The sequence below is a fragment of the Rhinoraja longicauda genome, chromosome 28, assembly GCF_053455715.1.
Source record: "Rhinoraja longicauda isolate Sanriku21f chromosome 28, sRhiLon1.1, whole genome shotgun sequence".
Taxonomy (NCBI): Eukaryota; Metazoa; Chordata; class Chondrichthyes; order Rajiformes; family Arhynchobatidae; genus Rhinoraja; species Rhinoraja longicauda.
This window is the reverse complement of record NC_135980.1, coordinates 17487199-17609094: the sequence shown is the minus strand read 5'-3', so window position 1 is coordinate 17609094 and position 121896 is coordinate 17487199. Positions and strand designations below refer to the sequence as shown.

At 47.1% G+C, this 121896-nt stretch overlaps 2 protein-coding genes across 2 annotated transcripts; one reads left to right on the top strand and one right to left on the bottom strand.

Moving 5' to 3' along the window:
* Window positions 1-907: 907 nt before the first annotated feature.
* On the bottom strand, window positions 908-57711 carry LOC144607021 (sodium/iodide cotransporter-like). The gene is made up of 15 exons (XM_078423564.1): window positions 57607-57711; window positions 48074-48139; window positions 45612-45663; window positions 41141-41208; window positions 39871-40025; window positions 37537-37677; window positions 29228-29357; window positions 28174-28262; window positions 19246-19358; window positions 18256-18326; window positions 15831-15917; window positions 8086-8291; window positions 5345-5448; window positions 4545-4645; window positions 908-1096 (listed from the first exon to the last, which is right to left on the bottom strand). The coding sequence occupies exons 1-15, from the start codon at window positions 57694-57696 to the stop codon at window positions 908-910; spliced, it is 1662 nt and encodes a 553-aa protein (XP_078279690.1). The 5' UTR covers window positions 57697-57711.
* A 13887-nt stretch (window positions 57712-71598) lies between these two features.
* LOC144607350 (tyrosine-protein kinase JAK2-like) lies at window positions 71599-119980 on the top strand. Its single transcript, XM_078424118.1, has 24 exons — window positions 71599-71723; window positions 84000-84217; window positions 87371-87494; window positions 89012-89129; window positions 89749-89894; window positions 93938-94235; window positions 95584-95706; window positions 97437-97594; window positions 98068-98179; window positions 99428-99608; window positions 100668-100792; window positions 102054-102185; window positions 104436-104523; window positions 104670-104803; window positions 106650-106788; window positions 108271-108422; window positions 109510-109660; window positions 110485-110624; window positions 112937-113126; window positions 115209-115333; window positions 115866-116038; window positions 117168-117285; window positions 118621-118728; window positions 119380-119980. The coding sequence occupies exons 2-24, from the start codon at window positions 84025-84027 to the stop codon at window positions 119482-119484; spliced, it is 3333 nt and encodes a 1110-aa protein (XP_078280244.1). The 5' UTR covers window positions 71599-71723; window positions 84000-84024; the 3' UTR covers window positions 119485-119980.
* Window positions 119981-121896: the final 1916 nt, after the last annotated feature.

The following is a 121896-nucleotide window of genomic DNA, read 5'->3' as shown; positions in this document are numbered from 1 at the left end:
GTGCATCAGTCACTGAAAGGAAGCATGCAGGTACAGCAGGCAGTGAAGAAAGCCAATGGAATGTTGGCCTTCATAACAAGAGGAGTTGAGTATAGGAGCAAAGAGGTCCTTCTACAGTTGTACCGGGCCCTGGTGAGACCGCACCTGGAGTACTGTGTGCTGTTTTGGTCTCCAAATTTGAGGAAGGATATTCTTGCTATGGAGGGCGTGCAGCGTAGGTTCACTAGGTTAATTCCCGGAATGGCGGGACTGTCGTATGTTGAAAGGCTGGAGCAATTAGGCTTGTATACACTGGAATTTAGAAGGATGAGGGGGGATCTTATTGAAACATATAAGATAATTAGGGGATTGGACACATTAGAGGCAGGAAACATGTTCCCAATGTTGGGGGAGTCCAGAACAAGGGGCCACAGTTTAAGAATAAGGGGTAGGCCATTTAGAACGGAGATGAGGAAGAACTTTTTCAGTCAGAGAGTGGTGAAGGTGTGGAATTCTCTGCCTCAGAAGGCAGCGGAGGCCAGTTCGTTGGATGCTTTCAAGAGAGAGCTGGATAGAGCTCTTAAGGATAGCGGACTGAGGGGGTATGGGGAGAAGGCAGGAATGGGGTACTGATTGAGAGTGATCAGCCATGATCGCATTGAATGGCGGTGCTGGCTCGAAGGGCTGAATGGCCTACTCCTGCACCTATTGTCTATTGTCTATTGTCTATTGTCTAATAGAGCAGTGAACAGCCCAAGCAGATGGCTTTCTGAAAGTGCATGGGATATGTAGTGTTCAGACTAGAGGACCGAGGGGGGGCTATGAGGAATAAGTGTCCAGCAGGATGGCACTGTGGGTATTTATGCATCTGGGAGATCTACAAGGTCTCAGTGATAAGTGGGGAACTCTCCACAGCTTGGCTTCTGATTCACACACAGGTTTCCACCAGTGGGGGCAAGTAAACCGCCTCGGCTGAGGAGTTGCTTTCATCTGCGATAGAGTTCCTTCGGGAGCATTCCTTGGCCTGTGAGTCTGGCTTATCGATGCCCATCTTGTCCTTGTACGGAAGAGTTGACGCTGCCAATTGTTTTTGTGTTGGTGAGGAACCGTGCTTTACCTGCAGATAAGGTAAGAAGCAGTGAGAAGAGAACACTGATCACATCTGTAGGAAGGAACTGCAGATGCTGGTATAAACCGAAGATAGACACAAAAAGCTGGAGTAACTCAGCGGATCAGGCAACACTTCTGGAGAAAATTTGCAGATGATATAAAGCTGGGTGGTAGTGTGAACTGTGAGGAAGATGCTATGAGGTTGCAGGGTGACTTGGACAGGTTGTGTGAGTGGGCGGATGCATGGCAGTTGCAGTTTAATGTGGATAAGTGTGAGGTTATCCACTTTGGTGGTAAGAATAGGAAGGCAGAGTATTATCTGAATGGTGTCAAGTTAGGAACAGGGGACGTACAACGAGATCTGGGTGTCCTAGTGCCTCAGTCACTGAAAGGAAGCATGCAGGTACAGCAGGCAGTGAAGAAAGCCAATGGAATGTTGGCCTTCATAACAAGAGGAGTTGAGTATAGGAGCAAAGAGATCCTTCTGCAGTTGTACAGGGCTCTAGTGAGACCGCACCTGGAGTACTGTGTGCAGTTTTGGTCTCCAAATTTGAGGAAGGATATTCTTGCTATTGAGGGCGTGCAGCGTAGGTTTACTAGGTTAATTCCCGGAATGGCAGGACTATCATATGTTGAAAGACTGGAGCGACTAGGCTTGTATACACTGGAATTTAGAAGGATGAGAGGAGAACTTATCGAAACGTATAAGATTATTAAGGGGTTGGACACGTTAGAGACAGGAAACACGTTCCCAATGTTGGGGGAGTCCAGAACAAGGGGCCACAGTTTAAGAATAAGGGGTAGACCATTTAGAACTGAGATGAGGAAAAACTTTTTCAGTCAGAGAGTTGTGAATCTGTGGAATTCTCTGCCTCAGAAGGCAGTGGAGGCCAATTCTCTGAATGCATTCAAGCGAGAGCTGGATAGAGCTCTTAAGGATAGCGGAGTCAGGGGGTATGGGGAGAAGGCAGGAACGGGATACTGATTGAGAATGATCAGCCATGATCACATTGAATGGCGGTGCTGGCTCGAAGGGTCCAATGGCCTCCTCCTGCACCTATTGTCAAATTGTCTAAAGAAACGTCACCCATTCCTTCTCTCCCAAGATGCTGCCTGACCCGCTAAGTTACTCCAGCATTTTGTGTCTACCATATTTAATGAACTGTTCTTCTTTGCTTTCTCTGTTAATTTTAATTTCACCTCCGCGAGCTGTATCACTTTTTGTTTTATTTTAAAACATGGAAGCAGAAATTAGGCATTTGCAAACAATAGAACTCTACTGTATCCACAATATAATTGAAAAGACATTTAATTTTATACTTAGAGCCAAGAAAAATTGAATTGGTGAATTGATTAGTTGAAAACCCTTGACAGCCACTAAAATGACCAATGCTGCCTGACGTGGTGCAGAAGCATGCATCCAATTCAAATAGACACAGTGGTGGAGTAAATCACCGGGTCAGGCAGCATCTCTGGAGAAAAAGGATGGGTGATGTTTCAGGTTGGGGCCCTTCTTCAGACAAGGGGGGAAGGTGGAGCTGGTATAAATCAGGACCCAATCTTTTCATTGGTTAGCTGATATGCAAAACAGTGCAACCCTGTATAAACCCTGTTAAATCTTAACATGAATGACAGAAATAAAAAGTGTTATCCTTGTTTATGAAGTTCATTTTTGAATTATTTAAAATTGAGGGGGTTGGTGCAATATACTGCTAACCCACAAATGTGTCGTTATGAGATATTCACATTAGAAAAATCCATAAATCACAAAAAAACCCAAGAAAGTGCCTATGTTATTTGACCAACTTATCGGTTGAATTTAAATATGACATTTTTTGCAGGTTGCAGGGTAGTGGGTAAGGATCGTGTTAATGCACGTAACTCATTTTTCACAAAAGTGTGGGTTAGCACTATATTGCACCGACCCCCTAAATTATATGTCAAATTCAAAACTAAACTATGGCAGCAATGTACATTATTCATGTCTAAAGCTAGCATTTTTGTATCAGTGTAGGTATGTATGCATTAGATTTTATTACACTAATATAGAATGAAAAGAATGAAAAAATATCTTGACATGTGTTCATAGTTATTTTATTAACAATATTAGGATTTCTGGAAATAAGTTGGATGTCACTGATTGCGAATGTGTTTGGGTAGGCCCTGATGAAATGTATGTGAGAACAGTGATCATGATAGGGAGAACCATGCGCTGAGAAGTGTGTGAATGACTGATATATATATATATATAGAGAGAGAGAGAGGGAGATTGAAAGAAAAAGGTTGCTAAACAAATAATTAGAGGAAATCACAAGAAAGAATCTAGAGATATATATATATATATGTGTGTGCGTGTATATGTATATATATATACATATATATATATGCATATATATATATATATATATATATATATATATATATATATATATATGCATATACATAAACCATAAAGGTCAAATCACCTTTATGGTTTCTGTACATCATGTGAAAAATAAGATGAAGAGAGAAATAGAGCGTTGCTTTAAATCAATGTTGCTTCTGATCCATGAGAAGGAACTTTGAGATCTATTTATCTCTACACACACACACACACACAAATACACACAAACACACATTCATATATATAATAAATTACATTTTGTGCAGATTGTGTGTTAGAGCAATACAAGGGAAACTGCACAAAAGAGGGGGCTGGGGAGGAAGGATGGGGGGGGGGGGGAAATGGGCAGAAACAGAAAGAATAAAATCAGATAAATTAAGTAGGGGGAAAACATTTTAAAAGAAAAATAACAAAAAAATATGAATTGATAGATGAGATATAGTCTGCATTTAAATGGTATCATCACACATACTGTTCCCCCACAACACTGATTACACTGCGAGAGGCATAACGGACGGTGGGTTTTGCTTCCTAAATGGCGGACGTTCTGCTCCGTTGCGTACTACACTTCAATCTACGCGATTTCGACCGAGTGGTCCATCTTGCTCCGCTCTATTATCTTTATTGCTGACCTTCTAAGGAGCTGCTGAGCATGAGCAGGGGGGTGGGTGTGAGCAGTGAGGAGAGTGAGCAGTGAGATGAGCGTGGTGAGGAGTGTGAATGGTGAAGAGTGTGAGCAGTAACATGCATGACCAGTGGACAGCTTGTGACCAGTTAGAAGTGTGAGCATTGGACTGAGTGTGAGCAGATGAGGGTCAGAAGAGGGCAGTGTGAGTAGTGGTTGGGTGTGAGCAGGGAGGAGTGTGAGCAGTGGGCTGAGTGTGAAAGGGCTGACTGTGAATAAGGCAGGAGGTAGGAGTGAGCAGCATTTAAGGGTGAGTAGGCTGATTGTGAGCAGTTGACAGTGTGTGCAGGGAGCTGAGTGTGAGCGATGGGCTGAAGGTGAGCAGCAGGTAAGTGTGAGCAGTGGCTGGAGTCCATGTGATGGCGACACTGGAACTGCTGAACTCACATTTTTCACTTGTAGTTTCTCGGTTTCTTCACAGGAGGGCTTCTCTTTGGAAAGATCCCACCAGAGGAGACCGGGCCCGATGTCTTCTCTTCTCGTTGGCCCTGGGTACAGGGGAAAGAACAAAGTGTGGCACATCTGTCTCACTGACTCCTCCCACTGACCCCCCCCCCATGAACCACACTGACCCCCCACTAACCCTACTCCCCCCACTGAACCCAATCCCCCCCACTGACCCCCGTGAACCCCACTGACCCTCCCCATGTACCCCACTCCCCCCATGAACCCCACTCCCCCATGAACTCCCCCATTAGCCCCACTCCCCCCACTGACCCCCATGACCCCCCCCACTGACCTCTACAGAGCACACCCCCCTCCACTGATGTGCACTGATCTTCCCTCCAGTCCCCACTCTCCCACTGACCCTCACTCACTCCCACTGACCCCTTATGGACCCCCCCATAGACTCCCCACCGACACCTCCCCACTGATCCCACTCCCACTGAAGCCCCCCCTTACACCCCACCCCCTCTAACCCTCACCTCTCACACCAGAACCCCAGGAAACCCCATCAGTTGGCCCCCGCATGTCCCATTGATGGCTCCACCCAGAGTCACTCCCCCTTGAAGCCCATCCCTCTCTTTGTTCCATCACAGTTTGAGGCCTTTCCCTCGTTCTTGCCCCACTGCCTCTCCCTGGTACCCCAGTTCCCCCTGTGAATCTGCTTTGCGTTACGGATGGTAAATGGTGAAATATTTCACGATTATTCTCACACCGATTCAGTGTAAAGTTGTTTAATTTACCTGTTAAATAACTGACTCCAATTCCAATAATTATGGTGACCATTGTTCCCAGAAATCCATAATAAAGGTAAGACAAGGCATAGAACTGGTGAATATCAGCGGCCCTGCAGAGGAAATAATGCAGTGTTCATAGTTTGCTCGTAGACACAAAATGCTGGAGTTACTCAGCGGGACAGGCAGCATCTCTGGTCGAGACCCTTCTTCAGACTGATATCAGGGGAGTGGGTGGGACAGAGATAGAATGTTGTCGGAGACAGTAAGACTGGTGGGAGAACTGGGAAGGGGGAGGGGATGGAGAGAGGGAAAGCAAGGGCTATTTGAAGTTAGGGAAGTCAATGTTCATACCACTGGGGTGTAAACTACCCAAGCGAAGCATGAGGTGCTGTTCCTCCAATTTGCGCTGGGCCTCACTCTGACAATGGAGGAGGCCCAGGACAGAAAGGTCAGATTGGGAAATGGGAGGGGGAGTTAAAGTGCTGAGTCACCGGGAGATAAGGTAGGTTAAGACGGACTGAGCGGATATGTTCAGCGGAACGATCGCCGGGCCTGTACTTGGTCTCGCCAATGTACAGGAGTTGACACCTGGAACAGCGGATATAGTAGATGAGGTTGGAGGAGGGGCAAGTGAACCTCTGCACATCTGGAAAGACTGTCAGGGTCCTTGGATGGAGTCGAGGGGGGAGGTAAAGGGACAGGTGTTGCATCTCCTGTGGTTGCAGGGAAAAGTACCTGGGGAGGAGGTGGTTTGAGTGGGAAGGGACAAGATGACCAAGGTGTTGCGGAGGGAACGGTCTCTGCAGAAAGCAGAAAGGGGTGGAAATAGGAAGATGTGACCAGTAGGGGGATTCCGTTGGAGGTGGCGAAAATGTTGGAGGATTATATGCTGCAGGCTGATGGGGTGGAAGGTGAGGACAAGGGGGACTCTGTCCTTGTTACGAATGGGGGGAGGGGGAGCAAGAGCGGAGCTGCGGGATATTGAGGAGATCCTAGTGAGAGGCTCATCTATAATGGAAGAGGGGAACCCCCGTTTCCTAAAGAATGAGAACATCTCCGATGACCTGGTAAGGAAAACCTCATCCTGGGCGCAGATGCGGCATAGACGGAAAAATGGGGAGTAGGGGATAGAGTCTTTACAGGAAGCAGGGTGGGAAGAAGTGTAGTCTAGATTGCTATGGGAGTCAGTGGGTTTGTATCTAGATAGCTATGAGAGTCAGTGGGTTTGTATCTGGTGAGTTTCTTTATAGTTTGCAGTTTTCTCTGCAATCTTCTCCGATGCGTGGACATCTCCCTTACACTCACTGCTAGTTTCGTTTCATTTCATTTAGAGATACAGCGCGGAAACAGGCCATTCGGGCCACTGAGTCCGCACCGACCAGCAATCCCCGCATATGAACACAATCCTACACACACAGGGACAATTTTACACTTTACACCAAGCCTGCACGTCTTTGGAGTGTGGGAGGAAACCGAAGATCTAGTCGAAAACCCAAGCGGTCACGGAGGGAACGCAGAAACTCCGAACAGGCAGCACCCGTAATTGGAATCGAACCCGGGTCTACCGCTGCGCCACCATGCCGACCGTTCTCATCTTTATTTCTGTCTGATCTCAATGCACCCTTTTGTTCCACCAGTTGTACCACCTCTTTTCTATTTTGACTCCATCTGCTGTTCCTTTCATAAGCTGGGAAACTATCCAAGTCACCTCTACACCATTGTGGACATTGGAGTTTGTCAATGGAACTGGTGCTCCTGCACTTTGCTCTAACTATCGTCCATGAGTTTGGCTTGATTGTATTTATGTATAGTATTATCTGATCTGTTTGGATAGCATGCAAAACAAAGCTTTTCACTGTACAGGTACCTCGGTTCATGTGAAAATAATACACCTCTCTGAGCCCTGCCTTACCCTTCCTACTCATCAATATAGATGTGGCTTTTCTCTCCCTCCTGATCCCAATCAAGATGCTACTTGAAGTTTTCACTGATAAACTATTGCTAGCTGTTGACCTGCCCTGGGCCAGAGGCCAAATGCTGAGTAAATAGGCACTTGCACGGTTTCACTTGCACCTCCTCCAACCTCATCTATGGTACCCGCTGTTCCTGATGTGGACACCTATATATTGGCGAGACCAAGAGCAGACTGGGCGATCGTTTTGCTGAACACCTTTGCTCAGTCGGCTGTGATCTCCCGATTGCCAAACACTTTAACTTCCATTCCCATTCCCATTCCCAAACTGACATATCTGTCCTGGGCCACCTCCATTGTCAAATGTAAATTGGAAGAAGAGTACCTTTTAGTTTGCTTGGGCAGCTTACAACCCAGCGGTATGAGACATGATTTCTCTAACTTCAAGTAACCATGCATTCCATCTCTATCTTCCTTCCACATCCTAGTCGTCGTACTGAGTTTCACTGTCTTCCTGTTGAATTTCAGTGTCTGTATAACTCATTATCACCTACCCCACAGCCAACAATGGACCATTGTGGCTCCACCTTTTCTTAATCATCGTTGCTTTTTGCATATCTTTTATTTATTTGTTCTATTTACCTTCTAAATTTCTCGTTTCCCTTTTCCCTGACTTTCAGTCTGAAGAAGGGTCTCGACCTGAAACGTCCCCTATTCCTTTTCTCCAGAGATACTGCCGGACCCACTGAGTTACTCCAGCTTTTTTCTGTCGAAGTACGGTCTCAGAGATGCACTGTCGAAAATGCAGTGCCAAAATATCAGAATTCCTTCTCACCTGCCCACTGGCTCCGGAACCTGTCCTCCTGTGTCAGTGGTCCACACAAGGCCATTGAGTGAGGTGTTGGACCTGTGCGAACCATTGCAGCTGTTTGTCTGGAGTGGCAGGACACCCATGGTCTCAGGGCTGGGCGGGTGCAGGATGCCCCCAATGGAAACCCACAAGGATATCGCGAAGCCGGCAGCCAACCCCGAAAATACCCCCTGGAAACAGAGAGCAGAGCGGAGTGAAGGATGAACTGGGCTGTTGCTTAATGTACCTGGAGCCCAACCCCAGGAGAATAGAACAGTCTCGGGAGCAGTGGTGGACATCTGTTCACTGCATGAGACATGATTTAGCAGTGGCCTATGGCGAGTCTGGAGGCTCGTTCTTTGTTGAAGAAGTTTATTGCGACAGCAATATTCAATCACAAAGTATAACGAATGAGATTACAGACAACCATTAATTCTAACTGTTCACTTCGAAGAAGTCTCCTAACTGACTGGTTTTTGGGCGCCAAAACCACACGTGACGATGCTGCCCAATCAGCGGTCTCACTCCCTGAACCAATCCCTACAGTCGCACCCACACGTGACCCTGCTGGCCAATCTGAGGGTTCGACTCGCAGGACCAATCTCTATGGTCGCTACATGACCCCCCCCCCCCCCCCAGAACCCGAGGTACGGAACCTAGCGGGGAGCCGGATTTCGCGACCAGAACGAGTAAGGAGAGGGGCCGCTGGAACCACAGGAGCGGGGGGGTCCCAGATCGGGTGGAACCGCAGGAGGACGGCCCCGCCGAGGCGGTTGGCCGACCAGGACAGGGCTGTCCGGATCCAAGTGCGCAGGTTTGAGCCTGGACACAGAGACGAGCTCACTCCTGCCGCCCACATCCAAGGTGAAGGTGACCGTCCCTTTACGCAACACGCGGAACGGGCCTTCATAGACCCTCTGCAACGGGGAACGATGGGCATCCCTACGCAGAAACACAAACTCACAGTCCTTCAAGGCAGGCGGTTCATGTACCATGAAACACCCATGACGCGAAGTAGGAACCGGAGCCAGGGAACCCACGCGTGCCCGGAGTGATGCCAAAACCGACGGAACTGAAGGCAGCTGGTCAGAGGACTCCGGCAGAAAATCCCCGGGCACTCGAAGTGGCGAGCCATATACTAGTTCCGCGGACGAAGCACCGAGGTCCTGCTTAGGAGCAGTCCGGATGCCCAAAAGGACCCAGGGAAGTTGGTCTACCCAGTCTGGGCCTTCCAGCCGTGCTCTGAGGGCCGCCTTAAGTTGCCGGTGGAACCTCTTCACGAGCCCATTAGCCTGTGGGTGGTACGCCGTGGTGTGTTGCAACCGGGAGCCGTACAGCTCCGCCAGCGTGGCCCAGAGGGTAGAGGTGAACTGTGATCCCCTGTCAGTGGTAATGACGGACGGAACACCGAAACGGGCCACCCAATGGAGGGCCAGGGTCCGGGCACAAGAGGCAGCGGAGGTATCGGACAACACCGGGTGAATCGATCCACTACCGTGAGCAGATGAGTGTAGCCCCGGGAGGAAGGTAAAGGTCCAACTAAATCCACATGAATATGGAAAAAACGGACCGCTGGAACCGCAAACTCTTGCACCGGGGGCTGAAAGTGGCGGTGACCTTTAGCGGTCTGGCAGGGAACGCAGGAACGGCCCCAAGCGGCTACCTGCTTTCACAGGCCATGCCACACAAACCGAGCGGCCACTAAGGCAGAGGTGGAGCGGATGGACGGGCGCGCCAGCCCGTGAATGGCATCAAACACCTGGCGCTGGAGGGAGGCCGGCACCACCGGCCTGGGACGGGGAAGGGAAACATCACACCAGACTTTTGTGCCCGCGGGCCCGCAGGCCACCTGAGCCAACTTCAACCCCGAAGTGGCGGACTGGTATGCCGAGGCGGTGTATGCCAGGAGCTGTGCCTCCGCAAGCTCCTGGGGATCCACCTCGCAGTCCACCGCTGAAATGGGGGAAACAGTGGGCCGTGACAGGGCGTCAGCAACGGCATTAAGCTTACCTGCGATGTGACGGACATCGGTAGTAAACTCAGAGATGGCAGTCAGGTGCCGCTGCTGGCGGGCCGACCATGGGTCGGACAATTTGGAAAAAGCAAAAGTCAGCGGTTTGTGGTCCGTAAAGGCCACAAACGGGCGGCCTTCTAGGAAATACCTAAAGTGACGGACAGCTAAGTAGAGAGCCAGAAGCTCTCGGTCAAAGGCGCTATACTTCAGCTCAGCCAAACTCAGCTGTCGGCTGAAAAACGGCAAGGGCTGCCAAAGGCCACCCACCTGCTGTTCCAAAACCCCTCCCACCACCACATCCGACGCATCGACCGTCAGGGCCGTGGGGGCGGAGGCGCTCGGGTGGACAAGCATGGTGGCGTCTGCCAGAGCCGTTTTAGCTGCTGCAAAGGCTGACTCAGCGGCCGTGGACCATTCTAACTCCACAGGTTTCCCCGCGAGGCACTGGAAGAGCGGGCGCATGACCCGCGCTGCCGCCGGGACGAACCTATGGTAGAAGTTCACCATGCCCACGAACTCCTGCAACCCCTTCACTGTGGTGGGTCGCGGGAAGGCACGGATAGCCTCCACCTTCTCGGGCAAAGGGGTGATTCGGTGCCCTAAGAAATCAAGAGAACGGAGGCCAAATTGACACTTGGAGGGTTGGATGATGAGCCCATGGTCTTGGAGCCGCCGGAACACGGTCTGCAAGTGGGCCAGGTGTTCCTGCTCTGAGGGGCTGGCGACCAGGATATCATCTAAATAAATGAAAACAAAATCTCAACCAACACGGTCCATGAGTCGCTGAAAAGCCTGTGACGCGTTCTTTAAACCGAAAGGCACACGCAACCATTCGAACAACCCGAACGGAGTGATCGTGGCAATCTTTGGAATGTCCTCCGGGCGCACAGGAATCTGGTGGTAGCCCCGCACCAAATCGATCTTGGAGAAAACCACGGCACCTTCCAGCCCAGACGAGAAGTCTTGGAGGCGCGGTATGGGGTAGCGGTCGGCCGTGGTGACGGCATTGAGGCGCCGGTAATCTCCACATGGTCTCCACCCCCCAGATGCTTTGGAGACCATATGCAACGGCGAGGCCCACGGGCTGTTGGACTGACGGACAATGCCCATTTCTTCCATCTTCCTGAATTCTGCCCGCGCCACCGCCAGCTTGTCGGGCGGTAACCTCCTGGCCCGAGCGAAAACGGGGGGCCCCTCGGTGCGGATGTGGTGGACTATGCCGTGCCGGGCAGAAGGGGCGTCGAACCGTTGGACGAGCAGCTCCAGAAACTCCGCCAGGACTGCAGCATACGGGTCGGGGGCCGTGACAACGGGCTGGACAGTTGGGCTGGGCGGGGTGGCGGCCGGCGGGCTCATCGCTGCTGGCGGAGGGTCGAAGGTCGTTACCGCGGACATCGGGGACTAGTGAAAAGGCCCAGAGAAAATCTGCGCCCAGGATCGCCTGGCCGACGTCCGCGATGATGAATGGCCATTCGTACGTGCGGGTGCCGAAAGCCAGGGACATTGTCCACGTACCATACGTGCGGATGGGGCTGCCGTTAACCGCGATTAGGGTAGGCCCTGTCTTACCCGATCGGCACGATGCTGACTATGGCTCCCGTGTCGACCAAAAACTCCGTGTCTGTGAATCGATCTCGGACGTAGAGGCGTCGGTTCTGGCCAATCGCAACCGCCTCTATCGGCCGAGGCATTTCCCGAGAAGGTGCAGGGTGAGCGGCAGTTGCGGGATTCTCCACCCCATCGTAGATGGTAATAACACCAGCTGCGCTTGTGCGGATCCTTTTGGCGGGCTTTTGGAGAAATGGCGGGAGACGCGGCGCCATTTTGATGCCGCTGTGGCTCGCCCGCTGATGCCGAGACCTTGTTGATCGAACTGTTTCTTTTTGATTTGGACGCCATGAGCGCATCAGCTTTCTCTGCATATGCCACGGGGTCCTTAAAAGAACAATCCGTGAGCATGAGCTTGACATCTTCCGGAAGCTTCTCTCGGAAAGCCTGCTCGAACATGAGGCAATCCGTGTGTTCACCTGCTAGCGCCAACATTTCGGCCATGAGAACGGACGGCAGCAGATCTCCGAGATCCGGTAGGTGCATAAGCCTCTTAGCTCGGTCATGCCTACTGAATCCGAAGGTTCATAACAAGAGTACCTTCAGTGCCTCGTACTTGTCTTCTGCAGGAGGGTTGACGATGAACCGCATCACCCGCGCAGATGTCTCTGGCGGTAGAGCGCTGACGAGGTAATAGTACTTTGTCGCGTCCGTTGAGATGTTTCTTAAGTGAAACTGGGCTTCGGCATGGACAAACCAAGATTGGGGTTGATGTGCCCAAAACGACGGGAGGTGAACGCTGACCGCGCTTAGCTGCGGTGTGCCGGGCGTAGGAACCAAAGACGAGGCGTCCTGTTCACTCATGGTAGGTGATCGGCTGGATCACGTCGGGGTCACCAATATGGCGAGTCTGGAGGCTCGTTCTTTGTTGAAGAAGTTTATTGCGACAGCAATATTCAATCACAAAGTATAACGAATGAGATTACAGACAACCATTAATTCCAACTGTTCACTTCGAAGAAGTCTCCTAACTGACTGGTTTTTGGACGCCAAAACCACATGTGACGATGCTGCCCAATCAGCGGTCTCACTCCCTGAACCAATCCCTACGGTCGTACCCACACGTGACCCTGCTGGCCAATCTGAGGGTTCGACTCCCAGGAACAATCTCTATGGTCGCTACAGGCCGCACAATGCACATCGATCTACCACAGGATCATGTTCATACGTTATAGCAACAGAATTAGGCCATTCGGCCCATCACGGCCACTCCGCCATTCGATCATGGCCGACTTATCTTTCCCTCTCAACCCCATAAGCATGGGCAGGTCATTCAGCATGAATGAGTTGGCTAAAGGACCTGTTTCAGTGCTGTATGACTCTAACTAGGTTGTGGTTCAACTATTTAAGACATTTGCTGGGCCACAGCAGGAGTGCTGTGTGATCCTGGTCACCCCTCTCTAGGAAGGATGTGACAATAGACAATAGACAATAGACAATAGGTGCAGGAGTAGGCCATTCAGCCCTTCGAGCCAGCACCGCCATTCAATGCGATCATGGCTGATCACTCTCAATCAGTACCCCGTTCCTGCCTTCTCCCCATACCCCCTCACTCCGCTATCCTTAAGAGCTCTATCCAGCTCTCTCTTGAAAGCATCCAACGAACTGGCCTCCACTGCCTTCTGAGGCAGAGAATTCCACACCTTCACCACCCTCTGACTGAAAAAGTTCTTCCTCATCTCCGTTCTAAATGGCCTACCCCTTATTCTTAAACTGTGGCCCCTTGTTCTGGACTCCCCCAACATTGGGAACATGTTATCTGCCTCTAATGTGTCCAATCCCCTAATTATCTTATATGTTTCAATAAGATCCCCCCTCATCCTTCTAAATTCCAGTGTATACAAGCCCAATCGCTCCAGCCTTTCAACATACGACAGTCCCGCCATTCCGGGAATTAACCTAGTGAACCTACGCTGCACGCCCTCCATAGCAAGAATATCCTTCCTCAAATTTGGAGACCAAAACTGCACACAGTACTCCAGGTGCGGTCTCACCAGGGCCCGGTACAACTGTAGAAGGACCTCTTTGCTCCTATACTCAACTCCTCTTGTTACGAAGGCCAACATTCCATTGGCTTTCTTCACTGCCTGCTGTACCTGCATGCTTCCTTTCATTGACTGATGCACTAGGACACCCAGATCTCGTTGAACTCCCCCTCCTCCTAACTTGACACCATTCAGATAATAATCTGCCTTTCTATTCTTACTTCCAAAGTGAATAACCTCACACTTATCTACATTAAACTGCATCTGCCATGTATCCGCCCACTCACACAACCTGTCCAAGTCACCCTGCAGCCTTATTGCATCTTCCTCACAATTCACACTACCCCCCAACTTAGTATCATCTGCAAATTTGCTAATGGTACTTTTAATCCCTTCGTCTAAGTCATTAATGTATATCGTAAATAGCTGGGGTCCCAGCACCGAACCTTGCGGTACCCCACTGGTCACTGCCTGCCATTCCGAAAGGGACCCATTTATCCCCACTCTTTGCTTTCTGTCTGTCAACCAATTTTCTATCCATGTCAGTACCCTACCCCCAATACCATGTGCCCTAATTTTGCCCACTAATCTCCTATGTGGGACCTTGTCGAAGGCTTTCTGAAAGTCGAGGTACACCACATCCACTGACTCTCCCTTGTCAATTTTCCTAGTTACATCCTCAAAAAATTCCAGTAGATTTGTCAAGCATGATTTCCCCTTCGTAAATCCATGCTGACTCGGAATGATCCCGTTACTGCTATCCAAATGCTCAGCAATTTCGTCTTTTATAATTGACTCCAGCATCTTCCCCACCACTGATGTCAGACTAACTGGTCTATAATTACCCGTTTTCTCTCTCCCTCCTTTCTTAAAAAGTGGGATAACATTTGCTATCCTCCAATCCACAGGAACTGATCCTGAATCTATAGAACATTGAAAAATGATCTCCAATGCTTCCACTATTTCTAGAGCCACCTCCTTAAGTACTCTGGGATGCAGACCATCAGGCCCTGGGGATTTATCAGCCTTCAGTCCCATCAGTCTACCCAAAACCATTTCCTGCCTAATGTGGATTTCCTTCAGTTCCTCCATCACCCTAGGTTCTCCGGCCCCTAGAACATTTGGGAGATTGTGTGTATCTTCCTCAGTGAAGACAGATCCAAAGTAACGGTTTAACTCGTCTGCCATTTCTTTGTTCCCCATAATAAATTCCCCTGCTTCTGTCTTCAAGGGACCCATGTGGTTGCATTTGAGATGGTGCAGTGGAGATTCACCACAATGTTGAGGCACATAACAGCATTTAAGGTGTCTGAAGAGGGTCTCGACTCAAAATGTCCTCTATTCCTTTTCTACAGAGATGCTGCCTGACACACATAGACTTTGGGCCTATCTTCGGTGTAAACCAGCATCTGCAGTTCCTTCCTACATAAGGTATTTGAAACATTTAATTGGATTGCTTGCTCTGTCGCATCAGAGGGGAGATCTGATGGAAATATATAAATTTATGAGAGGCAAAGACTGGGTAGATAATCAGAACCTTTTTCTTTAAGGTGGAAATGTCAAAGACTAGAGCACTTAGCTTTCAGGTGATAGGGGGACTTCAAAGGAGATGTGGAGGCAAGTTTTTTACATAAAGGGTGGTGGGGGCTTGGAATGTGCTGCCAGGGGTGGTGTGGTGGTGGTGGAGGCAGATGCGATAGTGGCATTTAATAGACTTTTGGATAGGCACATAGACATGCAGGGAAGGGAGGGATGTGGTTCATGTGCAGCAGGTGCGGTTAGTTTACACATGGCATCATGTTCAGCATGGACATTGTGGGTTGAAGGGCCTGTTCTTGTGCAGCACTGCTTTACGTTCTAAGACATGGGAAGTGCAAATGAGGGCAGAGTCTCGTGATCGGAGAGGTGGGAGAGGCAGGTTTGAGCACAGGAGGCTGAGAGGTGACCTGATTGAGATACCCGAAATATTGAGGGGCAGAGATCAGGTGGACACCTTACGTTGAGCAAAGGTGTCATGGAAAGATTTGCAAAGCTCACTGCCTCGGTTGCACCGCTGGCCAAACCGGCAAGTGACTGACTCATCTCAAAAGTGGCTCCTCGTGAAAGCATTAGCCTGTACTCACCGTGGTGTTGGCCGCTGGCAGGAACATTCCAAGGATGAATGCCCCCAGCAAAGGGTTACTGATGACACTCATAACCGTGAAGGAGCCCTGGAGTGAAGGTGAAAGAGATTACAGTAGGCCTTGTGCAGAGACTAAACCAGTAACATTCGGCACCAGTGTAAAACTGCGCATGTGGTACATCTCATGATATGGAGGACCCCATTCAACCCATCGATCTGTGCTGGCACTCAGATCTTTTCCATTAATCGTCTTCCCCCCCCTACCCATTCCTGCACACGTGCCCACCAACCCTCTCACATTTCTCTCCACCTAAACTCGGGGCCAATTCACAGCGGCCAATTAACCTGTCAGCCGGCCTATCTTTAGGCTGCAGGAGGACACTAATGTGATCACAGGAACCACTAGAAGCCGGGATCAAAACTGGATCGCTGGAGTTCCCAGGCAGTGGACGTCACTCCTGTCCCACTGACGTTCTCTCTCCCTACACTGCTTCTCCCTACACTGTGGACAGGGCGTTTCACCCATGCCCGTCGCTCTGCTGAGACTCGGCACTGTGAAGGACAGGCGGCTCAAGAGTGGAGGGCACCACATCTATGTCCTCCCTTCGGTTAGCCCCAAGTTACAGGAGCCATTCAGCAGGGAAATCATCGGGTGGGTTGAGGAGTACAGACACCAGTTGCAAAACGGCGGATTAATTAACGGCACCCCACCAAAAGTGTGTCATTTCGGCCAAAATTTAGCCTACGATCTTCCTTATCCTAAACATTTGCAAGAGCATTGGATACTGCACTTTTGCACCACTGCAGTTGGGGCAATTTGAGAACGTCAAAAGATATTACCATGGTTCTGCTGTGTCAAAGGAGATAAAGTGGCGTGTGGTACAAAATCATGAGAGGAATAGATTGGGTAAACGCACAGTCTTTTGCCCAGAGTTGGGGAATCAGGAACCAGAGGACATAAGTTTAAGGTGAGGAGGGGAGAGATTTAATAGGACCCTGCGTGGTAACATTTTTACACAAAGAGTGGTGGGTGTATGTAACAAGCTGCCGTAGGAGATGGTCAAGGCAAGTGCCACCATAACATTTAAGAGACATAGGAGATTAGTGGGCAAAATTAGAGCACATGGTATTGGGGGTAGGGTACTGACATGGATAGAAAATTGGTTGACAGACAGAAAGCAAAGAGTAGGGATAAATGGGTCCCTTTCGGAATGGCAGGCAGTGACCAGTGGGGTACCGCAAGGTTCGGTGCTGGGACCCCAGCTATTTACGATATACATTAATGACTTAGATGAAGGGATTAAAAGTACCATTAGCAAATTTGCAGATGATACTAAGTTGGGGGGTAGTGTGAATTGTGAGGAAGATGCAATAAGGCTGCAGGGTGACTTGGACAGGTTGTGTGAGTGGGCGGATACATGGCAGATGCAGTTTAATGTAGATAAGTGTGAGGTTATTCACTTTGGAAGTAAGAATAGAAAGGCAGATTATTATCTGAATGGTGTCAAGTTAGGAAGAGGGGATGTTCAACGAGATCTGGGTGTCCTAGTGCATCAGTCACTGAAAGGAAGCATGCAGGTACAGCAGGCAGTGAAGAAAGCCAATGGAATGTTGGCCTTCGTAACAAGAGGAGTTGAGTATAGGAGCAAAGAGGTCCTTCTACAGCTGTACCGGGCCCTGGTGAGACCGCACCTGTGTGCAGTTTTGGTCTCCAAATTTGAGGAAGGATATTCTTGCTATTGAGGGCGTGCAGCGTAGGTTCACTAGGTTAATTCCCGGAATGGCGGGACTGTCGTATGTTGAAAGGCTGGAGCAATTAGGCTTGTATACACTGGAATTTAGAAGGATGAGGTGGGATTTTATTGAAACATATAAGATAATTAGGGGATTGGACACATTAGAGGCAGGAAACATGTTCCCAATGTTGGGGGAGTCCAGAACAAGGGGCCACAGTTTAAGAATAAGGGGTAGACCATTTAGAACGGAGATGAGGAAGAACTTTTTCAGTCAGAGAGTGGTGAAGGTGTGGAATTCTCTGCCTCAGAAGGCAGTGGAGGCCAGTTCGTTGGATGCTTTCAAGAGAGAGCTGGATAGAGCTCTTAAGGATAGCGGAGTGAGGGGGTTATGGGGAGAAGGCAGGAACGGGGTACTGATTGAGAGTGATCAGCCATGATCGCATTGAATGGCGGTGCTGGCTCGAAGGGCTGAATGGCCTACTCCTGCACCTATTGTCTATTGTCTATTGACTAGTAAATCCTTGCGCACTCAATCCCAAAATCACTGAGGAGTTGGGGCAGGGCCTTGGGAACATCGCACCCCAACTGGTGACCGAAAACTCTGTCCGTCGCACCAGACCACCGCCCCAAACCTAAAGCCAGACCTGTCCCGACAGGCAAGGCAAGTCTGGACTCTGGAGGACCACCTACCTGCAAAACGCCTCCTTCAAGGAGAGAGGCCAGAGCAGCAGAGATGATGCAAGTCAGACCATAAAACAAGGCTGGAAAGAACCACAGACAATTTTCATTCCCATTCTGTCCCTCTCTGAACTATCCAGCTGTTGAGTAGAGGGGGAATGTTGAGGAGAGGGGCTGCTGACTGGAGGGGTGGGTATTGAGGTGAGAGGGTTGTTAAGGGGGCAGGGGCTTCTGAGGGGGGGGGGTGCTGAGGTGAGGGGGTGGTGGAAGGGAGCGGGGGTGTTGAGGGGAGGGGTGGATGTTCAGGAAGGGTTTCCAAGGGGCCAGGATCCAGGCCAAAGGACATGAATATTGTGAATGGGATGGAGGGCAGAATGGGGAGGACAATGTTTAGGAGGAAAGGAGAAGGCGACGGCAGTGAGAGAGAATGGGATGGTTCAGGATGCCTCAGGATGGGTGGAAGAGTGAACTCTGCTGACACGATTCCCATGACCAACCTTGGCCAGGTCACAGGATCCCCAGAGAGTTGAATGTGAGAGGGAACATGCCCAGTAAGATGTTGTTCTGAATGTTCACCTCCCCCTCTGGAGTGATCTGGGCCGAAGGTTGACGGTGGGAAAGTCAGTGAGTGTGGGGATTGGGTGCTCGGGAGGATCTGATGGGCACCAGTCCAGGCCTGAATCTAGGTCAGCAGTGGTGTCCAGCTCCCAGATCACGAGCAATCACGAGCTGACACATTGGTGCTGTTTCACCTTTGTTCTGGGACATTGCTTTGAGTTTGAGTTCAGTGTTTTTGTCAGAGGTACAGTGAAAAACTTTTGTTGTGTGTTAACCAGGCAGTGGAAAGACAATACATGATTACAATTGAGCCACCCACAGTGTACAGATACATGTTAAAGGGAATAACGTGAATTACGTTTTGTGCAAGATAAAGTCCAGTAAAGGCCAGTCAAAGATTGTTCAAGAGTCTCCAATGAAGACAAGGTGTGTGCAGGTACTTACAGAGCCCCTTTGATACCAAGATCAACCTCTTTTCAGACCAGGCTTTCACCCTGGGCTTGATGATGTCCTCCAGTGTGACTGCTGCCATTGCATTAATACTGGTAGAAACGGTGCTGCAAAATAAATGGCACTTTAACCTCTCCTAGTGACAATGTTTCTGTGCTGATTGGAAGGAGTGGGGATGGAGGTTACAGAATAAGCCACACAGGTAGTAAGAGTGTTAGACCATTAGATTTAGGAGCTGGCATGGGCCATCTGGTCCCTGTCCTCTTGGACAAATGATTTTTCTACCCAACACACTGTCCTGAGCTATCACAATTTTGTAAGATTTGATTAAATCCCCTCTCGGTCCTCAAAACTCCAGAGAATTTCGTGCCATTTGTCGGTAAGGGCTTGTCCATTTTAAACATATTGTAGATGAGGTAAATTATTTATTTCAAAATGTAAGAAGCAGAACATAGAATAGCACAGTAGTATAAGAAAATAACTGCAGATGCTGGTACAAATCGATTTATTCACAAAATGCTGGAGTAACTCAGCGGGTCAGCATCTCGGGAGAGAAGGAATGGGTGACGTTTCGGGTCGAGATCCTTCTTCAGTCTGAAGAAGGGTCTCGACCCGAAACGTCACCCATTCCTTCTCTCCCGAGATGCTGCCTGACCCGCTGAGTTACTCCAGCATTTTGTGAATAAATAGAATAGCACAGCACGGGACAGAAATATTCATGCCAAACATGATGCCAAGTTTAATTGTGGGATGACACAGAACTAGTGTGAACAGGAGATTGATGGCTGGTGTGGACTCAGTGGGCTGAAGGACCTGGTTCCATGCTGCATCCTGAAAGTAATTGTAAACTAATCTCCTCTGTGGCATGTGATGCATATCCCTCCATTCCCTGTACGTCCAGAGTCCTCTTAAACATCATGTTCATTTCAGCCTCCAACTGGAAAGAGTGCAGAGAACATTTATCAGGATGTTGCCAAGACTTGAGGGCCTGAGCTATAGGGAGAGGTTGAGCAGGCTAGAACTTTATTCCTTGGAGTACAGGAGGTTGAGGGGTGATCTTCTAGAGTTGTATATGACCACGAGGGGAATAGATAGGGTGAATGCACAGTCTTTTACGCTGAGTAGGGGAATCAAGAACCAGAGGACGTAAGTTTGTGAGAGGGGAAAGATCTAATGGGAACCTGAGGAGAAACTTTTTCCACACAGAAAATATATGGAACGAGCTGCCAGAGGAGGCAGATGAGGCAGGTACTATAACAACATTTAAAAGACATTTGGACAAGTACATGGACAGGAAAGGTTTAGAGGGATATGGGCAAACGTGGGCAGGTGGGACTAGTTTGTCAGGGCCGCGTGGTCTGCATGGGGAAGTTGGACAGAAGGGCCTGTTTCAGTGCTATGGGACTCTAAGGTTCCACCCTGACTGCATATTCCAGGCACCAGCAGCTCTTTGTGCAAAAAGCTTGCCCTGCTCATCTCCTTTAAACTTTGACACTCTCAGCTTATAGCTATGCCCTTCAATCTCTGACATTTCCAACCTGGGAAAAATGTTCTTACAGTGTACCGTCTATGACTCTTGTAGCGACCATAGAGAATGGTCCGGGTCGTCAAACCCTCAGATTGGCCAGCGAGGTCACGTGTGAACGCGACCGTGGGGATTGGTCCAGAGAGCGACATCGCTGATTGGCCAGCGTGGTCATGTGCGCTTTTGGCGCCCGAAATGTCCAGTTCGGCGAAGTCTTCGAAGAAGACAGTAAGTTTTTGATGGTTGTCCTTTACCTTGTTGTTTAACCTTGTATTCGAATATTGCGGCTGCAATAAACTTCTTCTACAACCAACAAGTTTTCGGACTCGCCATATTGGTGACCCCGACGTGATCTGGACGATCACCGACTATGCAGGAACACGACGCCTCGTTGTTGATTGCCGCGCCTGGCACACCGGAGTTAAGCGCGGTAAGCGTTCACCTTCCGTTGTTTTGGACACATTCACCGCAATCTTGGTTTGTCCACACCGAAGCTCAATTTCTTTTTTTAAAATTTTTTTTATTTTTTATTTTTGTTAGAAGTAAGTACAATAGTGTGGTACTTGAGTACCTAATACATAAATACATATTTCCATTCTTGTACAACTTCATACTTTTGATTTAATAATAAAAGAACAGTGAGAGAAGAAAGAAATAAGAAATAAAGAGTGTCGGAATAGATAGTCAAGCGAGTAGAAACAGAAAGCAAAAGAAATAAAGGATAGAGATGAAAAGTTAAAAGATTGAAAGAAAAGAAGACAGTAAAGAAAAGAAAGATTAGGGGAGATCTACCTATCTCGTATTTTTGCCCATCCGTCACCCGGTTCTAAACCGTTTAATTTCTAAGGTTATGTTATGTTGCACCATATGCTTGCAAAAAATTGATAAAAGGAGACCAAATCTTTAAGAATTGGTCTACTTTGCCTAATAGGAGGAATCTCATTTCTTCAAAATGTAACGTTTCAGACATGCTTGAAATCCACATTTTGAATGTTGGCGTAGGTGCGTTTTTCCAAAATTTGAGTATTAGTCGAAGCTCAATTTCATATAAAGAATATATCGGACGACTCGACGAAGTATTACTACCTCGTCAGCGCTCTATCACCAGAGACGACCACACGCGTGATGCGGTTCATCGTTAATCCGCCTGCGGAAAGCAAGTATGAGGCAATGAAGAAAGTGTTACTACGAACCTTCGGGTTTAATAGGCATGATTGCGCTGCAAGACTTCTGCACCTACCGGACCTCGGAGATCGACGGCCGTCCGTTCTCATGGCCGAAATGATGATGCTAGCCGGTGAGCATACGGATTGCCTTATGTTCGAACAGGCATTCCGAGAGAAGCTTCCTGAGGATGTCGGACTGCTGCTCACGGATTGTTCTTTTAAGGACCCCGAAGCATATGCAGCGAAAGCGGACGTGCTCATAGCGGCTAAAAACAAGGCAAGCGGTTCGATCAACAAGGTCTCGACATCAGTGACCACGCCACAGTGACATCAAGATGGCGCCGCATCTCCCGCCAGTTCTCCGAAAGCCCGCCAAAAAGATCCGCACAAGCGCGGCTGGTGCTATTATCACCTACGATGGGGTAGCGAATCCCGCAACTGCCGCTCACCTTGTACCTTCGCGGGAAATGCCTCGGCCGATCGTACATAGGGGCAGTTACGATTGGCCAGAACCGACGCCTCTACGTCCACGATCGATTCACGGACACAGAATTTTTGGTGGACACGGGAGCCATCGTCAGTATAGTGCCGCCGACCGACCTCGAAACCAGAACGGGTAAGATAGGTCCCACCCTCATCGCGGTTAATGGCAGCCCCATTCGCACTTTCGGTATACGGAAGATGTCCCTTGTGTTAGGCCTCCGCACGTACGAATGGCCATTCATCATAGCAGACGTCAGACAAGCGATCCTGGGCGCAGATTTTCTCTGGGCTTTTTCACTGGTCCCTGATGTCCGCGGTAACGACCTCCGACCCTCCGCCGGCGAGGAGCCCGTCGCTCCGACAATCGCCTCCCCGCCCAGCCCTACTGTCCAGGCCGTCATCGCGGCCCCTGACTCGTATGCTGAGATCCTGGCGGAGTTTCCAGAGCTGCTCATCCAACGTTTTGACACGCCTTCGGCCAAGCACGGCGTGGTCCATCACATCCGCACCGAGGGCCCTCCCGTTTTCGCTCGGGCCAGGAGACTACCGCCAGACAAACTGGTGGTGGCACGGGCGGAATTTAGGAAGATGGAGGAAATGGGCATTGTCCGTCAGTCCGACATCCCGTGGGCCTCGCCGTTGCATATGGTCTCCAAGGCATCTGGGGGGTGGAGACCATGTGGCGATTATCGGCGTCTCAATGCTGTCACCACGGCTGATCGCTACCCCATACCGCACCTACAGGACTTTTCGTCTGGGCTGGAAGGAGCGGTGGTGTTCTCCAAAATCGATTTGGTGCGAGGATACCACCAGATTCCGGTGCGTCCGGAGGACATACAGAAAACCGTCACGATTACTCCGTTCGGGTTGTTTGAATGGTTGCGTATGCCTTTCGGTTTAAAGAACGCGGCACAGGCTTTCCAACGACTGATGGACCGTGTGGGTCGGGGTTTACCCTTTTTGTTTATTTATTTAGACGACATCCTGGTCGCCAGCCCCTCAGTGCAGGAACACCAGGTCCACTTGCGGACTGTGTTCCAGCGGCTCCAAGACCACGGGCTCATTATCCAACCCTCCAAATGTCAATTCGGCCTCCCTTCTCTTGATTTTCTAGGGCACAGAATTACCCCTGCCGGCGCCTCCCCTTTGCCCGAGAAGGTGGAGGCTATCCGGGCATTTCCCAGGCCCACCACAGTAAAAGGGCTACAGGAGTTCGTAGGCATGGTTAACTTCTACCATAGGTTCGTTCCGGCAGCTGCGCGGGTCATGCGCCCGCTTTTCCAATGCCTTGCGGGAAAACCGGTAGAGTTGATATGGTCCCCGGCCGCAGAGTCGGCTTTTACAGCAGCTAAGGCAGCATTAGCAGATGCCACCATGTTGGTCCACCCGAGCCCCACCGCCCCCACGGCCCTGACGGTTGACGCCTCTGACGTGGCGGTGGGCGGGGTCTTGGAGCAGCAGGTCGGTGGCCGTTGGCAGCCCTTGGCGTTTTTCAGCCGGCAGCTAAATTCGGCTGAGCTGAAGTATAGCGCATTTGACCGAGAGCTTCTGGCCCTCTATTTAGCTGTTCGTCATTTCAGGTATTTCCTTGAGGGCCGCCCATTTGTGGCCTTTACGGACCATAAACCATTAACATTTGCATTTTTCAAATTGTCTGACCCATGGTCGGCCCGCCAGCAGCGGCACCTGACTGCTATCTCCGAATTTACCACCGATGTCCGTCATGTCGCGGGTAAGCTTAATGCCGTTGCTGACGCCCTGTCTAGACCTGCTTTTTCCCCTATTTCGGCGGTGGACTGCGAGGTGGATCCCCAGGAGCTTGCGGAGGCACAGCTTCTAGCGGATACCGCCTCGGCATACCAGTCCACCACTTCGGGATTGAAGTTGGCTCAGGTAGCCTGCGGGTCGGAAGGCACGAAAGTCTGGTGTGATGTTTCCCTTCCCCGTCCCAGGCCGGTAGTACCGCCCTCCCTTCAGCGCCGGGTTTTTGATGCCATTCATGGGCTGGCGCACCCGTCCATCCGCTCCACCTCTGCTTTGGTAGCAGCTCGGTTTGTCTGGCATGGCCTACGGAAACAGGTAGCGGGTTGGGCGCGTTCCTGCGTTCCCTGTCAGACCGCTAAAGTCCAGCGCCATGTCCAGCCCCCCGTACAGGAGTTCGAGGTCCCAGCAGTTCGTTTTTTCCACATCCACGTGGATTTAGTCGGGCCTTTGCCTTCCTCCCGGGGCTACACCCACCTCCTCACGGTGGTGGATCGGTTCACCCGGTGGCCAGAGGCTTTCCCATTGTCTGATATTTCGTCAGCGTCTTGTGCCAGGACTTTGGCCCTCCATTGGGTAGCTCGTTTCGGGGTCCCGGCAGTTATTACCACTGACAGGGGGCCGCAGTTCACTTCGTCCCTCTGGGCCGCGCTCGCAGAACTGTACGGTTCCAAGTTACAACCCACTACTGCATATCACCCCCAGGCAAATGGACTTGTAGAAAGGTTCCACCGTCAACTTAAGGCGTCCCTCAGTGCAAGGCTTGAAGGCCCGGACTGGGTAGACCAACTCCCCTGGGTTCTTCTGGGCATCCGGACTGCTCCTAAGCTAGATCTCGGTGCGTCGTCCGCGGAGCTAGTATATGGCTCGACACTTCGAGTACCCGGAGATTTGTTTCCGGACCCCTCAGACCAGCTGCCTACAGTCCCATCAGTATTAGCATCTCTCCGGGCACGGGTGGGTTCTCTGGCTCCAGTTCCGACTTCACGTCATGGGTGTCCCATGGTACATGAACCGCCTTCCCTGAAGGACTGTGAGTTTGTGTTTCTGCGAAAAGATGCCCATCGTGCCCCGTTGCAGAGGGTCTATCAAGGGCCGTTCCGGGTTTTGCGTAAGGGAATGGCTACCTTCACCTTAGACATGTGCGGCAAGAGTGAGCTCGTCTCGGTGTCCCGGCTCAAACCTGCACACTTGGATCCGGATCAACCAGTCCTGGTCGGCCAAACCCCTAGGAGAGGCCGACCTCCGTTAGTTCCGCTCGGTCCAGGACCCCCCGTTCCGGCAGTTCCTCCAGGACCCCCCGTTCCGGAAGTTCCTCCAGGACCCCCCGTTCCGGCAGTTCCTCCAAGTCCGGAACCCCCGGCTCCTGTGGTTCAGGCTGCCCCTCTCCGTACTCGTTATGGTCGCGAAATCCGGCTCCCTGCTAGGTTCCGTACCTCGGGTTCTGGGGGGGTCATGTAGCGACCATAGAGAATGGTCCGGGTCGTCGAACCCTCAGATTGGCCAGCGAGGTCACGTGTGAACGCGACCGTGGGGATTGGTCCAGAGAGCGACATCGCTAATTGGCCAGCGTGGTCATGTGCGCTTTTGGCGCCCGAAATGTCCAGTTCGGCGAAGTCTTCGAAGAAGACAGTAAGTTTTTGATGGTTGTCCTTTACCTTGTTGTTTAACCTTGTATTCGAATATTGCGGCTGCAATAAACTTCTTCTACAACCAACAAGTTTTTGGACTCGCCATACTCTCATCATTTCATATACTACTATCAGGCCTCAATCTCTGGCACTCCAGAGTAAACAATCCACCTCTGTCCAACCTCTCCTTACAGCTAATACCCTCTCATTCTGGTAAACCTCCTCTGCACCCTCTCCAAAGCCTTCACGTCCTTCCAGTAATGGGGTGACTGCAATTGCACGCAATAATCGCAATGCAGCCTTACTAAAGTTTTATAAAGCTGCTTCATGACTCCGTGACTCTTGTACACACAATGTCCCTGAGATTCTGAGGGACTCTCTTCGTCACAAAGGTGGTTTGAATAATTTAAAGAAGTTTGATAAACTGGTGGCTGAAAGTTAGGTGTAGGAAGGGACTGCAGATGCTGGTTTAAACCGAAGACAGATACAAAAAGCTGGAGTAACTCAGCAGGTCAGGCAGCATATCTGGATCAAAGGAATATGGGCCAAGATGCAGCCCTCCAGCAAAGTAATAAACTACAAACCGGACTGCCAAGATGTATCATCCGGGTGCTTGAGGCTGGTCTTGACTGAGACACAACGACGCGTTTTCTTCAGAAGGAGACAAGAAGTATTGGAGTAACTCAGTGGGTCAGGAGAACATGGTTTGGTGATGTTTCTGGTCAGGACCCTTCTTCAGACTGATTGTTGTGAGGGGGGGGGGGGGGGGGGTTAGGAAGAGAGGTTGGGCAGAACAAGGCGAGGCGATTGATATTTGGATACATGTGAAGGGGGGGGAGGGGTAGATTCGCAGATGGTAGGATAAAGGCCAGAGATGAAGAGACAAATAGTGTGAGATAAGGAGATAAGATAAGGAGAGAAGAGACATGAAATGTGAAGCCATGGGAAGGAATGTAGGTGGAAAGGGACGGGGATGGGGAAAGAGAGAAACGGGAAGGGCTTCCATGTGGGGCACAGGAAAGAGAGGGGAGGGAAAGGAGGGAGGAGGAGCAGCGGGTGCTTGTAGATTAGTTACCGACAATTGGAGAATTCAGCATTCATACCATTAAGCTACCCAAGCAGATAAGGTGCTGTTCCTCCATTTTGTGTGTGGCCTTGCTCTGGCAATGGAGGAGGCCCACGACCGAAAAGTCAGTATGGGAATGTGAAGTAGAGTTAAAATGGTTGGCAACCGCGAGATCCAGTAGGCCTTGGCGGACCGAGTACAGGTATTCGGCAAAACGGTCGCCGAGTCCATGCTTTTTTTTCACAAAATATACTTTATTCAGAATAAAATATATAAATAAAACAAAAACTGTGCAAAACTCTTCAGACATTTCCATCATCTCTACATTCCTTAGTGTCATACCCAGTGGTGTTTGCACCTACCTTTAGACAAAACATCCTTGCCACTCATGGGTCCCCCTGGGGTGATATCTCTTCCCTTGTTTTAAGGGGTGTCCTCAATGGACTCTGCCCCTCAATGTTCAGTAGTGAAAGGAACCTAGACTGTGTCCAGAGCCTTGGTGTTGGCTGCACCAAGCTTCCACCTACACCCACATTCCCTGATGAACATCTCGCTGTGCTGGGAGGCCATCAAGTGTTGGGCAGGCCAAAGAACATCCATCCCCGAGATGATGATCTTCCAGCAACACTTGATGTCTGATTTCGAATGTGGCCCTGGGAACAGGGAATCCTCTTTTTCAGAATTGTTCGGCCTTCTGCCTTCTACCACCGTACCAATTTGGGATCTAATCGGCCCACCCATCCTGGATCCCACATATTCTACCCTTGTGACCAGCTGCCATGCGGGACCTTGTTAACGGCCTTGCAAAAATCCATGTTGACAACATCCATTGATCGGCCCTCATCTTGGTCACCGCATCAAAAAGCTCAATCAAATTCATGACACTTGACTTCCAAGGCCCAAAGCCGTTCAAACGATCTCGAATCAGTCTTTGGCATTGCAGATGCAAGCAAATCCTGATCAACTACTTGATCACGTGTCTGAACCTGCGGGCTTTGAACCCACAGCCATGATGAGAGTGTCAAAGACTGATCTTCTCCACCTGCACAACCACGAACAAGCACGGTACGTGTGTGGTGGACTCAACCCCTGGCCCCAGGCTGATGGGTAGGGGACCCTTGTCACCACTGGGCTGATGTCCAGATCCACCATCTGCTTGGCTGCTTGGTCCGTAGAGGGGTCAGGGCAGCATTCAGCACGACATGAATTTGGCATCGTGGCTTCACCAACACTCCACAGTTAAAATATCAGCATTTCCACATTTTCCAAAGTATTGTACCACTACATCACCTCAATGTTCCACTGAAGGCTGCAGCAAGGAACAGGCCTGGAACTCCGGGGTAGTCTCTGAAAATGTCCAGCACCATGTATGGCATCAACTGAAAGAAGAAAGAGGACCTAAGACATAGAACATAGAACATTGAACATTGAACATTGAACATGGAACATTGAACAGTACAGCTCAGGAACAAGGCTCTTCAGCTCATCACATCCATGCCCAACATAATGCTGAGTAAAGCTATCTCCTCTGCCTGCACGTCATCCACATCTCTCCGTTCCCTGCATATCCATGTGCCTGTGCAAAAGCCTCTTAAACACCACCATTGTATCTGCCTCCGCACTGCCCTGCACATCTCCTTTAAACTTTGCCCCTCTCACTCTAAAGCTATGCCCTCCAGTCACAGGGTCATAGAGAGAGGCGGCACAAGAACAGATCCCTCGGCCCGCAAAATCCATGGTGAACATCAACCATCCATTTACACCAATCCTACGTTGTCCTTCTTTCCATTTACCCTCCTTCCCATCAATTCCCCCCACATTCTGCCACTCACCTGCACAGCAAGGGCAATTTACAGCAGCCAATTAACCTATGAACCTGCAGAGCTCTGGAATGTGGGAGGAAACTGGAGCATATGAAGAAAACCCACAAGGTCCCAGGGAGAACATGCAAACTCCACACAGACACCGCCGGAGGTCAGGATCGAACTAGTGTCTCGGGCGCTGTGACCTGCCCCCTCACCTCACATGGTCACGTGCAGTCATGTGACCCCCTGTTGCCTCACCTGGCCACGTGCAGTCACATGATCCACCCCTCTCCTCACATGGTCAGATGCAGTCATGTGACCCTCTGTTGCCTCACCTGGCCAGGTGCAGTCACATGATCCACCCCTCTCCTCACATGGTCAGATGCAGTCATGTGACTCCCTGTTGCCTCACCTGGCCAGGTGCAGTCACATGATCCACCCCTCTCCTCACCTGGTCAGATGCAGTCATGTGACCCCCCTCTTGCCTCACCTGGTCAGGTGTAATCACATGACCCTCCCCTCCCCTCCCGTTGCCTCACCTGATCAGGTGCGCTGACATGGCCGGCCCATACTGGGTCACAGTCGCGATACAGTGCGAAGGCGATGATGCCACAGAACAACGCGCTGCTCACGATCGTCCAGAGGCCCAGCTGGTTGATCAGGATGGCCCTGGGAACAATGGGGGAGGTGTCAGGTCTGGTCCTCGCCGTTACATCCCCCTCACCTTCCACCCACCACCCCAGCCCCAGAGCGTAAACAGAGAGTACCACCACCACCTGATAATACAGGGAGATGGACAAGGGAGGGGCGAGAGGTGTGAGAGGGGTGAGGAGGGGCAAAGGGTTGTTGGAGGGGTGATGGGGGTAGGGTTGAAGAAGGGTGAGATATGAGGGCTGGGAGGTGGGGACAGCTGGGGTCGGGGGTGAGGGAAGGATGAGGGTTGAGGGAGGAATGTGGGGAGAGAGAGGACGAAGAGGGGGGAATTGTCATGGTCAGAGAGTCATATGTTCCAGCATGGAAACTGGCCCTTCGGCCCAACTTGCCCACACCGACCAACATGTCCCATCTACACTAGTCCCACTTGCCTGCATTTGGCCCATATCCCTCTAAACCTGTCCTATTCATGTACCTGTCTAAATGTTTCTGAAACATTGCGATAGTACCTGCATCAACTACCTCCTCCGGCAGCTTGTTCCATACACCCACCACACTTTGTGTGAAAAAGTGGCCCCTCAGGTTCCTATTAAATCTCCCTTGGCGTCTACTTCCTTAGAAGGCTTAGGAAGTTCGGCATGTCCCCAATAACCCTCACCAACTCCTACAGATGCGCCTTAGAAAGCATTTTATCAGGGTGCATCAGTGCATGGTTTGGGAACTGCTCCATCCAAGACCGAAATAAATTACAGAGTTGTGGATGTAGTCCAGACCATCATGCAAACCATTGACTCCATCGACACTTCATGCTGCCTTGGCAAAGCTGCCAGCATAATCAAGGATCAGTCGCACCCCGGTCACTCCCTCTTCTCCATTCTCCCATCAGGCAAGAGGTGCAGAAGTTTGAAAATGCATACATCTAGATTCATGGACAGTTTAATCTCAGTTGTTATCAAGATAGCAACTGAACTATCCTTTCACCAACTGGAGAGCTGTGCCGACCTCCCATCTAACACATTGGAGACCTTCGAATTATCTTTAATTGGACTTTACTGGACTTTATCTTGCACTAAATTTTATGGGGAACAAAGAAATGGCAGACGAGTTAAACCGTTACTTTGGATCTGTCTTCACTGAGGAAGATACACACAATCTCCCAAATGTTCTAGGGGCCGGAGAACCTAGGGTGATGGAGGAACTGAAGGAAATCCACATTAGGCAGGAAATGGTTTTGGGTAGACTGATGGGACTGAAGGCTGATAAATCCCCAGGGCCTGATGGTCTGCATCCCAGGGTACTTAAGGAGGTGGCTCTAGAAATAGTGGAAGCATTGGAGATCATTTTTCAATGTTCTATAGATTCAGGATCAGTTCCTGTGGATTGGAGGATAGCAAATGTTATCCCACTTTTTAAGAAAGGAGGGAGAGAGAAAACGGGTAATTATAGACCAGTTAGTCTGACATCAGTGGTGGGGAAGATGCTGGAGTCAATTATAAAAGACGAAATTGCTGAGCATTTGGATAGCAGTAACAGGATCATTCCGAGTCAGCATGGATTTACGAAGGGGAAATCATGCTTGACAAATCTGTTGTAATATATAAGACAAGGGGGATGTTGTGATATTGCTGGGACTACTTTGTGTATCCAAGGACTACTTTGTATGCCTGTGTATATAAGTGATTGGTGTGATTAGGCGGTCACTCTGGATCCAGATGACCACGGAATAAACAGCCTGGAGTTGAGCTCCAGCATTGTAATGTGCGGTGACCGGGGAAGACCGACACCCATGGAGGTGTGCGGCAACAGGGGAAGACTGGGAGACCCGACACACACGGAGATGTGCGGTGACCGGGGAAGACCGGGAGACCCGACACACACGGAGATGTGCGGTGACCGGGGAAGACCGACACCCATGGAGGTGTGCGGCAACTATAGGAGACCGGGAGACCCGACCACGGAATAAACAGCCTGGAGTTGAGCTCCAGCATTGTAATGTGCGGTGACCGGGGAAGACCGACACCCACGGAGGTGTGCGGCGACCGGTAAGACCGACACCCACGGAGGTGTGCGGCGACCGGGGGAGGCTGACACCCACGGAGGTGTGCGGCGACCGGAGGGGGTCGGCGACCGGAGGGACCGACCACCCGCGGAGGTGCGGCGGCCGGTAAGGCCGAGGCACTAAATACTCACCCAGGTGCGTCGACCGTAGAGTCGGGACGGCCCTGGGCCCGAGGCAGCGGCAGCGCGTTGGAATTGCACGGCAGCTGCCGGTAGCACCTTTGAGCCCAGCAGTGGGAGCCCAGCAGTGGGAGCCCAGCAGTGCCAGCCCAGCAGTGCCAACCCAGTAGTGGGAGCCCAGCAGTGCCAGCCCAGCAGTGGGAGCCCAGCAGTGCCAACCCAGCAGTGGGAGCCCAGCAGTGCCAACCCAGCAGTGCCAGTCCAGCAGTGGGAGGCCAGCAGTGGCAGGCAAATCATGGTGGTGGAGCATCTAGAGCCTTCATTACGTTTGATCTACACAGCACGTCTTCTTGAGGGGAAGATATGGAACAAAATGAATATTTTGTGTTTAATGACCTGTGTAGTGATCGGTGTAATGAAAGCTTAATGTATTATATTTGATGTTTTTGTATAAATGTATATATCTGTGGAGTGACCACACGGAGTGAGTGACCACCCGGAGATGAGTGACCACCCGGAGATGAGTGAAATTCCGCAGAGGAGTGACCACCATGATGGCGAAAAAAAGCAATTGTGTTTAATTGTGTTTAGTTGTGTTATTGGTTTTGTTTGCAAAAAGCAATGGTGTTTTGGTTTTGTTTGTTAAATATATTTTAGCCCTCGAATGGTAAAGAAAACAATTTTATATAAGACAAGGGGGATGTTGTAATATATAAGACAAGGGGGATGTTGTGATATTGCTGGGACTACTTTGTGTATCCAAGGACTACTTTGTATGCCTGTGCATATAAGTGATTGGTGTGATTAGGCGGTCACTCTGGATGCAGGTGGCCACGGAATAAACAGCCTGGAGTTGAGCTCCAGCAATGTAACCTTTTACACACGTGTACTTGTGGTCTTTCCAGGGTCACTAAAGGTACAACAGGTACCGGACCACGAAGTACAACAAAATCTACTGGAATTTTTTGAGGATGTAACTAGGAAAATTGACAGGGGAGAGTCAGTGGATGTGGTGTACCTCGACTTTCAGAAAGCCTTCGACAAGGTCCCACATAGGAGATTAGTGGGCAAAATTAGGGCACATGGTATTGGGGGTAGGGTACTGACATGGATAGAAAATTGGTTGACAGACAGAAAGCAAAGAGTGGGGATAAATGGGTCCCTTTCGGAATGGCAGGCAGTGACCAGGGGGTACCGCAAGGTTCGATGCTGGGACCCCAGCTATTTACGATATACATTAATGACTTAGATGAAGGGATTAAAAGTACCATTAGCAAATTTGCAGATACTAAGCTGGGGGGTAGTGTGAAATGTGAGGAAGATGCAATAAGGCTGCAGGGTGACTTGGACAGGTTGTGTGAGTGGGCGGATACATGGCAGATGCAGTTTAATGTAGATAAGTGTGAGGTTATTCACTTTGGAAGTAAGAATAGAAAGGCAGATTATTATCTGAATGGTGTCAAGTTAGGAGGAGGGGGAGTTCAACGAGATCTGGGTGTCCTAGTGCATCAGTCAATGAAAGGAAGCATGCAGGTACAGCAGGCAGTGAAGAAAGCCAATGGAATGTTGGCCTTCGTAACAAGAGGAGTTGAGTATAGGAGCAAAGAGGTCCTTCTACAGTTGCACCGGGCCCTGGTGAGACCGCACCTGGAGTACTGTGTGCAGTTTTGGTCTCCAAATTTGAGGAAGGATATTCTTGCTATGGAGGGCGTGCAGCGTAGGTTCACTAGGTTAATTCCCGGAATGGCGGGACTGTCGTATGTTGAAAGGCTGGAGCGATTGGGCTTGTATTCACTGGAATTTAGAAGGATGAGGGGGGATCTTATTGAAACATATAAGATCATTAGGGGATTGGACACATTAGAGGCAGGAAACATGTTCCCAATGTTGGGGGAGTCCAGAACAAGGGGTCACAGTTTAAGAATAAGGGGTAGGCCATTTAGAACGGAGATGAGGAAGAACTTTTTCAGTCAGAGAGTGGTGAAGGTGTGGAATTCTCTGCCTCAGAAGGCAGTGGAGGCCAGTTCGTTGGATGCTTTCAAGAGAGCGCTGGATAGAGCTCTTAAGGATAGCGGAGTGAGGGGGTATGGGGAGAAGGCAGGAACGGGGTACTGATTGAGAGTGATCAGCCATGATCGCATTGAATGGCGGTGCTGGCTCGAAGGGCTGAATGGCCTACTCCTGCACCTATTGTCTATTGTCTATACCCTTTATCCTGCATCTGTACACTGTGGATGGCTTCATTGTAATCATGTATAGTCTTTTTGGTGACTGGATGGCATGTAAACAAAAGCTTTTCACTGTACCTCGGTATGCATGACAATAATGAACCAATCTGAACAAAACTCTTGGAGCTCAGTGCTGGCATTCCCAGGCAGGGAGTGTGAGAGCACATTGGACATCAGTGAGTGGTCATCTCAGTGTGGATTGAGCCAAACGTTTGGATATAAAACTTAACTGCATCCTTCCAGGCTAGTGTTGCGCATCTGGGTTCCTCATGGACAAGCTGGTCCAAGTACCCAGCACTTTTTCCCAGGACTGCTCAGTGATGACCTTGCCAGAGCAAACTGGTGCAAGCTCTTCTGTCTAGAATGAGTTGGGGTCACGACAGAGACTCATGCTAGAACGTTAGACTTTAGACTTAAGAGATACTTTAGAGATGCTTTAGAGAAAGTGCAGAACAGGCCCTTCAGCCCATGGAGTCTGTAAACTAGCACTATCCTACCCACGATGGACAATTGACAATTTTAACCAAAGCCGATTAACTTACAAACCTGCCCGTCTTTGAAGGGTGGGAGAAAAACCAGAGCACCCAGGGAAAACCCACGTGGCCATGGGGAGAACATGCAAACTTCGTATAGACAGAACCCGTAGGCAGGATTGAATTTGGGTCTCTGGCATTATAAAGCAGCAAGCCCACCGCTGTGTCACTGTGCCGCCCCAAAGTTTCCTGGTTGAATTTTTCCAATTACTCAAGTTGACTCAGCAATGAATATTGCACCATAAAGACATTGATTTTCCATTGAACTTTGAGGCAAATCGTCCTCATTTTCTGTCCGTTATTCAACATGCTTGTCCTCGGGTGGATTATTGAAATGTGTAGCAGTTAAATGGAAGGAAAGGAATAATGTGTGGGTAGCACTCCTCAGTTGCTCTCAAACCTTTCAGATGCAACAAAGGGCTATGGTTTCTCCACAGCTGCTTGATTTCCTGCCCACGCAAAGCCTGTGAAAGCCTGACCTGGTGCTTGAGAAAGGAACAAGTAGACAAGTAACGGGGAATGAAAGGGAAGTTCGTGATGAGGTACGTCAGGGGTCTTTACAGCTCGTTTCCCTCCAGTGCCTGCAGTGTTTGGTGCTGGACCAACACTTGGTGCACGGGTCAAAGGTTATCACCCCTGAAAGCTTCTGCGACACAGAGTCAATTAATGTGCTCGACAAGAGCTTAGCAACGGCAGCTAGCCAATGTGGATGGCCAGATACTGAGAGCTGCTCAAGGCTCTGAAGGAATGTTTGGTGTTTGTACGGAGAATGAGCAATGCCGAGATCGGGTTACAGGCCAGCTTGCCATTCCCGCCCCTCCAAGCGGAGAAAGGTTTGATTCCCAGCGGGGCCTGGACAGGTGGCAGTCAGTGTAGAACAGGAGCCCCATTCAGCCTTTGTGGGGCTTTCAAATATTAACATGGATCCGTTTGAATGGCGAGCAGAGAACTGACGGGTGTAGTGCGTCCTCCACGGGTTGAAGGCATTAACAGAGGATTTCTCCCAACGTCCTGCCCAATACTTATCCCTTGCCTCACGTCAAGTTAAGTTTAGTTTAGAGAAACAGCGTGGAAACAGGCCCTTCGGCCCACCGGGTCCGAGCCGACCAGTGATCACCCACACACTAGTTCTACCCTACACACTGCGGACAATTTACAGAAGCCAGTTAACCTACAAATCTGCACATCTTTGGAATGCGGGAGGAAACCGGAGCACCCGGAGAAAGCCTGCGAGAACGTTCAAACAGAACGCATAGTCAGGATCGAACCCGGGTCTCTGGTGCTGTAAGGCAACAACTCTACTGCTGCGCCACTGTGCTGCCCACAATGTCACAAAACAAATACTGTAGATTTGGTGAATACCCTGAGGTGTGCAGTTTGCCATTTTGCTTGTTGAATTTCTTCCTTGCTGAAAAGAGCATTACCGCTTGTTTATACCTCTGGGTGCCCTGGGGTGGTAACGCAAGTTCAAATGCGCTCTCACTGCAGAACATCCTGAAGACCCAGAGCCAGCCAGAGAGCAGCATCCAGTGCGGTGTGCGTAGACCAGAGCACGGGAACATCAATCTCCTTGTCCCCAGGAAGAGCCCTCTGGTACAACTTTCCGCTGATCTCCCTGAAGCCACGGGATCCACACAAATTCTCAGCCACGCACATGCTGGGAGTTGTCATTCTTATTCCATGACCAGTTCACAGTCTAACTTATCCTTATCGGTAATACCCTGTTATCCAGGCAGCACACTGGTAACTTCTGTACCTTCTCCAAAGACTCCACATCCTTCCTATAATGCTGCAGGTGCAAATTGGAGGAACAGCACCTCATATTTCGCTTGAGCAGCCTAGCGGTATGAACATTGACTTCTCTAACTTCAAGTAACCTTTGCTTTCCCTCTCTCTCCACCCCTCCCCCTCCCCCTTCCCAGTTCTCCGACCACACTGTCTCCGACTACAATTTATCTCTGTTTGTTTTGAACAGAGACAAAAAAAAGCAGCTAACTCCCAGCCAACATTTTCTTTGATTTCCATTCCCTTGGTCTTATTTTCACACCTTACACTTCCTTATCTATGTATCTCCCTCTCCCCTGACATCCGTCTGAAGAAGGGTCTCGACCCAAAACATCACCCATTCCTTCTCTCCAGAGATGCTGCCTGTCCCGTTGAGTTACTCCAGCATTTTGTGTCTATCGTCCTATAATGGGGCGACCAGAACTGCACACAATACTACAAATGCAGTGTCACTGAAGTCCTCTAATGCTGCAACATGACTTCTTGACTTTGGAGAGCAGTAGAGTACAGAAATAAACCTTTCAGCCCACACGTCTGCACCAACCATAATACAACATTAAACTAGTCTTTTCTGCTTGTCGGTGATCCACACCCCTCTATCCCTGCCTGTTCATGCGCCCATCTAAATGCCTCTGCGATACCATTATCATAACATGCCTCTTCCTCCACTCTTGGCAGCACTGGCAAGCTCCCACTGCACTCTGCGTGTAAAAAATACTTTGAGTAGGCTGGGCCACTATTCCTTGGAGCGCAGGGGGATGAGGGGTGATCATATAGAGGTGTATAAAATCATGAGAGGAATAAATCGGGTAGATGCACAGAATCTCTTGCCCAGAGTAGGGGAATCGAGGACCAGAGGTCATAGGTTCAAGGTGAAGGTGAAAAGATTTAATAGGAATCTGAGGGATAACTTTTTCACACAAAGGGTGGTGGGTGTTTGGAACAAGCTGCCAGAGGAGGTAGTTGAGGGTTAGATTACCCCAACATTTAAGAAACAGTTAGACAGGTACATGGATAGGACAAGTTTGGATGCAAACGCAGGTAGGTGGGACTAGTGCAGCTGGGACTTGTTGGCCAGTATGGGCGTTGGGCTGAAGGGCCTGTTTCCACAGTGTATCACTCGATGACTATGATTCTAAACCTGTCCGTCTTTGGAATGTGTGAGACCGGAACTACCAGAGAAAACCTACGCGGTCACGAGGAGGACAAGGAGACTTTGTCTGAGGAGGACAAGGAGGACAAACTCTGTACAGACAACATCCATGGTCAGGATGGATTCCAGGTCTCTGGCGCTGTAAGGTAGCAACTCTACCTCTCTGTCACTGTGCCCCCCAATAGGATACCCCAATGCGTATCTGAGAAAGCACCTGTCTGAAGTACAAGACATCTGGGTGTCTTTCCATGTTCCTTCCCCCCTCCATGTCCCCAAATACTCGGGCAAGCTCATGCCCCTTCTGCTGCCAAACTTACAGACGAGCTTGGTTCTCTGTTTTGCAAGCGAAGTAGCGCTGGACCTGGGACTGGTTGACCCCGTACATCGATAGCCACATCACCGTCCCACCCACAACAAACGTCCAGAACGTATAGCGTCTCCTGGGATCTGGATCAAAACTAAGCAGAGGATTTCCATGAATGTGCAAGTCAAGGTTAAGTCAACACAATAAGCTCGGTGTCACATCAGGTGGTCACTGAGGGAAACTAAAGGAACCAGGAGGAGGACAAGGAGACTTCCGTTAAAAGTCACCACTTGCGAAGCGCACGGCCGTGACCTCCTCTATTTTCCTGGTTGCGACATGTACTTCAACTCCTCCCATGTCCAAGCCTTGATAACTTCCCAACTTCCACCTCTGACCTTAAAGCTATGTCCTCTTGAGTTTGACATTTCTACCCTGGGAGATAAAAACTCTACCCATCTACGCCCTTCATGATTTTATTTACTTCTATCAGGTTTCCATTCAGCCTCCAATTCTCCAGAGAAAACAATCCAATTTTGCCCAACCTCTCCCTAGTGTAAATGCTGTCTATAGGCAGCATTCCCGTGAACCTTTTTCTCCCCCTCTCCAAAGCCTGCACATATTTCCTGTAATTGATTGATTCCAAGATACAGTGCAAAGATCAGCCCTTCAGCCCACCAAGACCATGCTGACCATTGATCACCATTCACACTAGTTCTATTTTATCCCACTTTCGCATTCAATCCCTACACGCTAGAGGGAATTGAGGCAACCAGAATTGTGCATAATACTCCAAATGTGGCCCAACTAAAGTTTTATACAGCTGCAACATGCCTCCCTGAGTCTTGTACTCCATGTCATTTTAGACTGTGGATAAATTGTATTGTCCCTGCCCAATATCAGGTAAGTTGGTATCAGGTAAGATGCCCCATGGACATTGCCCAGTGCCCAATTCGCTTGTTATCTGTCCTAGCCTAGTTCCATCCCATGGCACTTGTGGTCAGAGCCAAATATCTTTAAAATGGTGAAGAGCTACATGCAGGGAGATCCAAGGAGACTTAACATTTATGTGTGTGATTGTAAAGCAGCGTGGGCAAATGCTACGGAATGGGAAGGAGCAATCTGGCAAAATAAATCCTCACAAAGGTAGCCTCTGGGGCAGTTCCAGCATTCCTGTACTAATCACCTTTCACACCCCATTCCCGGAGTGTTTAGTTTTGTTTCGAGATGTAACACGGAAGCAGTCCCTTCGGCCCACTGAGTCCGTGCCAACCAGTGATCCCTGCACACTCACGCTATCCAACACACACTAGGGATAATTTACAATTATACCAAGCCAATTAACCTACAAACCTGTACGTCATTAGAGTGTGGGAGCAAACCGGAGATCCCGGAGAAAACCCATGCAGGTCACGGGGCGAACGTACAAACTTTGTACAGACAAGCTCCCGTAGTCAGGATGGAAACGGATCTCTGGTAGGTTCACTAGGTTAATTCCTGGAATGGCGGGACTGTCATATGTTGAAAGACTGGAGCGACTAGGCTTGTATACACTGGAATTTAGAAGGATGAGAGGAGATCTTATCGAAACGTATAAGATTATTAAGGGGTTGGACACATTAGAGGCAGGAAACATGGTCCCAATGTTGGGGGAGTCCAGAACAAGGGGCCACAGTTTAAGAATAAGGGGTAGGCCATTTAGAACTGAGATGAGGAAAAACTTTTTCAGTCAGAGAGTTGTGAATCTGTGGAATTCTCTGCCTCAGAAGGCAGTGGAGGCCAATTCTCTGAATGCATTCAAGAGAGAGCTAGATAGAGCTCTTAAGGTTAGTAGAGTCACGGGGTATGGGGAGAAGGCAGGAACGGGGTACTGATTGAGAATGATCAGCCATGATCACATTGAATGGCGGTGCTGACTCGAAGGGCCAAATGGCCTCCTCCTGCACCTATTGTCTATTGTCTCTGGTGCTGTAAGGCAGCAGCTCTACCACTGTGCACCTTGCTGCCACCAGACCTTCCTGCCACGTACTCTTGCCCTTATCTCTACCTCACTAGTTATCCATCATTATATTTTAAAATTAATTTGCACTGCTCAATTTTAGCACCACAAATTTGCACCATTCTTTTGTTATGCTTTTATTGTATTTATTGGTGTGTTTATCATTACAGTATCATATTGTACCCTGGTGTACATGACAATCTCTAATCTGTAATTTTTCAATCTTTAATCCTTTGCCAGTCAGGAAGCACTGAGTGTCACCCCTCGTCAGGTTTAGTGAGCAAACTGCTCGAGTTGTGAAGAGTTGCAGGTATTCCCACAGGTAGTTTCAGTAGCAAAGGCATCTCTTACTCTCCGAAATTGATCCTGGACCCATTGTACGCACTCTCCAGAACTTTGCCCACTCCTCCTGCTAAATAGGTGCCCCGGATGATGACAGCAACAAAGCCAGACATCATGATGATGACTTGAAAGATGTCAGTCCAGATCACAGCCTTCATCCCACCCTGGAGATCAAAGTGGAGGTTAATGATGGCATGTGAGTAGCCAGTTAGCAACAGCAATCCATACTTGACAAACAAGTTAATTAATTAATGTAATTAAATATTTCATCCCTTTGGACCAAAGGGTAAAACAAAGAGCCTGCAAAATAGTGAAAAGCTAGAAGCAGTGGTGGTCAGAGGGATCTGGACGTTCCTGTTCACAAAACACGACAGTGCTGAACACAAGTAGTAATTAAAATGACCACTGGAGCATTGCACCTTCCAAAGGGCTGAAGTCTAAGGCTTGAGGTTACACTCCTGGGTTAGACAGCGGCAGGAGGACCTGGATCATTTCTGGACACCATACCACCTGATAGAACAAGGAGAATCACTCTGACACCTCACTGCTCCTGACCAGCTGTGGTGTGCGGACTAGTTAGATTACAAAGAGAGATTCTGCAAACAAATGCATCTTCCCTGGATTTTAACAGGATTAAGAAATAATAATGATTGGTTTTCAGGACGTTTCAGGGAACTAATAAGGCGAAGGGAGAAAAGTTAGTTCTCTAGCTAAAGGGTCAGGTGTGATGGGGCCGTGGGGCAACTGCCTGACCCCAGCAATCAGACCCAAAGTACCTGGGGTGAAAGTGGGAAACATGTAAGATGCAGGAAGTTAGAAGTTACTTTTGCTAACATAAGTGGATGACAAATCAATTATAGTGATACAGTGTTCGACAGCACAGAAACAGACCATTTGACCCACTGAATCCATGCTAACTACTATGCCCATCAATATTGATCCCACTTGCCTGTATAAATTGTGCATCCCTCTGTGCCCTGCTAATTTAGTACCTGTCCAGTTGCCTCTTGAATGCTATTCATGGTCCTGCCCCCACCTCCTCTGGCAGTTCATTCCAGATGTCAACTACTCTGTGTTGAAAATGAACCTCTCCCAGATCCCCGTTAACCATCCTCCTTCTCACCTTAAACCTCTGCCCTCCAGTTTTAGATGGTTATCCCAGATGGAGGATGCCCAGGGTTCACAGTGTCAACATGAGCACTGGGAAGTATGCGTAGCTCACTGCAAAGGGACCGTAACCACAGTGCTGCAGGTTTACATGTGAGCCGTTTGTACTAACCACAGTTGTGTAGAATGTGCAGATGATTCCTGTAGATAACAGGGAAACCCAAATGTTCAGCTCAGTAACTGAAAGAGAATAATGCACATCAGGGTGAGAGTGATTATCACAGGGCGAGCGAGGACAGTCAACCAACATCCCAACCACGCAATATTCTCTCAAAGGAGAGATACTTAATACTCTTCCATTTCACATTGCCATTGTTTTCTATTGTAAGTAAGAAAATAAACACGAGTCTATCCAATTTTACTGGCATCTATAATGAAATAGAGGCATTGCGTGACCTATTTTCTTCCAAGAATTTTATAAAGATTTGCCATCCATGTGCCATTGCAGTGTTTATGCGCTGGATCTCTCACCATCCATGTCCTCCTGGAGCAACTTCACCACAAGGATTGCAGTTGGTCAAGACACCCGGTCACAACCGTTGTTGGACAGCAACATAATGGAAGCTTCCTATCCAGTCTGCAACCCAACTGATGCTACAATACAACACAATGGCCTTGGCTATCAATCATCTTGTACATCGGCAAGACCAAACGTAGATTGGATTACCATTTCGTCGAACACTTGCGCTCGATCCACCCAGGTCTGCTGGATCTCCTGGTTACTAAACATTTTAACTCAACTATCCATTGCCATACTGACCTTTCTGTCCTGGGACTTGTCCATTGCCAGAGTGAGGCCACACGCCAACTGGAGGAACAGCACCTCATATTGCTCTTGGTATAAACATTGAACTCTCAAATTTAAGTAAAAACGACCTCATTTCCCTCCTTTTCTTTCTAGTGTACCCTTCCACAACCCATTTTTCCTACTACCCCACCCCTCCCCCCACTGCCATCCACTTCCATCTATATCCCTCCCTCTGGCTTTACATTTCACTCTTTTTTCCTTACTTTTGTCTGCTTTTCATCTTTAGCCTATGCCAGCTGTCAATTCAAATCCCAATCCTTCTGCATCCACCTATTACTTGCCAAGCTTTGACCCTCCCTCATCTCTTTTCCAGCTTTCTCCCTCTGACTGCAATCAGTCTGAAGAAATGCCACTTGTCCATTCCTTCCACAGAAGCTGCCTGACCAGTTGAGTTTCTCCAGCACTTTGTGTTTTAAATAAAGTTCGATCATTTGCGTCATTGTGTGCAAGTCATAGAATCAAACCAGCGTACGACTGTAGGCTGCAGACAATGGAATATTGCTGGAAGATTCTTGGAGTAGGGTAGGTTTGAGGCAATTTCAGAGATATGAGACTGCAGAGAGAACAGCTTCACCCTGTAGTGTGGCGAGGAAGAGGAAATGAGCCAGACGCCATCTCCAGACCTTCAACCCACAAGTGCCAGTGAGCGTCAAATATCAACAGCAGCCAGAGTAGTGGGGTTAGTAATGAAGGGTTACACAAAGGGTTAAAATGGGGTTGTTTTGTCCATAACATGGCTGTTGGTCATGCTTCTATTGCCTTGCAATTAAGGTAAAGGGAGAAGCGGAAAGCCCTCAATGACAAGTGTTTAAAGCATGATTAATAAATGCCGGGCTCACTCAGACATGAACTTGTGAATTTGGAAGTCCCCGTGTTATTGGATTGGGACATTTGCACAATAGACAATAGACAATAGATAATAGATAATAGGTGCAGGAGTAGGCCATTCGGCCCTTCGAGCCAGCACCGACATTCAATGTGATCATGGCTGATCATTCTCAACCAGTACCCCGTTCCTGCCTTCTCCCCATACCCCCTGACTCCGCTATCCTTAAGAGCTCTATCTAGCTCTTTCTTAAATGCATTCAGAGAATTGGCCTCCACTGCCTTCTGAGGCAGAGAATTCCACAGATTCACAACTCTCTGACTGAAAAAGTTTTTCCTCATCTCAGTTCTAAATGGCCTACCCCTTATCCTTAAACTGTGGCCCCTTGTTCTGGACTCCCCCAACACTGGGAACATGTTTCCTGCCTTTAACGTGCCCCTTAATAATCTTATACGTTTCGATAAGGTCTCCTCTCATCCTACTAAATTCCAGTGTATACAAGCCTAGTCGCTCCAGTCTTTCAACATATGACAGTCCCGCCATTCCGGGAATTAACCTAGTAAACCTACACTGCACGCCCTCAATAGCAAGAATATCCTTCCTCAAATTTGGAGACCAAAACTGCACACAGTACTCTAGGTGCGGTCTCACTAGGGCCCTGTACAACTGCAGAAGGACCTCTTTGCTCCTATACTCAACTCCTCTTGTTATGAAGGCCAACATTCCATTGCCTTTCTTCACTGCCTGCTGTACCTGCATGCTTCCTTTCAGTGACTGATGCATTAGGACACCCAGATCTCGTTGTACGTCCCCTTTTCCTAACTTGACACCATTCAGATAATACTCTGCCTTCCTATTCTTACCACCAAAGTGGATAACCTCACATTTATCCACATTAAACTACATCTGCCATGCATCCGCCCACTCAAACAACCTGTCCAAGTCACCCTGCAACCTCATAGCATCTTTCCCACAGTTCACACTACCACCCAGCTTTGTATCATCTGCAAATTTGCTAATGGTACTTATAATTTCTTCATCCAAGTAAATAGCTGCGGTCCCAGCACCGAGCCTTGCGGTACCCCACTAGTTACTGCCTGCCTTTCTGAAAGGGACCCATTTATCCCCACTTTTTGCTTTCTGTCTGTTAACCAATTTTCTATCCATGTCAGTACCCTACCTCCAATACCATGTGCTCTAATTTTGCCCACTAATCTCCTATGTGGAACCTTGTCAAAGGCTTTCTGAAAGTCAAGGTACACCACATCCACCGGCTCTCCCCTGTCAATTTTCCTAGTTACATCCTCAAAGAATTCCAGAAGATTAGTCAAGCATGATTTCCCCTTCGTAAATCCATGCTGACTCGGAACAATCCTGTTACTACTATCCAAATGCTCCGCAATTTCGTCTTTTATAATTGACTCCAGCATCTTCCCCACCACTGATGTCAGACTAACTGGTCTATAATTTCCCGTTTTCTCTCTCCCTCCTTTCTTAAAAAGTGGGACAACATTAGCTACCCACCAATCCACAGGAACTGATCCTGAATCTATAGAACATTGGAAAATGATCACCAATGCGTTCACAATTTCTAGCGCCACCTCCTTAAGTACTCTGGGATGCAGACCATCAGGCCCTGGGGATTTATCAGCCTTCAGTCCCATCAGTCTACCCAACACCATTTCCTGCCTAATGTGGATTTCTTTCAGTTCCTCTGTCACCCTAGGATATCTGGCCACTAGAACATCTGGGAGATTGCTTGTATCTTCCTTAGTGAAGACAGATCCAAAGTACCGATTCAACTCGTCTGCCATTTCCTTGTTCCCCATAATAAATTCCCCCGCTTCTGTCTTCAAGGGACCCACATTTGCCTTGACTATTTTTTTCCTCTTTCCATATCTAAAAAAGCTTTTACTATCCTCCTTTATATTATTGGCTAGTTTACCCTCGTACCTCATCTTTTCTCCCCATATTGCCTTCTTAGTCATCTTCTGTTGCTTTTTAAAAGAGTCCCAATCCTCTGGCTTCCCACTTTTCTTTGCTTTGTTGTACTTCTCCTCTTTTATTTTTATGCTGTCCTTGACTTCCCTTGTCAGCCACGGGTGTCTCTTACTCCCCTTGGAATCTTTCCTCCTCTTTGGGATAAATTGATCCTGTAACTTCTGCATTATTCCCAGGAATACCTGCCATTACTGTTCCACCGTCTTCCCTGCTAGGGCCTCCTTCCAGTCAATTCTGGCCAGCTCCTGCCTCCTGCCTCTGTAATCCCCTTTGCTATACTGTAATACTGACAGTTCCAATTTTCCCTTCTCCCTCTCAATTTGTAGAGTAAAACTTATCATATTATGATCACTGCCTCCTAATGGCTCTTTTACCTCGAGTCCCCTTATCAGATCAGGTTCATTACACACTGCACTGCGGGTAAAGAACCAACTTTTCATCTTGTTGACATTAAAAGCTAGGTTATTGCTCTGACATTGTGACTCGAGGCTATTGACACTTTATCAGACTGGATAATCTTTCATTTACCTACATTGTACCTCACCTGCCAAACCTTTACAATTGTTTAATCTAAATATAACCCTTTGTGACCTCACAACTTCCTTTTCCACCTTCCTTTCTATCAGCAGCAGGTCCAGCTACAATTGTGCTGATCAAATCCTCGTACAATTGGACATGATCCCTGCGGGCATCCCCTGCCCAGCTCCTCTGCCTCTCCATCTACCTCCCCACCTCTCCATCTCTCCATCCACCTCCCCACCTCTCCCTCTACCTCCCCACCTCTCCGCCTCTCCATCTACCTCTCCACATTCTGCTCTGTAAGGAAGTTGAGGGAACAGGGTAGAAAGAGGAGCGTATTGAACCTGTGTGTGTTTCGTGAATGGAGAAGTAACCTCCTCTCCTATATCTTATGATTTGTAAATGAGAAACAGAAGGTACATCACTTGCCTTGGTTTAATATCAGCGCAGGGGCATAAATGACAACCCCCGTGTAAAGGACCTGCAATGTTTAAAAATAAATAGGTCAGTCAAAGGCAATGAAGGCAGAGAGCACTGGGCCACAACAGATCAAAGCAATGAATCATTGATGATGAGGAGACCATGATCTATGGAAACCTAATCCATTGGCCATTGTCTTATTGATCTCACTCTGTCCCTGGAATGTGCTGCCAATCCAACCCAACACCCACCCTGGAGATTTCCATCTCTCCCCCTGCCTCTTTGAGTGGAAACTCCTGACTTTTCAAAATACATTTGGGCAAATATATAGATTGGAAGGGCTGAGAGGGATGTGGGCCAAATGCAGGCAAATGGGAAGAGCCCAATATGTCAACAGTCAGCATAAAGAAGTTGGGCCAAAGGGCCAGTTTCCATGTTGCACAACTGTTTGACTCTATGTCTACCATCGCCCACCATTCCTGTGTTGTCTCATCTGGAAATGGGAATTTGGAAATCAGGAGGATTTGAAACCTGGTTTAATGAACTGTGGCGTGAAGACACAGATTGGAACCACTTCAACTCTGGTGAACTTTAATCCAAGATTAGCAATAGAGTGCAGAGAGATTCACCAGGATGTTGCCTGGGTTGGAGGGCTGTTGTCACGAGGAGAGATTGGATGTGCAGGGTTTCTTCTCACTGGAAAGTAGGAGGCTGAGGGGTGACCTCAGACAAGCTTACATAATTATGAGGGCATAGATATGATTGTATAGTTAGAATTGTTTTCGCAGGCCAGGGGAACATAGACCCAGAAACCAAAGATTTATGGTGAGAGGGGAGAAAATTAAAGATCTGAGGGGTAGGTTTTGGTACAATTTGGTAATTTGGTAAAAACAAAATGTAAGGGGTGAGGTTGGAAGGGTGGGGGTATGTGGAATAAGCTGCCGGGATGAGGGGTGAGGTTGGAAGGGTGGGGGTATGTGGAATAAGCTGCCGGGATGCCACCCCCACTCGACGGCAACGGTTTTGGACTGTGAGCAACTGGACTGGACACCAACAGAGACGGACAGAGTTTGTGGCGTCGGTGTAGAGGGGGGGTGTCTCTTTGGGCTTCGGTCTGGTGCACTCTTCTGCTCAATTCAATCGCCATGTGGCTCCCATGGTGGTGGGGGGAATGTTGGCAGGGAAGGGGGAAGACGTGGCTACTGTTCCCTATGTGTGGGGAGGAGGGGAGGAGGAGCTGGGGAGGGTTCCTCGGTCAGCTCTTATTGACGACTACCATGCTTCAGTCACCAGGGACAATACACGAGGAATCCCTTGATGATGAGCTCATGCTGAGGTCACGGGCATTTGACGTTTCCCTGCCAAAGACTATCACTGGATCGATGAACAAGACCACTCGGCCCATCATGTTCTTGTCGGCTCAGTAAAGTGCACCCTCCTTTTCCTGCTTTTCCTCTCAATCATTCCTCTTTTAGGGTAGAAACTCTTGAGAGATCATTGGGTGGTTAATGGCAAGTTGACGTCCAGCAACAGAGGCTCTGACTTTGAGGTTTACTTTATCAAAGCACTAAACGAGGGACAGAGTGGGGAGATTGGTTACTTCCCTTTGAAGGAAACGATGAATGTGCTTCCAGACTTCACTTTTTCGATCATCCAGGCACGTTTCAAAGTGCTTCCTGAATTCAGGAGCAGTGCACAAAGCAAATTGACCATTCAGCCCGTTCTGCCTGTCTGGGTGTAGCTCCACTCATCCCATCTGCTCCAGCCCAGTTCCCTGTCCACTTACCTCCGTACCTTTTAACATCCTGGGAAGAATTATGTGGAATATTCCAGCCCGAAACAGGAAGTAACCCAATGGGACCCTGGTCTTTCTGACCTCCTCCTTCTCCTATATGTTTATTCATACTTTCTTGACACATATCTAAACCAATCAGTTGCCTGTGGCAGGACACGCCATCTTCGTATTACTTTGGTTTAGTTTAGTTTATTTTAATTTAGAGGTACAGCGTGGAAACAGGCCCATTCGGCCCACCAGGTCCGCGCCAACCAGTGATCCCCACACACCAACACACACTAGGGACAATTTACAATTATACCAAGCCAATTAACCTCCAAACCTGTACGTCTTTGGAGTGTGGGAGGAAACCAGAGATCCGAAGAAAACCCACGCAGGTCACGGGGAGAACGTGGAAACTCTGTACAGACAAGTGCCCGTAGTCAGGATTGAACCTGGGCCTCTGCGACTGTAAGACAGCAACTCTGCCGCTGTGCCACCGTGCTGCCCCGTTTACTCTTTGGGGAAAGTTTTATTTGTTCACAGGTTGTGAGCACTGCAGTTAAAACTAGTGTTTCCCGCATGTCCCTGACTGCCCTTGGACTGTCAGAGGCATTGCTAGTTGTCATTGTTCTGGCCATTGTTAGTTATTTGAAAATAAACTGGATTTAAAGAAAGCTACAATTGAAACTCTTACCGTTGCGACCAAGAACTGCAATGTCCCGCACAGTCGTACGCCCTTGCTGAATCGTAGCTCAAGATACTGTAAAAGTAAACCAGTTTATCCAGGAATAAGGAGGAGCAATTTTCCAAACACCCTGAACAATACAAAATGAAACATTTATCCACACGAGCAAAACAGGTCTGCAGGTGGAGATGAAATGAACCAGTATGACAATGGCTTATCTTTGCTCACGGGTGTACGGTGAAGAGCATTTATCACTGTAGCATATTTGTGCCGTAGAAAGCATTTTATCGGGATGCATCCCGGCATTCTTTGAGAACAGCTCCATCCAAGAGCGCAAGAAATTGCCGAGAGTTGCGGACGCTGCCCAGGCCATCGTACAAACCAACCTCCCTTCCATTGACTGCAAGGCCACCGGCATAATCAAGGACCAGTTGCACCCTGGCCATTCCCTCTTCTCCCCTGTCCCATCGGACAAAAAGTATAGAAGTGTGAAAATGCACACCGCCAGATTCAGGGACAGTTTCTTCCCCAGCTGTTATATAGGGCATTCCTGAACCACGATCTACCTCATTGGAGACCCTCGGGCTATCTTGATCAGACTTTACTGGCTTTATCTTGCACTAAATGTTATTGATGTTATTCTGTTTCTGTACACTGTGGATGGCTTGATTGTAGATTAAGAGGATATATGGAAGGAGTTGCCGGAGGAGGTTGATGAGGTAGGTACTATAACAGAATTTAAAAGACATTTGGACAGGTACATGGTTAGGAAAGGTTTAGAGGGATATGGACCAAATGCAGGCAAATGGGACAGGCTGATGGGGTATCTTGGTTGGCATGGATGGGTTGGTTCGTGCTGTATGACTCAAAAACTATGAGTTCCATAGGGAGATGATCAGACTGCTTCCTGATGTTACCTGCCCCCTTGTCCATCACTCTTCTTCCTCCACCCTTTTGCTGGTTCCTATTTCCACTCCCTTGCCTCTTGGTTCATCTTCCCCCACCTCAGGTTTCATGCCTCCAGCCCCCATCAGAGATGAGATTCCAGCTGCAGCCTCAAATGAGATCCCACAACATCTGGTCAAGAAATGAACAGCTCATGAACAGAGAAGGATCCAAAGGTCCCTCTCTCTCTCCCCAGGCCCCGAATGAGTGTTGGCGTGAAGGCTGAAGCATTCCCAGCATGTTCAGCCAGAAACATTGAGTGAGTGATTGAACCCGCCCACACCAGAGAGGCCCACCTTCACTGGGCCGTCTCCAGCCAATGCCATTCACTCCATATGCAGTTGACAAATGGCCGATGTCAGTGGACACAGCAAGGCCAGGGCACTGGGCAACACCCGGCTGAGGGACGGAAACCCGTTCCCCACAACCTGCTGAACCCTCAGCCAGGTGGTCCCAACCCAGTTACAGACTAGATCTACCCGGCACAGGGCAAGCGCCAAAGCATATCCCACTCACCAACAGTCTGCTCACAATCATCAGAGAAGTGATGGATTCCAACACTCTCAGACACTGACTCATCATTAACTTTAAGGTGAGAGTTTAGTTTAGTTTAGTTTAGTTTAGAGATACAGCTCGGAAACAGGCTCTTCTGTCCACCGAGTCCGCACCGCCCAGCGATCCCCACACCCTTACACTATCCTACACACACTCGGGACAATTTACACTTATACCAAGACAATTAGCCTACAAACCTGTACATCTTTGGAGTGTGGGAGGAAACCGAAGATCTCGGAGAAAACCTATGCGGTCACGGGGAGAGCGTACAAACTCCATAGAGATAGCACCTGTAGTCGGGATCGAACCCGGGTCTCTGGCGCTGCAAGTGCTGTAAGGTAGCAACTCTAGAGTAACTCAGCAGGTCAGGCAGCATCTCCAGAGAACGTGAATAGGTGACGCTTTGGGTCGGGACCCTTCTTCAGACTGACAGTGATTGTGACAACCAGTGTGAAGAATGGTCCCGGCCTGAAAGATCACCTACCCATGTTCTCCAGAGATGCTGCCTGACCTGCTGAGTTAGTCCAGCACTACACTATATCTCTCTTATTTTTTGTAAACTAGCATCTGCAGTTCCTTTTTTCTGGATTTAAGAATCTTTCGGATTGGAACCTGGGTATGCAGGGAATGGAGGGGTATAGGTCAGGTGCAGGTAGATAAGAGTTGGTTTTGGAATCATTATCCGAACAGACATTGTGAGCCAAAGGGTTTGTCCTTGTGCTGTACTGTTCCATGTTCTATATACATCCGTCCTAAGAATTCATTCACAGTGCAAACCTTGGGTTCATACATTTTTCAGCTCAGAGCCACTCAGACATGTACTTCTTTGTTCAACCAACAAAAGAGCAGTTCATAGAAGTTTTATTTGTTCAAAGAAGCAGCGGTTTATTTGGGATGGTTTCTTCTTGGCAGCAGTCACTGCTGCACCTATTCAACAGCATTGACTGTGCCAGTATTAAACTAAACCTTAGACCTTTCACCAGTGTTGAATATGATGTCAGAGGAAAAAACATATAAATTCTCCTTAATAAAATATATGGTGGGTCTACTCTATGTTTGGTTCTCAAAACATCACCCCAATTGTTTGAAAAATTTCTTGGGTTGGATACATGGGCATAATACTTGGAGCAAACTAAAAAATCTAGATATGACCCATTTATATGGCAAGTTCTCAGTCTTCCTCAGCAAAAATGTTGACTCAGTTATTCAATCACATTCCATGTTGTTGCTGTCATAGAGACCTGGCAAAGAGAGGGACTGGGCTGGCAGCTTAATATTCCAAGGTACAGGTGCTACAGGGGAGATATGGGTATGGGTAAAAGGTATGGATAGGTATGTGCAACTGGGACATTGCAGCCATTATGAAAGCCATTATGGATGGAGCTGTGAAATAAAAAGGGGATCATCACCTTGTTGTGGGAGTGTACTATAGGCCTCCAAATAGTCAACAGGAATTAAAAGCACAAATATGCCCGGAGATTGCTGGCACCTGCAAGACTAATAAGGTTGTCAGAGTAGATTTTAACTTTCCCAATATAGACTGGGACTGTCATGGAGCCAAGTGCTTAGATGGGGTGGAATTTGTCAAATGAGTTGAAATGACTTGCTTACTTTGAAACAAATAAGAATTTCATTGTTCTATCTGAGACATATGACAATACAACACCCTTGACTCTCTTGACTCTTGAAAGTGTCAAGAAATTAAAAATTTCCTTAGGCAACACGTCGAAGGCCCTACAAGGGAGAGGGCAAAGCTTGATCTACTCTCAGGTAATTGTGAAGGGCAAGTGACAGAAGAGTCGGTGAGACCAGTGACCACTGTTCCATTAGAACAAAATAGTTATGCATTAAGACAGGGCGGGCCCATGAGTTAAAATTCTGAATTGGAGCAAGGTCAACCTTGATGGTCTTAGACAGGAATTAATGTAGATAAGACATCTTGGTGGGTGTGGGCAAGGTGAGCTGAAGGGCTTGTTTCTGTGCTATGTGACTCTATGAATCTGTGACTCTATGAGATAAGAAAAGTCAATTTTCACGAGTGAATAGGAAGTTGAAGATTCAGGGACAGTTACTTCCCAGCTGTTATCAGGCAACTGAACTGTCCTCTCATCAGCTAGAGTGCAGTCTTGACTTCCCATCTACTTCACTGGAGATATTTATTGGACTTTATTTTGCATTAAATGATATTTATCATGTATCTTTACACTGCAGAGGGCTTGATTGTAATCATGTATGGTCTTTTTGTTGACTGGATATCACGCAACAAAAAGCTTTTCACTGTACCTCGGTACATGTGACAATAATAAACTAAACTATACTACACTCATCTGATTGATTAGTAGGACTAGATGTTACAATCCCTAAGGTTTGCACTACCATTGACTGGTGTTGTTCTTGGGGGTGACCACTAGGTGATGTTGCTACCATTCAGACACATCTTCAGTTGTGTACCTCAACGTCACTGGGTGTTTCGGCCTTTTATCACAAGACACCCTCAGTCGAGGCAGGCCCACCACAGGGTGATCAGCCCTGGGTGTGTGTCTTATGGTTAGCCTCTAGATGGTCACGTGGCAGCCCAGACAGTATCTCTTCTTTTCAGCCACAGCCAGTGACTGCTCCGTTCGGCGGCATTTGCAAGTTCTTTGATTGCCCTCCTTTGGGCCTGCCCTCTGACTCCAACTTCCCTCAGGAGCCTTGCAGTGGAACTGGCTACAAAGCCCCTGCACCCCACCTCCACTGGACACACTCTTACACTCCAACCTCACTCCTCTGCCTCTACTGCAAGGTTGGAATATCTCAGCCTTTTCTAAACTAAATAACGGGCAATGATGAGCCATATTAATTATTTCAACAATGTAAAAGCTGCAGGTAACCATTGTTCCCATAGTATCCCATAGTATAAGAAGCTTGTACATAATGGGAGTCAGTGAAGCACTATGCTTCTCTTAGTGTATTCCCCAGTGCATACTGTTAAGGCCTTGAATAAACCAATTTGTTTCAGAAACTCACCAATAGGCTACGAGATTGTTTTTGTGTGCTGACCCGATCCAGGTCAGACATACAATTCCCTCCAAGAGCCCTTTAAATTTAGACTACCCTACCCTGGGAGAAAGATTGACCACCCACCTCTGACCCTCATGAATTTATAAATCTCTGTTGAGGGGTCTTTGGGTCCAAATCCATGACTCCCTTAAAGTGGCAACGCAGATAGATAGAATGGTAAAAAAGTCATATGGTATGGAGCATGGAGTATTTACAGAACTTTGGTTAGGCCACACATGGAGTATTGTTTATATGTATATGGAGCAGTTCTGGTCACCCCTTTACAGGATGTGTGTGGAAGCTTTGGAAAGGGTGCGGAGGAGATTAAGGGATTGATGCCTGGATTAGGGAGTATTAGCTACAGGGAGAGGTTGAACAGACTTGTATTGTTTTCTCTAGAATACTGGAACTTTGAAGAGAGACCTGATGGAATTATAGAAAATGATGAGTGGCATAGATATGGCAGACAGCCAGAACACTTATCTCAGGGTGGGAATGGCAAATACTGGAGAGCATAGCTTTAAGATGAGAGAGGCAAGGTTTAAAGGAAATGTGCAGGGCAAATATTTTACACAAAGGATGATGAGTGGCAAGAACATGCTGCTGGAGGTGGCGGTGGAGATAGATACGATGATGGCATTTAAGAGTTATAGATTGGCACGTAAATATGCATGGAATGTAGGGGTATGGCCGACATTCCTGTTCGTGTGCTGTACTTATCAGAAGGTAAAGCCTAAGCGTACCCCATTTCTCTTTATAACTCAAGCTCTCCAGTGCTGGCAACATCCTTGTGAATCTTTTCTGCACCCTCTCCAGCTTAAATACATCCTTGCTGCAGTAAGGCAACCAGAAATTCGCTGGAATTTAGAAGACTGAGGGGGGATCTTATTGAAACATATAAAATTCTTAAGGGGTTGGAGAGGCTAGATGCGGGAAGATTGTTCCCGATGTTGGGGAAGTCCAGAACCAGGGGTCACAGCTTAACATAGAAACATAGAAACATAGAAAATAGGTGCAGGAGTAGGCCATTCGGCCCTTCGAGCCTGCACCGCCATTCAATATGATCATGGCTGATCATCCAGCTCAGTAGCCTGTACCTGCCTTCTCTCCATACCCCCTGATCCCTTTAGCAAAAAGGGCCACATCTAACTCCCTCTTAAATATAGCCAATGAACTGGCCTCAACTACCTTCTGTGGCAGAGAATTCCACAGACTCACCACTCTCTGTGTGAAGAAATGTTTTCTCATCTCGGTCCTAAAAGACTTCCCCCTTATCCTTAAGCTGTGACCCCTGGTTCTGGACTCCCCCAACATCGGGAACAATCTTCCCGCATCTAGCCTCTCCAACCCCTTAAGAATTTTATATGTTTCTATAAGATCCCCCCTCAGTCTTCTAAATTCCAGCGAGTACAAGCCCAGTCTATCCAGTCTTTCCTCATATGCAAGTCCCGCCATCCCAAGGATTAATCTGGTGAACCTTCTCTGTACTCCCTCTAAGGCAAGAACGTCTTTCCTCAGGTTAGGAGACCAAAACTGCACACAATACTCCAGGTGCGGTCTCACCAAGGCCATGTACAACTGCAGCAGAACCTCCCTGCTCCTAAACTCAAATCCTCTTGCTATGAATGCCAACATACCATTCGCTTTCTTCACTGCCTGCTGCACCTGCATGCTTGCTTTCAATGACTGGTGCACCATGACACCCAGGTCACGTTGCATCTCCCCTTCTCCCAATCGGTCACCATTCAGATAATACTCTGCTTTCCTGTTCTTGCCGCCAAAGTGGATAACCTCACATTTATCCACATTATATTGCATGGATTTACCAAAGGCAAATCATGTCTGACGAATCTTATAGAATTTTTCGAGGATGTAACTAGTAGAGTGGATAAGGGAGAACCAGTCGATGTGTTATATCTGGACTTTCAGAAGGCCTTCAACAAGGTCCCACATAGGAGATTGGTGTACAAACTTAAAGCACACGGTATTGAGGGTTCAGTTTTGAGGTGGATAGAAAATTGGTTCCATTCCAGCTCAGGTGCAGACCGTCCTGTTTGTACTGGTCCCACCTCTCCCAGAACTGGTTTCAATGTCCTAAAAATTTGAATCCCTCCCCCTTGCACCATTTTTCAAGCCACGTATTCATCTGAAATATCCTCCTATTCCTACTCTGACTAGCACGTGGCACTGGTAGTAATACAGAGATTATTACCTTTGAGGTCCTACTTTTTAGTTTATCTCCTAGCTCTCTAAATTCACCTTGTAGGACCTCATCCCATTTTTTACCTAAATCGTTGGTGCCAACGTGCACCACGACAACTGGCTGCTCACTCTCCCCCTTCAGAATGTCCTGCAGCCGCTCAGAGATATCCCTGACCCTTGCACCAGGGAGGCAACATACCATCCTGAAGTCTCGTTTGCGGCCGCAGAAACGCCTATCTATTCCCCTTACAATTGAATCCCCTATCACTATAGCCCTTCCACTCCTTTTCCTCCCCTCTTTTGCCGCAAAGCCACCCACGGTGCCATGAACTTGGCTGCTGCTGCCTTCCCCTGATGAGCCATCTCCCCCAACAGTATCCAAAATGGCATAATGGATAAGGGGGAGGTCTTTTAGGACCGAGATGAGAAAACATTTCTTCACACAGAGAGTGGTGAGTCTGTGGAATTCTCTGCCACAGAAGGTAGTTGAGGCCAGTTTATTGGCTATATTTAAGAGGGAGTTAGATGTGGCCCTTGTGGCTAAAGGGATCAGGGGGTATGGAGAGAAGGCAGGTACAGGCTACTGAGCTGCATGATCAGCCATGATCATATTGAATGGCGGTGCAGGCTCGAAGGGCCGAATGGCCTACTCCTGCACCTATTTTCTATGTTTCTATGTTTCTATACATCCTTGTTCCTGTACTCAGAATCTCTTGCAGGTCTGAAGAAGGGCCCCGACCCAAAACATCACCTATCCAAATTCTGCAGTAATGCTGACTGGCCCGCTGAATTACTGAGTGCTGAACTACTCCAACACTTTGTGTCTTTTTTTGTGTAAATCTGCATCCGCAGGACCTTGGTTTAGCTTCATTTGCATGCTTCCTTCAGTGGTCGGTGTACATGGACACCCAGGTCCCTGTGTACATCAACATTTCCCAGTGTCTCACCATTTAACTAATAGTCTGCTGTTCTCTTTTTCCAGCCATAGTGGATGACTCCACATTCATTCATGTCACACTGCATCAGGCATGCACGTGTCTGGGTTGCTTTGAAGCCTATTTGCATCCTTCTCATGATCCCGCCCTGAGTCTGAGGAAGGGTCCCGACCCAAAATGTTACTTGTCCATTTTCTCCAGAGATGCCGCCTGACTCGCTGAGTTACTCCAGCACTTTGTGTCGACCACTTGTTCCCATCTAGATTCCTGTCTGTCAACAACTCTCAGTCTCTGCCGCAATGCCACTTGCTTTAATGTTGTCCACCAGCCCTTATTTTAAGACTTTACTGAAGGTCACTTGAAAATCCTCTCTGCCACTCACATCCTGAGATTAGAGTAGAGGCCTGTCAACCTAAGTCGCAAATCACTTAGTGAATAGTCGCAATTCATTCCAATCAGGAGAGCATGAGAGACTACTTCCTCACGGAATGGGGAGAATGTGGAGGGCACTTCTTCAGGGAGGGATTGGGATAAATAATGGAAGGGCAACAACAGTGAACGAGGATCAGCAAGATAAGAATGGAGCTAATGGTGGTAAGATGGAGAGGGCAATGAGGCTGTTTGTGCAGAGCAAAGACTTTGGAGCAAGCCACAGGGACCAGAGGAGTTGCCTCCATGTTGTGTAGGCCACTTCATTTATACACTCAACACCAGACTCCCAAAACCAATGCCCTATTCCCACTACCAGGCAGGCAGAGAAAATAAAATCATGGATGCGTTCAAAGCAGAAAAATGCAAGATATTCTGAGGGTATTAACTCCGTAAAAGCAAGTCCCTTCTAAGTGAGAAAGTCGTGGAAAGTCAAGAGATTTCATCCCCAAATCCTGGCCAAATGGTAGGTGCCTGGAACTCACTGCTAAGGGCGGGTGGTGGAGGCAGATACAAGGTGTTTCAGAGGCTTTTAGATAGGCAGATAGATATACAGGGAATGGATATGGATATGGATCACGCAGAGGCCCAGGAAATTAGTTTAACTTGGCATCATGTTCAGGATACACATTGTGGGCTGAAGGGCCTGTTCCTGTGCTGTACTGTTCCACGGTGATCTATACACCAGGGACAGTGGCATTGTTAGAGGATCTGACAATGTTCTCAGAAGTGGATAAAAAACATCCATGTCAATGTTCGATTGAACACAGTCACATTTCCTGCTGACCAGGACAGCGCAGGAGGACGAGGGGTGATCTTCCAGAGATGTATAAGATCATGAGAGGAATAGATAGGGTAAATGCACAGTCTTTTACTTAAAGTAAGAAGAATTAAAAACCGTGGAACATACGTTAAAGGGGAGAGGTGCAAGATTTAATAGGAACGTGAGAGGCAGCTTCTTCACATAAAGGGTGGCTGGTATATGGAACAAGCTGCCAGAGAAGGTAGTGGAGGCAGGTACTATCACAACATTTAAAAGACATTTGGACAGGTACATGGATTGGAAAGGTTTAGAAGGATATGGGCCAAATGCAGGCAGGTGGGACTGGTGTCGATGGGGCATCTTGGTTGACAAGGGTAAGTTAGGCTGAAGGGTCCGTTTGCGTGCTGTATGACTCTGTGACTAAACCCGAACCACAAACCAGAAGTGAGTCATCTAATCATTAGAACATCGTAATTTGTACGCATGCAAATTACAGGTTTCCAACATTAATCAATCGACAAAATGTATTTTATGGGGCTGTGAGTTACTTGCAGTGCGGTGTGGATGTGGCACGTCTGACAATGGTCAATAGAAATGACATTTCAGAAACGTCTTTACAAGAGAAACGTGAAGGTGCAATTGCTGTTTCCAGGTGAGGCTGGAAGACCTACCTCATAGGTGCTGGTTAATCCCAAGCGGTAGAGGACGGGCAGGAAGAGGTAGGCAGTGAGGATGGCGTTCAGCGTCTGTCCCAGGCACATCTGTAGGAACTTGACTCCATACTTGTACGCCTCCACGGGAACCCCGAGCACCTGAACCGCTGACATGAAGCTGGCAGAGAGCGAGAGTCCCACAGGCAGCGCTGACATCTGCCTCCCCCCGGTGAAGAAATCCTCCACCTTCTTCCTCCCGCTGTAGCAAAATGCAAAAAATATCCCAATGGCAACAGAGATCAGGAACATCGCGGAGAAGAGGATGTAATCCCAGAGTGAGAAGGTTGTTCTCCCTGAATCTTCACCCATGATCTGCCCTTTCAAAGCCTCACATTAACTGTGGAACAATACAAATGCCTAAAGCAAATTGGAATTAGTTCAGGAACATGAATTAAGGACATTCAAAATAAGTTTCCTTCTATCCAAAGTCGCAATGTCCTCAAAATCTCCATCTAAATATTTGGAGGAGAAGTTTTGATGTTCGCAGAGAATAGAATCCTTCGTGATTCCAGGCCATTTCTTGCTTCCTTAAGTTCCTGAACTAACAGAATGTAAGTGTTATGATGACCTTCGGTTCCAGGTGGGATTCAGTCTTCATTGTGCTTCCCCTACATTGTCAGTGTTGGAGAGTGCCCTGTGAATGAGAAGCACGGAGGAGGCGTGCTTGTTACACCTAATGCCAAGGCTTTCAATTCCCTGTGCCAAACTACTCACACTTTGCAAATGTTTAACCCTTTACAAGGTTAAGGGAGGTGGTTTCACAGGATCCGCATAGGGAGATGTTTATTCAGCCGTGTAATCTTGCCTGCAGATCAGATAAACTGGATTTCCTGGTAAATTGAAGTACCATGGGTTCAATACCAGAATTTGTGCTTAAAGCTGTGGTCAGGCAAACTGGCGCAGTGCTGATGGAGTTCCACAGGGCAGACCATGTCCCAGAACAGACCCTGTCCCAGAGCAGATTCTGTCCCAGTGCAGACCATGTTTCATTGCTGACCCTGTCCCAGTGAAGACAATGCCCCAATGCACAATGTCCCAGTGCACAGTGTCCCAATCCAGACCCTGTGCCAGTGGAGACCCTGACCCAGTATCGACAGTGTCCTAGTGCACAGCATCCCAGCATGGACAGTTTCCCAATGCAGGCACTGTCTGATTACAGACCCTGTCCCAGCACAGATAGTGCCCCAATGCACCATGTCCCAGTGCAGATCCAGTCCTCGTACAGACAGTGCATGCCTCAGTTCACTGTGTCCAGTGCAGACCTTGTGCCAGTACAGACCCTGTCCCAGTATAGACAATGTCCCAGTGCACAGCATCCGAGTATGAACAGTGTCCCAGTGCATGGCGTCCCAGCGCACTGTCCCAGTATGGACAGTGCCCGGAGTGCAGACAGTGTCCAGGGGTCCATGGAGTGTCCAGAATGATGAATTCCCCTTACTTGACCATGACCCCCATCCTGAATGCAGACTCGTGGTTCTGCAGCCACTTTAACTCTGAACCCACTGAATCCTGCTTTGGCATTGGCTCTCTTCCTCATCTCACCTTGTACCTGTGAAGTTGAACTAGGAGTGTGATAATTACAGTTGCAACTCATTTCAAACAACAAAATGAAATGGGCAGAGAAATTAGGGAGGCTTTGGAAAGGGTGCAGGAGAGGTTTACCAGAATGATGCCTGGATTGGAGGATATTAGCTATCAGGAGAGGTTGGACAGACTTGAATTGTTTTCTACAATGCATCGAAGGTTGAAGGGAGACCTGAGAGGAGTATATACAATTATGAGAGGCATAGAGTAGAAAGTCGGAACCTTATTCCCAGGGTAAAAATGACGAAGACTGGAGGGCATAGCTTTAAGGTGAGTGAGGCAAAGTTTAAAGGAAATGTGTGGCAAGTTTTCTACACAAAGAGTGGTGGGTAACTGAAACTCACTGCCAGGAGCGGTGGTGGAGATGCAAATGATAGATGCATTTGAGGCTTTTAGATAGGCACATGGAATGGAGGGATAAGGATTATATGCAGGCAGAGGAGATTAGTTTATGTTAGCATCATGTTCAGCACGGAGAGTGTGGGCCAAAGGGCCTATTCTTGTGAAAGACCCAAAAGGCTGTCGCAACTCAGCAGGTCAGGCAGCACCTCTGGAGAAAATGATTTGGTGACATTTTGGGTCGGGGACCCTTCTATTCCTATGCTGTGCTATGTTCCATATTTGATGTTAACCCTTGTCATGTGTAACAAAGATCTGCGAGGTGGTACAGTGACGCAGCGGTAGAGTTGCTGGCTCACAGCGCTAGAGACCAGGATTCGATCCTGACTACGGGTGCTGTCTTTATGGAGTTTGCATGTTCTCCCTGTGACCACATGGTCTTCTCTGGGGGCTCCGGTTTCCTCCCACCTTCCAAAGACGTGCAGGTTTTTAGATTCATTGGCTTCTGTAAATTCTCTCTAGTGTGCAGGATAGAACCAGTGTATGGGTGATCATTTGTCAGCACAAACTTTGTGGGCTGAAGGGCCTGCTCCACGCTGTATCAATAAAACTAAAACTAAAGTAAGGTGTCATTATGTCAAAGAACATCTTACTTCAAAGAACATATTTCAAGTAACCCATGCTTTTCCTCTCTCTCCATCCCTCCCCCTTCCCAATTCTCCGACCAGTCTTATTGTCTCCGACTCCATTTTATCTGTTTGTTTTGTTGTTACCTTCTCCCAGCTAACAATGATCTATTCCATATTTTCCTTCATCACCATTCCCTCTGCCCTGTTTTCACACCTGCACACTTCCTTATCTATCTATCTCCCTCCCCCCTGACATCAGGGTGAAGAATGGTCTTGACCCGAAACGTCACCCATTTCTTCTCCCCAGAGATGCTGCCTGTCGGGCTGAGTTACTCCGGCATTTTGTGTCCATCTTTGGTTTCAACCAGCATGTGCAGTTCCTTCATACAAAGAACATCTTACGACAGGTTGTGGAGGCTGCTCGTTGGACGACTGCTGGCTTTCCGTGGCCACACCATTGTTTCTCCCACCCACTGCCCACCTCCTGTGCCTCTGAGACCTCAATCAGAAGGAAGAGAAACCTGGAATATGTCACAAGCTATGCAGTGTCATCACAACCTTCATGTTCTTGGTGCTGGAGAACTGTCAGGTTTTTGATGTATCCATTGAGGGGATGTGGGTTTCGTAGGCTGAACCAGCATCTCATCGCACATCTTCAGTTGCCATTGAGAAAGTGGCGGTGAGCTGCCTTCTTGAACTGTTGCATTCTTTGTGGTATGGATACACCCACAGTGCAGTTTGGAGGAAGTTTCAGGATTTTGCCAGAGAAGGCTGTGGAGGCCAAGTCCACAGAAAATCCAAAATGGATATTTTTATATTTTCAACCCCAACATTAACTGAGATCACCTTCATGTGGAAGGCCTGGAAGGGGTGGAATTTTTAAAGCGTATCCAAGGGATCTTTATTACACCAATACGTAGATAGTCTGACCAGTACGAGATCTACTTTTTGGAAATATAATAGCACTGTGGCAAGTGGTTGGAATGTCAATGGGACAACGTTTTAGAAATGGGGCAACAATTCTGTATATTTTGAGGTTGTTATGGAAAAGGACAAGAACAGACGGGAAAGTAAGGTGCTGATTAGGAGAAAGATGATTTCAGTCTGATTGCTGCTGGAACCGATGCGTTTTGTTACATATATTAATGACTTTGATGTGCATGTACAAGTGTACGATTTGTAAATTTGCATCATTTGTAACAATGGTAACAGTGTTGTTGAATGTAAAGAGGGTAATCTCAGATTACAGAATGATCTTGATCATTTGGTAAATTGGGAGGAGCATGGCAGATGGAGATTATGTGTGCGGACCAAATAAAAGTTGGGCATATGCCATAAATGTGAGAGTCCTAGAGCATCTTGAGGAACAAAGAGACACAAGTCTATAGACCCTGAAGATGACAGCATAGATAGAGAAGATGGTGAAGGTATGCTAGCCTTCATTATCCAGGTGTTTAAATTCATGTTTAAGCAGAATTAAGCTATTCGGCCCTTCAAGTCTACGCTGCCATTCCATCATGGCTGATCTAGCTTTCTCTCTCAACCCCATTCTTCCTTCACCCCATATCCCCTGACACCCATTCAAATCAAGAATCTGTCAATCACCGCCTTACAAAAATCCGTTGACTTGGCCTCCACAGCTGTCTGTGGCAATGAATGCCACAGTTTAACCACCCTCGGTCGAAGAGCAGAGAAGTCTTGCTTTAACTTTATACACTAGTGCAGTTCTGGTCACCACACCATATGAAGGGTATGACTGCACGAACGAGTGAACTGAGGATATTCACCAGGGTTTTGCCTGGGATAGGGAATTTCAACTCTAAGGAGTGAATGGATTGATTCCAAGGAAGAGTATTTTCATTGAGAGAGTTTTTGGAATCTTGGACATTGTCTGAGAGATTGGTGCTGGCAGAGACTCTCCCAACATTTATGAGGTATTTAAACAAGCTTTTGAATAGCCAAAGATAGAAGCTAATTGGAGTGCTGGAAAATAGGATTAGTGTAGATGAGTACTTCATGGACACCCCAGGCTGACAGGTCAGTTTCTACGCTGCCTGAGCAGGTTCAGGAGCAGGTTCTTCCCAACCATCTAACCATCAGGCTATTGAACACCATGAAGTCCAACTAAACTCTGAACTACAAACCGCATTGATTGCACTAGGGACATGGGGTTGTGTTTTTGCCTTTGCTCGTTGTTATATATTGACCTTTTTGTTGTGTATTATGGTATCGACTGAGTACTCTATTTACATATCTGTTGTCCTGCTGCAAGTAAGAATTTCATTGTTCCATTTGATACATAGGACAATAAAACACTCTTTGCTTTTCAGTCTTGACTCTTGATCCATGGCTTGGTGACAGCAATGATATCCAGCGCTCAGCACTTGGCACCACTGCATTTTCCGACGTTTATTAATCAATTCAGTTCAGTTTAGTTTATTGTCACGTGTACCGAGGTACAGTGAAAAGCTGTTGTTACCTGCTAACCAGTCGGTGGAAAGATAATACATGATTACAATTGAGCCATTGACAATGTACAGAAACATGATAAAGGAAATAATGTTTAGTGCAAGACAAAGCCAGTAAAGTCTGATCAAAGATAGTCCAAGGGTCACCAATGAGGTAGATAGTAGTTCAGGACTGCTCTCTAGTTGTGGTAGGATGGTTCAGTTGCCTGATAACTGCTGGGAAGAAACTGGACTTGGATGGGGTGTGAAATGTGAGTACCAGATTTTTCAAATACCGCATCTGAAGGTGGATAAAATGTGAGAAGGTTAGTAATGGAATGCTGGGGAACAGTGCTAGGCTGTCACAGGAAGAATACCACATGGCAGATGAAAAATAGCCCAGAGATGTGGAAAGTGATACACTTTGGCAGAAAATAAAATAATATCAGCTTTTATTGGTGTGGTTCTCAATTGATTGAAGGGACAAAGGAGTCTGTCATTGTGTCCATAAATCTATGAAAGTTGAGGTGCAGGTTGATGGGATTCTGAGTAAAGCAGGTGGATCTGGGGATTTACAGAGGCACAAAGTACAAAACAAGGAAATTATGCTGAACTTGATTAAAACCCTAGCTAGGTCATAACAGGAGCATTGTTTCTCATTCTGACCGAAACTGATTGAGAGTGATCAGCCATGATCGCATTGAATGGCGGTGCTGTCTCGAAGGGCTGAATGGCCTACTCCTGCACCTATTGTCTATTGTCTATTGTCTATTGAAACACTTTCGGAAGGATGTCAAATTCCTGGAGATGGGTGAGAAGGTTTCAACTCCAGGGTTCAACTGGAGGACTGGGGCTGTTCTTGTCAGAGCAGAGAAGGTTGGGAAGAGGTGGATGGGATCATGTAAGATTCGTATAGAATTCACAGAGTGCAACTGTTCCCATTGACCAGTTATCCCAGGGCCAAGGCTCTCAGATACAAAGTGATAGAACATAGAACATAGAACATACAGCAAAGGACAGGCCCTTCGGTCAAGATGCACAGGGTCGTTTACCCAGAGTAGGGGAATCGAGAACCAGAGGACATAGGTATAAGGGGAAAGATTTAATAGGAATCTGAGGGGAACTTTTTCACACACAGTGTGGTGGGTATATGGAACGAGCTGCCAGAGGAGGTAGTTGAAACAGGTACAATAACAGCATTTAAAAGATATTTGGACACATACATGGTTCACCACCCTCTGACTGAAGAAATTCCTTCTCATCTTTCTAAAGGTACATTCATTTTATTCTGAAGCTATGGCCTCTGGTCCTTGACTCTCCCACTAGTGGAAACATTCACTCTATCCAGGCCTTTTACTATTCGGTACGTTTCAATGAGGTCCCCCCTAATCCTTCTAAACTCCAGCGAGCACAGGCAGAGTGCCTTCAAACGCTCATCAAATGTTAACACGATCTTTCCTGGGATCATTCCGTTAAACCTCCTCTGATCTTCTCCAATGCCAGCACATCCTTCCTCAGATATGGGGGCCAAAACTGCTCACAATACTCCAAATGTGGTCTGAGCAGTGCTTTGTAGAGCCGCAGCATTACATCTGTCTTTGTATTGTAGCCCTCTCAAAATAAATGCTAGCGTTGTGTTTTCCTTCCTTACTACCGATTCAACTTGCAAATAAACTTTTTGAGAATCCTGCACCAGCACTCCCAAGTCTCCGGGGCTTGTGACAGTAATGCTAAAGAGAGGCACAAAGTGCCGGAGTAACTCTGGAGCGCTCTCTGTCTTCTGCCATCCAGCCAACCTGCTCTCCGTACTAGTATCTTCCCTCCGACATCATGGGCTCTCATCTTCTTTCGCAGCCTCACGTACGGCACCTTATCAAAGGTCTTCTGAAAATAACACATCCACTCACTCTCCTTTGCCTATCCTGCTATTTACTTCCTCTTGGTGCTAGACAGGATTCCGGCCAACGCATGCATCCACACTATGGTCCTGGAATATTTCTAGTTGACAATCCTGACATCACCATACATTAACGACATAGGGAGCAACAGATGCTGAAATCCTGTGTAAAACACCAAGTGCTGGAGTAACTCAGCAGGTCAGACAGCATCTCAATAGACAATAGACAATAGGTGCAGGAGTAGGCCATTCAGCCCTTCGAGCCAGCACCGCCATTCAATGCGATCATGGCTGATCACTCTCAATCAGTACCCCGTTCCTGCCTTCTCCCCATACCCCCTCACTCCGCTATCCTTAAGAGCTCTATCCAGCTCTCTCTTGAAAGCATCCAACGAACTGGCCTCCACTGCCTTCTGAGGCAGAGAATTCCACACCTTCACCACCCTCTGACTGAAAATGTTCTGCCTCATCTCCGTTCTTAATGTGCCTACCCCTTATTCTTAAACTGTGGCCCTTGTTCTGGACTCCCCCAATATTGGGAACATGTTATCTGCCTCTAATGTGTCCAATACCCTAATTATCTTATATGTTTCAATAAGATCCCCCCTCATCCTTCTAAATTCCAGTGTATACAAGCCCAATCGCTCCAGCCTTTCAACATACGACAGTCCCGCCATTCCGGGAATTAACCTCGTGAACCTACGCTGCACACCCTCCATAGCAAGAATATCCTTCCTCAAATTTGGAGACCAAAACTGCACACAGTACTCCAGGTGCGGTCTCACCAGGGCCCGGTACAACTGTAGAAGGACCTCTTTGCTCCTATACTCAACTCCTCTTGTTACGAAGGCCAACATTCCATTGGCTTTCTTCACTGCCTGCTGTACCTGCATGCTTCCTTTCATTGACTGATGCACTAGGACACCCAGATCTCGTTGAACTCCCCTACCTCCTAATTTGACACCATTCAGATAATAATCTGCCTTTCTATTCTTACTTCCAAAGTGAATAACCTCACACTTATCTACATTAAACTGCATCTGCCATGTATCCGCCCACTCACACAACCTGTCCAAGTCACCCTGCAGCCTTATTGCATCTTCCTCACAATTCACACTACCCCCCAACTTAGTATCATCTGCAAATTTGCTAATGGTACTTTTAATCCCTTCGTCTAAGTCATTAATGTATATCGTAAATAGCTGGGGTCCCAGCACCGAACCTTGCGGTACCCCACTGGTCACTGCCTGCCATTCCGAAAGGGACCCATTTATCCCCACTCTTTGCTTTCTGTCTGTCAACCAATTTTCTATCCATGTCAGTACCCTACCCCCAATACCATGTGCCCTAATTTTGCCCACTAATCTCCTATGTGGAACCTTGTCGAAGGCTTTCTGAAAGTCGAGGTACACCACATCCACTGACTCTCCCTTGTCAATTCTGAAAAAGAAGGACAGCCTGAAGAAGGGTCCGGATTGAAAATGTTGCCTATCCATCTCCTCCAAAGATGCCGCCTCACACTGAGTTACTCCAGCACTTTGTGTTTTATTCACCATACATTAAGTAAGGACTACTGTTGTGCCTGTTCATAAAATAATAGTTAATACCAGACCAACTGGACTTGTTGGGCCCAAACCTCTCTTGCATTGGTGCAGCATCCTCTCCTCCCCCCTCCCCACTCCCCCCTCACCCCCAAACCCCTCCCCTCCCCCTCCCCATCCCCTCTCCCTCCCTCCTCCCCCCCTCACTCCTCCCCTCCCCCTTCCCTCTCCCTCCCCTCCCCCCCTTCCTCCACCCCCTTTCCCCGCCCCTCCCCTTCCCCTTCCCCTCCCCCCCACTCCATACACCTCAACCCCTCTTATCCTCCCTCCTCCCCCTTCCCCTCTCCCTCCACCCCCCTCCCTCCCTCCTTCCCTCCCCCTCCCTCCCTCGGAGATAGATTTAAACTTTAAAATGTGAATAACTTTAAAAATATAACCAATTTCAATTAAACTTCTTCCATTAGCACCAAAGGGACGACGGTGAGTAAGGTGGGCCTAAAATTGTTGCGCTATCGTGTACCCTTTTGGCTGTAGTTCAGGAACAAACAAACAAGTGTTTTAGTATATAGATGAACAGATAGAGGAAGAGGAAGCTTGGTCCTACAGGCTATGCTTAGGGCAGCACAATGGTGATAGAGCTTCTGCCTCACAGTGCCAGAGACCTGGGTTCAATCCTGACCTTGGGTGCTGTCTGTGTGGAGTTTGAATGTTCTCCCTGTGACTGCGTGGGTTTCCTTCAGGTGCTCTGGTTTCCTTCTGCATTCTGAAGATGTGCAGGTTAATTGGCTTCTATAATTTGCCCCTGGTGTGTAGGATGTGAAAGTAGGATAATATAGAACTGATTGATGGTAGGTGTGGCCAAAGGACCTGTTTCCATGCTGGTTCTTTAAAACAACATGACAGTAATGCTGAAGATAGACACAGAGTGCTGAAGTAACTCAATGGGTCAGGCAGCATCTCTGGAGAAAAGGAATAGGTGACGTTTCAGGTCGAGATTCTTCTTCAGACTGAGAGTCTTCAGTTTTAGTCTTCAGACTTCAATCTCAGTCTGAAGAAGGGTCTCGACCCAAATCGTCAACTATTCCTTTTCTCCGGAGATGCAGGCTGACCCACTGAGTTACTCCAGCATTTTTTGTCTATCTTCGGTGTAAACCAGCATCTGCAGTTCCTTCCTGCACATGACAGTAATGTTGTCTGACTGTGAGGCAGGAGTACTGTTTTCTGTGGCGGTCAGGCCCTCTTTATATCCTGGTCCCACCACACCAGCTCCCCTGCGACAGGATGATCAACTGGTGGCTTCCTCCTGACCTCATTAGCGATGCACTGCGTCAGCAGCTAACCAAAACTATGTGTAAATGAGAACAATCTGATCGATCTATCCTTTGATGAGGCTTTATCACTTGTTTTCACATTCCCCCACTGTGCAATTATCAAATGTTTTTTTCTTTAGAGATACAGTGCGGAAACAGGCCCTTCGGCCCACCAAGCCCTCGCTGACAAGCAAGAACCTCGTACATAAGTTTATAAATTCTATGAGCAGAATAAGGCCATTCAGCCCATAAAGTCTACTCTGCCATTCTATCATGCTGATCTATCTTCCCCTCTCAACCCCATTCCCCTGCCTTCTTCCCATAACCCTTGACACCCTTACTAATCAAGTACACTAACACTATCCAACACACTCGGGACAATTTTACCATTTTTACCTAAGCCACTTAACCTACAAACCTGTATGTCTTTGGAGTGTGAGCACCTGGAGAAAGCCCACAAGGTCACAGGGAGAACGTACAAACTTTGTACAGACTGCACCCACAGTCTGGATTGAACACGAATCTCTGGTGCTGCCAGGCAGCAACTCTACCATTGTGCCACTGTCCCGCCCTTACGAAAATATCTAATTTGGCAAACATTTTCATTTTTATCACAAAGTAAAATACTGCAGATGGTGGATGTTTAAAATAAAAGCAGACACTGCTAGTTGGGCAGCAGCCATGGAAAGAGGGACTGAGCTTGCAATGAAATATAGATGCATGGAACTGCAGCTGCCGGTTTATTAAAAAAGACACAAAGTGCTGGAGTGACTCAGCGGGTCAGGCAGCATCCCTGGAGAGAAGCCCACCAGACTCCCACCCCCACCCTCCCACCATAATCAGTCTGAAGATCCTGACCCAAAATGACACCCATCCATGTCCTCCAGAGATGCTGTCTGACCCGTTGAGTTCCTCCAGCACCTTGTGTCTTTTTAGCAATGCAATGTCTTTGATTTGAAATGGTAACTTGGTTTTCCTCTCTAGTTGAGAATTTCCTCTGCCATCTATCTCCTGCATGTCTGTTTACTTTAGAGATACAGTTTAGAGATTAGTTTAGAGATACAGCTTGGAAACAGGCACTTCGGCCCACCTAGTCCTCACCGACCAGCGATCCCAGCACACTAACACGATCCTACGCACACTAGGGACAATGTACAATTTTACCAAGCAGTAGGAGGTGATATATTAGTGTAGATGGATGGTTGACTGGCTCACAGGGAATAGAGATGGGCAGAAATGAGTCACTCACTGGTTAGCCAGGTGTTACAAATGGTGTGCTGGTTAGCCAGATGTTACAAATGGGATCAGTGCTAGGCCTCAATTTTCGCAGTTTAGATGATTTGGATGAAAATACGAGTTGATAAATAAGCTGATGAAGAGGGGCACAAGTAGATTTAAAAACTGCAACTTGAGAGCAACTATCTTCCTCAAAGGTCAGTGGAAGCAGAGTCTTTGAATATGTTCAGGCGGAGCAAGACTTGATAAGCATGGGAGTGTCAGGTTACCATGGATAAAAGGGTTGTGGTGTTGAGGTTACAATCAGGTGAGGTCTTGCAACGTGAGTTTAGGTAGTTTGGTTACCATTTAACGAGCGGGACTTCAAAGGCTGTAATCCTTTTGCACCCAGTGTTACCAGCTAATGATATGGGAATAGGGGAATAGGTCAATGACTAAAGGGCTGAAGGGCTGGTTCAGGTTCCTGGGTCACTTTCTACCTGTGAGTGCATGGGTTTCACCCAGGTGCTCCGGTTTCCAGCCCATATCTCAAGAACACATTGGTTGGTGTGTTAATTGACCGCTGTAGATTGTCCCCGGTATGTGGGTGGGTGATGGGATCTGGCAGGAGATGACGGGAATGTCGAGAAAAAAAACAATGGGGGTTTCTGTAGGATTAGAGTGGATGATCTTTGGCACAGATCTGATGGGCCAAAATGCCTGCTTCTGTGCTGTTTGTCTGTCACTTCAGCCAAAGTGAACACAAACGTAGAACTGGCCAGCTCCAATGTGAATGCACAGAACCATCTTGTTCATGTCACAAACAATGACATGGGAAGTAATATTCTGTATCAGTGTCCATAAGAGGAACACAATGAAAATGAGTTCAATGCAACAGGTTGAGACAGTGAGTTCGAATCAGCAACAGCAGCACAAAGCAGGTTCTTCTCCAACAATAAGACAGCAGAGCCACAGCAGATCAGACATTTCCGCCTCTGACCCCTCAGCTTGATTACTGCATCAATGTCATTTGTGACGTACTTGTCAGAGATCAGTACAGAGACCACAGTCCAGCAATCCCTCACATTAGCACTACAAGGGCAGCAAGCAAGGGTGGGACCGCAATCAGTAGGCCTGTGGGGGTCAGGCCAGGAGATATCTGTGTGCCATTAAAGTGCAGGTTCGTGGACAGGAACTGGCCAGGCAGATGCATGTTAGTGCAAGACAATAGCAGTTCCTGACCAAATAATGTTGGAGACCCGATGCTGCCTTTGAGGCACAGTCCTCTCACAGTTCTCCGTGGAAAGGCCACTTGCACTAAGTAGTCCTCTCAAAGAACTCAGCAAATGGCTTGGGTGACGAGGGAAGAAACTACAAATATTCTGAAAGGGAAAAAGCGAGTACAGCCTTGAATCTGTGTAGGAAGAAACTGCAGATGCTGGTTTACACTGAGGATCGACACAAAATGCTGGAGTAACTCAGGGGGTCAGGCAGCATCTTTGGATAGAAGGAATGGGTGACGTTTCAGGTCGATACCCTTCTTCAGAAGGAGGAAGGAGGACCCTGAAGAAGGGTCTCGACCCGAAACGTCACCCATTCCTTCTATCCAGAGATGCTGCCTGTCCCGCTGAGTTACTCCAGCATTTTGTGACAACCTTGAATCTTTTCAGCCTGCCTGCTAATCTCTTACCATCGCAGAGGTCAGAACAAAGTGCCCATACACAAGATTCCAACACCTACAGTTCCTTGTTTCTCCAAGTTCTGGTGTTGGGCACGAGAACATCGTACACGTACACCAACATCAAGGGTGTCACTGAAGCCTAGGAGAAGATGGGCTTTATGCTGAAACATTTGCAAGTCAAAGGTCCTCTATGAACATGGCTCCCATGGTGAGAGCCGCACTTGAAGTATATTGTTTAGTTCTGGTCCCCACTCTGTATGAAGGAAGTGGTTGAGCTAAAGAGGATGCAGAAAAAAGTTAATGTTGCGAGGATCACATGGATAGAAAAGGTTTAGAGGGATATGCACCAAACTTGGGCAGATGGGACTAGTGTAGGTGAGACATCTTGGTTGGCATGGACATGTTGGGTCGAAGGCTATGTTTCCATGCTGCAGGACTCAATGGGTCACTATGACCGAAGAGGTATTACAAGAGGAGACCAGATAGGTTGAGGCAGTTTTCCTTGCAGTGAAGGAGGCTGAGGGGTGATCTTACATGGATTACAAGATCCTGAGGGATACAGATACGAGGGAAAGTTACAATCTTTTTTCAAGGGTTAGGGAAGTCTAAAACTGGAAGGCATAGATTAAGGTAAGAAGGGAAAGATTTAAAGAGGAGCTGAGGGGTACCTTTTTCACACAGGATGCATTGGGCATATGAAGCAAGCTGCCAGAGGAAGTGGTAGAGGTGGGTACACTTATAATGTTTAAAAGGACAGGTACATGGATAGGAAGGGTTTAGAATGACATTTGGACAGGTACATGGATAGGAAGGGTTTAGAATATGGATCAAATGCAGGTATAAGGGACTAGGGCAGGAAGGCATATTGGAGGGCGTGGATGAGTTGGGTCAATAGGCCTATTTCTGTGCAAAATAAATCCATGACACCACGAAATATTTGGCAAGTGAGAAATGCATTGTCAAATCTCTGAAGGAGAGCAATAGTTTAGTGTCAGTCTGTACTGAAAGATGGTATCAACGGGCAAAAACACCGCATTAATCCAGTGAAACAAACAAGACGCAAAGTGCTGGTGTAACTCAGCGGGTCAGGCAGCATCTCTGGAGAACATGGGTAGAAAGTGTTATAGGTCAGGACCGTTCTTCAGACAGGGGTGGAGTTCAGTGACTGCTGTTGTGTGATCTGAGTAACAGAGGTATCTGGGTTAAAGAGGGGGGGGAGAGGCGGTACAAAGCAGGAAACTGCTCCGCAATCTATTTCTCATCAGGCGTAGCAGGAAGTGGAGTATGCATGCTGCAGACACAGCTGATGAGAGCACAGCGACGGTACGGCATGGAGGAGGTTGCAGCTGCCCGCTGGGCCCGGCCTGCAGCATGGAAGCATCTCTGCCTGTAGATTGATCAACGGCTGGTGGAAAGGAACTGGACTGGCCAGGTATTCCATTCATGATGCTTTTGTAGAAGTGATAATATGTTCCTCATGGGACGCGTGCATACACACACACGCTCACACACACAAACACACACACACACACACATGCACACATGCACACATGCACAGCCATACACACAAATGTACTCAAACAGGTTCTGCAGACACACAGGCTCACACACTCATACACACACACACACTCATACACACACACACACTCATACACACACACACACTCATACACACACACACACTCATACACACACACACACTCATACACACACACACACTCATACACACACACACACTCATACACACACACACACTCATACACACACACACACTCATACACACACACACACTCATACACACACACACACTCATACACACACTCATACACACACACACACTCATACACACACACACACTCATACACACACACACTCATACACACACACACACTCATACACACACACACACTCATACACACACACACACTCATACACACACACACACTCATACACACACACACACTCATACAAAAACACTCATGCAAACTCACACAAACACACACACACACATTCACAATCAGACTCTCAAATACGTACACACACCCTTACACACACAGGCTCGCACACTCATACACGTGCACACAGACTCAGAAACTTACACTGCTTTTAATATAAACACGTGTTTCATGGAGTTTCCTGTGCATTAACAGAACAGGAATGTTAATTTTGTGGCTGGTCTCCATATTCGAGGGACGGATGTTACAAAAGCTCCAACTGTAGCTGCTGGGTTGCTCTCTGTTCGATAAATGTACAGTCACTATGGGAGGTGTGAGCCTCCATCAGTCTACGGTGTCTGTGTGAGTGTGAGCGCGTGCATGTGTGTTGTGTGTAATTCAAATTACATTCACCCCTGTTGGGGTCTTTGATGCTAGATGTGTTTACTGGCCAGTAGAGGGTGATCCTTCTGTCATCATACCTGGAGTAAATCCTATCTGCAGAATTTGGCATCTGCAGCCATTCTCAACTCAATGCATTTTGCCTGTGTAATCACAGTTTTTATTGGCAGACTTTGTGGTTGTTTTGGTCAAGAATTCTGTTTGTTGTAGTTGACAGAAAGTCTTTATAAATGGGGTTGTGTACTTCACTGTAAAGTGCTGTTGAATAGGCACGGATTGCTGAGAAAGTAGTCTCTAAGTGCTGCGAATTATACTGTTGCCACAGAGTCTTGAGCATGTGGCAAAATATCAGCATAAACAAGCACCCTCAGTTTTAACAGGGTCATTAAGTCAGTGAAATAATTGCTTCAGTTCAGAGCTGAAAGCAATTCATGCCAAAACAGAATTCCTGTTACCTTGGAAACCGCGTCCCCAACTATGGAGGTGCATCTCTGGCCTGTCATACGCAGGGAAACCCATTTCCAGACCCTCTTCAACCACCTGCTCCCAGTGGTAGGAGATGCCTCCTGAATCACTCCGAGGGGCACAGTGGGCAGCAACTCCCAGAGGCAGAGGCATGAACCCCAGCCATCACGGGGCTTCAGCCTCTGACCATCAGGCGCGAAGGACCCTCCGCAAGTTAGGCTCTCACAGAAATTCATCTCCTGCATTTGCTTCTTGACGATGGGCAACTGCAGGCTGACAACAAAACAATCTTCCTTCCATCTTTCTCGTTCACTCAAACATCAGAGAGTGGTGAAGGTGTGGAATTCTCTGCCTCAGAAGGCAGTGGAGGCCAGTTCGTTGGATGCTTTCAAGAGAGAGCTGGATAGAGCTCTTAAGGATAGCGGAGTGAGGGGGTATGGGGAGAAGGCAGGAACGGGGTACTGATTGAGAGTGATCAGCCATGATCGCATTGAATGGCGGTGCTGGCTCGAAGGGCTGAATGGCCTACTCCTGCACCTATTGTCTATTGTCTATCACACCTCCAATACACTTCTTGCCGGAGTCTACAGAACCAATGGCAATTGTTTAACCTGTGGAGCCTCTCCTCCAGCAACAAGGTCACACCCTCAATGGCTGGGCTCACCACAACGACAACATGGTGTCTGTGCATGTTCTCAGGCTTGGTGGGCCGAAAAGGCCTGTTTCCGCGCTGTATATATGAAATAAAATAAAATTTTAAAAAAACTTGTGTCCTTATATTGAACATTCGCAAAGCTAACGACCTCAACCAAGCTGCCTCTGCTGCACAGCACCTCCTCGAAAAATGAAGGGTGATGGCAGGACCTGAAAAACATGGCTCTCACTTCTCCAGTCTTGGAGGTCACCACTCAATGTGAATGTCAATGAATATTCACATTGAAACTGTCCTTGGTTGGTTGAAGAAAAGGGTGTTGGGCCAACCGGATCTGAAACCTTGCACAATATTCATGTATCATGCCACAACAATCCCTTACCCCATGTATGGTCCAATATGAGACCTAGAGCAGGACCCCAAAGCATTGGGGAGACTTCCAATGCCATTCGTGCATTCCTAGGATTAGCTTATTTTAACATCATAGCCACACAGATATCATTGGACAGAGGGGCCTGCTCATGTGCTAGCTTGTTCTACTTTCTTCAGTCTAGAATTAGTGGAGGCTTTTTGGTCCATTGTATTTTATTTATTCCCAAGATGTCAGCGACACAGGCGGGTTGGTTAGTAAGTTTGGTGGGGCCGTGAACTATGAGGATATAGATCATCGACAGAAATGGGCAGAGAAATGGCAGATGGAGTTTAATCCGAGCAAGTGTGAGGTGCTGCATTGTGGGAGATCGAATTAAAGAGAAAAATTAAATTATTGCAATGACCCTTAACAGCACTGTTGTGCAGTAGAATATTGGGGTCTAAGTCCATAACTCCCTAAAAGTGGAAACACAAATATATAGCGTTGTAAAGAAGGATATATTGTAAGCAATTTTGGGTCCCATATCTGAGGAAGGATGTATTCACAAAATGCTGGAGTAACTCAGCAGGTCAGGCAGCATCTCGGGAGAGAAGGAATGGGTGACGTTTCGGGTCGAGACCCTTCTTCAGACTCAAGGATGTGTTCGCTTTGGAGAGGGTACCGAAGGGAATGATCCAGGGGGATGTTTGGGGTGAGGCATGAGGAGTGTTTGAAGGCTATGGGCCGGTAATCACAGGAGTTTAGAAGGATGAGGCTAGATTTCATTGAAATCTACCGGATAATGAAAAGTCTAGATGGAGTGGATGTGGAAAAACTGTTTGTAGCAATGGGAGAGTCTAGAACCAGAGGGCACATCCTCAGAATAAAAGGATGTACCTTCAAAATGGAGATGAGGAGGAATTTCTTTAGCCAGAGGGAGGTAATTCTGGGGAATTCATTTGCCACAGAAAGCTGTGAACGCCAAGACAGGTATTTTTAAGGCAGAGACTGAATAGTTCTTGATTGAGAAGGCCGTCAAAGGTTACGGGGAGAAGGCAGGAGATTGGAGTTGAAAGGGAAAAATAGATCAGTCATGACTGAATGGCAGAGTAGACTCGATGGGCTGAATGGCCTCATTCTGTTCCTATGTCTTAAAGTCTTGTGCTAGCTTTCTTACGTCATGGTATTGAATACAAGAGTCATGAAGTCATGATGCTGCTTCATAGGACTGGTTCGGCCGCGTTTAGAATGTTGTGTGCAGTTCTGGTCACCTCATTACAGGAAGGATGTTCAGGCTTTGAAAAAGGTGCGGAGGACGTTTACCAGCTTGATGCCTGGATTAGTGGGTATCAGCTGCAGGGAAAGGATGGACCGATAGATTGTTTGCTCTGGAACACAAGTGGCTGCGGGGAGAACTGATAGAAGTATAATAAAATGATGAGAGGTGCAGATCGGGCAGACAGTCAGAATCATTTCCCCAGGATGGGGAAATTAAATACTCGAGGACATAGTTTTAAGTTGAGACGGGCAAAGTTTAACGGAGAGGTGGGAGGGGCGATGTTTTTATACAGAAGGTGGTGAGTACCTGGAATGTCCTGCCAGGTTGGCAGTAGTAGCATTTAAAAGACTTTTGGATAGGCATATGTATATGCAGGGAATGGATGATATGTTCATGGCTTCTCAGGAAAAGGAAACATCTCAACACAGTCAGTAGTAAAGGTGCCCAGCAACCTGGCATCCACCTGGCAGAGAGCTTGCCGGTTCAGACATGACATGAACAGTAAATGAAGGACACGTGCCCTGGAGATGCAAGTTGTGAGGGGCGGGGGAAGAAGGGTGGAGTAGAGAACATGAGCCCCACTTTCAGGGGTTCTTGGAGGGGATATGAAAACCTTCAACACTGACAAAGACAAGAGAGCGAACAGCAATGTGGGCCATCGGAGGACATGACACCATGGTTTCAGCAGCCCCATGGTGGTACCAGTGCAGTAAACAAGGCCACTGTAGGTCATCTGACATCATTAGGCATCTGCATGTCCAGATCAGCATGCGTGACAGGGGCAAGAAGAAATACAGGGAATGATGCCACCCCATCAGAAGTCTGAAAACTGCATCTCCATCATCTGCACCAACTCCATCACCTCCATCACCTGCGAGACCAAGCTTGCCTTCTGAGTTGAAAGGGAATCGTCAGTTCATGGTTTCAATGCATCTGTTGCCCTTGGTGAAAGGCATGGCAGTGTGGGATGGTGATGACCATATCTTTACTCATGTAGTTCCAGTTAAATTCATTATTACACGCCTCCCACTAGGGGAGGTGATGACCATATCTTTACTCATGCAGTTCAAGTTAAATATGAGTCAGATTCAGTAACTCAGGCTGCCGAATACCCCTGATGATCTCAACATTACTGCTCGTGCAAACAGTCTGGTGCACAATGGACTGAGCTGGAAATCAAGAGTTTGGGAGGTCTAATTCCAAGGCGTGGAACTTTCAAGGTTGGCCAGACGGGTGAGTGACGACAGCAGAGAATTACAATGGAAGTCCGAGTGTTTCCCGAGCCCCTTCAGTGAAGGAATCTACTGCTCCTGCACTCTGGGTCAACTCAGGATTGCTGCCTCCACTTGCCTGTAGGAGATAAAGTCTTGTAGATGAGTATCTGCCCAGGAAGAGACTGTCTCTTCTTCAGTTAACCCTGGAGTTTAGAGTGAGGCAGAGGCCCAGAGGCAGCATCCTTGGACTCCGCGGGAACAGCAGTTAGTGGAATATCGTGAATCCTGAGACGAAATCCGAAACTAGTCATCGTATTGGAACTGCAGAGGGATGTCAGTTCTTTGCACCAAAATCTTGACTAGAAATTCCTGAGGGATTGATTCTTTGGTTCCCCCTAGTGTCTGAACATGAGTTCAGTCTCTCCTGGGGCCTTGACTCGTGGGAGTCTGTTCCTGTGATCCTGCCTCCTGTGGTTGCAATCCTGGGGTCCAGTCCTGTCGACCTGCCTCCTGTAGACCGGACTCCTGTGGTCCCGAGTCCTGGTGGACCTGATTCCTATAGACTGGGGTTCAATCCGTGGCCTTCAATCCTGGACACTTGATCCTGTGGATCTGACTCCTGTTGTCCCGACTCATGTGGGGTGGACCCCTGTGGCCTGAATCCTGGTGGTCTGATCCTCTAGTCCCTTCTCTTGCGATCTCGTCTCCTGTTGACCGGACTCCTGTTGTCTCGTCTCCTGCGGTTCCATCTCATGTGGGTCAGATCCTGTGGTCCTGTCTGCTGTGCTTCAGTCTCCTGTTGACCTGACTCCTGTTGTCTCGTCTTCTGCGGTCCTGTCTCCAGTGGCCCTGACTGCTGTAGGTGTGATCCTGGGGTCGGGTCCTGTGGGCGTTCCAGTACCCAGTTCTGGATGGCAGATGCTGCTCAGAGTGGAATCATACCAGCCTCAGTTTTTGTGGCTGACAATCGTAGCTGACTGAAGGAACCTCCATCAGCAGGAGTGTGTGCCTCAGACAGATAGTACACCACTGAAGCACCATCTAGAGTTGCATCTCGTGCCCAGTGCACACCAGCCAAGGAATCTGTCATTGAACTGGTGGCTTTTTATTGTGGGATCTGCGGCAGGTTCAGCCATTACACGGCACAATTCCGTGGTGGGATTACATCCGGTGATGATGAATTCTGGATGAGTAGAGATTGGGGCAACTGCAAATGTCTAATTTCCACAGCTGTTGCTCAATGTGTATGGTATTTATGACCCATATTATAACTTAATATTTCAGGGAAATCCAAAATGAGGCAAGTTACTATTTATTGTGAAAGGTGGTTTCCAGACGATGGTGCACATCTTCTAGTAAGGCAGTGTTGTGCTGAGAACTGTGCTTCCTGGTTTAACACCGACTGTTTCACAAGATGCTCAGTTACACACAGAGTCAGGCCCAGTGGAAGGCTGCTGACAAGTAGAGGTCAGTTTCTGAAGGAACTGAAGAAATGTGTAGGAGATAAACTACAGATGCTGGTTTAAATCGAAGGGAGACACAAAATGCTGGAGTAACTCAGCGGGTCAGGCAGCATCTCGGGAGAGAAGGAAAGGGTGACGTTTCGGGTCGAGACCTTTCTTCAGACTGATGTCAGGGGAGGGGGCCGGACAAAGATAGAATGTAGTTGGAGACAGGAAGACTAGTGGGAGAACTGGGAAGGGGGAGGGGATAAAGAGGGAAAGCAGGGACTATCTAAAGTTAGAGAAGTCAATGTTCATACCGCTGGGGTGTAAACTACCCAAGCGAAATATGAGGTGCTGTTCCTCCAATTTGTGCTGGGCATCACTCTGACAATGGAGGAGGCCCAGGACAGAAAATTCAGATTGGGAATTGGAGGGGGAGTTGAAATGCTGAGTCACTGGGAGATCAGGTTCAGCAAAAGGATTGCCGAGCCTGCGCTTGGTCTTGCCGATGTAGAGAAATTGACACCTGGAACAGCGGATGCAGTAGATGAGGTTGGAGGAGGTGCAAACGAACCTTTGCCTCACCTGGAAAGACTGTTTGGGTCCTTGGATGGGGTCGAGGGGGGAGGTAAAGGGACAGGTGTTGCATCTCCTGCAGTTGCAGGGGAACGTACCTGGGGAGGGGGTGGTTTGGGTGGGAAGGGACGAGTGGACCATGGAGTTTCAGAGGGAACAGTCTCTGCGGAAAGCAGAAAGGGGTGGAGATGGGAAGATGTGGCCCACCTCCAACCGGATCCCACTACCGGCCACATCTTCCCATCTCCACTGGCTTCTGGACTTCCATAATTGCATAATTATGAAAGATTTAGATTGGGTAGAATGTAAGAAACCTCTCCCCAAATCCAAGTCTGTCCAGACTCTATTTGTGGCTAATTCATTGGCTGTGAATGTCTTGCCTTGTGAAAGGTGCTGTCGTACTGAGAATCCTGCAGAAAAACTACTCCACATATGGTGAGAATGTGGAGTTTGGTGGAATTGTGAGAGAGGAAGGAGAGACATCCCTTGGGGGAGATGGGGAGGGTGCAGGATAGAGACACCGTTGCCCAGCAGATGGGCCAAGATACCTTGTTCTCTACATTCTGTTGAATAAACATCAACAAGACATCATCAGTGAAGAGAACAGACAGGGAATGTTCATCAACAAAACAAAAGGCTGGAGGAACTCAGTGGGTCAGGCAGCATCTGTGGAGGGAATGCATTCCCTCCTAACCCACTGAGTTCCTCCATCCATTTGTTGTTTGCTTCAGATACCAGCATCTGCAGTCTCTTGTGTCTGCAAGGAAAGTCTTCATATGCTCGTCATACAGTTCCGTGGTTTAAGTCCTTGATCTGTACAGATTGGGCCGTGATCCAGGAAGTGCGAAACAGATACATGGAGTTGGGCCAGGCAGGACCAGGAAGGAACGAGGGAAGCCCGAGTTTGCAGCTATTGTTTCATTCTTGTAAATGTCTGCAGGATCAGGAAGTATTAAGGAAGTTGCTGGAGTGAGCAGCTGCCCCGGAGATCACTAAATCTCAGCAAACACAGATGGCCCCAGATTCCGTGTGAAAGCGAACTCAACATTCTTCAAATTAATAACCTCACCAACTGACAGTAATTCTATTACCAGTATTTTATGATGAGTTTTGACCTGGAATCCATTACGTCCTGACGTTGATGCTTCGGAGAGTGGAATGGTGAGCTGATGGGAGCTGATGGGAAATGAGGAGGCTGAGGGAGACCGAGGGAGGCAGGGCTGCAGAGGGAGGCCGAGGGGGGGCAGAGGGGGGCTGAAGGGAAACGATGGGGCAAGGAGGCTGAGGGAAGCAGAGGGAGGATGGAGGGAGCTGATGGGAGCTGAGGGGAGTTGAGGGAAACCGGGAAGAGATGAGGGTAGCTGAGGAAAGTGGAGGGGAATGGGGAGCAGAGGGGAGCTGAGGGGAGTGGAGAGGAGCAGAGGGGAGCGCTGAGAGGAGGGGAAGATGAAGCAAAGCTACAGGATGTTCCGGTGATTCTGGGCCGCCGGGAACTGTGGCATTTAGTGGCCCTGTGTTTCATCAGAGTGTGAAGTGAGCAAGCTGGGTACCTTGGTGCGAGTTTCATCAACTGACACCACAGGGCTATTCCATCGTCTACACGGCACAAGTCAGGAGCGTGCTGGAACACCCTGGCCTGGATGAGCACGGCACCAACAACATGCGAGCAGCTTGAACGTGCAGAGCGGAACAGCCACCGGACTGGAGCGGCACCCTCCGCCATCACCATTCGCTCCATTCACCAACGGTGCTGGGTGGCTGCCTTCTGCACCTTCCACAAGATCGCTGAGGTTACTCGCACAGGTGGCTCCGACAACAGCTCACAAACCCACACCTTCTCCCACCGGAGAGGGCCGGAACAACCACCTACAGGCCCCCCCCCCCCCTCCCAAGTCTACACCACCCTGACCAGGTAATAAACCATCATCACAGGCCCTGAATCCTGGAGCTCTGTCTGTGAGCACCTGAGAGAAAGTTCACCAGAGAGACAGCAACTGAACACCACCTTCTGTTGGGCTTAGTGGGGGGGAGGGGGGGGGGGGGGGGGGGTAAGAATGTCCCTGATCATAAAAGGCAAAAAGGCAAAAAGAGAATTCATCATTTTTGGAATTACAATTCCCAGAGGTAGTGTAAGAAGGAACAGCAGATGCTGGTTTACACCGAAGATAGACACAAAATGCTGGACTAACTTCAGACTGAAGAAGGGTCTCGACCTGAAACGTCACCTATTCCTTCTATCCAGGGATGCCACTGAGTTGATCCAGCAATTTGTGTCTATCGTTGGTGTAAACCAGCATCTGCAGTTCCTTAGACACAGAATGCTGGATTAACTTAGCGGGTCAGGCAGCATCCCTGGAGAAGAGGAATATGTAATGTTTCAGGTCGAGAGGCTTCTTCATCCCCTGGTTTCGCCACTCCATTGTGTATGCAAAGCACTGGAATCTTCGTGGACTATTCATGTATCTGAAACAAAACAGATACATGAGCCACTGTTGTTTTGGGTGACAGCAGCTTTACATTCCTCTTTTTCCCCACCACTGGGAGTGATGGTAAATATCTATTTCAACAGGTCCAAGTGACTGAGCAGTAAAGACGGAGTGCACTTCTGGTAAACAAGGCGTTCTATTTCCTGCAATATCCGCAGTGGCTGGCTCTGACATCATTTCACACAAGCCACAACACACGCAAGGCGAACATTCAAACAGCAACTCACCACACCCACATCAAAAGTGGCCTCAGTGACAACAAGAAATGTAAAGTCCAAACATAACCAAGTGTGAAGCAACAATTTGTCACTAGGTTTGTGGAACCGGGTAGGGGGGGGGGGTGGTGGGGATGAGGGGTGAGCAATCCTTCAGCAAGTGAACATCACCCAGCCCCGCTAAAGTGCACAAAACATCATCGAGTCAACTTTGACTCTTTCCACGGATGTAGGCTGAATTGCTATGTGTTTCTGCCATTTTCTATTTTTATTTCAGTCTTTCAGTAAGACTGATGATAGACCAGGACAACTTCAAGAGTAGATCTAATGCTGGATATCCCGTGATGAATGACTCCGCAAAACCAACAAGACAACTCCAGAGTGTGATGGAACGCTCTGCATTTGTGCAAATTCAACGATTCTCATGAAGCTCAAGAAGCAACACACAAGACAGAGCAGCATGTTTAAATGGCACCTGCCCCTCCAGCCCAATCACTAGCACACTGACGCTCCTTCTACAATATGTCCTGCAGTTACTTGTCTCAGCAATTCTGCCAGGAACTCACAGGTCCATGACAACTGCTGCAAAGGACAGCAGGCCATTCGGGACTCCACCTATGTCCTCTTGTTTTTAATTCCTGACTATGGAGAAAGAGATTCGGACTGTCTTCATCCTTTCTATGCCCCTTATAATGTTGTTATATATGTTATTGTTGTTACATTATATGTGTAACAATCCAGGCAACTCCCTGGTGAAGATAGACACAAAATGCTGGAGTAACTCAGCGGGACAGGCAGCATCTCTGGATAGAAGGAATGGGTGACGGCTCGGGTCGAGACAGTCTGAAGAAGGGTCTTGAATTACAGAACTGAAGCTCATGGATTGGAGAGTCTTAGCCACAAGGAGAGGTTGGACAGACCTGGATTGTTTTCTCTGGCGTGTCGGAGGATGATAGAAGTTTATAAAATGTTGAATGATTTGGATAGAGGAGATGGTCAGTGTCTTTATCCCAGGATGAAAATATCAAATACTGTGAGCGGCACAGTGGGGCATCGTTAGAGTTGCTGCCTTACAGCGCCAGAGACCCTGGTTCGATACTGACTACGAGTGCTGTCTGTACGGAGATTGTATGTTCTCCCTGTGACTCTCATGGGTTTTCTCCGGGTGCTCTGATTTCCTCCCACAGTTCAAAGACATGCAAGTTTGTAGGTTAATTGGCTTCTGCAAATTGCACCTTGTGTGTAGTGTGCACCTTGGTAATGTTTGGACTTTACATTTTGTGTGGTACGGCAAAACTGAGATAACTTAGAACTAGTGTACGGTTGATCGTTGGTCAGCACGGATTTGGTGTTTCTAGGCGGTATCTCTAAACTACAAACTAGACGGCATAGCTTTAAAGTGAGAGGAAAAGTTTAAAGGGGATGTGCAGGCCAAGTGTTTTACACTTTTGAGTGGTGGGTGCTAGAATGCGCTGCCAGAGGAAGTGGTGAAAGCAGATATGACAGCAACACGCACACGATGCTAGGCTTCTGTATGAACAGGCCGGGAAAGGCAAATAAGGACCATGTCACATCGTGTATTGTCTTTCTGCTGACTGGTTAGCACACAACCAAAGCTTTTCCTGTATACATGACAATAATGTAAACTAAACTAAACTAAACTAAACTTAACTTTGCTTTTTAACATGGTTGTTTTGAGGTACTTCTGCTCCATTGTCAATGGCCAAACAGAAATTCGCTGCCAGGGGTGTTGATGGAGGTAGATATGATGGAGCTCTTTAGAAAGGCACATGATATTCAAGGAATGGAATCGCTTGGCATCATATTGTAGACCAAAGGGCCTATTCCTTTGCTGTACTGTTCTACGTTCTATACCATCAGTTGTCCTGATTCCTGAAATAATCTCCCCTGGACGCTTCAACCTCTCTCTCCTCCAAGACACCCCTTAACAGCTTTCTCATTGACGAAGTGTATAATCACTTTTCCTGATGTCTCTTAAAGTGATGGCATTCAAATGTGGTTGTGAAAACTTCCAGTGAAATACCTTGAGATAATATTACAGTGACTGCACTGATGAACACTGTTATCATTCAATGTTAGTTACTTTCAATAAATGTGTCATTTTTCTCCATCGATTCACAGTGAAAACTCCTCTTCAGGAGAGGAGACTAAACAGACTATCTTCAGTATAAACCAGCATATGCAGTCCCTTTCTTCACATAATAGTTTCTCAGTTGATTCTCTCTGATACCACTGAGTGATGTTAGCATCGGCTCAGGTAGTTTGATGTCCTGTACCGGTGATGTTCTCCTTTGCACGCATGCAAAACTCTCAAAGACCAAGTGCACAGGCGGAAAGAAGGTGTGGAGACGTTAAGTGTAGGAAAATCACTGTAGATGCTGGTACAAATCGAAGATATCACAAAATGCTGGAGTAACTCAGCAGGTCAGGCAGCATCTCAGGAGAGAAGGAATGGGTGACGTTTCGGGTCGAGACCCTTCTTCAGACTGAATTCTGCTGGAGCATTGCCACGTGGGTTTGGAAAGTGTATAGGGCATATCTGCTAAGTTAGAGCCTGCCATCACACTATGAATGGGAAACATTTGGATCGTTCCCAATGTAGTTTGTGTGCACTGGGACACTGGGGTCATAAAGTTGAAATAAAACATTTTTCTTCTCTTTCTTCAGCTGAAAAGGAACATCTTCTTTCAAGATGCCGGCATTGCAAAGCCTGGGGAAAGTGCATGCTGTCGAGGGTATGGCTTGTGAGCAGCCGGCATCGGAAGGGCCCGGCCTGAGGGTCTATCTCTACTACGGCACTGCGGAGCACGGTGCAACCTCCCTGGAATTCAGCTCTGGACGATACACAGCTGAGGAGCTCTGCATCTCTGCAGCAGAGGCCAGCGGTGAGGTCCACGCCCATGTTTGCAGATATCTCGTCATTTGACTGGGTGGGGGCATGTTTTGGTGCAATGTGTCATTCAATTTCAATGAAAAGCCACGAACAATTGGAAGACTAAAGCAAAGTATGCAATTCTGCACTTCTCCCTGTAAATCCTCTGGTACTGTCAAACAAAGAAACAGGACGCGTGCAGGTTTCATCCAGTGATAGAGACCACTCTCTCACAGGTAATGCAGGCCACAGGCTTGATAACAATAGATAATAGACTGTAGACAATAGGTGCAGGAGGAGGCCATTCGGCCCTTCGAGCCAGCACCGCCATTCAATATGATGATGGCTGATCATTCTCAATCAGTACCCCATACCCCCTGACTCCGCTATCCTTAAGAGCTCTATCCAGCTCTCTCTTGAATGCATTCAGAGAATTGGCCTCCACTGCCTTCTGAGGCAGAGAATTCCACAGATACACAACTCTCTGACTGAAAAAGTTTTTCCTCATCTCAGTTCTAAATGGCCTACCCCTTATTCTTAAACTGTGGCCCCTTGTTCTGGACTTCCCCAACATTGGGAACATGTTTCCTGCCTCCAACGTGTCCAACCCCTTAATAATCTTATACGTTTCGATAAGATCTCCTCTCATCCTTCTAAATTCCAGTATATACAAGCCTAGTCGCTCCAGTCTTTCAACATATGAAAGTCCCGCCATTCCGGGAATTAACCTAGTACACCTACGCTGCACGCCTAGCTAGTAGAGCAACTACTTCATGGCCATAATGACCCAGGTTCAATCCTGACCTCTGGTGCTGGCAATGTGGAGTTTGCACGTTCTCTCACGGACCGCACGAGTTTCCCCTGGGTGCTCCAGTTTTCTCACGCATTCCAACATCATGCAGGTTAATAGGTTAGTTAGTTGCCGTAAATTGACCCTAATGTGTCGGTGAGTGATAGAATTTGTGGGTATTCAGGAGAAGGCGGGGAGAATTAAAAAGCATTGGCTTAATTGGTGTTTCGGCGGTTGGTATGGACTCAATGAAATGAAGGGCCTGTTTTAATTCTGTCTGATTGTACGTCTCATGCTGAAGCAGAACTCCAGTTCATGCGCTTGCTTCAGGTAACATCCTGAGTCTAACACCAGCCCAGTCCCCTTTAAATACTACTAGACCAAGTGGACCCGTTGGGCCCAAACCTCTCCTGCATTGGTGCAGCACCCTCTCCTCCTCCCTCTCCACCCCCTCCCGTCCTCCCCCCTCCCTCCTCCCCTTCCCTTCCCCTCCCCCCCACTTCACCCCCCTCAACCCCCTTACCCTCCCCCTCCCTCCCTAGGAGATAGATTTAAACTTTAAAATGTGAATAACTTTAAAAATATAACACCGATTTCAATGAAACTTTTTCCATTAGTACCAAAGGGACGACGGTGAGTAAGGTGGGCCTAAAATTGTTGCGCTATCCTGTACCATTTTGGCTGTAGTTCAGGAACAAACAAACGAGAGTTTTAGGATGTAGATACTTTGTGACTTTCCCTTTGTCCCATCCAAGTATCACATAACTCTTGCCCAAACTCAACCCCCCCCGGCACAAATCTCCGCACTGAAAGCTTCTCCGATCCCAACACCATCCGTCAACCAGTGATCCCACCCATTGCCCACCCTGACCACGTCTGGTGATCAAACTCTCCTTACACTAACCCGCTCCTCCACAGAAGCTGCCTGCATCACAACCATGCCTAATGGCTCCGCAACGCAATATCTTTCAAGTCAGATGGAAAGAGGGATGGTAACAACGGTTAAATTATTAGAAATAATTATTGACTTGGAGACTTTTCCAAAATCACCATGGCAGCTGGGGAGTTTATTTTCTGTTCAGGAAATAATCTGGAATAAAAAGATTATTTCAGCAATCGTGACTATGAAACTAAGATTTACCCAATACTGGTTACCCAATGGAGCGAGAAATAGGGAAGTTTTATTCATCTGCAAGGAAATAATAGTCACCACAATGACCACAACATAATAAGACAAACTGACATAAAAACGACATGCAAACCCATAAACTCCTCGAAAAGAGTAATCCGCAATCTAATTTTGAATGTTATTTACAAAACTATTGGATTGTTATAAGAACCTGCCTGATTCATTGATGAAAGAATTCTGTGTAATTAAGCTGGAGAGGGTCCAGAAAAGATTCATAGAGCACGGTGGCACAGCAGTAGAGTTGCTGCTTTACTGTGTCAGGGACCTGGGTTCGATCCTGACTATGGTGCTGTCTGTACGGAGGTTGTATATTCTCCCTGTGACCTGCATGGGTTTTCCCCGAGATCTTCAGTTCCCTCCCACCCTCCAAAGAAGTACAGGTTTGTAGATTAATTGGCTTGGTATAAATGGAAATTGTCCCTAGCGTGTGCAGGGAGTGTTAATGTGTGGGTATCGCTGGTCGGCACGGACTCGGTGGGCCGAAGGGCCTGTTTCCGTGCTGTATCTCTAAACTAAATTAAAACTAAACAACGTGACCTGGGTGTCATGGTCAATTTGGATGAGAATGTACAAGGCACAGAAAAGAACTTTGCAGATGTCTCTGAAATAGGTGGCATTGTAGAGAGGGAAGATGGAGTTCAGGAATTGGGCTGGGCAAATGGGCTGAGGAATGGCAAATGAAGTTTAATTCAGAAAAGTGTGAGGTGATGCATTTGGTAAATCAAAACAAGGCAGGAGGTTCCATACCTAGCAGATTCCAACATTTATAACCATTGTATTCCCGCTTCTCACCCACCTGCCCATGTCTCCCAACAATATCCCTACCTCTGCCACCTGACCTCTCTGCTTATCATCCTTCACCCCTTCTCGGTCCTCACTGGCAAGCTCCTGTCTCACCCTTCCCCTCTCCCCTTTTCACAGGCTATCTCCCCTCTCCACCCTCAGTCCTGACATTGACTCGACCTGAAATGTCACTTCTTCCTCACCCCACAGATGCTCTTTGACCTGCTCCAGTAGTTTGTTTGTCACTCTGGCTCATTAGCAGTACCTAGAGTGGCGGTAGATACATTGGCCAAGTGGCCTCCTCCTGTCCTACTTTCCTGTGTTCCCCTTACTCCAGGCAACAAGGCGTCCATGCCCAGTTGTCTGTGCCCGACACTGTTTGATGAATGTGTCTGTATCCCCAGGGATCCTGCCGGTCTACAACAGTCTCTTTGCCCTCGCAACCGAAGATATCAAGGTCTGGCTTCCTCCAAGCCACATCTTCCAGGTCGATGGGTGCACACAACAGGTCCTTCGTTATCGCCTCAGGTAAGTCGTGGCGTGCTGCATTTACGGTGATGGCACTGATGATCAGGAGACTGCGGGCAATAGCCAAGCAGTACGCAAGAGCCATGGGTTACAGGTCAAATGCTCACGGTGGGAGTCAGTGGTCTTTGACTAGAGATGGTCTTTGTTAAATGGCATGGACGCACTGGACCATATGTCTTTTTCCTGCAGAATGGTTCTTGCATACATTCTCTATTTAGTTTAGTTTAGTTTGGTTTAGGGGTCAAGGAAAGAGCATTCATGTCATGGCCCTGTTTCCACCAATCTTTCCACCACTACGCACAAGCAGTTCAAGAAGCGTACAAAGCACAAGACGCCATTGTATGCCGATGCCCAGAGGTGTGTTCAGCTCTGGCTGATCAATTTCCAATCTTGTGATGTGGACTTGATAAGAAGTTTTGTTTAAAGATACAGCACGGAAACAGGCCCTTCGGCCCACCGAGTCCGCGCCGACCAGCGATCCCCGCACACTAACACTATCCTACACATACTAGGGACAATTTACAATTTGGCCAAGCCAATTAGCCTTAAAACCTGTACGTCTTTGGAGAGTGGGAGGAAAGGAAACCTGAGACTCTGGAGAAAACCCACGCAGGCCAGGGGAAGGCCATACAGGCAGCACCTGTAGTTTGGATTGAACCAGGGTCTCTGTCGCTGTAAGGCAGCAATTCTACTGCTGCACCTCCACGCCGCCCAATCTCAACTATATTGGTTGTGTTCACACAATCGCAAAGGGCTAAGTCACTAATATTTCATGATAACAAAGTGCTGGTTGTTACAAGAAAACTGCCCACATACTTCAGCAATGACATAATCTTGTCTAGTGCTCCTGTCACACAGAGGAACATCAAAGATAAACAAACTCTTAAACACTTGCTGCAGAAAGAAAGTTTTCTCATGTTAGTCTTTTTTTCTTTTGTCTTCATTCATTCTTTCTTTCTCTCTGCCTTTTGACCCTCTGCCTGCAGAAACAGCTTCTCCCTGCCCTCTCTGTCCTTCTTGATTTTAAACATCTCCATAAGAGGATTCCACACACAGCATTCCCACGGAAGTTTCAGTATTGTGCTCATTCAGTCCATCAGCTCTTCTCAAATCAGTCACAACAGTTTGCTCTGGTGAAATGTAACATGCAATTTAGTATTGAAGACATGCCAATCTTTGTAAGCAACCATCTTATTTAAACAGTCTGTAAAGTGCACTAATAGGGCATTCTGTAAACCTAGAAACATAGAAAATAGGTGCAGGAGGAGGCCATTTGACCCTCCGAGGGCACTAATAAGACCACAAGACAATTATCGCTCATGGGAGATAAACACAAAAAGCTGGAGTAACTCAGTGGGTCAGGCAGCATCTTGGGAGAAAAGGAACAGGTGACATCTCTGGTTGACTCTGAATAATATGCAGTTCCTTCCCACACATTTTATTGCACATGGCTCTGAGTTCTGTCTTGTTTATCACAGTTACAATGATACCCATTCTTTTTTTATCTGCTTGCCTAGATTTTTCTTTCCGAATTGGTTTGGCCAAGGCAGCAAGAAATCTTATCGCTATGGTCTTACAAAGGAATGTGCTGGCACTGTTTTGGATTACTCAGTCATAGACTACCTCTTTGCTCAGGTAATTATGAAATTTTAACAGGTGTCGCAATGTGAATACTGGAAGGCAGTCATTTTACTGTGTGCAAAATGTAACAATGGCTGAACCTTATACTCTGCACAACATTCCATACTGAAGCCACTTCAGGTTCAGTCCAATATCATTAATGTGTTGAAGAAATGAGGAAAAGGACACCAAGTGCTGGAGTAACTCAGCGGGTCAGGCTGCATCCCTGGGGAACATGGATAGGCGATGTTTAGGGTCGACACCCTTCTTCAGACTGATTGTAGGGGGAGAAGAAAGCTGGAAAAGGGGAGAGACAGGACCTGCATATCAGGTAATTGGTCAACGTCGGCGAGGGTTTTTTTTGATAGGCAGATGGTTAGAACAAAGGCCAGAGATAAGAAGGGAAGGCGTGAGAAAAGTTTCAAGAGTTGCAGAGCATAAAGCCAGAATGAGAAAAGTGGCAAGAAGGTTGGAAAGGAGAAATAGTGGGAGTCCAGGTGGGACGCAGGGGAGGGAAGGATGGGGGGGGGGGGGGCAGGGAGAGGGGGGCGAAATTGGGTCGAGTCATGCCAGTACTCGGGCCACTGCATCTGCTCATCATTGCTCATTGTTGCTTCCTGTGCCTCCCCCACAGGCCCGCTCCGACTTTGTCACTGGGCTCATTAAGGTTCCGTTGGACCTACAGATGCAGGAAGAATGTTTGGGGATGGCGGTGCTGGACATAATGCGAATATCAAAGGAGAGGAAATGGAGTCTGCAGCAGATCTGTGACCATATCAGGTGAGAGGTGACTACCTCAGCCTCACCCTCCCTCCCTCCTGTAAACAGCACTCACAGACTGAGGCAAAGGCAGCAACTGGATGCCTATCGGAGCAAGAAATGACTTGCCGGTGGTGCTGTCAGAGTGAGCTGGAACTGGGAGAGGAGGTTCACAACACCATCTGCACCAGCATGTATTGGTCAGGCTGAATGGCCTCATCCCTTCCCACGTTGGATGTGAACCCTTTCCAGCATCTCGCTCTGAGAATGCCGCCATTGGCAGCATTAAGTAGATATTTTACACAAATTCACTGAGTCCGTGCCGACCATCGATCACCCATTTACACCAGTTCTATGCTTTCCCACTATTGTATCCACTCCTCACGCACAAGGGGCGATTTACAGGGGTCAATTAACCTACAAACCCACACGTCTTTGGCATGTAGGAGGAAACCGTAACATACAGAGGAAACCTTTGTGATGACATTTGAACATGCAAACTCCACACAGACAGCACCCGAGGTCAGGACCGAACACGGGTCTCTGGCGTTGTGAGGCAGCAGCTTTATCATCTGTTCGACTGTGCCGCCCAGATCCAACGAAAGGGATCCAAGGATGCAAGCAGTGGAACTAGTAGAACAACTAGGGTGGGGGTGGGGAGGGGGGGGGGGGGGGCGGGGGTGGGGAGGGGGGGGGGCGGGTATGAGAGGGGAAAAGAATGCAGAAGTTACTTGAAATTAGAGAATTCAATGTGGGTTGCAAGCTGCCCAAGTCTATTTCGGCAGCTCAGTAAGCTCTCACAAGCAAGGAGAGGACATCTGGATAAATGTAAACGAATAGTGACCTCAGGATAGGAGAATTGTTCCGCACTGCTTCAAAAGAGAGGAAAGAGCTAACATCTCATCTATGTGATCCTCAGACGGTGTGGCACTCCCTCTGCACGCCACTCAAGGGGCAGGCGTTGGTGGTCAGGTGTGGGACCTGAATCCATAGACAGCCGATGTGCCGGGAATTCCTTGTCCTGAGCACCTAGGCCAGCTCCCAACATCCTTTAAGATGAGCCGTGAATCTTCTCCTCAACCCTCTGCAAAGCTGGTTACAGTGTCCCTTCCCTGATAGTTACAATAACAAGGCCAAAGAATAAGAGGAAGCTTTAAATGTCACTTTGTGAGTTAGAACCACTATATACAGTAAAGGGAAGTAACTTTGTATAGTAACTTTTTTTAGACTTCAGAGACACAGAGGCACCTTGGCCCACTGAGTCCGTCGGCCCATGATCATTCCGTACACTAGCACCATCCTCCATACTAAGGACAATTTATAATTTTACCAAAGCCAGTTAACCTACATATCTGTACGTCTTTGTATTGTGGGAGGAATCCAGAGCACCCGGAGAAAAAACCCACGCGGTCACAGGGAGTATACAAACTTCATACAGACAGCACCCGTGGTCAGGTTCAAACCCAGGTCTCTGGCACTGTTAGGCAGCAACTCTAGGCAGGTACTATCACAACATTTGAAAGATATTTAGACAGATACATGGATAGGAAAGGTTTAAAGGGACATGGGCCAAATGCAGGCAAGTGAAACTTGTGTAGATGTGGTATCTTGGTCAGCATGGGCAAGTTGGGCCGATGGGCCTGTTTCCATGTTGTATCACTGACTCAATGAGTAGGCCATTAGAGTAAATGGCAGGGATCTTAAGATGTTGATGTAAAGTGGGATCTTCTGGTGCAAGTCCATAGCTCCCTGATGGTGGTGACATAGTCATGGAGTCATAGAGTGATACAGTGTGGAAACAGGCCCATCGGCCCAACTTGCCCACACCACCAATAATGTCCCAGGTACACTAGCCTGCGCTTGGTCCATATCCCTCCAAACCTGTCCTATCCATGTACCTGTCTAACTGTTTCTTGAACGATGGGATAATCCCAGCCTCAACTACCTCCCCTGGCAGCTTGTTCCATACACCCACCACCCTTTGTATGAAAAAGTTACCCCTCGGATTCCTATTAAATCTCAACCTCCTGCACTCCATGGAATAGAGACCCAGCCTACTCAATCTCTCCCTATAGCTCATAACCTCTAGTCCTGGCAACATCCTCGTAAATCTTTTCTGAACCCTTTCAGGCTTGACAATATCTTTCCTGTAACATGATGCCCAGAACAGAACACAATATTCTAAATGTGGTCTCACCAATGTCTTCTCCAACTGCAACATGACCTCCCAACTTCTATACTCAATACTCTGCCTGATGAAGGCCAAAATACCAAAACCCTTTTTGACCACCTTAACTACCTACGACTCGACTTTAAGGTACCATGCACCTGTACTCCTAGATCCCTCTGCTCTACAACACTACCCAGAGGCCTACCATTAACTGCCCTTATTCGACGTCCCAAAATGCAGCACCTCACACTTCTCTGCATTAAATTCCATCAACCATTCCTTCGCCCACCTGGCCAATCGATCCAGATCTTGCTGTGATCTTTCACAACCATCTTCACTATCTGCAAAACCACTCACTTTTGTATCATCAGCAAACTTGCTAATCTTGCCCTGTATGTTCTCATCCAAATCATTGATGTAGATGACAAACAGTAACCGAACCCTGAGGCACACCACTAGTCACAGGCCTCCAGTCTGAGAAGCAACCTTCCACCATCACCCTCTGCTTCCTTCCATGGAGCCAATTTGCTATCCATTCAGCTATCCTTCCTTGGATCCCATGCGATCTAACCTTCCGGAGCAGCATTCCATGCAGAACCTTGTTGAACGCCTTACTGAAATCCATGTACACAACTTCTACAGCTTTGCCCTCATCGACCGTTTTGGTCACCTCTTCAAAAAAATCAATCAGATTTATGAGACACGACCACCCATGTACAAAACCATGCTGACTATCCCTAATCAGCCCTTGCCCATCCAAATGCCTGTATAACCTATCCTTCACAATACTCTCTAGTAACTTTCCAACTACAGATGTTAAGCTCACCGGCCTATAGTTGCCAGCATTTTCCCAGCAGCCCTTTTTGAATAGAGGCACAACATTTGCCACCTTCTGGCACCTCACCTGTATTTATGAGCGACTCGTAAATTTCAACCATGGCTCCCGCAATTTCCTCGCTAGTTTCCTGCAATGTCCTCGGATATATCTGATCAGGCCCTGGAGATTTGTCTACCTTCATACATGACAGTACCTTCAGTACTTCTTCGACTGTAACACTGACAATCTCAAAGGGTGATGAGATAGGGTAGAATAGTTTAAAAGATGTTGAACAAATCATAAAATCGAACATCACAGAAACAAGTCCTTTCAGTCCATCTCACCAAGTCAACTGCAATGCCTATCAACGGTCATCCCATTTGACTTCATTGATCACTTATCCCTCTACATCTTTCTGATCCAAATATCTGTCCAAAGGTCTTTGAACGCTATAAATGTCTACGTGAACCAACTTCTTTGGCAGCTCGTTGCAGAGATTCATCATTCTCTGCATGAAAACTTACACCTCAGATTTCCTTTAAATGACTCCCCTCGCATCCTAAATCTATGCCCTCTCGCCTGACCTTGGAAAAAAATTCTTAATACCTTTCATATCCATGCCCCTCATAATTTTTATTAACCTCTGAGGCCAGCTCTCAAAGTCCTACATTCCAGTGGCACAGTTGGCAAGGACAATGTGGGCAGAAAGGTAGAAACAAGGAAATGCAGATGCTGGTGTACTAAAAAGGACACAAAATGCTGTGGAACTCAGCGGGTTAGTCAGCATCCCTGGAGAACATGGACAGGCGATGTTTCAGAATGGGATGCTTCTTCAGACCAGTCAGAGGTGGGGTGCAGACCAGTCTGAAGAAGGGGACCGATCTGAAACTTTACCTATCCATGTACTCCAGAGCTGCTGCCTGACCCGCTGAGTTATTCCAGCACTTTGAGTTTTTTTCTGTCGGCAGAAAGGGCCCAATCCTATAGTCTTCCATCAGGAGGATCATTACGCCTCCAACTCTGAAACATTGGTGTCTAAATCCCATGCTAACCAAATCATTCTTGTTCCATTTAAAGTTACAAGTCCTGCATTCCAGCATCTCTCCGTCAGCAGATCCAGCAGCAAAACTTCCTGACAAGAAAGAGAATCAGAAGGAATTTTTACAAATTTCTGAAGAAGATGAGCCACTGTGAAACCGACCTCAGGTGTCTGAAGCTGAAATATCTCCTGGACATGGGAAACCTGGAACTAATACCCAGTCAGGAGGTCTTTCGTGTGAAAGATCAATCATGGGAACATCAAGCGAACCAGGCACACAAATTCATCGGTGTCTCCGGGGAGCATGGAGTTCAGTGGAGCACAAAAGAGGACGAGGTTTGTTTACTTTCTGTATCATTTGGCCTATTGGGAAAGGGGCTCCTGCATTTAGTTAAACCTAGGCAAATTGCACCATGATCATCCAGTCATTAGGTTGGTTGATGCTGCAGGGCAGGACAGCATCCACCTCCCCTGACATCAGTCTGAAGAAGGGTCTCCGCCCGAACTGTCATCCATTCCTTCTCTCCAGAGATGCTGCCTGACCCGCTGAGTTACTCCAGCATTTTGTGTCTACCTTCGATTTAAACCAGCATCTGCAGTTTTCTTTCCTACACAACTTAAAAAGACCAATCACATGAATTTTGGTGTCATCCAAATCATTTACAGAGATGACAAACAAGAGTACAAAGGTGGACCTAACACCAGCTCCTCCCAGATACCGCTGGTCACAGGCCTCCATTCAGAGATACAACCCTCCACCACCACCGTCTCTTTCCTACCTTCAAGCCAATTTTGAATCCAATACTCTCACTCATGTGATCCAACCTTACTTACTGGTCCAACATGTCTCTACCTCAGTGAATGAAAGACCATTTGACCCATTGTGGCGATGCTAGTTCACTTGAGGCTCTATTAAATGGTTACCTATTAATGAACGTTTCCACTTCAAAACTTCTTCTGAATCGGTTTCCACTGTCCTTTCAGGAAATACATTCCATATTACAGCAGTTCACTTTGTAAAAATTATATTTCCTCATCACCAGCACACCGCTACTCAGCATTTTTCCTACTGGTTATACTTAATTTGTCAGTACTGATCTTCCTGCCAGGGGAGTTGGTTACTTTGTGAAAGGCGTTCATAGTTTTAGCATTTTCATTAACTACTTTCTCTGTTCTGAGGAGCAGGTTCCATTTGCCCGTCTGCCCAGATGTTCATGCCCTCAGCTAGGGCACTGCTCTGGAAAATCTCTGACCATTCTTCATGGCATGATGTTCTTTCTGAGGTGGACCACATACAGATGGATTCAATACTCCAGCAAAGGTCTAATTGTGGATATCCACCACCTGATGGTTCTTTTCCTGCCCTCTCTATTCAGTGTACCAAAGAGATTGTCCATTTGTGACTCCCCGTTTTACTTTTCCACCTCCACCAGACACTCACCTTTTCACACATCTTCTAGTGCAACAGGAGATGAAACAAGTGACATTCGGTAGCCCTGTAGGATGTTTAGAACCAAGCATTCTAAAGGCACAAACAATAGACGGGGTGCTTGGCTGAGATTTGATCTAGGATTTATCAGTGTAGTAGTACCCTCAACACATTTGTTATCATCAGTTTGAATGAATGCTCAACCTGAATGGAGAATGTAATGATCCTCTCTCTTTGATGTACCTCCTTGTTTAGCAATGGCAGCCCTTCTGTGACTTCCCAGAGATTGTTGACATCACTCTCAAGCAAGCTAGCCGAGATAACGTCTTAGAAGAAAGTCGAATTGTCACACTTACTAAACAAGACAACAAAGTTTTGGTAAGTTTAATTAAAAATGACTATTTATAAAGCCAGTGGAAAGCGCTAGACTGAGGAGAGCTTTAAGTGGATGACCAACCTGATGAATTTATTTTGGAAGGAGCAGTGAATGCCTATCTTGGCTTTTGTAACTTGCACTCCTGGGAATTGGAATGACCTGGGAGTAGGTCCAAGCCCCCGAGATTAGATGACAAAAGCTCAGACTAATTCTTGTTCTGCCAGGTGATATTAAAGATCTCATTGTGCTATTTCAACAGCAACATAATCTCCTTATCCCTCAGTTTGCAGAACTAAACAGCATGGTTCAGCTGATAGGACTTGACACTGACTGCCCTGTTTACAGCAGTGACCCTATTTCAATTACTTCATTCACTGCAGAGCAGAAGACTAGCAATGTAAACACCACCATTGAAATACTTCTTTCTTTTTAATGTACATTTATAACATCTAATTGCTTGTATAAGCTTTTGACAAATGTGCAACATTCCCTTAGAGAACCAAAAACGCTGCCTATCATCAGATGAACCTGGTCTGAAATCGGGCCCTGATTTATGTGACAGACTGCTGATAACTAAAAGCTGATCTCATAATCATAATCATACTTTATTAGCCAAGTATGTTTTGCAACATATGAGGAATTTGATTTGCCATACAGTCATACCAATAAAAAGCAACAAAATACACAAAATACATTTTAACATAAGCATCCACCACAGTGACTCCAAATTCCTCACTGTGATGGAAGGCGAAAGAAAAGTTCAATCTCTTCTCTTCTTTGTCCTCCCGCGGTCGAGGGCCTCGAGCCTTCCGTTGACGGGACGATCTTGGCTCCTGTAGCCGGCGGTCGGGCCCTCCAAGTCGGGGCGATCAAGCTCCCGCATCGGGGAGATCTCAGCTCACCCCGGGCGATCGGACCCCAGGTCGGGACTGGTCGAACCTCCTGCGACTTTGGAGCTTCCCGACATCAGTCTCTATCCGAGACTGCAAGCTCCTCGATGTTGAAATCCGCAGGCCGCGTCGATCCCAGGCATGGGATCGCATGGTAAGTCCATGGCCCTGCGGTGGGGCTCAAAGTCAGTCTCGAGCAAGGCCGCCAGCTCCATGATGTTAGGCCGCAGAGCGACCGGAGATACGATCCAGAAAGCAATCGCATCTCCGGCAAGGTGAGAGATTGAAAAAAAAAGTTTCCCCCCGACCCCCCCCCCCCACATAAAACAAACCAGAGAACATTAACACATACGTTTTAAAGCACACTAAAAAATAACAACAATGATGAAAAGACAGACAGACTGTAGGAGAGACTGCCATCGCTGACGAAACCAATTTCAAAGAGTCGGTAGTTTGCCCAACACAAATTTGAAGGGCATGCTCAAACAAACATGCTTTGATTTAACCACAAGAAAGTAAATTGTTTTCACTGGCAGAAGGGTTGGTGATTAGACTGTGTGAATCCAAGATGGTTGGCAAAGAAACCAGAGACAGCAAGAGTGGGAAGTCAAATGCAAGAGGAAAGTTTTCAGCAACTGTCAGGACCCTGGGGAGCAATGATGTACATGGGACCTTGGGATGTTGGTCCATAGCTCCCCGAAAGTGAAACAATAATATTTAAAAGATAATCGGACAGGTACATGGATAGGACAGGTGTGGAGGGTTTCGGGCAAATGCAGGCAAATGGAACTAGCTTAGATGGTGCACTTTGGTCACATTACCTGATGATTTCTACTTTTCAGGAGGCAGAGTTTCCCAGCCTGAGAGAAGCTCTCTCTTTCCTTGCACTTATTGATGGCTACTACAGACTAACAGCTGATGCTCACCATTACTTCTGCAAAGAAGTGGCACCGCCAAAGCTGCTGGAACACCTTGAGGACCATTGTCATGGACCTATCATGTAAGTTCTAGGAATGAGAGGATCTAGTTTCCTTCGCTCAGTTCTAGACCCAAAAGTGTCAGCATTCTTCTTCATTTCTTTGCCTTCTATCACTGCATGATCCTCCTCTGAAAGAACAAATTAACCCCTTACTTTCTGCTGGATGACTTATCAAGAGTGCATTATAGTGATTGGGGAAATGGCTTCCAGTGAGAGGAAAAGTTATCCTTGTTCACACATGCTAAATTAGAAATACAGAGATGGCGACATTGTATTCTCCTCTGAAATTCATTTCTGTTGAAGACAATGGATCCAAATTCCTGGAGTTCTGCTCGAGCCATCACATGGTGCTGATGTGGAGGCGGTGGTTCCAGCCAATGTCTTAGCACTGTGATGCCTTCCTTTCGCCTTGCTAAGGAACATCTCTAAGTTCTTTCGGCAAGGGTCAGTGCAATTATTTGGCTTGTCTTCTCATTTTTTCCCTTCCTTTTCAGCTCTGACTTTGCCATGTCCAAGCTAAAGAAGCAAGGAAACAAGAAAGGTTTTTACATCCTGCGCTGTAGCCCCAAGGATTTCAACAAGTATTTCCTCACAGTTTGTGTTGAAGTAAGTTGACGGAATAACTTGAGGGAAATGATCTGTATTTCCTAATGAGTGCCCTTGCTTAACCCACTGTAGCCCCCGCACGATATGGACTTTCTCACAAGCAACTCGACTCTAAAGTTTGGGCAACTGTTTGGCCACCGTGGAAGTCAATGACGTTGCCACAATGGCTGAGTGAGATCCACAGAAAACTCTTGGTCTGATCGGCATGCTATAGGCATGGAGATGCATCCAGGGTCAAATGTTTTAGCCGGTGAAGTCAATAGCTACTCTGCAATGAGGAAGCCCTCATGAGGCTCCCGTTAAAATGATCTCTAATCAACAAAGCCGATCTGCTGTGGTCTCGGTGGTGGAAACATCACGTTCCACTCCACTGGATCCCATCAGTGTAGTCTCATGTTTACCTTCAGAAGCCACATTTCTCACTAATGCTCCCTCGATTCCAAACCATCTCTGGGAGAATGGCTGATGGGGAGCAACCACTTCCTCAGCACGTGACCTCTCTAACTTTCTGCTGACCCTTATAGCGGCCCCTCCTTCAGTCGGCCATGAGATTGACTAGTGGAGCAACACAAGCAGCGTATGAATCCTGAGATCACAAATGACCACCCGTGCAGTGGTGGCATGAGATGAATCATTTCAACACCGCAAGGCCCATTACCACGAGCCACAACTTTGAGTGACCCTTTCAGTTTGGACGTGTGGAGGCCAGTGAGCTCCAGCCAAGCACGTTCACCAGATCCAATGGACTCAGCCACCTCTCTGTTGGCAGTGACTGCCTCACCTCTGAACTAGGAACTCGGTTATTGGCTTCAAATGAGAATCCTTTCCAACAGCTGTATTGTGGTAGCATTGGAGTAACGTCAGGTTCTTGGGATCTCCCCTGGGGCAGGGTGACCTGTACAAGAGAGCTGGGTGGCCTATCACTGTAAGGACAACAATATCCTTGCAGGGTGATTTGCTGGTGCTAATCCAGAGGGCGTGAAGTATTGAGGAAGTGTGTGGGTCTCAGAATGAAGGTTCAGCAGGTGGGGAGGCAGACTCAGGTAGAAAGTAGAAGAGGCAAGACCAGAGTGAAGAACAGAGACAGGAGAGGAAGCATGAGGGGGTCGGTAAGCATAATTGCATTTTTTTGTTAACGCAAGCAATCTTGAAGGGAAGATGGGAGAGTCTTTAAATTCAGTTTTCCACCTATCATACAATCACCAAATTGCATCCTTTGCCTTTGATAATGTTTTTCATTTGTTGCAGACGGAATTCGGGAAGGATTACAAGGACTGCCTGATTATCAAGGGCAAGGGCCACTCTCTGGCTGGGGTCCCACGGTACTTTGAGAGTATGAAGAGTCTGCTGAATTACTATCAGACCACAGGCCTTGTGTCAGAGGGAGTCAGAATGGAGCTTAACACCTGCTGCCCACCCAGACCCAAAGGTAAAGGGGCTTCTGCCCCTCCCACTCTCACAGCCTTGCCTTCACCTCACCTCACGCCTCCCTGTGGGGACGTAACAAAGGGTAATGCTCCTGCAAAGTCGAGTGGGAGGGGGGGGGGAGTCTCCATTCTACAGAAGATGTTGACCTATTAGTATTTGTTCACCACTGGCAAAGGAGACATCTTCAGGGCTCGGTCCTACGATCCTGCAGCAGGAACAAAGAGATGCACTGGGCTTTGGGATGCATTTCTCCCCTTGGGAGAGAGGTTGGAACAGATTCAGAATTATTCACCTTTACACTTTGTCTCTGCTTCCTAAGGGACACAGTGCTAATCTGGGTGAATGGAGATTTGTGTAGGCGGGCAAGAAGGTCAGCATGGACAAGTTGGGATGGTCTTGGAATCATGTTCAGCACAAGCATTGTGGGCCAAAGGGCTTGTTCTTGTGACGTACTGCTCTATGTTCTATGTTCTCCACTCTTCATGTCTTTCTCCATGGTAAAAACAGATAAGAAATACTCAATAAGGACCTTGCCCATCTTCTGCAGCTCCACACAGATGATTGCTTTGGTTTGTGAGGGACCCTATTCTCTCTCTCTAGTTGTCCTCTTTTCCCAACAGTAAGAACATTGAAATCTCCAATTTTAGGTACCCCAAACTAATTCCCACCTCTTTTTTATTCCAATAAACCTGAGGAAGTTCCTTTCTTATACCATCAAAGTCATCCTTGCCCTAATTCAATGCTCCTGCCTTTCTGCCCACTGAACTTTCTTCCATCACCTTTCATACCAACTTCCAGCCTTTCACCTGATTCAGTCCTGTGTTGGATCCTGCCCCCCTACCAATCTAGTTTAAACCCACCTGCCTTGCCAGTATATGTAGCAAGATTTGAACTATGTTGTTTGGTTTCTCGATTTCTCACAACAGTGATGGAGATTTCCATCAGAACATGATCAATAACCTGGTCGAGGGAGTGTGAATGAAATCCAAGCAGGCGGTTCCTCTACTGGCTTTCCTTACCGTGCCGCATCCAGTCCTGATCATTTTACTCTCACCTACAGAAAAGTCCAACTTGATAATCGTTCGCAATAACTGGTCCTCGGATCTGCTTGCCTCGCCTGCAATGCAACGAAGAAATGTCCATCAGATGATGTTCCATAAAGTAAAGAAGGAGGAGCTGATCTGGGTGAGTCTGCTGAGGCGCAATAAGTGCTTCATTCAAAGAATAATAAACCTATCCTGATATCAGAGATCTGAAATCTAAACAGAAAATGCTGGAAAAAGCTGAATATAAATACTTCAAATAGCCAGCCTGCCTACTAGTGCCAGAACTGTCCCGTTCTGATAACCTTGACTGTTTCTCTCTTTACAGATGCTGTCTGACCTGCAGAGTATTTCCAAGCTTCTCATTTATATCAGTTTTTCAGCAGTTGCAGTGTTCAGCATTTTCTTTCCTTCTTTTCTGTTCTCATTCATCCCCTCTAGTTACACCTCTGCACAGACACCACCCAAGATCAGGATTGAACCTGGGTCTCTGGTGCTGTGAGGCAGCAGCTCTAACAGCTGCATCATTGTGCTGCCCCTGGTGAAATAATTTCCAACTTAACCTCTTCACAAATGCTGCCTGGCCTCATGAAGATCGGGATGCGTAACAATTTATCGTAAGCAAATGAGACCAAGGACGAGAAAGGCTTTACTGAGATGGTTGTTTTGTTAAGACTTAAAATGGTGTTTTGTTGAGACTTAAAATGTCACAGAGAGCTTGAGCCAGAATTCATTGCATTTCTAAGGGACTGGACTAGCAGTGGAAGGTTTGAGAGACAAACAACAATGTCATTCCTGGGACATTCTCACAAGGACCTTGTCCAAATTGGCTCCTTCAGTCTGGAAATTGCTTGGCAGTCGGAATGTGCTTCAAAGAAGTGACAACACATTGTGCTATTAATCTGACTTCAGTTAGATTACTAGATAGAATTATAGAATCATGCAGCATGGAAATAGCCCTTTTGGCCTAACTTGCCTATGCTGACCAAAACACCCCATCTAGGCTCGTTCCATTTGTCTACATTTGGTCCATAGCCCTCTAAATGTTTCTTATCTATGCACTTGTCCAAATGTCACCTTAAACCTATGTCGTCGGGTTTTTGATTCTTGTACTCTGGTTAAAAGACTCTGTACCTTCATGATTTTATGCACCTCTGTAAGATCACCCTTCAGTCCCCTACACCCTAGGGACTAAAGTCCGAGCCTGCCTAACCTCTTCCTATAGCTCGTCCTTGAGTCCTGACAACAGCCTTGCAAATCTTCTTTGCCCTTTTTCCAATTTAATTACATCCTTTCTATAGCAGGGTGAGCAAAACTGACACAATACTCCAAATGCAGTCTCACCAATGCCTTGTTCAACTGTAACATATGTTAATGGTCAGACTTTGCTTCATTCACAACAGGGTGAAAGTCTAGGTCAAGGATCCTTTACAAAGATCTTCAAAGGAACAAGGGAAGGAAATGCGGACAATGACTTTTACCAGATGGAAGTTTTACTGAAAGTGTTGGACTCTTCACACAGAAACTATTCTGAGGTGAACCCTTCGACTTTTAATTCTTCTCAGTAACAATTCTCAAGAGTGACAAGAGGCAAAGTATTCTGTTTGGTGGAGAAATCCAGACCATGAGAGTAGAAAATTCAGGGGCTCGTTGTTCCGAAGTAAGGTCAGGAAAATCTTCCTCACCCAGACAGCAACTAGAATCTTGAACCTTCAAAAAGCAGCTGAGACTCAGGATTAGTCGGGAATGTTAACCGAAATGCCGGTTTATACTGAAGATAGACACAGAGTGCTTGAGTAACTCAGCAGGTGAGGCGGGATGTCTGGAGAAAAGGACCAAGTGGCGTTTCGGGTCTGACGAAGGCCTATTTTCTCCAGAGATGCTGTCTGACCCATTGAGTTACTGATAGATTTTTGTTGGCATGAATTGCATTACCTATGGAGTTCTCCATTAGGCAGAATCAATTGAGTGAGGTTGTACTATTGAAGGCTTGCATTCCAGAACTAATTAAATTTCTAGCCAACATATTCCCATAGAGTTACAACATTGGAATCTACCCAAAACATGGAAAGTTGCCCAGTTATGAAAAGTTAATAAAAAGCAGTGTAAATCCCATCCAAACAAATTAGCACCTCAACCGACGACAAGCATCTTATTTAGTCTTCAAACTCCAGATTGGCTTGGCTTGGTAAATTGGCTTGGTAAAATTGTAAATTGTCCCTAGTGTGTAGGATAGTGTTAATGTACAGGGATTGCTGTACAGCATGGACTCAGTGTGCTGAAGGGCCTATTTCTACGCTGTATCTCTGAGCTAAACTAAATTAGTGAAAAGGTGGGCCATACTCTCCCAGTATTTTGCTGTTTTACCTAACCAATCTATTTCACCTTACATCTTTGCTACATCACAATTTCAAATGTGAATATAGCAGCTATACCTTATTCAAGGCATTTATATAAATTGTATAAAGTTGATGCCCCAACACTGATCCCTGTGTCACACCATTATTACAATGTGACAACCGAATATAGACCAGGTTACACTGACTGTTTCCTCTTGGCCAAGACATCAGCCCTTGCATTTAATCTACAAGCAAATACTAATCACAGTAAAGACACAAAGTGTAACTCAGCGAGCCAGGCAGCATCTTTGGAGAACATTGTCAAGTAAACGTTTCAGGTCAATGGTTCAATGGCCCAATGGTACTTTTATTGTTACATGTGCGCAGTGCAAACGCTGAGTGAAATTATTTTCTCATAAACAGTGCAGGAGAGTATTGCCATACCCAAGCACATCCCCGATTAGCAAGTGTACAGAAATAGTCCATTGATCCAACACGCAAGAGGCAGCATAATTTGATGCCAATTTAAAAGTCCAGTCCGCGCTCTAGTTGTTATGAGTGGTGCCCATTCCTGGCAAGCCCCAGGCTGCTGTGGGCCTACGGCCATCACCTTCCTTGGACGTCTGGATTGACCAGCGAACTGATATCCCTCTCCTCGCCCGTTCACCTTTGACCCCTGGGAGTTCCCCAGGACCCTTTTTCAGACTGCCTGGCCCGCTGGGTTACTCCAGCATTATGCTATGTGTCTTTTTTGTTGTAAATCAGTATTTGCAGTTTCTTGTTTCTACATTTATTAAATCACGTTTTATGCTGCGCCTTATCAAATGCTTTATGGTAGTGAAAGTCAAAGGACTTTATCAAGTCGATAAAACATGATATCCCCTTCACTTAACTATCAGAGTGCTGTGTTGAGAAAAACCAAGCCATGTGTTGTGGGAAGGAGAGGTCGGCTGGAGGGGAGGAGCTGAGGACAATGGGACCAGGGGTTCCAATCAGACCAGAGCTGGAGAGCACGTTTAGTGTGGTTTAGAGATACAGCATGGAAACTGGCCCTTCGGCCCACCGAGTCCGCACCGATCCCCACACATTAACTCTGTATTACATTAGGGACAATTTTTACATTTACACCAAGCCAATTAACCTACAAACTTGTACGTCTTTGGAGTGTGAGAGGAAACTGAAGTTCTTGGGGAAAACCCCCCACGCAGGTCACAGGGAGAACATACATACTCCGTATAGACAGCACCCGTAGCCAGGATCGAACCTAGGTCTCTGGTGCTGTAAGCGCTGTAAGGCATTAACTCTACAGCTGTGCCATCGTGCCACCTAATTGTGAATTGGGAGAGGTTTTGTGCCTGGGGGAAGGTGGCTATACTGTGCCTGTGCATTATTACTGCCATGCTGAGATATATTTTTACTTAAACTGAACTGTTTCTACCGTTATAGTCATTCTTTGAGGCAGCAAGTATCATGAGTCAAGTTTCCCACAAGCATCTTATCCTGGTTTACGGAATCTGTGCCGTGAATAATGAGAGTAAGTCTTTGAACTTGTGAACCTGATCCTAATTTGTTCCTTCACATTCTGTCAGAGACTTTTCAAAATTATTGCAAAATATAAATGATTAAGAAGCTGCCACATGCTATCCCGTCAGGAACTGATTCACTGCCTTTCCTCCACAGATATCATGGTGCAGGAGTGTGTGAAGTATGGGGCCCTGGACATATACCTAAAGAAGAACAGAAACAAAAGCTGCATCAACATTAGCTGGAAACTCGAGGTCGCGAAGCAACTTGCCTACGCCATGAATTTCCTGGTGAGCATCACGACAAGTGTCAGAGGTGGCGGCAACATGACCCTCAAATTCACCACTTGCTTTTCGTTCGCAAGGGAGAGCTAGCTAATTGGTGGAAAGAGTGGAGAGAAGATTTAGAACACAGGACAGTACAGCACAGGAATGGGCCTTCAGCCCACGACGTTTGTGCCAAACGCGGGTCCTTACCTGCAGGGGTCCATGCGATTGAGTGGGAGGTCCCCGCCACTGAATATCTCCCAGAGAGTTGTCCCAAAGCACCATCTGTCTGACTCAGGAACCATATGTGTGGCTTGGTCAATGTATTCGGGAGCCAATCACGGGATCCAGTCATTGCGCACTGCACCAAAAAAAAAACGTTTAATTAGTTATGAGTTTTTCCAAACTCTCGGTCAGTCTCCACTCTCTGAGCAGTTAAAGTGACCTCATCTGCCCGTGCATGTCCCTATATTCCATGGTCCATATTCCTCTGTTCCCTACACTTTCATGTGCTTTTCTAAAAGCCTCTTAAATGACACTGTCATATCTGCCTGCAAAACTGCCCTTGCAATGCATTCCAGGCTGCCACCACTCTCCGTGTAAAAAAACCCAGGGAATATCGCATCCAGGGATCTATTGTTCCTCATTGCCAGCAACTCTTGAAGATTTATTGCGGTAAATTAACCCAGCAACCCAGACATCTTTGGGACGTGAGAGGAAACTAGAGCCCCCAGGGGAAACCTACTTGCTCACTGGGAGAACAAGCAAACTCCACACAGATAGCACTGGGGGTGGGTGTTAAACCTGCGTCACTGGAGCAGTGAGGGAGCAACTCTAGTATCTCATCGATACCACAGCCCTCAGTCCAATATTAAATTAGCAGTGCAAAAACCTCCTCCCCAATGGCCGAAGAGGTTCAGAATTCGGTTTGAGAGAGGCAGGTGAAAGATATAACCATCAACTGCTGCTAGAGAAAGGGCAAAACTCCTCCTGGGAAATAAGGCAGAACAAGTAACGGAAGTGTGAATGAAGAACCACTTTGGGAACAATGACCATAACACTTGGTTTAAAATAGTTGGAGAAAGGGATAAGGCTGGTCCAAAAGCTGAAGTCCTAAGTTGGGGAAAGGCCAATTTTACTAATATCAGACAGGGACTTCCAGAATTTGATTGGGGGATGCTGTTTGCAGGTAGAGGAACATCTGGGAAGTGGGAGGCTTTTAAATGTGCGATAACAAGAATTCAACTTGTTCCTGTTAGAGCGAAGGGCAAGGCAGGCAGGAGTAGAGAGTTCGAGATGACAAGTGATATTGATGTTCCAGTCAAGTAAAACATAGAACACAGAAAAATATAGCACAGGAACTTTGGACCACAACGTCAGTGCCAACAGGATGCCAAGATGAAGTAATTGCCTGCTCATGATCCATATCCCTCCATTCCCTGCATATCCAAGTGCCTACGTCACCTTTAGGCAGCTGGGATCAAGCGAGTGGTAGAAGCAGGTATAATTACATTTAAAAGACACATGGACAGGTTCATGTATATGAGAGGTTTGGAGGGATATGAATGAGGCGAAGATAAGTGGGACGAGTGTGGTAAATCAACTTGGGGTTAATTAAAGGTTAGCCAAAGGGCCTGTTTCTATGCTGTATAGCTCTATGACTCCATGATCTATAATCTCTGACCGATCTCTCCTGGTCTGACCGGGAGCTAGGATTTTGGCATGTTGCCAAGCATTATCCCAAGAATCCGACCCAGGTTTTATGGTGTGCGGTTTATTTGATTCTCTTTCGAATAGTCTGAGGGGGTCATCCAGCCCCACTCCTGCACCTTCACCAAAGGTTCACGAACATCATGCTTTCTCCTTACAGGAGGACAAGCACATCGTCCACGGCAACGTCTGTGCACGGAATGTCCTGCTGACTCGAGAAGGAGATGCTGTGGCTGGGTGTCCTCCCTTTATCAAGCTGAGCGACCCGGGAATCAGCATGATCATCCTGCCGAACGAAGGTAAAGAGAGACATGAAACGGTGTCCTTTACACCGGCAGGTCTGTGAGCAGAGGTGTACTGCAGGGATCTGTGCTAGAACATTTACATCTGTGCACAGTGGTGTACAGCAGGGAGTATAAGAAAATAACTGCAGATGCTGGTACAAATCGATTTATTCACAAAATGCTGGAGTAACTCAGCAGGTCAGAACTGCAGATGCTGGTACAAATCGATTTATTCACAAAATGCTGGAGTAACTCAGCAGAACTGCAGATGCTGGTACAAATCGATTTATTCACAAAATGCTGGAGTAACTCAGCCTGAAATGCTGAGTTACTCCAGCATTTGGTGTACAGCAGGGATCTGTGCTAGAACATTTACATCTGTGTACAGTGGTGTACTGCAGGGATCTGTGCTAGAACATTTACATCTGTGTACAGTGATGTACTGCAGGGATTGGGGCTGGTTCCTTCACACCAATAGGTCTGTGAGTAGAGGAGTTGCCACAGGAATCTGGCCTGGAACCTTTGCATTTGTGAACGGTGGATCGGCGTTTGGACCTTTACACTAGTAGGTCTATGAGTAGTGGATTGGTGCTGGGACCTTTAGTTTAGTTTACTTTAGTTTAATTTAGTGTAATGTATTGTCACATGTACTGCAGTACAATGAAAAGCTTTATTCCAGCAGGTCTGTGTGCAGTGGGGTACCGCAGGGACCGGTGTTGGGACGTTTAGTTTTGTTATCACGCGTCACGTTATCACGTTTTGTTATCACGTTTATGATCACGTGTACCGAGGTACTGTGAAAAGCTTTTTTGTTGCATGTTATCCAGTTAGCGGAAATGCTACACATGATTACAACCAAGCCACCCGCAGTGTACAGATACAGAATACAGGGAATAACATTTACATCTGTGAGCAGGCATCAGTTCTAGGACCTTTGCACCAGCAGTTCTGTCAGTGGTGGTGTACTGCAGAAATCAGCATTTGGGACCTTTGCCATTTTGTGACATTTGTTTATCATTTGACTTGCTCATCAAATATCCATCAAACTTTGCTTTAAAATATGCCAAGGCACAGCGCCACTGCCCTTTGAGGAAGGGAGACCCAAAGGTTCACGATACTGAGAAACCTCGTTGCCATCTTATAAAATATCAATCAGACCACAGCAGGAGTGCTGAGTGCAACACAAAGGAAAAGATGAGCAAGGCAGTGAAAGGTTGCGTGCAGTGGACCAGAATGTGCAATTATGTTTCCATTGTGGAACAAGCTTGAGGAACACGTTTCTCCGCTGTGTGTTCACATAATAATAATAATAATAATAATACATTTTATTTATATAGCCCTTTTCATATACTCAAAGACGCTTTACAGAGATTTTGAGAACATAGGGAAATTAATAAATAGATATGTTGCAGATGTGGAAATGCCCAGAGAGTGGAGACTGACTGAGAGTTTGGAAAGATCTCGTAACTAATTAAAAAGTTTATTTTTCTGATGCAGTGCGCATTGACCGGATCCCATGGTTGGCTCCTGAATACATTGACCAAGTCACACATATGATTCCCGAGTCAGACAGATGGAGCTTTGGTACAACTCTCTGGGAGATATTCAGTGGTGGAGATCTCCCACTCAACAACATGGAACCCATGCAGGTAAGGACCCATGTCTTTCACAACATTTCGACTGGCTCTACAATTGTTCATTAGTGCAATGGAAACCACATCACATATTTCATTGTCAATAAACTTTGTACTTTGTAACTTTGTTGCCATCCTTTATGTGGTGACTCTTGTATGCCTAGGTATGCAAAACAAACCATCTCACTCTGACTTGTCACAGGTGACAATAAAAGTATCTAATCTAACCGAACCTAATCTAAATATGGCGACTGAGCCAGGAGCATTGCTCAGAACATGTGTCTGCGTGTCCATGTGCAAACATTCAGTGCCATGTTCTGTGAAGCCTGGAAGCTCCTTTACCCACTTTTCATGCACCAACAGGTTGCTTCAGCCATCTCTCTTAGGAGATTGCTGCCATGGTTTTTCCATTCGGCCGACCCACCCTTTGATGTGAGGCTTCTCTCCCCCACACACAATGCTGGTGGGAGACTGGTTGGTGCTGATCAAGCTGCCTAGTTACTACGGTCATGGGGGCAAAAGGGAGCAGATACTGCAAAAAACACAACAATCCAGAGACAGGGCATTTAATTCAAAGAGCACACTTCAGACAGTGCTGTACCCTAATGCCGCACTGGATACTGCCTGTACTGTTACCAATTGCATCGTGCATGACCCAAGCTTCCAACTACCTCATGCTGAGCCCCAGCAGTTGAATATCAATTGCAGATTGAAGACAGGAGTTTGCAGATGCTAGAATCTAGAGCAAAACACAAAGTGCTGGAAGTACTCAGCGGGTCAGGCAGCATCAGTGGAGGGAATGGACAAATGAGGTTTCAGGTCAAGATCCTATTTCAGACTGAACAAATGCTGATACCCGCCTAGTTCCTCCATCACTTTGTGTTTTGCACTCTGTGGAGGTTGATGCAGAAGTGCCTCATGCGCAGGGCTCAGTTAGGGACCAATAATGTCGCCACCAGAAGACTGAGTAGATTAATGAATTTGTGGATCCTTTATAAAAAACGGACAGAGAATTGCATGTGATTGCAAAAGCTATCAAATAATAAAAAAACAGCCTTTAAGTAAACGTATTAACTTGTGTTGGCACCCACTTATTGTGCAGAAGCTCCAGTTTTATGAGGACCGTCTTCAGCTTCCTGCTCCCAGGTGGACAGAGTTAGCCAGCCTCATCAATCAGTGCATGAACTACCAGCCTGAACTTCGACCTTCATTCCGAGCCACCATCAGGGAGCTCAACAGATTAAACACCTCAGGTAAGCAACTGCACAGATTCTGGGCTTCCGTGAGAGAAGGAAATGTAATTGGGAAACAATAGATGGGCAATTGGTTAATTTATCTTCCTTGCATTAGTGAATTATTGCTGCAAAAGATATTACCCAACAAACAGCATCTTCTTCAACAAATAACACAGCGATGCCTCTTCACGCTGTTCCATTATAATAATAAGAGTTTGAAGAGTTAAACCTCCTCTCTGTAGATACACCAAACATCCATATAATCACACAGCCCATCTCATCCATGCTGGCATGATGCTCATCTGCGCCAATCCCATTTGCACCTTTCCCTATTCAGGTACCAGATTGAATCCAATCTCCCAAGTCTTCGTGGATCCCGTGCTTTGATCTTCTGGATAAATTTCTTAACCTTTAGTTTACCATAAGAGACTTTGTCAAAAGCTTTATTAATCTCAAAATTTGAAATATAAGCAGAAACTGATGTCTGTGCCGAACATGATGCCAAGACTATCGGTTATCTACCTGCAAATAACCCATATCCCTCCATTCTCTGCATATCCATGAGACTATCCAAAAGTATTTTAAATGCCACTAACATACCTGCCTCCACCACCCCTGGCAGCACATTCCAGGTGCTCACCACCATGTGTCAAAATCTTTGTCATCTTTAAACATTGTCCCTCTCACTTGAGAGCTAATGCCCTCTACTATTAGATTTTTCCATCAATTTGTTTTTCCTTGCATGCCATTCTTTGAGCCAAGAATCAAATGTTCACTGGTTAGAGGTCTGAAACCATACTGCAATCACTCTGGGTAGTTTACAATCCACTTTCTTCTTTCAGACTATGAGCGACTGTGTGACCTGTCTCCCAGTCACCTTCCAAATACAAATGACTTCTGGCGCTTTGTTGCAATGAGGAAGCAGGAAGAACCCAACTTCTTTGAAGAGAGACACCTCAAGTTAATTTCTTTGCTGGGCAAGGTATTGGCGTTATCTTCAGTCAAGCTGGCATGGGTTGTGGGGGGGGGGGGGGGGGTGTGGGGAAAGGACCTGAACTTCTTTTCACAAGTAGCCTTTGATCTGGCAGCCACACATTTGTGATGTTACAACATTAAATGATCAGTTCATTGGCTAAAGGTATTCATCCAAAGACTGATGCGGGACAATAATAGCAGCTTCCAACTGTGCTGAGGAACCCTTAATGCCACCAAGATCCCAGGCAGGGCAATGGCTTTTATGCCAACATTGCAGCCCAGATTGGCAGGCAGTGACTAGTGGGGTACCGCAAGGCTCAGTGCTGGGACCACAGCTATTTACAATATATATTAATGATTTGGACGAGGGAATTGAATGCAACATCTCCAAGTTTGCGGATGACACGAAGCTGGGGGGCAGTGTTAGCTGTGAGGAGGATGCTAGGAGGCTGCAACGTGACTTGGATAGGTTAGGTGAGTGGGCAAATGCATGGCAGATGCAGTATAATGTGGATAAATGTGAGGTTATCCACTTTGGTGGCAAGAACAGGAAAGCAGACTATTACCTGAATGGTGGCCGATTAGGAGAAGGGGAGATGCAACGAGACCTGGGTGTCGTGGTACACCAGTCATTGAAAGTAGGCATGCAGGTGCAGCAGGCAGTGAAAAAAGCGAATGGTATGTTGGCATTCATAGCGAGGGGATTTGAGTATAGGAACAGGGAGGTTCTGCTGCAGTTGTACAGGGCATGGGTGAGACCACACCTGGAGTATTGCGTACAGTTTTGGTCTCCTAATCTGAGGAAAGACATCTTGCCATAGAGGGAGTACAGAGAAGGTTCACCAGATTGATTCCTGGGATGGCAGGACTTTCATATGAAGAAAGACTGGATAGACTCGGCTTGTACTCGCTGGAATTTAGAAGATTGAGGGGGGATCTTATAGAAACGTACAAAATTCTTAAGGGGTTGGACAGGCTAGATGCAGGAAGATTGTTCCCGATGTTGGGGAAGTCCAGAACAAGGGGTCACAGTTTAAGGATAAGGGGGAAGTCTTTTAGGACTGAGATGAGAATGTTTTTTTTCACTCAGAGAGTGGTGAATCTGTGGAATTCTCTGCCACAGAAGGTAGTTGAGGCCAGTTCATTGGCTATATTTAAGAGGGAGTTAGATGTGGCCCTTGTTGCTAAAGGGATCAGGGGGTATGGATAGAAGGCAGGTACAGGTTACTGTGCTGCATGTTCAGCCATGATCATATTGAATGGCGGTGCAGGCTCGAAGGGCCGAATGGCCTACCCCTGCATCTATTTTCTATGTTTCTATGTTTCTATGTTTCTCTCAGTGGGCATCTCAACCCGGATGATGGTCTCCAGGTCTCTGAAGTAGGATTTGAACTCAATCATTCAGGGAAGATAGCTCTGCCGTGGGAACTCCGAGCTGGCATAGTAGCGTGTCAGGGTTGACGCTCAATGGTCCCTGACCGCTGGATGTACCAACACGTGATCAGCTGAAATGAAGCTTGCTGAACCATCACCATTTACAGGAAGTTGTATTTGAATATGGAGTCTGCAATTTAGGAGAATAGGCCAAGGAAGTCAGAAACCATAAGCCACAGCAGGAGGCCACTTGGCTCATCATTTCTGTGCCAGGCATGAAAGATGTGTGGCTGTTGGGGCTTAATGTGGAGAAATGTGAAGCGGTGCATTATGACAGGGAGAGTGAGGGAGGCAAACAGAATAAAGAACACTGTTGTAAAAGAGGGGCAGAAGGATTGAGGAGATGGCAAACAGGCCATTAAAGATGCAGAGTAGTTTGAGACATACACAACTCTGGGCTCTAATATTACCATTTCCGGATTCTTTAAAACACTATAAGTTAGTGGATAGGTGAAGCAACTAATGAGGAAGGCTCGTGAAAGGTTGGCCTTTATTACAAGGGCTGGGCAGTTTAAAGTGAGGTGATGCATCTTTACAGGGCACCGGTGACTCCTCCCCTGGAGTACTGCAGACTGCTGTGGGATTGTCGAGGCTCAAGGATACATTTATATTGGAGGCAATCAGAAAAGGTCCACCGGATTGATAGTTGGGATAAGGGGCTTGATGTATTCAGAAAGGTTGAGCATGTTGGGACAATACTTCAGAGCGTAGAAAAATCAACCTTATTGATTTTGACCAGCAAATGAGGGTGGGAGCTGAGAAGATTCCCCAGTAGTAGAGACAACGTTTTAGAATAAAGGCTTATCGTAAGATGATGAGGATGAAACTTGTGATTCTGGAGAGATCAACAACTTTGTCCAATTTGTTCTGGTGTTTCACTGACAGGGAAACTTTGGCAGTGTAGAGTTGTGCCGATACGATCCCCTTGGAGACAACACTGGGGACCTGGTGGCTGTAAAGAAGTTACAACACGCCACAAGAGAGCACCTTCGTGACTTTGAGCAGGAGATTGCAGTGGTCAAGAATCTCCACAGTGAACACATTGTCAAATACAAAGGAGTTTGCTACAGTGTCGGTGAGTGGGATTGGCACTTCTATTCGAGACACAAGGAAATGCAGATGCTTGTTTACATGAAAAGACACAAAGTGCTGAAGAACGCAGCAGCCTGGAGAACATGGATAGGTGATGTTTGGAGTTAGGACACTTCATCAGATTTCTTTCGTCTAAAGAAGGATCCTGACCCAAAACATCACCTATTCATGTTCTCCAGAGTTGCTGTCTGACCTGCTAAGTTACTCCAGCACTTTGTGTCCTTTTGTGTATTAACCAGCATCTGCAATTCTCTGTATCCACATTTCAAAGCATTGTGTATTTTGCAAATACTCTCACTCAAAAAGTTATGAATGTCTGAGTTTTTCCTAAGATTTCAAGGGACAGGTTTGTGGACTGAAGGGTAATTGGGTGGGAATGTGATGCCCGACAGGGGCAGAAGCCAATGAATTTTGGATGCAGGAATCTGAAATGTAAACATAAATGCTGGAAGAACTCAGCCAGTCAAGCAGCATCTATGTTAAGAGAACCAGTCAACATTTCATATCTGAGTTCAGAGGATCGCTGACCCACAACTCAACTGGATTCTCTTTCCACAGATGCTGTCTGACTATCCGGGTTCTTCCAGCATTGCTGATTTTGAGCATGCTAGCATTTATTGTTCTGCACTCAATGAACATTTGCAGCTTCAGCAACTTCCTCCGTTATCGTTAAACTGGAAAAGTTGCAGAGAAGTTTTACGAGGATGTTGCCAGGACTTGATGGCCTGAGCTGTAGGGAGAGGATTGGCAGGTTATAGAGGATTGGCACTCCTTGGAGCGCAGGAGGATGAGGGGTGATCTTATAGAGGTGTGATGTTATAGAGGTGTATAAGATCATGAGGGGAATAGATAGGGTGAATGTACAGAGTCTTTTACCCAGAGTAAGGGAATCAAGAACCAGGGCACATAGGTTTAAAGTGAGCAGGGAAAGATTTAATAGGAACCTGAGGAACCATACATCCAACAGGGTGGGTGTATGGAATGAGCTGCCAGGGGAGATAGTTGAGGCAGGTACCATCATGACATTTTAAAGACATTTGGACAGGTACATGAATAGGAAATGCTTAGAAGGATATGGGCCAAATGCGGGCAGGTGTAGATGGGGCATCTTGGTTGGAGTGGGCAAGTTGGGCAGAAGGGCCCGTTTCCATGCTGTACGACTCTATGACTATCAGATGTTGAATGGAAGCATCTTTGGCAAGCCGACAGTATTTACATCCAATTCTAACGGCACATGAAGTGTCAGAAACTGTAGCAAAATCAAATTCTACTCTCTGCACAAGTCCTTTGATTGAAATCTGGATGAATAAAGAAAGGACAGATGGATGGTCTTGATGTGAAGCAAAAATAAGGTGAGCAGCTGCAGGAACTCAATGGGTCAGGGAGCAGCAGTGGAGGGGAAGGACAAGCAATGTTTCAGGTCGATAAAAATCTAGACAAGGTTAACTGTGAAGGTTTAGAATGAAGGAATGATTCTGGTGTGCTGCTCAGGGGGAATCAGACCACATTAGTAAAATGAAGATTGGGTAATGGCTATCGAGCAGGTTGGTGAATGGAAGGATTCCTCATTGATGCCTTTTACTGCTCCAATACTGTAGTTCTGTACAATACTGTGGTGCTCTAATAGATGCTTCCACTAGTGGGAGAGTCCAGGACCAGAGCTCAGCCTCAGAATTAAAGGACATTCCTTTTGGAAGGAGATGAGGAGGAATTTCTTTAGTCAGAAAGTGGTGAGTCTGTGGAATTCATTGCCACAGAAGGTTGTGGAGGCTGTTAATAGATATTTTTAAGGCAGAGATACTGTAGATAGATTCTTGATTAGTACGGGTGTTAGGAGTTATGGGGCGAAAGCAGAAGAATGGGGTTTTAAGGGAAAGATAGATCAGCCATGATTGAATGGCAGAGTAGACTTGATGGGTCGAATAGCCTAATTCTGCTCTTTTCACTTATGAACTAGTGAACACTGATAAAATGTGTTCCTTGTTCAATGATACATTGAGTGATTCAATGCCACACATCCACGAAACATTTCCAGCATGAAACTGGCATTATTTAATCTCGACAGGCCGCAGGAACCTGCGATTGATCATGGAATACCTGCCTCATGGAAGTCTGCGCGATTATGTGCAACAGAACAGGCACAGGCTGGGTCACAAGAAGCTCCTTCTGTACGCAGCTCAAATATGCAAGGTATGTAGAGCGTTCGGCTGTCCTGGATGGGAACTTTCATTATGTGGGTCGAGTTGAGAGTGTAAACAGACATTTTGCCCTGACACCACGTCTGCCAATCACCTCCCCCAATCTCGGAAACCTGGATCTTAACCAAAGTGCTCAAAATGATTTTAAAAACTCACTTTTAAAATATTTGAGGTTTATCCTTAGAATTTTTGCAGTATCCAGCAGTGTACCTTTAGAACCTCCAATGCATTGACAACCAAATCATGATGTCAAAGCAAAACACAGTACTGGTGGAACTCAGCAGATTGGAGACCCAGTCCGAAAAAGAGTTCTGACCGAAACATTGTCTGTCCATTTCCTTCCACAGACGCTGCCTGACCCGCTGAGTTCTTCCAGCATTATGTTTTTCTCATAATTCCAGCAACTGTAGTGTGTCTCAAGATTTCAAAGTGTCACTCAGGAATTATTTAGCTAATGCATTAATGAGACCTTCATAGATTTTAATCGATTTCAATAGCTAATTTTTTTCTGTTCTTGGTGAAAGGGAATGGAATACCTTGGCTCAAAACGATACGTACACAGGGACCTGGCGGCACGGAACATTCTGGTAGAAAGTGACACCTGTGTAAAGATAGGTGACTTTGGACTAACCAAGATTCTGCCTGGAGACAAGGATTATTATAAAGTTCTGGAGGCAGGAGAGAGTCCAATCTTTTGGTAAGAGCAGTCGGTCACTTGGTTTGTAATTACTCATGGACACTCGTAGGTTAGTCCTTTCCAAAGGAACGTATCGCCAATTATAAACAGAAGCTGGTGTAGATATAATACAGGCTTCCACACGTTCCATTCATGTCCGTTCATTATCTTGTAGTTCCAAATGTTTATTTACATTTCATTCAGCCCAATCCTCTCAACTATGTTCGTTACAGCTTGTGGGGGGGGGGGGGGGGGGGGGGGGGCATGGTCTCAAGGAATCAGTTAGTTATAGTTGGCTCAGGACAAACAGGTTATTTTTCCTCACTTCCACGGATTTTGGGGAATCTCCATGGCATATTTCAAAAAGTCACTTCTGGACCTTTTACACTTTTGTAAACTCAATGTTTTCTATCTGCATAACCTGCTGAGGTAAACCAGTGTGCTTTATTTGATCACATTACATCAGAAGGTTTAATTGCTTGACCAAGCTTGATATTGGCTGCTCTCTATCCTCAGCACCTCCTGACTTCCTCTCAGGCACCCCAGTGCCAGCAGCTGTGTAATGAACGGAGAGGGCTCCCTCTGATGACCCAGTGATCTCTTGCACAAATGTGGCATTTGTTCTCCTGCTGAAGGATGACCAATGTTACACGGGGTGGAAGATTGGTGGCCCTATGGGAGCTTGCCCAGTTGAAGCTCACCATCATCTGGCATAATGTAGCCCACTTGAGAACATTCACCATTCCAATCATCCATTCCCTCTACAATCAGTGTGGGCTTCCTGCAAACTACTTGGTGAATATGCACCTGGCAACTCTGGCAGCATCACCCAAGCCCACCATTACCATCCAGAAGGCCTTAGAAACTTGACTTCCTGCGAGTTTTCTCCCAAGTCACAGTCCATCCTGACCAGGTTTGCTAACATTGTGCCTCAAACATGAGCAACATATTCAGGTGTCGTTAATCCTAGGTCCAGCACAAGACTTCTGGTATCCAGGTCAGGAAAGTTACACTGGAAATTTAATAAACATCGCACTTTAGTACATTTAGGTGTATGCTGCTAACCTTTTGAATACAGACGTATTGCCACTAACTTTGATAATATTACGTGGGAGGTCTACAGAAATGTAATCAAATTCCTTGTGTTTAGGTACGCTATTGAATCTCTATCTGACAGCAAATTTTCCAGGGAGTCAGATGTGTGGAGTTTTGGTGTCGTGCTTTACGAGTTGTTTACATACGGCAACCATGGCAGGAGTCCACCAACGGTGAGTGAGGATATCAGCCAGAACAGTCCCCTTGCTCGCTCACCTGCTGTCGGCTTGTGGAAGCTAAACCAGACACTGTACTACCTCAATGTGCAAATCCTTCCCAGACAGCTGTCCCTCCAAACTTCAGGCAGTTAAGCTAACACTCTGAACTCTGATAGTGCAGACCGAGGGGGAACTGAAAGCTGGTTCTAAATACAAAATGATGGAGTAATGCAGCAGTTCTGACTCTGAAGAAGTCAAAAGGTCACCGATCCACGTCCTCCAGATATGCTGCCCGACCCACTGAGTTACTCCAGCACTTTGTATTTTCCTGAAGATTCCAGCATCTGCAATTCCTTGGGTCTCCCTTTTGACAGCTAGTTCTATTTCCCTTCCCATGTGTATTCCCATTCATTTTCACTGATGTTTTGCAAGGGGCCATTAATTCACGCTAAACCTATTGACAATATTCTACAGGCAGCATTTAATCCATTCATTGTTGGCTGGAAAGTGTCGTGCATTTTTATTGACTCGTTAGCAACCTTGGAGTATCTGCTAAATCCCTACAGAAGATGAGGCACGTTTTGAGCTGCAGTGAGGGTTGTAAATATGGGAAACTTGACAGCCACTTGATGCAACAAAGAAGCCCCCTTGGCATTGGGCTGAGAGACCCAGTGACCTCAAGAGTACATTGTCCGAATAATTATAACTGTGGACAGAATATTTGCTCAATATTTTGATCAAGCATGACAACAGAAAATAAGGAATAGTAGAAAGAAATGGTATTTAAATGTTAGTTTATTGGCTCAAGATCATTGAAGAAAACAAGTAAAAAAACAGAGGGATCACAAAATGCTGGAGTAACTCACCGGGTCAGGCAGCATCTCAGGAGAGAAGGAATGGGTGACGTTTCGGGTCGAGGCCCTTCTTCAGACTGAAGAAGGGTCTCGACCCGAAACATCACCCATTCCTTCTCTCCTGAGATGCTGCCTGACACGCTGAGTTACTCCAGTATTTTGTGATACCTTCGATTTGTACTAGCATCTGCAGTTATTTTCTGACACAAGTAAAAAACCAGAGCGTGTTGTGTGAGGCAGCGTCGAGGAGACAAAATGGTCAAACAATAGTGAAGGGTTACATCATCTTAGGTGCTTCAGAATATTTAGATATTTCAGGAAAGGCGAGATTGCCATTCTTGTTTCCTGGGAAAGAACGAGTTGGATGAGGAGACCATCAGAAGGGTCGAGACCAAACTTGGGTCTGGCGGAGGAAGAGGAATGAGCTGCACGCCAGTAGGAACAGGGGGAGAAGCCCTGAGAGGCTCAATAATAATTTTCCCTTTCTTTTTTAAAGGAGTTTCAGAGAATGATCGGTTCGGATAAACAGGGCCACATGGTCTTCCAAATCCTAGAGGTCCTGAAAACCAGTCGCCTGCCATCACCCCAGGGCTGTCCGAGAGAGGTAAGAGAGAACGTCCACATCTTTGTAGGGCAGAGGGAATGTCCACACCTTTGTCTTTGGGGTCAGATGAAGGCTGAGATCCATAGGAAGGTTAAAATTTAATTGATTTGCCTGAGGTTTCTTGCAGAAAGCTGGCGATTGAAGATGATATTTATTTCATCTTTCACTGAAATTTTCCAAGTCAACGATTTGTTTATTAATTTGAGAAGTTGCGGGGTTGAGAAAGGAGATAGCAACTGATTTTGTGCTGCAGTAGCCCAGACTCAACCAATCAATAAAAAACCGTGCGAAGTTTTGGATGGAGATGGAGATCATTGAGGGGAGGGGGGGAGAGGTTGAAGAGAGGTGTGGGGAAAGTGTTTTGGAAGCAGTGAATTTTTATGATCTGCAACAAGATTCTCAATTCAAATGGAAATCAGAAAAATGAAGGGGGAAATTGGAGTGGAGGGAGGGGGTTGACAGATATCTGATCCAAGGAGCAGCATTCCTACATCTGTTACGTGTTCTATCAAATCAGCTCACAACTGAACACACCATCCCCACACCAGCCAATATGTTACTCCTCAATCTTACTCCAAGACTTTGGTGGAGTGTGTTTCGATATGCTGGGCGCCACAATGCGAACCTTCTTTTTTATGGTTTGTTACTTAGATCTACAATGTCATGCTGAGGTGCTGGAGCCACAATCCTGCTCAAAGACCAACCTTTGTGGAGCTGCTGCACAAGATGGAGGAAATGCAAGCTGCTATCTGCTGATGGGTGCTGCTTTTGGAAAGCGTTCACCTTATGCCCACGCAATGCAGCCTCACTGCAGCACGGAATCAACAAAATGGTTCAAAGGAAAGTGTTTGCTTTGTGAAGCTGTTGAACTGCCTCCGCATGCTACACCAGTGCAGCCTGGAATCTTTCAGTCATGGACTGCACGGTTCCTCAAACTGCAACTTCAAGTCAAATCTGATTTGGAGGATGGCAGGTGTGGGACTTGGAACTAATCATCTTTGCATCTTCCATGCTTTTGCATTGCTTTCACGAATCAGCTCAGTCACTGAGAAAGAGCAGGAAGAAACCGGAGAGCAGTAAAGGCAATCATAGAATTCCTCATCTGTTGTAAAACCTTCAACCCAGTGATGCTTTCCTGGGTTCAAAAACTGGGAACTGGAAGAGCAATAGAGGTATGGTTGGAAAGGACAAGAGGAAAAATGAAGTGGGCTTGTCGAGGGCGGGAATGAGGGAATTTCTCATGTTACAAGTGGTGGCAACATTGATCAAGAAATTCATGGTCTGTCATTCTTCTGTTGAAAATGGGAAATCTCATTAAAATGCAAATTGTTGGCACCATGGAGATCTGATTTGTAATATTGTTCATAAGCTCATAAGACATAGGAGTACACTGCTAAACTACCTATACACACAATGCTGCAGGACAATAACTTCATATTCAGTAATAAGCTATCTAAGCTTGTGTGTTAATAAACACACAAGCTGAATGTTTAACCAAGAAAACCAATCCCACATGTGACTCTAAAATGCCTTTACACAATTAAACTATGGGACAACAAAAACTAGGCATTCAGGTGCCAGTACATCATTAGGGTTATCAAGTGGGCACCTCCCTTCACTGGTGTTTTGTTGAGTTAGGCCCACAACACCTCGTCTCTACCACTTCCTCTGGCAGCTTATTGCACATACCCACCACTTTGTGTGGAAAAAGCTGCCCCTCAGGTCTCATTTAAATCTTTCCCCTCTCACCTTAAATCTGTGCCCTCTACTTTTTGACTTCCCTACCCTGGGGAAAAAGGCTGACTTTTCACCTCATCTATGCTCCTCGTGATTTAGTATAATTCGATACAGTCACATCTCAGCTCCAGGGATAACACTCCAAACATGTCCAGTCTATCCTTAAAACTCAAGCCCTTTAATAAAGGCAACATCCTTGCGAATCTCTTCTGAACTTTTCCCAGCTCAATGACATCCTATCCTACCATCCAAGGTGACCAAAACTGCATGCAATACTTCAGGTGTGGTTTCACCAATGTCCTGTACAGTTGTAACATGCATTCTATCTCTTGTGCTCAGTAACCTGACTGATGACAGCCAGCATGTCAAATACCTTCCTCACCACCAGTTCTGCCTGTTGCCATATTCAGGGAACTATGTACTTGTACCCATAGATCTCTCTATTCTCCACCACACTCGTGTCCTGCCATTTACTGTGCAAGTTCTGCCCTGGTTTAACTTGCACAAATTCAACACTTTAAATGTAAAGTCCAGGTTAAATTTTAGCTGCCATTCCTCAGCCCAATTTCTCAGTTGAAAACCTGTTGCAACTGTAGATAACATTCTGCACTGTTCACGAAATACAATTTTGATGTCATCTACAAACTTACTAACCACATCAAATACATTTTCACCCGTATCTTTAATGGTGATAATGAATACCAGTGGATCCAACACTGATCCCTGTGGAATACCATTGATCACTGGCCTCCAACCTGAAACACAAGCCTTCACTGCTAGCCTCCATCCTGCCAGTGGGTGGCACAGTGGTGCAGTGCAACAGTCGAGCTGCTTTCTTACTGTGCCAGAGGCCTGGGTTTGATCGTGACTGTGGATGCTGTCTGTATGGAGTTTGTACGTTCTCCCTGTGACTGCGTGGGTGCTCCTGCTTCCTCCCACATTCCAAAGACGTGCAGGTTTGGAGGTTAATTGGCGTCTGAAGATGTTGCCCCAGAGTGGAGCAAATGCATGTGAAACTGGGATAACAGAACGAGTGTGAATGGGTGATCAATGGTCAGCGCGGACCCAGTGGGCCGAAGGGCCTGTTTCCACGTTTTATCCCTAAACTAAACTCCAGGTATAGCAATCACAGATTGCAGAAATGAAATCCCAATACAATAATCCTGTTGCTCTTGCATCTTTATCTGATTTGCCTGCAGATCTGCTGCTATCCGTTAGGAAGCTCATGATATACCCTCACAAACTGATTGTCCCCTTTCTTTCCAAGCTGAATATGGCCTCATTACCACATGAATGGATTCTGTACTCACATTGCAACGTCACACATGAAGATTCTGGACCTTGCATTTTTGAGTTAACAATCCTGCCCTTTCAGCTATGTTTCTGTGTTAGTAATACTATCATCTTCCCATATGCTGATCAATGCTTCAA

Bases quoted from the DNA above. Each gene is read 5' to 3' on its own strand.
- LOC144607021 (XM_078423564.1), bottom strand. From the start codon at position 57,696: ATGTGCCTGGGACAGACGCTGAACGCCATCCTCACTGCCTACCTCTTC. The intron at 45,664-48,073 runs GTAAGAGTTTCA...TAAACATTGCAG, and splicing joins TGCAGTTCTTGGTCGCAACG to GTCCTTTACACGGGGGTTGT. The intron at 19,359-28,173 runs GTGATGTAGTGG...TTTATTTTGCAG, and splicing joins GCCTTCAGTGGAACATTGAG to CACCGTTTCTACCAGTATTA.
- LOC144607350 (XM_078424118.1), top strand. From the start codon at position 84,025: ATGCCGGCATTGCAAAGCCTGGGGAAAGTGCATGCTGTCGAGGGTATG. The intron at 87,495-89,011 runs GTAAGTCGTGGC...CTGCTTGCCTAG, and splicing joins GTCCTTCGTTATCGCCTCAG to ATTTTTCTTTCCGAATTGGT. The intron at 99,609-100,667 runs GTAAAGGGGCTT...TCTCACCTACAG, and splicing joins CTGCCCACCCAGACCCAAAG to AAAAGTCCAACTTGATAATC.